Genomic DNA, 110,804 nt, shown 5'->3' on the forward strand with positions numbered 1-110,804 from the left:
GGTGGAGATGGGATGGGTGGGGAGGGGAACCTACAGCGGCACGGGTAAGGGAGGACAGGCGAATGTTGGATAGGACAGACAAGCATGCTACGGGACGAGGGTGGGCTGGATGGCAATACTTTTCAGTAAGAGGATGATATTTACCACGATGAAGACAGTGACAGACTCGTGGGGGGGTGCGCACGGTATGTCATGGTGAATGGTGGCCTGGAAGGGGCACAGGTGGTGCTTGTAAATGTGTACACCCCCAACTGGGATGACGCAGACTTTATAAAAAAGACCATGGCAGAAATTTCCAACCTAGATTCCCACCAACTCGTTATGGTTGATTTTCAACTGCATACAGTACCCACGGATGAACAAATCCAGCCCCAAATCGGGGAAACAATCGGCCATGGTAAGAGAACTGAGCACCTTTATGGAGCAGATGGGTGGGGGGGTGCGGAGTGGATGGGCCATGACCCATGGAGGTTCACACACCCAAGGGAGAAGGAGTTCTCCTTTTCCCAGATCCACAAGGTCTACACCAGAATTAACTTTGTAGTGGGGAAATCGGTGCTTCCAGGGTGGTAGCAGCTGGATACTCCACAATAGTAATCTCTCATCATGCTCCACACTATGGGAGTGTGAGGATGGAGACGGGCCAGGCCCATCCCCCCCCCCTCTCCCTCCATGGAGGCTGGGACACAGCCCTCCTCGCCAATAGATTCTGTGAGAAAACGTCACAAGCCATCTTCAGGTACGTATCCTGCAACCAGAATGGAGAGGTCTCACCTTCCACATACTGGGAGGCAATGAAGGCGGAGATAAGGGGGAAATAATAGCACATGGAGCACTCGGGGACAGGAAGGAGAGAGCAGCTAGGCAGCAGCTGGTAGAGTCCATAATGGATGTGGAATGGCGATACTCCACAGCCCCAACCGTGGAACTTCTGGTGGAGAGGAAATAAATTACAAATGGAATTTGACCTGCTCTCCACAGAGAAAGCAGTGATCCAGCTCCCTTAGACTCGGTGTGGGCGGGGGGGGGGGGGCTTCAGTGAGCATGGAGACAAGGACAGCCACCTGCTGGCTCACAACTGAAAAACAGACAGTCACGAGGGAAATAGCATAGAGAAAAGACAGAAACAGCAAGCTAGTTGCAGCACCGGATGGGATTAATGAGGCCTTTGTGACCTCCTACCAAGAGCTGTACACCCCCAGTGGGAGACTCGAAGATGAAATGGATCTGCGTCGGGCTAGACATACCAGTTGCCAGTGCCAAAGTTCTGCACTGTAAATTCTATGATAATCTATGATTCTATGATAATCTAGTTGTGGGGGAGGAAAGGAGGCGGTGCCTCGAAGCACCATTAGAACTGGGGGAAGCCATGCAGAGCATTAATTCCATGCAGTCGGGAAAGGCGCCAGTCCAGACGGATATGTTCAATGTCTCGCAGTCGATGGATACCCTGCCGCCCATGCTGGCACAGGCCTCGATATCACTGATCCCTAAAAAGGACAAAGACGTGATGGAGTGCAGGCCAAACAGACCCATTTCACTCCTAAGCACAAGTGCCAAAGTTCTAGCAAAGGCCCTGGCGAGACGGCTGGAGAGTTGCATGCTGGAAGTAGTTGTGGATGACCAGACGGGCTTTGTCAAGGGCAGAAAGCTAACAGCGAACATCAGACGACTGCTGAACATAGTCATGACACCAGAAGTGATCATCTCCCTGGACTCAGAGAAGACCTTCAACGGGATCAAATGGAGGTACCTCATAGAGTTACTGGAATGGTTTGGGTTTGGGCCAGGGTTCACCTCATAGGTGAAACTACTCCCATGGTGAGCATATGGACAAACACCACCAGCTCTGAATACCTCCAGCTTCACAGAGTGACGAGGCAGGGATGCCCACTGTCCCTGCTGCTATTTGCCCTGGCAGTTGAGCCACTGGTTATCGCTCTCTGAATAGCGAAGGGACAAAGAGGCATTCAAAGGGGGGACAAAGAGCATAATCTCACTCTACGTGGATGACCTGCTCCACTACATCTTATCCCTCTGGCCAGCATGGGAGGATGGAAGGAATAATGGAACTCCTTACAAACTGAACCTGAGCAGAAATGAAATCTTCCCTGTGAATCTGCAGCGGGGTTGGAGGGGGGGGGGGGGGGAAAGAACCCAAGGATTAGGAAAACTGTGCTACAAAGAAGGCCCTCCCAAACCTCCTATTCTACCACTGGGCAGCTACTCCAGAAAGAGTACAGGGATGGGTAAAGGGGTCAGGATCAGAGTGAGTCAAAATGGTGGACAGTTCCTGCACGGGGTCATCCCTGCAGCACTGGCCACAGCCCTGCTCCCACCCCCCCACCCCAGCCAGATACTCAAGTAGCCCAGTGGTTAGGGCAGCATGGTAGCACAGTGGATAGGTTTAATCCTGTCCCCAGGTCACTGTCTGTGTGGAGTTTGCACATTCTTCCCGTGTCTGCATGGGTCTCACCCCCACAACCCAAAAAGATGTGCAGGGTAGGTTAATTGGCCACGCTAAATTTGCCCCTTAATTGGAAAAAAGAATTGGGTACTCTAAATTTATTATTTTTAAAAATGAAGTCCAGTGGTCGTGGCCACGTTGAGTATGTGGAACCAACTGTGACATCACTTCGATCTGACCACGATGTCCATCAAGCCCCCATGTGCAAAAACCACAAATTCACCGCCGTGATCATGGTCGCCTCCTATAAAAGGTGCAGGCAGGATGAAGGGGTACAAATAATAGGGGACCTATTCGTGGACGGCAGAGTAGTGACACTGGGGGAACTCATGGACAAGCTCCAAGTCCTGAGAGGGAATGAACTACGATAAATGCACATCAGAAACTTCCTCTGAAAGGAGACCAGGCGGTGAGTTTCCCAGCTATCAGGCCACAGCCTACTGGACAGACTCCTGTCTGTGGGTGAACTGTGGAATGGTAATTGCACTGACATGTACAGACGGATACTAGAGAAGGTACATTCACCTCTTGGCAAGACAGGGGAGAAGTGGGAGGAAGAGTTGGTCATAGAGGTAGGGGTATGACTCTGGATCGAAGCACTGCATAGTGCAAACAACACCTCATGGGCAGGTAAACGTGGTGCACACGGATGAGCCGGGTCTTCCTGAACGTGGAGGGCAAATGCGAACGGTGCCAGGGCGGCCCGGCCAATCACACCCACATGTTCTGTCCCTCTCCCACACTTGTCAGGTTTTGGACATCATTCTTCGAGACTATGTCCAAGGTTGTGGGGGTGAGGGTGGACCTGTGCCAACTAGTGGCGGTCATCAACTCCTGCTTGGCTGACGATCGGCAGTGCCACCCAAGGCCGCAGACTAGCAGAGTGTCTTCAATTGAGAAAACAAAATACAGCATTCGGGGATCAGAGGAAAGCTTCCACAACACGTGGAGGCTATTCACCAGCTTGTTCCAAGACCTGTTTGTGACCAGCAACCAATAAGCAAAAGCTGGAGGGTGAGCGGGGAGGAACAAAATGCACAACGGAAGAAAGAGAGGAAGGGGGGAGGGGATAGGTAGGGAGGAAGAGGGTAGGGTTTAGAAGGGGGGCCGGGTATGGACGAAGGGTGGCAGAGGAAATACAGGGCCAGAGACAAAGGGCAAAGACACACAGGGAAGCGGCCACAACGGCAAGAACAAAACACGCCCGGCTGACTCCTGGTGCGTTTTAGTACAAGGAGGCAGCAAAGACGGGAGTGAAGCTATATGGCAGTGGTGGCCGACCACCAGGGAATCGCAAACCGGGGGTCCCATACCTGTACACAGGTTCTGTATCAAGGAGACATAAATAACTGTCTGCCCCACATGATTTTGTTTCCTGGTTACTTTTCTTTTGTTGTACACATGAAGTTTGTAGATCCCGTTTTTGTCTTTTTTTTCATACGTTTTTCTATTTGGCTGTATATCAAAATTAACACTATTATGTATTATATACAACATATGTTATCGTAGATAATGACAAAACCAATAAAAATACTTTTTTTTAAAAAAGAATGTTATGCTTTTCAAGTACAGAAAATGAAAATATGCTACATATATTTCCAATATTGAAAATCCTAATTTAACACACATTGAACAACTTCTTTCCATGACAAATTCATGTTAAAATTTAGATTAGAAATTTTCTGTATAAATTAGTCACACTATAATTACACCATTCTGCCATTGTTGTTTCTCAGTTTTTCATCTCACTCCTCAGCCTGGTTCTTACTGAAATTCCTATTCTCCAGTTTACCCTGTATCCCTCTTTGGTATAATTAGTGTCAAAGGAATTACACAATATTGAAACTGATTTACATTCATGCCGTGATCCAATTAATTCATTACCCATTCACTCAGCTTTTAATGAAGATTTTATTTGGTTTTTATACCCGATGTGCAACAAAGGAGATTGACGAACAAAAAAAGCAAACGTAAGGGGTCGTGTGAGCACGGTAGCAGCTGCATTTACACGAGCCCTGGCTATACTTGTCTTTTAATCATTTAATTCTGGATGATGGAACGCAGATGGTAATTGCAGAGATCAGGATAGGGCAAGACCGACCATGAAGTTGTGTTTAAACAAAGACAGGAATTTCAGATCTGAGGCATGGGAGTACATGGGTCTAGTGTAGGTCAGTGAAAAAGAGGTGATGAATGAGTGCAACTTTATCTTGATAGTTAATATCATGGGGAAATCGTACAGAAAGAAGGAGGTTAAACAGTTAATAGACATTCATTATTCAGTGTGTCAACATTTATGTTAATATAATTATGTTTTTCATTATTTTTGGCACCTGGACTTTTATAATTCAACACATGATGTGAAGTGTTAATTGTGGTGATATTTGCAGTGTATATAGTTGGATATACTATCTCCGAATAGCAGGTGGGGACGGTGATCCACCATGTGACTCCACAGATCGGGCAGTTGGTAATAAGTAGTACTAGAGGACAGTCGGATTACAAGTAGCTCCAGGAGAATTCACTTATTCATTACCATTTGTATTATAGTTGGTTAGTTATCTTTCCACGTGTTCATTTTGTTAATAAACTATCTTACTAGCCAAAGAACTAGATGTTCTGTGCACACCTCGACCAGGCCACACCACAGAACATAACATTAATAAGAACAGACAAGTGTGCGTATAAAATCTTCCTATTAGATACAATATGCCCAGCCAATAATGTTGAACATATACCAAAACCTTTCCCAACAAATGGAACCTGAAGTGTTTAAGTTGAATAAAATGTTTTGGGTTCACAATCTAACTTTGCTTTGCTGTTTGACAGCAAGGCACCAAAGTCTAGAAAGGTGAAATGTTGAATACTCTGCCCTGTGGCAACAGTAGGAACATTAAAATAACTATTAAAGATGCCATGGCAATTAAGTCTGCACAAATGTAACCAAAAGCTATTGGGCATTTGATCCTCACTGCACAACAATTTGTAGCTGTCATATGCCAGAAGATGCGTCAAAAGTGCTTTAACATAATGAAGAGGGAAGAATAATAATAAACACCAAACAAGAGGGAGGAAAAAACAGATTTAGGGTATGGGAAGAAAACAGCGTTTGAGAGAGAGATTGGAGAAGAAAGGAGGGAGGTGTTAAATCTGAACGTTCCAGGAATATGCTTTGCAGCTGAATTGCCAAACAACCAGTATTGGAACTGAAGAAGTAAGGAACCAGAAGTAGCTCAGTGTTAGAGAATTATATGTGGTTATAAGTCAGATGGGATTGGGCAGCACCGTGGCGCAGTGGTTCGCACTGCTGCCTATGGCGCTGAGGACCCGGGTTCGATCCCAGCCCCGGGTCACTGTCTGTGTGGAGTTTGCACATTCTCCCCGCGTCTGCATGGGTTTCACCCCCACAACCCAAAGATGTGCAGGGTAGGTGGATTGGCCACGCTAAATTGCCCCTTAATTGGAAAAAAAAATAATTGGGTACTCAAATTTTTTTTTTTAAATGTCAGGTGGGATCACTAAGAAAGCGTAAGCAAAGAAATGGTTGGATTTAAAAGCAAGGAGGAGAATTTTGTAATCTACTTATTGGAACATGAGAACGTTAACAGTGGAGGCTTGTCTTGGTGAGGATGCGAATACAGCATCAGCCACTATTCCAATATAAGCATTGCTACCAACTTGAATAATGTTAAATATTAACTATGATTTGACACAAGTGTCTCTGTTCTCCAAGAAAGATTTTTCATTGAAACTCAGAACAATACAAGAACACCACACAAAAACATGAGAAATAAAGCAGAAGTCGACTGTATAGCCCAACTAGCCTGCTCCGCCATTCAATACGATCATGGCTGATCTTGGACTTCAATTCCACTTTTCCATCCGCTCACATATCAGTTTCATTTCCTGAGAGACCAAAAATATGTCTATTCCAGCCTTAACTATATTTAATGATGGAGTATTCAGAAACCTCTGGGATAGAAATTTCCAAAGATTTGCTATCCTTGGAATGAAGAAAATTTTCATCTCAATGTTAAATGATCATCCACTTAACCAGAGACTGTATTTTAAAACACCCCAGCAAACAGGAAAATAAAAATCTGTCCTTCCTGTCAAGCCGCCTTGCATCTTGTCTGTTTCAATTCTTCTAACTTCTGGAGAATATAGGCCCATTTTACTCAGCCACTCATCTTGGGGCAATCATCTAATCCCAGGGACCAATCTAGCTAACCTTCGTTGTACTGCATCAATTCAAGTATTTCCTTGTTTAAATATGATGACCAAAAACTACGGGTGTGGTCTCACCAAAGCTCTGTATAATTGTAGTAATTCTTTATTGTACTTCAATCCCCTTGCAATGTTGTACCAGCATGCTAACTTTTAATCTTCCTTGTACAAGCACATTGAGTCTCTGAACATCAACATTTACAATTTTCACACATTTTAAAGGATAATCTGCTTTTCTACTGTTAGGACGAAAGTGAATAACCTCACACTTCCCCACATTAAGTCGTGATCGAACAGCCACGCTGCGCCCGAAAAGCAGCGCGCTGGTAGAAGCCGGGAGCCCCGCTCCCTGGATCTACGCGGTTTGCAACGCCGTGATCTAATGTGACCTCGCGAGACATTGCAATGTAAACCTTGGCCATTGTGGGTGGGATCATTTTCTGGCAAATCTGCATATTAGATGAGACAGCTAGTCTCACTGTAATATGCAGTTTCCTGAGGCATTGGGATCTATCCCCTTCACATCTATGCTCTATACATTGGAAAACTCGGGCAAGGCCGTTTAATACTGGCCTCCACAAACGTGGACCAGATGGAACGGCACTTGTGGGGGTCTCCCAGGGGTTCGGAGGCTCCCAGGGGTGGTCCCTGGCACTGCTCGTGCCACCTGGGCACCCTGGGTGCACGCCTGGCACTGTCAAGGTGCCGAGGCACTACCAGTTGGTAGGGGCACTGCCAGGGTACCAGGTTAGCACTGCCAAGGTATCTGGTTGGCATTTTTCACAGGGCGGCGAACAGGCCATGGGTGCCCTGCATGGGCCTGGATCATATAGGCCAATATCTCTGCTAAATATGGATGCCAAGATTCTTGCCAAGGTGTTGGCACTAAATTGGAAGAGTGCCTCCCCCAGGTGATTGGGGAAGATCAGACCGGGTTTATAAAGGGGCGGCACGGTAGCACAGTAGTTAACACTGTTGCTTCACAGCGCCAGGGTCCCAGGTTAGATTTCCAGCATGGGCCACTGTCTGTGCGGAATCTGCACGTTCTCCCTGTGTCTGCGTGGGAATCCTCCGGGTGCTGCGGTTTCCTCCCACAAGTCCCGAAAGACGTGCTTGTTAGGTAATTTGGACAGTCTGACTTCTCCCTCTGTGTACCCGAACAGGCGCCGGAATGTGGCGACTAGGAGCTTTTCACAATAACTTCATTGCAGTGTTAATGTAAGCCTACTTGTGACAATAAAGATTATTATTATTAAAGAGTAGGCAGTTGTCCTCGAATGTGCGGCGTTTATTAAATGTGGTGCTCTCTCCAGCAGAAGGAAGGGAGCCGGAGGTTGTGGTGGCGCTGTATGCAGAGAAGACATTTGACCGTATAGAGTGAAGTTATTTGTGATGTTGGAGAGCTTTGGGATTGGGCCTAAGATTATGGCATGGGTCAAATTGTTATATAGGGAACTGAAGGTGAGTGCGGGAATGAGGTGAATTTAAGGTACTTTTGGGTTACAAAGGGGAACGAGGCAGGGTGTCCCATGTCCCCCCTCCTGTTTGCACTGGCGATAGAGCCAGTGGCCATTGTGCTGAGGTGCTCGGATAAGTGGGAGAGGATAGTGAGGGGATATGCGGACCATAGGGTGTTTTTTATGTATGCTGATGATTTGTTATTGCATATCTCCAACCCGGGTTGTACAGTGGGAGATATAAAAGGGCTGCTCAGGAGATTTGGGGCTTTATGAGGTTATAAGCTGAATCTGGAAAAGAGTGTTTTTGGTGTCTTCTTCCGGAGCGGGAGCTGGTTTTGGGGGATTGCTATTTTGGATGGCGACTACCCACTTTAGGTATTTGGCGGTCCAGGTGGCTCGGGACTGGGCCCGGCTCCGCAAATTTAATTTTAAGAGTCTCGTGGGTACGGTCAAGACTGATTTGCAGATGAGACTTCCGGAGGCGGCTATGAAGGAGTAGGGCGCACATTTGGTGGCTCCCGCTCTGGTCGGAACTTTGGACCTTTTTCCCTGATTTTTTGTCGGATCTGAAGTGGAAAATTGATGTTGGATGCAACTGTGACGAGGAATCCTACATCAGTGCCTGGAGAAGCGGACCAGGAATGCTAGCAAAGGAAGAAATAGGCGAACAGAGAAGGCTTGGGTTGAGGCAGCAGTGGGAGAAAGCATGCGGACGACTGGAGTTCTGGCTCGACGACCCAGCAGTTCGTACAGGAGGGCTTCGCCAAGCAGAGACAGGAATGCTTGGACCCGATTAAGGAATCGATTGCGCGGCTGGAACTCAGACTGGATGCTCAAGATCGGGCGATCCAGAAAGTGGGGAAGGCACTAACTGAGCAGGAGGAGCACCAAGCTGCAGTGGAGTTGGAGGTGGGGATGCTGAGAGACCAGCAGAAAAGGCTGCAGGAGAAGGTGGAGGACCTAGAGAACAGGTCTCTTGGAGGGATCCGAAGGAACGGACACAGTGGCATACATAGCGGGTATGTTTGAGAAGCTACTGGGGGAGGGGACGTTCACCCGACCCTTGGAGGTGGACAGGGCGCACAGAGCGCTGGCGAGGAAGCCACGTGTAGGCGATCCCCCGAGAGCAATGGTGGTGAGATTCCACAGGTACCTGGACAAGGAATGCATTCTACGGTGGGCCAGGCAGACACGGAGCTGCAAATGGGAGAACAGCATCCTGCATATATATCAGGATTTGAGCGCGGACGTGGCCAGGAGAAGAGTAAGGTTCAATCAGATAAAATCAACCTTTTTTAAGAAGAAGGTAAAGTTTGGACTGCTGTATCCGGCCCATCTTGGGCTCACTCACGAAGAGCAGCATTTCTACTTCGAGTCGCCTGAGGAAGCGATGGACTTCACTAGAAGGAAAGAGCTGGTAGTGGACTGAGGTGTTTTTGTTTTTGGATGTTACTTGTAATGCCTTCTGTATTGATTTGGGGTCTGCGGACGAGCTGTGTGAGTTATAATTTGCATTGCACTGAAGGGGGATGGAGGTGTGAATGGTAGATGTTGGATCTTCTTTTTGATTTTCTCTGTGTTTCTTTTGGGCAATTGGGTTGGGATTGTTTTCGTTTGCATATGTGTGTCTGAGCGGGGGAGAGGGAACAATAGGTGGGAAAATGTCTGGCACCATGGGCGGGGACCACCAAGCTAGCTGGGCGGGCTAGCTCACGGAAGCGCAGTGGGGGGTGAGCAGATGTTATGCTTGTTGAAGGGGGCTGTGTGTATAGTGCTGTTACTGGGGGGTGGGGGGAGGGGAGGAAATGTTCAGCTGGCAGGGGAGGGACATTTTCTGCAGGACAATAGGGAGGTCGGGGATGGAGGCTGCTGGGGGCGGGCCTGCGGTTGCGTGGGCCGTGGGCTGGAGACTGGCCCAAGAAAGGTGATCGGTGGGGGGGAGGGGTGTGGGGGAGGGGGGGGGGGAGAAGCACCCCAAACAGGCTGATCACATGGAACGTAAGAGGGCTAAATGGGCCGGTTAAGAGGGCATGCGTGTTCGCACATTTGAGGGGCTTGAAGGCGGACATGGCAATGCTACAGGAGAAGTGCCTCCCCATCTTTATTCCTCGGTCCTTTTTTAAACGGGTCAACAAGGTGATCTCGGGCTTTGTATGGGCAGGCAAGTCCCCGCGAGTTAAAAAGAGGATGTTGGAGCGCAGCCGAGAGGGAGGGCGGGCTTGCACTCCCGAACCTTAGTATTTATTACTGGGCGGTGAATATAGCCATGATTAGGAAGTGGGGGGGGGGCGGTGGGGGGTCAATGTGGGAGCGAGTAGAGGCAGCATCTTGTAAGGGCACTAGTCTGGGGGCGTTGCTAACGGCGTCTCTGCCGTTCCCGCCGGCATGCTACTCCACCAGCCCCGTGGTGGTCGTGGCCCTGAGAGTCTGGGGGCAGTGGAGGAGACATGTGGGAGCAGAGGGAGCATCGGTCTGGTCTCCAATTTGCAATAATCACCAGTTTTCCCCGGGGAGGATAAATGGAGGGTTCCAGAGATGGCAGAGAGCAGGGAACGAGAAGATAGGCGATATGTTCATAGAGGGGAGCTTTCCCAGCTTGAGGGAACTTGAGGTGAAATTTGAACTGACGGGAGGGAATGAATTTAGGTACCTGCAGACGCGGGACTTCCTACGCAGGCAGGTCTCAACCTTCCCGCTCCTACCACCAAGGGGGATACAGGACAGGGTAGTTTCCAGAGGGTGGGTGGGAGAAGGGACGGTTTCAGACATTTATAAGGAGCTTATGGGGTCAGAGGAAACACAGACCGAGGAGCTGAGACACAAATGGGAAGAGGAGTTAGGAGGACAGGTAGAGGATGGTCTCTGGGCAGATGCGTTGAGTAGCGTCAACGCTTCCACAACATGTGCCAGGTTCAGCCTGATATAGTTAAAGGTTGTTCATCGAGCTCACATGACAGTGGCCCGGATGAGCAGGTTCTTTGGGGTAGAAGACAGGTGCGCAAGCTGTGCGGGAGGACCAGCGAACCATGTTCATATGTTCTGGGCATGCCCGAAGCTTCGAGGATTCTGGCAGGGATTTGCGGATGTTATGTCCAAGGTGGTGAAAACAAGGGTGGCGCCGAGTCCAAAGGTGGTGATTTTCAGGCTGTTGGAAGATCCGCGAATCCAGGAGGAGAAAGAGGCAGACGTTCTGGCCTTTGCCTCTCTCGTAGCCCGGAGACGGATATTATTAGCTTGGAGGGACTCAAAGCCCCTGAAGTTGGAGATCTGGCTAACTGATATGGCTAGCTTTCTCTGTCTGGAGAAAATCAAGTTCGACTTGAGAGGGTCAAGGTTACGGTTCGCCCAGAGGTGGCAACCGTTCTGCGACTTCTTTAGGGAAAATTAACTGTCAGCAGAAAGGGGGGGGCAATGTGGGGTTAGTTTAGTTTAGAGTAGGGGGTTAGAAAAGGTGGGACCTGTGAGAGAGGAAGATGGCTTTTGCACTATGTTTATAATTGTTTGTACACTTTCTTCTGTTACTGTTATAAAACCATAAATACCTCAATAAAATGTTTATTAAAAAAAAGACTAATTTGCAGATGGGACAGCTTCTCCTATCATTTGCAGACCAGGAGCAGGTGATAAAGATGAACATTGTGCCACGGTTTTTATTTTTGTTTCAGTGCCTACCGGTCTTTTTGCCGAAAACATTTGTTAAGGGGATGGAACGTTTGATTTTGTCGTTTGTCTAGGCAGGCAAGCGAGCAAGATTCGGAAGACGGAGCTTCATGGAGGGTGGCAGTCATGTGGCCTGGGCCTTCCAAACCTGATGTACTACTATTGGGTGGCGAACGCTGAGAAGGTGCGGGGCTGGAGTAGAGCTGGAGACTTTGTGGGTGAGGGTGGAGGCAGGTTCTTCTAAGGGATTGGGGTTGCGGGCGTTGGCGCAGCTCCCGTTTGCCCCAGGGAATTATTCAGGGAGTCCAGTGGTGGCTTCTTTAAGATATGGAGGCAATTTTAGCAGAACTTTAGGTTAGGGGCAGGGTGGAAGCTGATCCAAGAGAATCATGTGTTTGAGCCAGCGAGGCTGGATGCTAGGCTTCGGGGGTGGGACAATCGGAGGATGTTGGTGATGGAAATGAAGGACTTATTTCTAGAAGGGCGGTTCGTAAGTTTGGAGGAGTTGACGGAGAGGTTTAGGATTCCGCGGGGGGATGCCTTTAGGTATATGCAGGTGCAGAATTTCGGGAGGAAATTTTTCCCACTTTTCCGGTGGCACCACCCTCCTCGTTGTTGGAGGGGGTATTGTCGGTGATGGGGCTGGAGAGGGGAGGGGGGTCATCTCTGCGATCTATGGGAGGATTGTGGAGGAGGATATGATGGCGTTGGAGGGGGTTAAGGCCAAGTGGGATGAGGAGCTGGGGATGACGTTGGAGGAGGCATTGAGGTGGGAGGGTGAATGTCTCAACTTTGTTTGCATGGCTGGAGTTGATAAAGCTAAATATAGTACATAACGCGCACTGACAAAGTTAATGATTAGCCGGTTGTTTGAAGGGGTGCAGGACCTTTGTAAACGGTGTGGGAGGGGTTCGGCCAAACATATACATATAATCTGATCCTGTCCAAAGTTGGAGAAATTCTGGAGGCCATTTGTCATCACCATGTCAGTGATCCTACATGTGGACTTGGACCCCAATCCCTTAGGGGCCATATTTGGGGTGTCGGACTTGCCGCAGCTGCAGACAGGAACAGAGGTTGATGTTTTAGCCTTCGCTTCGCTGATTGCTCGCAGACGGGTCCTGTAGGGATGGAGGTCAATCTCTCCACCCTGTGCCTCAGTGTGGCTGGGGGACTTGATGGAGTTCCTGTATTTGGAAAAGGTTAAGTTAATTTTGAGGGGGGGGGGCGAGTGAGGGGTTCCACTCGCTTGAGGGGCCCCAGATGGGGCTGTTTAAATTACACTTTAAAGAGCTGGTAAACGTCAGCTGCTGAGAGGGGAGTGGGGTGGGGGTGGGGGGACGTTTGCTCTGAGTTACTGGGGTGCTGAAGGATGGGTGACTGTTTGGGGTTTACTTTGTTGATTTACTTTATTGTGTTGTATATTTAAAATGTTAATCAAATAAAAATATTTTCAAAAAATATATATTGTGGCTGCAAGAGCAGGTCTGGAGCTAGGAATCCCACAGTGAGTAACTCACTGCCTGACTCCCAAACTCTGTCCACCATCTACAAGGCACAGGTCAGGAATGTGATGGAATACTCTCCCCTTGCCTGGATGAGTGCAGCTCAAACAAAACTCAAAATGCTGGTGTAGCCATGTAAAATGGCTGCGTTCCGATTAATCTGGCCAAAACCCAGTTTAAAATGGCTAACCCGAAAGACTGCTGGGAAAAGCAGCCAAGAAGACACAAGCAGGCAGCTGCAGACAGGTTCGCATATTCAGCTCTGGGAACGTAGCCCAGATCGATACTCAGGGCTATCAACAGCCCTTCAACCCAGGTATCCGCAGTTTCATTCAGGACTGTTTACACCTAATCAACTCAGACATCCACAGTTAAATCGGCTATCCCCGGGAACAATTGCAACATATTAGCAATTGAATACCGGGCCAGACCTATCGGCGCCTGCAGTGGCCGAAACAAAGACAGGTGAGCGACCACCCCCCGATCGAGGAATCGCCTCACCATTGGACACATCGACCCCAGAGACTGGGGACAGAATCCAATCACTTGGGACTCAGGGTCAAGGGCCGCCCCGGGAGGCGGGAAGCCCCTGGGCCCTATAAAAGTAAAGGTCCAAGTTCAGATCTCTCTCTCTCATCTTCGCCTGCTCGGGACCTTCACAAGACCAGCCACCGGCCACTGTAAGTGTGAATCCAACGATCGCTATCCGGTAGAGACACCTAGCCACCGACCTGTAGCAGCCTTTTGAATCCCGCGGGCCAGATTTGATTGGACAAGCCATTTGTTTCCCTGACCTGGTGGGCTCTTTCTAAGTTAAGTATTGGCCAGTAGTGATAGGTTTGTTATATAGAAAGTAGTATTAGGGTATTAATATTGCTTGTTGTATATAATAAATGACCGTTGTTTTAATCCTTACTAAGCGGTGGGCTGTGTTATTGATCATAACCTAAACTTGAACCACGTGGCGGTATCATAAAGATACCTGGCGACTCATGAGCAAAGGTGACCGAAACAGAGCAAATAGAATAAAGCTAGAAAGAGCAACACTGGACACCATCCAGGACGAAGCAGTCTGTTTAATTGACACCCCATCCACAAACATTCACTCCCTTCACCACCAACGCACAGTTGCAAAGTGTACCATCTACAAGATACACTGCAGGAACTCTTCAAGCCTCCTCAGACAGCACATCTTCAACCCACAACCATGATCGTCTAGAAGGAAATGGGCAGCAGACACATGGAAACACCGCCACCTGGATGTTCCCCAACAAGCCACTCATCCTGATTTGGAAATATATTTTCTTTCATTGAGTCAAAATCTTGGAATTCCCTCTCTGTGCACCTGCACCACATGGACTGCAGCAGTTAATAAAAGTAGCTCATGTTGCTAATTTGTGTTTCTCTTTATTTGGCTCTGAATATGGCGGCCAATATGGTCGCCTTCCTTAATTCCAATTACGTTTTGCTCTAGAGTCGCCAGGTATCTTTCGATACCGCCACAAGGTTCAAACCGAATACTGATCAAAGACTCGATACACCAGTTAGTTAGTTCAAAGTCAAATGCTGATTTATTTTCACACACAGTTAAATATAATCATGCACAAATACTACAGACTAAACTATCACTACTGCTAAAGCCTATACTTAGCTTTGGGCGCCCACTCAGTCAGAGGAACAATGTCGTTGTTCGGTTCTGAGGCTGCTGGGGTTGAAGTGGTGAAGGGGAACAGCTAAGATCGTCTGTCTGGTAGCGTGCGTTGACCTTGGACTTACTTGTTCTGGTGCAGCTTTTAGGCAGGTCTCTCCTCGGTGAGAGCCAGAGCCAAGAGAGCGATTCTCTCTTGGATCCTTCTTATACCCAAAAGGGGCTTCACGCGCTTTTGGGCGGGCCTTGAACTTGGCCCCAATTAATTGGACTGTTTCTCAATCGTTCCTATCGATTTTCTCCAATAAAGGGGTGGTGCCCTGATGGCTGGGCGTGTCCTAGGTGGCCGTTGGCCTGCTTTGTTCTGGTCTCCTCTGGCGCTGGGGTGTCTGCCTTGGTATAGTTTACTTAAATGTTACTCTTTTGTCCCCATAGATGGCTCATTAGTATGGTAATGACTTTGCAGTTTCGGTCTTGTCTGGGAGCTGCGGCTCACATCAACAGACAAACCCTGCACCTGCTTGCTTTCTCAGTATTGTCCATTTTCCCTGCAGTCTTTGCAAAGTGTCCATTTTGTAATCGGGAAGTGGCCATCCCAGATGGCTACACTCACCACCACTCAAGGGCAATCAGGAATGGGTAATAATTGCTGGCCGAGCCAGTGACACCTCAAAATTTGACAATACACCAGCAATTGCAGCTATTTTTTAAAAAACTCTAGGATGTAGGCCATTAGGTCCTAGTGATTTGTTGGATTTTAACCCATTATATTTTTCCAGTACTTTTTTGTCTGTTGACATTGATTATCTTAGTTTCCTCACTTTTTCGGACATAGGTTGCGCCCAATTTTTGGCATGCAACCTGCGTCTTCGGCTGTGCAGACACATATATCTATATTCAATGTCTCTGACATTCCTTCATTCTCCATAATAATTTCTCCTGTCTCTGCTTCTAAAGGACCCATGTTTACTTTAGCTCAAAATGTGCAGGCCTAGGGGGTAAAGGTTAGGGGAGTGAGACCAGCTTCCTTCTGTACTGTGATTGGCAGAATCTCCTTATGTGGCTCGGTGTCAAATTTTGTTTGACGATGCTTCTGTGAAACACCGTGGGGATTTTTACTATGTTATAACTGTGCTATATAAATTCAAGTTGTTACTTCGCATCATTAGAAAGATGTCAACAATTATTCCACATTGTTTTTCACAAAACGACAAATAACATTTTTTTGATAATAATCAGCTTAATTAGTGTCACATGTAGGCTTACATTAACATTGCAATGAAGTTATTGTGAAAATCCCCTAGTCGGCACACTTCGGTGCCTGTTTGGATACACGGAGAGAGAATTCAGAATGTCCAGTTCACCTAACAAGCACGTCTTTCAGGACTTGTGGGAGGAAACCGGAACACCTGGAGGAAACCCACACAGACACGAGGAGAACGTGCAGACTCCGCACAATGCATAGTGAGAAATTGCAGAAAAATCTATACACTACTCCACAGTAGTGATTGACACTAGTCGGGGAAAAGGGGTGTGGTGGGGCAGGAGATATAAATATTTAGATAGGTTGGAGGGCAAGAGAGTTTAATAATAATCTTTATCGTCATAAGTAAAAAGCCCTGAGTCGCCACACTCCGGCGCCTGTTTACCTGACAAATGGGATGATAATGTGGTGAATGTATTACTGCTACCATTCACCATTGTATTACATTATGTTACATTGTATTATGTTGATGCCCTTGTGGGCTCCGCCTGTGGGCCACCATTGTATTACATTACATTGTATTATGTTGGTGCCCTTGTGGGCTCCGCCTATGGCTCCGCCCCCTCGGGGGAGGTATATAGATCTGCAGCCTGTAGGCGGCACTCAGTACAGAGCAGTCGCAGGCAGGCACAGCTCTAGCTGATTAAAACCACTGTTCACTTCAACCCTCCGTCTTGTGTGAATTGATGGTCGCATCAGATAGTGCAAGGCAAATTGAGGTGGTCATAAGACAAAAACAAAAGATGGGTTCTGATGAGCTGTAGTGGGGACAAAATAACAGTGGGTCGTGGAAAATCTGGCAAAGAGGAGAATATTTCGGCAGACATAAATCAAAGGTTCAGCATGAATAGGGATACGAGTAAGGCAAACATGTCAGTCAACACACATGGTTCGTGGGTACAGTTGCAAATGCCATTGCAGAACTGGTTCATCCATGAAATCAGGTGTTCAATAAATCCGTGATGCCAAAGTGACTGACACTATATTAAAAAACTGTGGGTGCTGTCAATCAAAGTGTTGGGTCCACCCTCTGAGCCGGTTTGCTACAATATTTGTAGGGGGCGTGGAAGCAGAACCTTTGTTTTTTTGGAGGAATTTTACAACGTTGCCGTAAAGTGGTTAGGTGTGGGTGGGGAAAATGTGGTGAAAGCTGCAGAAGAAGGAGATTGCCAGACGGAAAGAGGGTAAACAGACAAAGAGAGAGAAAAAATAGAACGAAGTGGTGCATGGTGAGGCGGAGGAGGGAGTCGGCAGGAAGTGAAGCCGGGTAGTCTACCAGGGCGATCCGTTTGTTCTTTGGTGTTACATTGTAAGCCGGTGCTGAGTGAGTGAATCGGGAGCTTGCACGGTGTAACACAGCCTGGGGCCAGAGATGTCTGCACATCATCCTGGAGGAGAGTGGGGGAGACACAGCCCGGATTCCAGAAGCAAGAACCACAATTCAGATAAATCTAACCTTGCCTTCTCAAACTGTCTGGAAAAGGAAATCGAGCTCTCAGATTCACAATTGTTAAGGTAAACTCCTTTCCAATTCAGATTTTAGAGAAATCTACTAGATGTATAAAACATGGAGAGTGGCTATTATGTTACAGGTTGGTTTAAAATTTGATACAATTCAACACCCCCCCCCCCCCCCCCACGCATCTATAGCATCTGCAGATGTTAGAAATCCAAGCTGTGCCTGTTAATTAATTAATGATTAATAAAATGAGCAGAGAAACACACGGCTGGATTCCCTCCCGGCAGATAACTCATTTGAATGGCAGATATCATTGCTGTTTAAATGTATGAGATGTGTGGCATGTTAAGTGTAACAGCTGTGAGTGCCACGGGAAGATTTAGCAAATTAGCACCTCTAATATTATGATGCTGTATTTAAGTAGCACAAGATTTTCAAAAAGGCACTCATTGGCTTCAAGGAATGTGTTTGCAACCATTTCTGTTTGGGAAATAGATGGCAATTAAAAGATCAGTATTACTTGCATGCCATGTACTGTAAATTTTTCATTCTTTCTTGCGAATAAGTGAAGAGATATTTGCCAGTTTCTTTCATGAAATGGTGTATCTTTTGTGGTTGCTTCAAAACAGTGTCTATAGGCCAGTAAAAATGAAGTTCTCTTTTCTCAAACTTGTTCTGTCCCTTTAATACATGACAACTGTATTTTTTCAAAGAAAGAGACAGTATGGTAAGGAACCATCACAGATCTGTGTGTTGTACAAATTAATCCCCAGTGGATTATGCTAAATTGAGGTTGAAGTGATTTTTAAAAAAATATATATTTTTGTTCAATGCTGCAGGTTCTGACATTGTCAGAATGCCCAGGATGTTGTTGTCTCATCAGTATTATTGGATGGCTGTAATACTAGTTTTGTAGACTGTCATGTCTACTCTTCAAATATTCACAAAATGGTGACATAATGAGCATGAATCTTTCCTATAATCTACTATAGGATATACAGGGGATGTAAGTATGCACTATAATCCCATTTGTCAGGTAAACCGGCGACTCGGGCCTGAGAGATACAAATCACATTGTGCTTCCTTCCATGTGTAAAATGTCTCAACATCCTTTTTGTGTGCAAGGGGAGGGAGAGTCAGGAAAATGGGATTTTCAGGCAAAAATAGGAGGTCTTAAAGGAGATTTTTTAAAAGATTATATAAATTAGTTAAATATATTGAAATGTCTTCAAAATAATTTTTGAACCAAGACATATTTAGTTCGTAAGAGTAGTATAAGAGGCAAAGCTTCAGGCTGGTTCTTAAAAAAAATTAGGGTTATTATTATAAATTATTATTATTATTATTATTCTTATAAAGTGATAAATATATGGCGTGGAGTTCTGGAAAAAGTAGTGCAGATGAAAACCTGCGACTAATTTAAGAATCAACTGAATTCTGCAAGGTGAGAACTTTAGTCTCACAGGATGGATGAATTGAGGTGAGAACAAAGAACAATACAGTACAGGAACAGCTCCTTCGGCCCCACAAGGCTGTACTGGTCATGATACCAACCTTGGGCAAAACCCTCAGCACTTCCTTGTGCCATATCCCTCTATACCCATCCTATCCATGTATTTATCAAGATGCCTTTTAAATGCAGTTAATGTATCTGCTTCCACAACCTCCCCTGGCAACACATTCCAGGCACTCGCCACCCTCTGTGTAAATAAAACCTGCCTCGCACATCTCCAAACTTTGCCTCACGGACCTTAAACCTATGCCCTCTGGTGACTGACCCCTCCACCCTGGGAAAGAGTTCCTGCCCATCCACTCTATCCAGGCCCTTCATAAGCTTTTACACCTCTAACAGGTCGCCACGCCACCTCCATCATTCTAATGAAAACATTGATCTGCATGGTCTCTGTCTATAATGATCTTGTGAAGGAATAATCACTTAGCAATAATGGAAAGTCTGAAGAGATGGCAAAAGTTTGATCAAAGAAAGCAGTTTCTGGAGAAGACTTTTAAGGTGGAGAGATGGAAGTGTTTCAGTGTGAAACTGAGGTCAGTGGAGGCTCTACCACCAATGGTGGGACAAAGATGGAAATAGCAAAGGACCAAGTGATGTGGTATGGGGAGGTAAGGCTGCATGTTTGCATGGAGTACAAGATTGGACTGTGTCATAGGGAGATCTCAAAGAAGAGAATGACAATAATAAGGGGCAAGTGGCGTTTGTTGCTGAGGAGAGTTTGGATTAGTTGATCTTTGGGAGGTCTGTAGTTGATATCAAAAATCTGGAGAATTTGAGTCTAAAGGAACTAAAGCTGCAAGTATTGATTTCTATAGGGTTGAAGAAAGGGTAGAAGTCAAAGCCTAGCTGTGGGTGAGAAAGAATGCTTGGCTAAGGGGGAATGGAGCCTGTGGCAGAACATTACATGTTATAGTCTTTGCAAATAATTGTCCTTCAGATGCTGAGTTGGTGGACATTTTGGTTTATCTGCACTGTGATGTCAGGCATTGTATGATAAGTAATGGGTTAAGAGACATTCCAATTAGTTGTCTCATTTATGTTAAGTATCCAATAATTGACACTGATATGTAAAGGCGCTTCAGGTGGCCTTTGTGACAGGTGATGTGAAGTGTTTTGTGCAGAGTCTGTTGAAGTAAATTAAAGGTGTTTGTGGAAAAGGAGCAGAACCTTTGACTCTTTGTACAACAGCAGCTAAACGTCTAACAAATGGTAGCAGAGGATGGTTGCTGTGCAAATGTGAAGGGTTGAAAGATACAACTTTTCCAGACCAAACCAAGGAGTGAATGTGAAAAAAAACAACAAAGATATATGGCTGAACCTAGGATAAAGATGGTTGGATATGACTACCCCCCCCCCCTTATTTTCTGAAAGTGGATCGTCCGACCAATGGAGAAGTGCAGTAGTTATGTGGACTAAAGTAACTGCCTTGGGAAAGACAAAACAATGTATGGCATTGGCTCTTTCTCTACCTCATGACAGTAAAATCTGGAGCAAAGTGTTTTCTGAACTGGAATTGGAAGAGTTGGACTCAGAAGAAGGTCTGCAGACTCTATTACGTTATATGGATAAGATTTATAAGAAGGATGACTGGTTAAGTGCGTATGAAGCATGGTCAGATTTTGATAGGTTCTGGAAAATAGAGGATTTCTCCATTCAAGACTATATAATGGAATTTGGCAGACTATATAAAAGGCTGCAGAAACACAACCTGGAATTTCCACAGTCTGTGTTGGCCTTTAAATTACTTGAGTGTGCTAGAGTGAGCAACATGGGTAGGCTCATGGTTTTGATAGGAGTTCAGTTTGCAGATAAGGATACCTTATTCGATCAGATGACAGAAGTTTTAAAAAAGGTTTCTGGGGAAACATTTGATTCCGATGGCTCTGATGACCCAAATAGGTTAGCCTGCAATAAAGCAGGATATGGAAGATACACTACTAACAGGATGTCAAAATCGTACGGCTACAAACAGGTTCCAAGACTATAGAAGGAGATCGGGACCCGGAAATTATGAAGACAGAAACCCAGATAGAACCTACATTAGGAAGATGAACCCCAGAAATGCACAGGGCATGATAAATCGATGTGACTCTCAATACCATTATGTTTTCAACTGTCCAACACGTTATAATAGTGTCTGAAGCAACACATGACACAGGAAAGTCAGAAGAGGAAAAAGATAGTGACCAGAAAGAAGGCATTGTCCTATTAACAAGCAGTTTTACGCCGGTAATGAGGGTGTTGGTTGTAGAATCCTTCAATTATGCTGAATTGGACAGTGGCTGCACATCTACTGTGTGTGGAATTGACTGGTTAAAATGTTACCTGGACTCCTTGAATGCTGAAAATCATAACAAGGTTAAGGAATTTGACAGTTCCTTAAGTTTCAGGTTTGGGGATGATAATACTCTGAAGTCGCTGAAAAGAGAGGTGATCCCTTGCAATATTGCCGGAGTGAACCATTTCATTAGCACGGATGTTGTATCAAGTGAGATACCTTTGTTTCTGAGCAGACCGTCGATGAAGAAAGCACACATGAAACTGGATATGGAACAGGATACGGCAACAGTTTTTGGAAAGACGGTGGACTTACAATTCACACAGTCGGAACACTGTATTCCATTACTGACAAATAATATTTCAAGTACAGTTGTTAAGGATGTATTAATGACAGTTGAAAATGGGACTTTAGCTGATAAAAAGCTTGTTGTATTAAAATTGCAATGGCAATTTGCGCATCTGTCTCCTTGTAGGCTGAAAAATGTATTAAAGGATGCAGGGATAAGGGATGAAGACTATACTAAGCTAATAGAACAGGTTAGTGATTGCTGTGACGTTTGTAGGAAGTACAGAAGGACACCAGCACAACCAGTAGGGTTACTAACGATATTGTGGCCATGGACCTTAAGTTCTGGGATAAAGCCAATAATATATTTATTTTGCATTTTGTAGATTTAGCAACCAGATTTAGTCAATCAACGATTATACGAAGTAAAGAAAAGAGAGTAATTCTGGATCAAATCGTGGAAAAATGGATAGGGACAGAAATGGGCCCACCTTACGGACAATGGGGGAGAATTTGCTAATGATGAGATTAGGGATATGTGTGAAAACGTGAATATCACAGTTCTGAATACGGCTGCAGAAAGCCCATTTAGTAATGGTGTGTGTGAAAGAAACCATGCGATAATAGATGAAACTCCCCGGAAAATCTTGGCAGATAGACCAAACTGCAACCTAAATTCAGCTTTAGCATAGGCGGTGCATACAAATAATTCATTGCAGGTGTATGGGGGCTATAGTCCCTATCAATTAGTGTTTGGTAGAAATCCTAAAATTCCGTCCATTTTGGATGACCAGCCTCCAGCTTGGGATGGGACTACAATTAGCTCTGCCTTTGCTGAGCATTTAAATGCATTACATAGCAGTAGTAAAGCTTTTTTGGAAGCAGATGTCTCTGAAAGAATTCGCAGAGCTTTGAGGCATAATGTACAACCATCAAATACTGTTTTCAGCAAGGAGACATGGTATACTAGAAGAGAGACCATTTTAATGAATGGAAAGGCCCAGGGAAGATCATAGGCATAGATGGCAAAACAATTATTTTGCAACATTGCAATCAAACTGTTAGGGTACATTCATCAAGGATAATGGGTACAGATTACAAATTTTCAAATTTAGACAGAGCAGACAGACATGATGAAGAACCAGGGTAATCTGGAACGCACGTGTTACAGAACTATGAGGACCAGTTAGCTGATATAGACAGGGTTTCTGTAGAGGAAAACAACACTTCTGATGATTTAGAACAGGCTGTTTTTCCAAAAGGACAACTGACAAAAGTTGGTCCAAAAGTGACACACTTGCCTGAAGGGTCTAGTCAGGATGCAACTGTTATTAGTAGAGCAGGGAAGGCCACTGGAAAGTATAAACATTGGTTGAATTTACAGAATTCAAGGGAGGGAGTCAAGACAATGGATTGGGAACAAGAAGTTCAAATATGGAGGGCACAGAAACGCAGTGCCAGTTCAGATAGTACATTGGATAGTGAACTGGTCCGCAGGAAAAGGTCGAGAACTATTGAAAGGACGTCCCACAGCAGAAGGGAAAGAATCAAGCAGTAGCAGTACAGAACGAGATACCGGGGGAAGAGGGGACGTAGTTTATCAAGGTCTTGGAACATGAGAAAGACTACAAATACTAATAGGAGTAGAAGCCCACATGCACGTGAGATTTTGGTGGCTTCCAATAAGTTAGATGAAATGCCAAACAGCAAGAACTGCATAGTTGAAGTGAATTTGGGGTATACACGGACGTACCGGAAAGGGGACAAAGAGTTCTATCCCACGGATGGATTTGCACGGTAAAGGTTCTTCCGGATGGAACTTATAAAGCAAAGGCCAGGCTTGTGGCGAGGAGATTTGAAGAAAACTTAGAAGATCATGTTTTAAGGGTAGATTCACCTCTGGCAGGAAAAGTTATTTTAAAGATCTTGGCTCTCTTAGCCACAAAGGCATGGGAATGCAAATCTATAGATAGTAAAACTGCCTTCTTGCAGGAGCATTGGCTCCAGAGAGACATTTTTCACCGTCCTAAAGAGGCAGCTAACACAGAAGGGGTACTCTGGAAGTTGAACAAATGTGTATATGGATTAAATGATGCATCTAGAGTCTGGTATTTTTCGGTAAGGTCAGTTTTGTTAAAGTTAGGCTGTTGCCAGTTGAAAGCAGATCCGGCAATGTTTTACTGGCACTATAAAGGGAGTCTTTCTAGCATCTATGATGCATGTCGACGATTTTTTGTGGGGTGGGACTAGTGATTTCGAAGCTTTTGTAATCTCTGCTTTGAGGAAAGAATTCAAGGTTGGAAGTCAGGTTTCCAGTGCATTTAAATATATTGGACTGGAAATCAGACAGACTAAGTTAGGGGCAACTTTACGTCAGCAATCTTATTTGGACAGCATCAGCCCAATAGCAATTAGCCGTGGCCGGGTTTCACAAAAAGACACAATGGTTTCAAAAATGGAAAAAGAGCAACTGCAAAGTTTAATTGGGCAACTCAATTGGTTAGGTAGACAGACTAGACCGGACGTGAATTTTGATGTCTTGGAGTTTAGTATAAAAATGAATGATCCCAAAATGGAAGACATTATAAGAGCAAATAAAGCTTTGGTCAAACTAAAAATGCAGGAGTGTGTTTTGAGGTTCCTGGTTTTAGGTGACCGTAGGCACTTGAAACTCGTAGTTTATAGTGATGTGTCCTATGCAAATTTATGTGAAGGGGTTCCAAGCGCAGGAGGTATTATAATTTTCCTTTTGGGGAACAATGGTAAATGTTGCCCTGTTGTGTGGGAAACAAAAGAAAATAAGGAGAGTGGTCAAAAGCACTTTGGCTGCTGAGACGTTAAGCCTTGTAGAGGCGGTGGATATGGCCGTTTATATATCTTGGATATTGACAGAAGTTTTGGGATTAGGGAATTTGGGTAATATACCTATTGAATGTCACATTGACAATAAATCCCTCTGGGAAAATGTGCACTCTACAAAAAGTGGCAATGAAAAAAGATTAAGGATAGACATCGCAAGTTTGAAGCAGATGTTGGACAGAGGGGAAATAACAAAAATTAAATGGGTTGACAGTAGCTATCAATTGTCAGACTGTTTTACAAAAAGAGGGGCTAGCTCACAGAAACTTTTGGATATTGTTAATGAAAGGTGTCTGTTTCTGTGGCTTTGTTTTTCTTAAGAAAAGAAGGGGGGGAATTGCGTGTGTGTTTTTGAGTCTCTTGTAATTTTGTTTTCAGCTAATAATTTTTTTCTCCAAGGAAGGGGAGACTGTTTAGTAATGGGTTAAGAGACATTCCAATTAGTTGTCTCATTTATGTTAAGTATCCAATAATTGACACTGATATGTAAAGGGGCTTCAGGTGGCCTTTGTCAGGTGATGTGATGTTAGAGTTTAGTGCAGAGTCTGTTGAAGTAAATTAAAGGTGTTTGTGGAAAAGGAGAAGAACCTTTTGACTCTTTGTACAACAGCAGCTAAACATATATCATTGTAAGCACAACACTTTTCCGTTACAGCTAATAGTCCAATAAATGGTAACTCAGTCCTGTTAGATGCGCATCATGCTCCATGTGGGAACTCTCAGGATACTTCTTAAGGGAATGGGAGACTGGCAGTCAGATGAGTAGGACCACTCACCATCCTGGCTTGGAAATATATTGCCGTTCCATCACCCCAACAGCACTGAGTGTACCTATGCCACATGGACTGCAGCGCTTCAAGGAGGCGACTCGCGACCACCATCTTGAGGGTAATTGGGATTGGTAATTAATGCTGGCCAAGCCAGCAACACCCATATCCATGAATTAATTATTTATTTTGAAAGACAGATTTTGCAGAAGTTCCATGAGTTAATCTGGCTACCTCACCAAGATTTGTTCTGAATGTTGGTGGTGGTGATGATTCCTTTAGGACATACCACCAGAGCCAAGTCCATGGCATCATTAGCGTCTCCGCTGTACAGAGAGGCAGGAGAAAGGTTGTAAAAGCAATAGTGATTGGAGATTCTGGAGCAAAGGAAATGGGCTGGTGTTTCTGCGATCCTCGATGTCAATCTAGGATAGGGTGTTTTACATCTATCTTTATCAAGGAAGAAGGTGCCTCCAAAATGTAGTTGATATTGGCTGGATTTAGAATTGATAAATAGGATGTACTAAAAAGGCTGGCTGTACCTAAAGTTAATTAGTCACCAGGACTATATAGGATAACTTTGGGGATGCTGAGGTGAAATGAATTACAGATCTTCCAGTCCTCCTTGGATGCAGAAGTGGTGCCAGAGGACTGTAGAATTACAAATGTTACTCCCTTCATCAAACAAGAGTGTGAGGAAAGCACAGAGGCTACAGGATAATTTGTTAAATCATGAAGGTGAATAAATAGAAATACCACAGAGAAGAGCAGAAAACGTCTCGAGCATTCCTGGAAGAGAAGTAGCAGTGAATTAAACACAATACAAAATCAAATGCCTCGGAACTTGGATCTGGCAACATTGGTGGAGAGAAAAACTGAGCTAATATTATCATAACCTGAAACTGATCTGTTTCTTTCCATACAAATACTGCAGTTAATCGTGTCCATAACCTGGGATAAAACTAACCAATCACGAATTGTTCTTAGTGGCAAATAGTGTTTAGTTTATTGAGTTTTTTCATGAGATATGAGAGAGCGTTAATGAGGGTAACGTCGGCGATCTGTACATTGATTTCCAGAACGGCCTTGATAAAGTGACACACAATAGCTTATCAGGAAAGTTGACTCCCATGGAATAAAAGGAAAAGAGGCAGCATGGATGCTAGTTGTCTTTATTCTTATACATAAAGCCCCTGTAATAATGGCTAACATACTATTTGCTTTCCTAATTGCTTCCTACATTCCTCTAAATCTTACTGTTTACTTGTCTGGCCTTTATAAAACAAATCTGCTTTTATTCCTACCAGTGTGGATAATTGCACGCTTCCCCACAATGTACCACTACATACCTAAATATTTCACTGGTCTACATCCCTTACCATCCTGCATCCCCACTCTATACTGCTTGTTTTCCTATCTTTGTATCGCCAGAAAACTTGTCCTCAGTTTTGATTGCCTTATCTATGTAATTGGGGTGCCCTTTCCAAGGGCTTGTGCAGACTTGATGGGCCGAATGGCCTCCGTCTGCACTGTAAATTGTAAATAGCTGAGTTCCAAATATTGATCCTTACTGAACTCCCTATGTATACCCTGCCATGTTGCAAATATCCTGTTATTCCCCACTGTTTTCTGTTTGTTTATGAATCCTGGATCAATATTAATTATTGCCCCCAATTTCAATTACGCTTGCATGGTACTTTATTGACCCCCCCCCCCCCAATCTCCCCACACTCAGACTGCTGTAACCACATCCTAGCATTGTCCTTACCACTGGTCTATAGTTTCCAGTTTTTATTCACCATTTCTTGAGCAAGGTTAGATTTACTATCACTCAAACCATATCAACAGTCCTAGAATCTAGGGAATTCTAAATGATCAAAGCCTATGCAGCCACTGTCTCTGTGGCCACCTCTTTTAAAACCCAAGTGTGAAGGGCATCAGGTCCTGGGGATTTGTTGGCTTTTACTGTTGGTAATCTTTACTAATATTAATAATTTGCATTTCCCACAATTTTTGGTATATTCTGTGTCTACTATGAAAACCGAAATAAAACACTTGTTTGCTGACAGCAATTTCTATTTGCCATTGTAATTTCCCCCTCTCTCTGCCTCAAAGTGACTCGCCTTTTGCTAATCTCTTCTTTTTTACATGTTTGTTAAAGCTCTTACAATCTACTTTTATATTGTTTGCTTGGTTACTCTCGTTACATTTTCCCTCAATGTCTTGGCCATTCTTTCCTGATTTCTAAATTCCTCCCTAAGGCTTGCTACTTTTTTGCCTTTGTTTATCTACAATCATATGTTTCAATCTGATTTCCCAATCTGCCTCAGCCACTCAACCACTCACCCATCTTTCCTTTAAATTTAAGATTGTCTTAAAGTCAAAACCTCTCAAATTCTAATATATTATGATCACTCTTTCTCAGTGTACCTTTTTACTGTAATACTACTAAGATTGTGTCATTGAACAATACAGGATCTAAAATAGCTTGTTGTTGAGTTGATTCCTCAACATAATTAAAGTCTGCCAAGACTAATATTTTTGTCTGTTTATTTCTACATGCCGTTGACCTACGATCATCGTGCTGAAAGATTAGCCATGATAACCTTACCTACAAGTTTTGATTGCCAGCAAAGTCATTGTATTTAACTTTCATTTGTTTTCTTTCAAAATTCAAAAGATTCTGGGAAGACTTCTGCAGCCTGGAAAGTAGCATATGTAACCCCACTATTTGAGAAGGAAAGGAAAGAGAAAATGGAGAGCTACAGCCTGTTTGTTTGACGTCAGTCGTAGTGAAAATGTTAGAATCTACTGTGAAGGCTGTGATAACTGGACACTTAGAAAATAATGATATGAATGATGTGATTGGACAGAATCGAGCTGGATTTATGAAAGGGAAATCATGTGAATAAGTGTGAGGTGATCCACTCTCGTAAAAAGAAATTGGGAGGTTGGGAAGTGTTGGATGCCCAAAGGGGCCTGGATGTCCTTGTTCATAAATCACAAAGCTAACATCCACATGCAACAAGCAATTAGGAAGACAAATGATTTGTTGGCCTTTTTATTGCAAGAAGATTTGAGTATCGGGGTGACGCTGTCTTACTGCAATTGTATAGAGCCTTGGTGAAGCTGCACCTGAAGAATTGTGTACAATATTGGTCTTCAGACAGGATGTACTTGCCATAGAGCGAGTGAAACAGAGGTTCACCAGACTAACCCTTGGGGTGGCAGGATTGCCTTACAAGGAGACATTGATTAAACTAGGTCTGTATTCTCTAGAGTTTTGAAGAATGAGAGGTGACCTAATTGAAATTTACAAAATTCTTAACGGGGTTTGACAGGGTACATGTAGGAAGGACATTTCCCCTGGCTGGTGAATCGAGAATCAGGAGAGACTGTCTCAATAAGCAACCGGCCATTTATGACTGACATGAGAAGAATGTCTTCAGTCAGAGGGTGGTGAATCTTTGGAATTCTCTACCTCCGAGGGCTGTAAGTGCTCAATCATTGAGCAGGTTCAAGATCAAAATCAATAGATACATGTATGCTGACGACATCAAGGGATATGGAGATGGTACGGGGAAGTGGCTTTTGAGGTAGATGATCAGCCATGACCTGATTAAATGGCTTAGGCTCGCTGGGCCGAATGGCCTACTCCTGCTCCCATGTTCCTGAAGGATGCAAGTACAAAAAGATGAAGTGACAAACTGAAGTCAAACACAGGAGCAATTTTCTTTCCCCGTTCAGTAATAGATATGCACAACGGATTCCCATCTCAAAAATCAGTTCAATCTGTTGAAAACTGGTTAAATATCTGTTTCAGAAGATGGATGGTTGAAGGCTGTAATGTTTATTATTAATGATAATGATGGTCATAGATAATTGACTGTTATGGAGCATATCATTAATATTCTGGTTTTCTGGAGAACAGTGAATGAAAAAGGATGGATGGGGTTAAGTGTAAAATGCACAATAAATCCTTTTCTAAACACAGCTGTATTTTCTTCTGGATAACTGAAAAGACCCAGTTGTGATTTTAGTGCATGGGTGTTTTCAAAATTGGCACAAGAATAGTTGCAATTAAACCAGGCTTGTAGTACTATTAAATGCTGCTTGTTCCATTTCCTCTGAGCTCTGCAGAAGAACAAGAGAGCTGAGCACACAACTCCCACAGGTGGGTGCCTCCCTGTGACAGTTACAACAGGCTGATGTCAACTGCAACCAATCCACACTGAACATTGTGGGTGCGCTATCTTCCCCCTTGCAGATGTCGTCAGTTTTGCTGTTAACACTTGCTGTGCTGAATGTGCTGCAGTTGTGGCACAATGATTTCCTGTCTCTTTTCTGCAGCTGAAATGTAAGAGTCCAATCTGCTTCTTTTCAGTTAGAGAACCCTTTCTATTTGCAACAGTCTGCCGAGGCTCTCAATTCTCCAGGCTCTACCCTGTTTCTGTTGGGTTAAATTTTAAAAAGCAGCGGAGAAACAACCTTGTATGATTTTTTTTTTTAAACATCCTTTTCTGGTCACGGACATTTCTAGATGCTGGGCAAGATTTGTACAAGCTAGAATAATGAAATCATTGTGCAGTGAATACACTGCCTCTAGTGTAGTAATCGAAAAAGGGTACTTATAATTCATTTTGAGACTTGCAATGAGTCTTGCTTTATGCTCCAGATCTTGGTGAATACAATTGAAAAATAATCTTCCATGGCCTGCATGCCACCAAGCCCAGCAACAGTTCATTTGGTTATTGCACCAGACTCCAGGGAGTCCTTGGTAGTAATGTAGTTCCACAACATGGATTCTTTCTTTATTCTGTCAAGCAATGTGGGTATTGGTGACGAGACCTGTATTTGTTTCCCATCCCCAATCGCCCTCAGACTATGTTAAATTAGGACTCTGTTTACCATCTTAGCTGGGCGTACAAGCTCCCACAGTATGGAGTGAAGAAGAGGAAGGGAGATTCTCCCCTGCCCTGGCCAACATTTTTCCCCTTAAGTGCTACATCGTGTTTTCGACTGCTCGTTTATCTCAGTACAGCTGATGGTTCCTTGCTGCTACATTTGGGTCTGTTACAAATGGTGCATTAAAAAAAAAAAATACTGTTTTTGTTAATCATTGAAGGACTGGGCTGTGCTGGCTAGGCCAGCATTTAATGCCTATCAGAATTGCCCTTGAGAAGGTGGTGGTGAGCTGCCTTCTGGAACCACGGCATTATTTGTATGTGAAGCACTTTCACATATTCTCTGCCTGTAAAAGCTGTTATATAAATATATGTTTTTTTTCTTTTGCTTGCATATTTGATGAAATCGGGATTTCAGCTCAGCACGGCAGACATCCACTTGCTTGTTGTCCTTGTAGGTGAAAAACTATGTGAGATGCAAATAGAGCTGCTGTCATCAACAGGAATGCTTTTCAATTGTGACTTGGGTCAAAGAAATCCACTCTGGCTCACCCCGTCACTCTGCTACCACATTGTGAAGTCTTGTTTAAAAATCATCTTGCTTACGATCATTTTTCACGCATGTCAATAATTCAGTGACGAGTCTAGTTAAAGTTGACATTCACATTTGCACTTTTATTATCTATTAGAATTAACAGGCTTCAAGTCTCGAACGTCTGTGAGAGTTCAAAATGAGCAGTGGGGAGTCTCAAGCTACTAGTTCTGAAGTTGCAGTACAAAACTGTAATTCAATACAGTTGAGCAATAAATTATCAATTTCACTTGCAAATGGCATAAAAGCAGTAGATGTCTGAAATGGAAATGTCAAGCCAGTACAGTTCAAACTTTCTGTGGCAAGGATTTAGGCAAACTTGCCACAACAGACAGAGCTTTGCTTTGCATTTAATCCATAATGTACCACTTTGAGAATACTTTTTACTGACAAAATGAGAAATGTTCCAAGACCCTCATCTTTACATGAAGGGCGATATTTAACTTATCCATCTTTCTCTTCTTGCCATATAGACTCAGCTGACTTATTTTGGCAACATTGGACTGGATGGGACTGAGAGCAGAAGAGCCTGCATATTCTGAAGACACCAATCATGTACAGCCTTGCTGGAGAGAGGCTTCCTGGGCAGGATGCTGAACCCTGCTCGCGTCCTCTGTCCCAGGCCCGTGCATACTTGGAGCAGATCCGGAGCCGAGTGTCTCCCAGCATACAGGACGGCCATCAGGCAACCAGAAGCACAGCCACCAAACAAGACTACCTCGTTGATGCAGCAAAGCAGATCCGCTTAGCGCTGGACCGAGAAGTCAATGAGGATTATGAAGCTGCATTTAACTATTACAAGAATGGTGTGGATCTTCTCCTGAAGGGAGTGCAAGGTATACGTTTTATTTGGAGCTGAAAGTGTTTAATAATTTGGGAAAAGATTAGATTGCTGAGGCATCTTCTGATTTCTGATGAACAGCAGACACTTTGGCAATCATATTATTGTTTTGACAAATAAACCCTTACAACAAAATCCTCTTGGATTTCACTGTTACTATATTTTAAAGTGGTGCCTTCTTTATTCACACACTTAGAAAATCATCTTATTTGTTGTATTGTCACTGATAACTCATTAATAATACTCAGTACCATAACTGGTAATACACAGTCAGGATAGTTCCAGTTTTGATCACAGTCTGTGTTAGCTAGCAATCTTAGCTAGGATGGCAATGAAAATAGTCCGCTTAACTTCAGTGCCTGAGGTTAGAGTTCCTGCCGTTAATTACTGCAATCAGAAACCGTGGAAGAAAAGCTCTGTGTGGAATATTTAGTTTTTCAACTAAGGACTAATTTGCAGTGAATTGTCCCAAAACGCGTTGTGTAATTTCTGCTTGATATTATGGCAGGAAAAATTGAGTGTTCTCTCCTTTTCCCCAGAATTAGTCAGTGCTTCTTTTACTTCTAACTAATGGCAGTCCCTCAGAACAAGGGGAACGTTTGCCACAGAGTCCTGGAGTGAAAAGTGGAAGAGAGAGGCTGTAAACAATGAAGGTGAAGACGGTGCCAGGTAAAGGAGGTGGAAAAGGGAAAGTAAAATACTAAGGGAGAAAGTGCATATCATAGATTATCATAGAATTTACAGTGCAGAAGGAGGCCATTCGGCCCATCGAGTCTGCACCGGCTCTTGGAAAGAGCACCCTACCCAAGGTCAACACCTCCACCCTATCCCCATAACCCAGGAACCCCACCCAACACTAAGGGCAATTTTGGACACTAAGGGCAATTAATCATGGCCAATCCACCTAACCTGCACATCTTTGGACTGTGGGAGGAAACCGGAGCACCCAGAGGAAACCCACGCACACACGGGGAGGATGTGCAGACTCCGCACAGACAGTGACCCAAGCTGGAATCGAACCTGGGACCCTGGAGCTGTGAAGCAATTGTGCTATCCACAATGCTACCGTGCTGCCCATATGACCAAGAGTAGGCCATTTGGCCCCTCCACTATTTAGTAAGATCATAGCTGATCTGATAGTAAACTTAAATCTATCCTCCCTAGCATCCTCCCTAGCCTTATCACCTATTGCCCCCTTGCTTACCAAGAATCTATCCACCTTCGCCTTAAAAAATATTCAACTGTCTTTTCAACCTCTACCCTATACCATTTTATTTTCTGAAATAAGCATTGATGTGGCCCTTTAACAAATGACTTCTGGAACTCTAAGTATAGTACATACACTGTTTCCCCTTTATCCACAGCATATGTTACTTCCTCAAAGAGCTCCAATAAGTTGATTAAACATGATTTCCCTTTTCACAAAACCATGTTCACTCTGTCTGATTTACCTTTAACTTACCCAAGTGTCCTTGTATAGGTTCTAACATTTTCCCTCTGACAGATGTTAAACGAACTGGCCTGTAGTTTCCCTCTTTCCGTCTCCTTCCTTTTTGAATAATGGAGTTACCTGTTCATTAATCTGCCATTTCCTTTTTTTTCTCAGTTCTTTTTTCAGTTCTCCGGACTGTTTCCATCAGACTAACGCTCACTTTTTAAACTAGTTTCTTTTTAAAATATTTATTGAAACTCTTACTCTCTCTTTTTATATTTCTGGTTAGCTTTCTCTTGTACTCCAATCTTTACCTGCTTATTAATCTTTTAGTCATCCTTCGTGTCCCTTAGAAACAGCACACAACTCAGTCCATCAGCGCCCAAAAAGGTTTTCATCCCTCACTGGTATTTTTTTTTTTTAGGCAGTGCTTTCCGTTTCGCATCGGAATGGTAAATTATGATATCATGTACCATCCACTGATTATCTTGCTTTATGAATTGCAGACGCTTCAATCAATCCTGTTTTTATTCCTGACTTCCTCACACTAACGTCTAACATTGTACTGTAGTCTGCCAGCCCCGGTTTACATGAGACAATACTCAGTTTTCTTCAAATCCCTTTTGTCCGTTATCATTTTCCTTACAGCATGGAGTGTATACTTGCCATTATTTGTTTGTTTGTTTTTCTACTTTGCAATAACACCACTTGCACATTTAATACAGTCAACTTTCGGGGTTACAACCCAATTGAATCCATACATAACAGTCCCTAACAACTTACAGGACATTTCGTCTGTAATAACTATTACACTCTCCAGTGCCATATTGTTTGCTGCATTCGTTGCAATTTTCCCGCCGTGGCATCAAGCTGCCAAAATTCCTAAACTATTGCCATTTAAAATGTGGGGGTTCCTCGTCAGTCGCTGCCGTCTCCCAAGACCCCGAATAACTCCACGCGTAGTACATACCCCATGGAGACCACAGATTATCCATCAGCTAACTTGCAGTTCGAGATGTTTGACCGGAGGTTTCACTATTGAGGAATAATTTGATATTTTCATTTGTTTCTAACCCGTAAGGTTTTCCTTCTGGGCTCTGTCATTTAATTCCTTCAAATATGTAGCCAATTAGCCAATTGTATCATTAGTTTCCCCCCCCCATACTGCCTAAAACATTCTTCTCTGGAGTGTAGTTCTCGTTCTTCGTCTGCGTTATTTTTGCTTCATCTGAAAACCAAATGAACAGATCAAAGGCGGAGAGGGCCCTATTTCTTAACTTGTATCTTTCTATTCTTATTTGGATGTTCCAGAAGTGCCCTCTCCAGGACTTCCTGATTTCCATTTAATTCCCCCCATTTTTTTTTCTCATCCTTGACGTACATCATACGATTAAGGCCTGTTAAGCCTCCTTCTCCTATCGTTGCACCCCTGAGTGAGACTCGAAGAATCTCAAACTCCTCTTTTGCTAACTCAGTGATCCAAGCGGGTCGAAACTTTCCCTGATACATGTCGGATAGTGCTACTGCATGTACTTTAATTCCTTTAATTTTGATTACGACCGGATTTTTCTGGAAGTAATTTCCAACCATGACATTTGCACTTCATCATCTGTCCTATCGATGCTGCTAACAGGTTTCAATTCCCTGGCATCCCGCTCTACTGATTACATTGTACTAGTAAGTGAAGTTATCCCCTTCCACTCACAACCAAACATTCCTTTTCTCTTGTCCGAGCGGTTTGGGGATATGATCTATCCTGTGGCACGGCATCATTGCAGTGATACAGTCTCTAAACACTGTTAGGCTAATTTTACTTCCGCGGGTCATCCCAACATCTCTTGAACTACGTACTCCCTCACTAATTGGTACCACAAGTTTATCACTTCTTCACAATCCTGCACATTCTTTTCCAATCACTCCGTCGTCAGCTTGGTTTTCTCTGCAGTAATTACAATGTATCATTATCACACCATCCCATGGTCAAAAGCTATCATGTGGTCACAAACTTCGATCATCAGTGTTGCCTGATGTTTCACAAAACAATCATGACAACTGAATTCCCCAAATTTCCCTGGGAGCCGAAGCATTTCCCCAGTTCTGTTGTTCTAAATGCAATATCAACTCACCTGAATGCTATATTTGCCATTCTCCTAGGTTTCATATGATTACTCCCTGTCCAAACTACTGGGCTACAGAACGTGCCCCATTCTTGACACGATGTTTCATTATGTTCACAATGAATCATTTTAACTGGGGTCCATTAATAACAGCCCTTGATCCATCATCCCATATTCTCAATTCCTTACTAATTATGTTTCTTCGTTTGTTGCCAATAGGTTGCCTATGGATTATAATAATCCCTCTTTTATCATTTAATTGGGTCGGATGTTTTAGTTCTGATACAATTCCTTTGCTCCAGATGCCACTGATTCTCTAATTCAACGTCCCCCATGCTGCTATCAGCTTTGATTAAAAAGTACAAATTACGTTTGCTGCTCCTAGGAAAAAGAGGGCCTGCATACTCTAGTGACCATTCTTCCATCGGTGTCTCAGTTTTTTTTCTATGCTACTCCCTGTTTCTTTACTCTCTGTTTCTCCGCCATTTTATTTTCTGAATTTTTTTTAAAAATGGATGCCCACCTGGCTTGTCCCTCATCCTCCTTAACTTTACTACCACCCGTATATACCACCCAAGCATTTACCAACTCTGTTCTGCTAACTGATTTATCAAGTTTCTGTCCCTCTTTAATGTTATGAATAAACATAAAGGCAGGGTTTAAATTATAGTTTCCCATCTTTCCCATCGAGCTGTATTCACACCTTGCTGGCAACCCTGTCTCTTGGTCAACTCTGTCAACTCTAAAAATTCAGTTGTGACATATATTTCCTTCCCAGCTGATAAATTTTCAATCTCTGCTATCCTTTTTGTTATAGCTGCCAGACATTTTGTGATGTCCAAAAACTTTTGTTCAGCCCTTGACCAATTCCCTGTCAATGTTTGATAGGTGTCTGAGTACTATGATTAATAAGCACCATACCATATCCATTTGCATACAGATCAAATTTAATGCTCAAATCGTCCTCTTCATGTCTCCTCTCATGGCCCGGATGTTGCTACAGCTGTTTTTAACTGGTCCTACCTCCTTCTCGGCAGGAGCTAGGGAATGTGGATTGGGAGCTGCTGTTTAAGGGTAAATCCACACTTGAAATGTGGGAGTCTTTTAAGGAAAGGTTGATTAGAGTGTAGGACAGATATGTCCCTGAGAAAATCAGGGATAGAAATGGCAAGATTAGAGAACCATGGATGACGGGTGGAATTGTGAGACTAGCTAAGATGAAAAAGGAAGCATACATAAGATCTAAGCGACTTAAAACTGATGAAGCTTTGGAGCAATATCGGGAAAGTAGGACAAATCTCAAGAGATATGGACAGGGTGGATAGCAACAAACTTTTTCCAAGAGTGGGGATGTCAATTACAAGGGGTCACGATTTCAAGGTGAGAGGGGGAAAGTTTAAGGAGATGTGCGTGGAAAGTTTTTACGCAGAGGGTGGTGGGTGCCTGGAAAGCTTTGCCAGCGGAGGTGGTAGAGGCGGGCACGATAGCATCATTTAAGATGCATCTAGACAGATATATGAATGGGCGGGGAAGAGAGGGAAGTAGATCCTTGGAAAATAGAAGACGGGTTTAGATAAAGGATCTGGATCGGCGCAGGCTGGGAGGGCCGAAGGGCCTGTTCCTGTGCTGTAATTTTCTTTGTTCTTCACTGGTCCACCTAAAATCCCCTTTTAAAGTTTCATAAATGGGTCTAGCATAAAGACTAAAGTCTTCTACTACTGGTCTCAAATACCCCAAAATTCCCATGATTTGCTTCCCCCCGTCTCGTGAAACGGGCGCTGCGATTCTAGCAGCTTTCTCTCTCATCCCAACACTGGCTTCCCCACCTGCCCTTGACACTGACTACCCTAGATAGTCGACTTCGTCCTGCCAATCTGGCATTTCTTTAACCCTATCTTAAATCCTGCTTCATTAAGTGTTTTAATAATTTTGGTCACTCTTTCAACATGTGTCCCCCTGATCATCATCTCCAATTAACACATCATCAATATATACTAAAGCCAAATCATCTTTAATCAACTCCCTTACTATTGCCTGAAAGTGGTCTGGGGATTTAACATATCCTTGTGGCAATTTACAGTATACGGAATGTTTAGTGCCAAAGGTAAATGCTGCCTTTTCCCTGCTGTTCTAACTCTTTGATCATTATCGCCAGCTCTCATTTGGCACCTTGGGTCAAGGGCTATTTCTTTTATGGCCTGTATCGTCTCCCTGGATTGTGTGCTGGAATTGTGTGCTGATTAACCCTGTGTCATTCTTTCTATTGCTAGGTTTGCTTTCCTTATTTCCTTTACGTTATCAATTGGTTTTAATACCTTAATTTTTTTAATTTCTGTATCTATTTTTATTAATCTTTCCCTGCCATCAGATTCTCATTTCCTGATACTGCAAGTAGTACTCTTAATCTAGCTCCGGTCCCATGTCTTTATTCCCTAAAGCTCCGCCTGTAATGTAGTTAACATTCTAAACTTCATTTCTTCTGCTAGTGACTTTCTTGCAACTCAGTGGATACTAGGACCCAGTGGAGCTGTGCCATATCATTTCCACCGACTACCTCCTAATACTGGTCTCATTGGTCCCCGTGTTTCTAGCCCCTTACTGCCACAATGCCTCTCTCCACTATCCCAATATAACGCAAGGGCATGTTTTAATTATTTTTTTCTTGAAAGCGGTATCCTGCTACAGTCCCCATTCTACCTGCTCTCGGGACTTCCTACCCCCTGGGGTCAGTGCTTGCAGCATCCCCTCAAATTCTGAGTGCTTATACACCAAGGCCCTACAGTAGACGAATAGTCCCCAGTACTTGCTCTTTAACTGATTTGGGGTTTGGGCATCTCTAAAATGACCGCCTTCCTTTCTACTGGGATCTTTCTTTCCCCCTGTGTAATCTTAAAATAAAGTTTAAAAATCCATAGTCTTTGCTATATGAAAATCCCCAAATTTTAAATTTGATGTGTAGTGAGTTTACAGAGAAAATACTGAAATCTCTACAAATTTGGAACTCAACGAACAAAATTTTTAACTGTAGGTACATCATGGCTGCCTCTAACAAAGGAGCACATGGACTCAATTCACCGAATGTCTCATCTTCGCATTTCAATTTTAGATTCCTTTGTTCTCTTCCCCTTTTTCTTTTTTAACCAACCAAGACTATGCCAAGTTCAACTAATCATTTACAAATCCCAATTTATACATTTTGATTTTTCTTTTTGTATACTTCCTGAGAATTAGAACATAGAACATAGAAAATACAGCACAGAACAGGCCCTTCGGCCCACGATGTTGTGCCGAACCTTTGTCCTAGATTAATCATAGATTATCATTGAATTTACAGTGCAGAAGGAGGCCATTCGGCCCTTTGAGTCTGCACCAGCTCTTGGAAAGAGCACCCTACCCAAACTCAACACCTCCACCCAACACCAAGGGCAATTTGGACATTAAGAGCAATTTATCATTGGCCAATTCACCTAACCCGCACATCTTTGGACTGTAGGAGGAAACCGGAGCACCCGGAGGAAACCCACGCAGACACGGGGAGGACGTGCAGACTCCGCACAGACAATGACCCAAGCCGGAATCGAACCTGGGGCCATGGAGCTGTGAAGCAATTGTGCTATCCACAATGCTACCGTGCTGCCCTTAAGAACAAATAAATCTACACTATATCATTTTACCGTAATCCATGTTCCTATCCAATAGCTGCTTGAAGGTCCCTAATGTTTCCGACTCAACTACTTCCACAGGCAGTGCATTCCATGCCCCCACTATTCTCTGGGTAAAGAACCTACCTCTGATATCCCTCCTATATCTTCCACCTTTCACCTTAAATTTATGTCCCCTTGTAATGGTTTGTTCCACCCGGGGAAAAAGTCTCTGACAGTCTATCTATTTTCCCCGGATCATCTTATAAACCTCTATCAACTATCTAATTGTGTTCTAAATAACTTCCACAATGTTAATCATTATTACTGATTTTCTAAAGAACTTTCAAATACTTACCCCTTTTTAAATCTCACTTTTAGCTGCCCCTGTATACCTCCTAATTGATGTGCAACTTCGTTTTGCAAAACACACCATTTTAAAAACTAGGTGTACTAGAGGAAGTTCACAACTTCTTATTAAACACACACTCTCATTTATCCACCGAGATCTCCACTCAACTGAATATAATTCAAATCATTATACTTTAATTCATTTCAACCAACTAAACAATAAGTTTCATTTGCCAAGAAAACACAATCCTGAAATTCCTTAATCATTTCCATGTCTTTGGTTCCCCCCAGTGGCCATTCATCTCCCAACTTTTTCTCTCATAAGATATATCCCCCCTAACAAAATCCAGCTTTAGTCAATTCTAATTGTACGGCATTGAATTGTCTCCAGAACATTCCCTCAGTGGTCTTAACTGAATTGTCTGTGACATTCCCTCAACCCGTTAAAGAACTTAACCAAATTAAAGTGTAATTCAATACAAAGAACAAAGAAAAGTACAGCACAGGAACAGGCCCTTCGGCCCTCCAAGCCCGTGCCGACCATGCTGCCCGGCTAAACTACAATCTTCTACACTTCCTGGGTCCGTATCCCTCTATTCCCATCCTATACATGTATTTGTCAAGATGCCCCTTAAATGTCACTATCGTCCCTGCTTCCACCACCTCCTCCGGTAGCGAGTTCCAGGCACCCATTACCCTCTGCATAAAAAACTTGCCTCGTACATCTACTCTAAACCTTGGCCCTCTCACCTTAAACCTATGCCCCCTAGTAATTGACCCCTCTACCCCGGAGAAAAGCCTCTGACTATCCACTCTGTCTATGCCCCTCATAATTTTGTAGACCTCTATCAGGTCGCCCCTCAACCTCCTTCGTTCCAGTGAGAACAAACCGAGTTTATTCAACCGCTCCTCATAGCTAATGCCCTCCATACCAGGCAACATTCTGGTAAATCTCTTCTGCACCCTCTCTAAAGCCTCCACATCCTTCTGGTACTGTGGCGACCAGAATTGAACACTATACTCCAAGTGTGGCCTAACTAAGGTTCTATACAGCTGCAACATGACTTGCCAATTCTTATACTCAATGCCCCGGCCAATGAAGGCAAGCATGCCGTATGTCTTCTTGACTACCTTCTCCACCTGTGCTGCCCCTTTCAGTGACCTGTGGACCTGTACTCCTAGATCTCTTTGACTATCAATACTCTTGAGGGTTCTACCATTCACTGTATATTCCCTACCTGCATTAGACCTTCCAAAATACATTACCTCACATTTGTCCGGATTAAACTCCATCTGCCATCTCTCCGCCCAAGTCTCCAAACAATCTAAATCCTGCTGTATCCTCTGACAGTCCTCATCGCTATCCGCAATTCCACCAACCTTTGTGTCGTCTGCAAACTTACTAATCAGACCAGTTACATTTTCCTCCAAATCATTTATATATACTACAAACAGCAAAGGTCCCAGCACTGATCCCTGTGGAACACCACTGGTCACAGCCCTCCAATTAGAAAAGCATCCTTCCATTGCTACTCTCTGCCTTCTATGACCTAGCCAGTTCTGTATCCACCTTGCCAGCTCACCCCTGATCCCGTGTGACTTCACCTTTTGTACTAGTCTACCATGAGGGACATTGTCAAAGGCCTTACTGAAGTCCATATAGACAACATCCACTGCCCTACCTGCATCAATCCATCTTAGTGACCTCCTCGAAAAACTCTATCAAGTTAGTGAGACACAACCTCCCCTTCACAAAACCATGCTGCCTCTCACTAATACGTCCATTTGCTTCCAAATGGGAGTAGATCCTGTCTCAAAGAATTCTCTCCAGTAATTTCCCTACCACTGAAGTAAGGCTCGCCGGCCTGTAGTTCCCTGGATTATCCTTGCTACCCTTCTTAAACAGAGGAACAACATTGGCTATTCTCCAGTCCTCCGGGACATCACCTGAAGACAGTGAGGATCCAAAGATTTCTGTCAAGGCCTCAGCAATTTCCTGTCCAGCCTCCTTCAGTATTCTGGGGTAGATCCCATCAGGCCCTGGGGACTTATCTACCTTAATATTTTTTAAGACACCCAACACCTCGTCTTTTTGGATCTCAATGTGACCCAGGCTATCTACACACCCTTCTCCAGACTCAACACCTACCAATTCCTTCTCTTTGGTGAATACTGATGCAAAGTATTCATTTAGTACCTCGCCCATTTGCTCTGGCTCCACACATAAATTCCCTTGCCTATCCTTCAGTGGGCCAACCCTTTCACTGGCTACCCTCTTGCTTTTTATGTACGTGTAAAAAGCCTTGGGATTTTCCTTAACCCTATTTGCCAATGACTTTTCGTGACCCATTCTAGCCCTCCTGACTCCTTGCTTAAGTTCCTTCCTACTTTCCTTATATTCCACACAGGCTTCGTCTGTTCCCAGCCTTTTAGCCCTGACAAATGCCTCCTTTTTCTTTTTGACGAGGCCTACAATATCTCTCGTTATCCAAGGTTCCCGAAAATTGCCGTATTTATCCTTCTTCCTGACAGGAACATGCCGGTCCTGAATTCCTTTCAACTGACACTTGAAAGCCTCCCACATGTCAGATGTTGATTTGCCCTCAAACATCCGCCCCCAATCTATGTTCTTCAGTTCCCGCCTAATATTGTTATAATTAGCCTTCCCCCAATTTTGCACATTCATCCTAGGACCACTCTTATCCTTGTCCACCAGCACTTTAAAACTTACTGAATTGTGGTCACTGTTCCCAAAATGCTCCCCTACTGAAACATCTACCACCTGGCCGGGCTCATTCCCCAATACCAGGTCCAGTACCGCCCCTTCCCCAGTTGGACTGACCACATATTGTTTTAAGAAGCCCTCCTGGATGCTCCTTACAAACTCCGCCCCGTCTAAGCCCCTGGCACTAAGTGAGTCCCAGTCAATATTGGGGAAGTTGAAGTCTCCCATCACCACAACCCTGTTGTTTTTACTCTTTTCCAAAATCTGTCTACCTATCTGCTCCTCTATCTCCCACTGGCCTGTAGCGGCCTGTAGTAAACCCCCAACATTGTGACTGCACCCTTCTTATTCCTGATCTCTACCCATATAGCCTCACTGCCCTCTGAGGTGTCCTTCCGTAGTACAGCTGTGATATTCTCCCTAACCAGTAGCACAATTCCGCCACCCCTTTTACATCCCCCTCTATCTCGCCTGAAACATCTAAATCCTGGAACTTTTAGCTGCCAATCTTGCCCTTCCCTCGACCAGGTCTCTGTAATGGAAACAACATCATAGTTCCAAGTACTAATCCAAGCTCTAAGTTCATCTGCCTTACCCATAATACTTCTTGCATTAAAACATATGCACTTCAGGCCACCAGACCCGCTGTGTTCAGCAACTTCTCCCTGTCTGCTCTGCCTCAGAGCTCCACTGTCCCTATTCCCTAGTTCTCCCTCAATGCTCTCACCTTCTGACCTATTGCTCCCGTGCCCACCCCCCTGCCATACTAGTTTAAACCCTCCCGTGTGACACTAGCAAACCAGGATATTAATGCCTCTCCAGTTTTGATGCAACCCGTCCTTATATAGGTCACACCTGCCCCGGAAGAGCTCCCAGTGGTCCAGATAACGGAAACCCTCCCTCCTACACCAGCTGTTTAGCCACGTGTTTAGCTGCTCTATCTTCCTATTTCTAGCCTCACTGGCATGTAGCACAGGGAGTAATCCCGAGATTACAACCCTAGAGGTCCTGTCTTTTAACTTTCTGCCTAGCTCCCTGAACTCCTGCTGCAGGACCTCATGCCCCTTCCTGCCTATGTCGTTAGTACCAATATGTACAACGACCTCTGCCTGCCCTCCCCCTTCAGGATGCTCTCTACCCGTTCGGAGACATCCTGGACCCTGGCACCAGGGAGGCAACATACCATCCTGGAGTCTCTTTCACGTCCACAGAAGTGCCTATCTGTGCCCCTGACTATAGAGTCCCCTATTACTATTGCTCTTCTGCGCTTTGACCCTCCCTTCTGAACATCAGAGCCAGCCGTGGTGCCACTGCTCTGGCTGCTGCTGTTTTCCCCTGATAGGCTATCCCCCCCCCGACAGTATCCAAAGGGGTATACCTGTTCGAGAGGGGGACAACCACAGGGGATTCCTGCACTGACTACCTGCCCTTTCTGGTGGTCACCCATTTCTCTGCCTGCACCTTGGGCGTGACCACATTTATATAACTGCGATCTATGACGCTTTCCGCCACCTGCATGCTCCTAAGTGCATCCAATTGCTGCTCCAACCGAACCATGCGGACTGTGAGGAGCTCCAGTTGGGTGCACTTTCTGCAGATGAAGCCATCCGGGACGCTGGAAGCCTCCCGGACCTGCCACATCTCACAGTCAGAGCACTGCACCCCTCTAACTGACATTGCATCAATTAATTAAAATTAAAAGTTTAATTTTTTAAAGTTACTGTTAACTATCTGTTTCCTGGCACTAGATTTCTAATATAAATGCGAAAGCTAAATATAGTACTCTCCGATCTCTGGCTTAGATACCCCTCTAAATTATAATTAAGTAATTATGTTTAATTAGTTACCAATGCTTAATTTTTTTAATTTAGTATAGATTCCCAACCAGCCACTCAGGTCACAGCTTTTCTGTGATGTCACTTCAGCTTCCCCCCGACACACACAATTTGAAAAAGGTATAAAAGTAAAAATCACTTACCTTCTTACCTTCTGAGTGTCTTAGATGTTCTCAGGTTCTCTCCCTGACAGAGACTGCTCCTCCTCCTCCGAACAGCTCCCGAATACAAACAATTTTAATTTTCAACATGCAAACTGAATTACGAGGCACATTCCCTCAGGCCCTAGCTGAATTGTCTCCTAGTATTCCCTCGGTTTAATCGCCCTCAATCGTACCTATATCGATTGAAATTAGTTTTCTAATCCGCCAGACTGACCTTTAATTTCGTCGAGACGACCTTATCTGACCATGTGCGAGTGATTAAACGTCATCAGACTACGAAAAAGAGGAAAACCGACATGGTAATTTTCCAGCTGCTCACGTCGTGGGCCCATTTCCTCTCTCTCCGTCCGACATCAGTTTAATTCTCATTTCGCAGATGGTCGCCTGTAGAAATCCCTCCGCTGCCACCAAATGATGAAATTGAGTTCTTTCTGTCCAGTCTGGTCTCAATCAAAAGGCTGAGTTCGGATTTAGAAATTCCTTTAGTTTATTTCAAATAGCTTGCAAACTTACACTCACTCTGATGAAGGCAGGAGACCCATGTCTCTTCAAACTTCCAGAGCGAGTGAACAAAGAGAAGCAACCCATGTGTGTTTATTTACATTCATGCAGTATCTAGTTCCACATACATGAATACAAGATTCCGATAGGCCCTTTCCTTGACCTGGTCATATAATCTAACTGCCACTGATTCTGATAGGCTCATTACACATTCCTTTCCTTCCTCTGGGCCTCTGCCTTCCAGCATCCTTTGTAGCATCCTTTGTGCAAAGAGCCAGTCCTGATAGCCACCCCTCCCCCTCTCGCCATGCTTTGCCCATCTCTTTGTTCATTCCTTGCAACCCAAATTAATATCCATAATGCACTATTCTAACTGGTCAACCCAGTCTAATGCTCTTTTCTTTAGTTCAATTCGTCAAACTTAGGTCATCCTTCTCTATTGTGCTAATACCATCATTAACTAACTAAGCCACTCTTATTTCACGCTTCCTATACACTCTAATATTTAGGTCCTAATCCATGTCCTCCTGCAGCCTAGTCTCTGTAATGGCTATTTATTGGTATTTATTTCTATGTGCGCACTCAGTTCATCTGTTTTGTTTGAATACTTTGTGCAATCAGATGGGATTACTTTTATCCTGTTCTCATAATCTGTACTATCATCTGATTTATTGTTACATTTGTACTCTCTATCCCTTCCTGTCACGGTTTGTTTTTCATTTCCTTTAATAATACCTTTCTCTTTTTGCCTTGTTTCAACTCTTTGATTTATTACAGCTTCACATATTTGATCCCTTGCCCCCACCACTTTAAATCTACTTCCTAGTTATGTGGCTCGCAAGAAGACCGCTCCCACCACTGTTCAGGTACAAATCCCCCACTCCCTATTATTGGTGCAAATGTATTTTTAAAAAACACATTCCACAACTGCAGTCTGTTGGTCAGTCATTTCCACTGGCCATCTTTGACCTGTCCATTACTAGTTAGGTATGTATAACTTAAGGTAGAAGAAATAAGATGGGGCTCAAGTAGGCTATCCAATATTGTGGCCCACTATGTAATAGGTTAACTAATCTTGAGGGTGGGGTGCCATGATTTAGTGTTCTTGGTTATGGTGGGGAAGATTATCCGGTTCTTTGTTGAGTTTTGGATAAGATAAGGGTTAAGTTATTTGTGGTGCCTTTCATGTTGAGCAGCTTAGTGACATTCACTCTGGATCTGGAGTAGCGTGTTCATGAAGTAACAATGTGATTGATGCTTGAATGCCTTCTGAAATGACCTAGCAAGCCATTCTGTTCTGGGGCAATCAGGGATGGACAATAAATGCTGACCGAGTCAGCAACGCCCACATCCCATGAATAATGAATGGGTTTATGAGTAACTAAGGGCTCTTTGGTTGGGTTACTTGTGTCTGCTACCTGGGGATCTGTAACCCACCACAATACATAAGACCATAAGACATAGGAGCGGAAGTAAGGCCATTCGGCCCATCGAGTCCACTCCACCATTCAATCATGGCTGATTTCAACTCCCATTTACCCGCTGTTCTCTCCATAGCCCTTAATTCCTCGAGAAATCAAGAATTTATCAACTTCTGTCTTAAAGACGCTCAACGTCCCGGCCTCCACCGCCCTCTGTGGCAATGAATTCCACAGACCCACCACTCTCTGGCTGAAGAAATTTCTCCTCATCTCTGTTCTAAAGTGACTCCCTTTTATTCTAAGGTTGTGCCCCCGGGTCCTAGTCTCCCCTGCTAATGGAAACAACTTCCCTACGTCCACCCTATCTAAGCCATTCATTATCTTGTAAGTTTCTATTAGATCTCCTCTCAACCTCTAAACTCCAATGAATATAATCCCAGGATCCTCAGACGTTCATCGTATGTTAGGCCTACCATTCCTGGGACCATCCGTGTGAATCTCCGCTGGACCCGCTCCAGTGCCAGTATGTCCTTGCTGAGGTGTGGGGCCCAAAATTGCGCACAGTATTCTAAATGGGACCTAACTAATGCTTTATAAAGCTTCAGAAGTACATCCCTGCTTTTATATTCCAAGCCTCTTGAGATGAATGACAACATTGCATTTGCTTTCTTAATTACGGACTCAACCTGCAAGTTTACCTTTAGAGAATCCTGGACTAGGACTCCCAAGTCCCTTTGCACTTCAGCATTATGAATTTTGTCACCGTTTAGAAAATAGTCCATGCCTCTATTCTTTTTTCCAAAGTGCAAGACCTCGCACATGCCCACGTTGAATTTCATCAGCCATTTCTTGGACCACTCTCCTAAACTGTCTAAATCTTTCTGCAGCCTCCCCACCTCCTCCATACTACCTGCCCCTCCACCTATCTTTGTATCATCGGCAAACTAAGCCAGAATGTTCCCAGTCCCATCATCTAGATCGTTAATATATAAAGAGAACAGCTGTGGCCCCAACACTGAACCCTGCGGGACACCACTTGTCACGAGTTGCCATTCCGAAAAAGAACCGTTTATCCCAACTCTCTGCCTTCTGCCTGACAGCCAATCGTCAATCCATGTTAGTACCTTGCCTCGAATACCATGGGCCCTTATATGACATGGGGAGAGAAATAGAGAAATAACACTTGGTAGAAACGAGAGATGTAGAGAGAACGTGAAAATTCAGAATTAGTACACAAATATTGAGATAGTTGGTAATAGTTATTGTTTACATGGTGAAGCAGAACATAATCTGGATAGGTTTGGTTGAAGCCAGGGTCTGGATAACAAATTTGTGGAGTCTACTTTTCTCCCATGGCATCACTGAAATAAAGAAATTGAGGTTTTGCTGGAGGTTCATCTCTTCGTGGGAGGTGGTGAATAACTAGGGACATTGGTTTAAAAGGATTGTCAGAAGGATTAGAGAGAGTTCAGAAAGTTTTTTACCTGGACGATGGTTGGAATCTGGAGCTTGCTGCCTGACAGGGTGGTAGAAGCAGAAACCCTGATCGCATTTACTAAGTTAACGTACTCCCAAGCACATTTCCTACAGGAAAGTGGGATGAAGCTGGACTGCTGTTTTTCAGCTTTGCACAGACACCATGGGCTAGATGACCTCTTGTGACATCCCAACTAGCCGATGATCTTGGTGTGAGTTGGAGAGCTATCATGGCACTCCAAATTGTGAGCTCTCTGGAATCAGACATTAATTATGCTTCAGCCTGGTTGTCAGGACTGCCACCTTAAAGTTTCTCAGTCTTTCACCTTGGTGGGTGGGGGGGGACAGGAGCAGCATTTACATTCTCCATTTTCTTGCTGTGCTGGCAAGTAGGGTTGCAGTTGACTGATTAATGGAGGCAGCATTGGTGGTGGCAAAGAATCCTGAGATCTTTGCCTTTCTAACTTCCCTACAGGTGAGTAGCCTCATCAGGAATAATGAACCCCATGCATACCTACTTGCATCCCGAGAGAACGGTGTAGCCAGCGACATTGGGTCATACAGATTTTTTATTGACAAAGTACCCCAGGATTATTAGGGGTAGGAAGAATTGAGGCCACAACAGATCAACCATGGTCTTGTTGGATGGCAGATCAGGCTTAAGAAGCTGAAAGGCCTCCTACTGTTCCTATTTCTTGTGTTCTTATACTACTATAATATTAATGTGATTGAGTTCCTAATTTCTTCCAAGGCAATGTGGTAAAAGAGAATCGATCTTACATTGTACATTTCTCCCAGCATAGGCAGAGACCTGTAGATGGTCAGCTATTGTACCTGCAATGAAGTGTGTGTACTGCTCAACTTAATTCCCTGACTGTTCTGGCTCGAGCATCTTTCATTGTCTGCTTCTTTTTTATTACAGTTGATCCAAACAAAGAGCGCCGCGAAGCTGTGAAAAGAAAAACAACTCAGTATTTGAAACGAGCCGAAGAAATATTCAACTCCCACTTACAGGGAAGCTTAGGAAATGGTACCGACGATACTGGGGTATGAAGAGCTGTGTCAAATCTGGCAATTGATGATATGTTTGAAGTTTTTCAGTGCTAAATTCACTCAGGATAGAGAGCAGGCGGAGGGAGGTCCTCTGACATAATTGGTCCTTTTTCCTGAGATTTCTGCAGTCACGACAGTCTCCGATCTCCTTCTGCAGATATTAGAATTGCTGTGCCCACTCCCATGAATGGCTAATCCTAGAAAGTATGTTCAATGGGACTGGACTGGGCATGGTGCTGTTTTTTATATTCAAAAAGGCTGGGCTGCTAATGTCCAGATATTCAACAAAGCTGAGCAAGCAATTTATTTTAATCAAATGTATATAACCATATTCTTTTTTTTCTCCTACAGTAAAGTGCAGAATATTTATGCTTAATTTATATTAACAATGTTGAATAATCTAATTGGAGGAAAACCCAATGTTTGGCATTTCATGTTTCACCATTTACTGGAGTGCTTTTGTCAACACATTATTGCACAACTTGCAACTTGATGAAAATTATATACAAATCTTTCATGATGCTTTTTCCTCTAAAGAAAATATGTGATGGGACTACAGATTACATATGTTAATGGCAACAGAAAATGATATTATTACTACAGTGATGGTGCTCAGTGCTATTATTGAATAACTGCTTTTACTGCTCGAGTCTCCTTGCTTGGATGTAGTTGTAGCACAGATGACATTTTAACAGATTGGAACAGTACTAATGTACACCGCCCCTTTTTTTGTCAATAGAAAGAATATCAGTCAGTAGCGGGAAAAGAAATTAGTTTTGATCCATTGGTTTACCTCCTGAACATCCAACATGTCCAACCCAGATTTAGAATGGGTTTGGATGGTGTCCTTTCAGTTGTTCTCGGGGCCATTTTGCACTGTCTGCTTGTACATAATGTATCAAATAATTACATTTTCCCCCTATATTTAAAATTAACTCTCTTATTCTTCCATCATTTGTAGGGTTTTAGCAGCCTGAGGTTTCGGCCAAATAGAATTCTCAGCTCTCCGGTAGAGGATCTGCAAATGTCCACGGTCATAGCAATCATCGACAAGGTAATCTTTCCCATCCTTCCCTCCACCTCAATTCAGAAATAATCTACAGCATTAGTTTGCTAATGTATAATCTTTAGTAAGAGATACTTGTAATTAAACTGTAAATTCAACATAATTTTTCAAAGTGGAACTGATAGTATGGTTCCAGTGCATTTTTTATGTAGTCCAAGTAAGATTCTCTGATGGGCTATGCATTTTGTTTCTTCCAGCTAATGAACTGTTACTGGTGAGGAATACTTTAGACACTTTTTCTGTGGTAATTTGATTTGGGATAATTGTGTTGTAGATTGGTCATGCACTAGGTTTACAATGATATTCAGACATCTTTCTAGTAAAGATTTAAAGCTGAGCAAATCGTTCTCGGTTTCTCTTTCTCCCCCTTTTAAGAACCATGCTGTGGGTACATTTTACCTTCCTGCAAGTTTTGGTAGACATTTGTCAAAAATGTTTCCTTGGGGCTTTCATCCTAAGTTTACTGTTACCTGTTTTCCTCCCTTCTTATTAACATATTGGGTGATCTTCCCACAACTCCTGCTTTCCAGAAACACTTTTAGATTTGTGCAGTTTCTGGATTTTCAAAACCCTGCTACTCTTGCCTCCCCTTTGTCATGAGTCACAGAAAGTTAATATGTAGACACAGCAAGTAATTAAAAAGTTGAATGAAATGCTATCCTTTATTACGAGAGGAATTCAACATAGAGGTATGTTTGTTTTACTTCAGGTATACAGGACATTGGTGAGTCTACATCTGGAATACTGTTTGCAGTTTTGATCTCCTTATTTAAGGAAGGATGTAAATGTGTTGGCGGCGATTCAGAGGAGGTTCACTAGATTGATACCTGGCATGCGTGGGTTGTCTTATGCAGAAAGTTTCGACAGACTGAGATTGTCTCCACTGAAGTTTACAAGAATCAGGAGTGATTTTTTTTTTTTAATTAAAAAAAAAATGTTTATTCAAGGTTTTCAATAAATTTTTACCAAACGCTCCAAAAAGGAAAGAAAATACACATAAGAAAAATAAAAAGGGGGGCCTTACACCATCCCCTCCAACAACTTAAACCACTAAATATTAAACTATCTAACAAACGAGAATAAAAATGGGACAAACGCCCCTTACAATAATAAAAACAAGCCAAAAACCCCTCCCAACCCCCGCTCCCCCCTGGTTTGCTGCTGCTCTTGACCTCCACCTAACGCTCCGCGAGAAAGTCTAGGAACGGTTGCCACCTCCTGGAGAATCCCTGCACAGACCCTCGCAAGGCAAACGTTATCCTCTCCAACTTGATGAACCCTGCCATGTCATTAATCCAAGCCTCCACGCTTGGGGGTTTCGCATCCCCCCCATATTAGGAGGATCCTCCTCCGGGCTACCAAGGACGCAAAGGCCAAAACTCTGGCCTCTTTCAGCTCCTGTACTCCCGGCTCATCTGATACCCCGAATATTGCTATCCCCCAGCTCGGTTTTACACTAATGTCCAAGACATTGGACATAGCCTTTGCGAAGCCCCTCCAGAACCCCTCTGGGCACGCTCAGAACATATGGGCGTCATTTGCTGGGCTCCCCGAGCACCTCACGCATCTGTCCTCCACCCCAAAAAACTTGCAAATCCTCGCCCCTGTCATCGGTGCCCTGTGAACCACTTTGAACAGGATCAGGCTAAGTTTGGCGCAAGACGAGGAGGAGTTAACCTTGCCCAGGGCCTCCGCCCACAAGCCCTCATCCAGTTCCTCTCCCAGCTTCTCCTCCCCTTCAGCTCCTCCACCGAGGCTTCCTCCGCCCCCTGCAACTCCTGATAGATCGCCGAGACCTTGCCCTCTCCCACCCATACACCCGAGGTCACCCTGTCCTGAATCCTCCGTGCGGGAAGCAGCAGAAATTCCCTTACCTGCCTTCTCACAAATGCCCTCACCTGCATGTACCTAAAAACGTTTCCGGGGGGTAACCCAAATTTCTCCTCCAGCGCCCCCAGGCTAGCAAAAGCCCCATTGATAAATAGGTCCCCCATACTTTTAATTCCGGCCCGATGCCAGCTTCGGAATCTGCCATCTATCCTGCCCGGTGCAAACCTATGATTATTCCGTATTGGGGCCCACATTGAGGCCCCCAACTCACCCCTGTGCCGTCTCCACTGCCCCCAGATCCTCAGTGCCGCCGCCACCACCAGGCCCGTGGTGTACTGCGTCGGCGGTAGCGGCAAAGGTGCCGTCATCAGCGCTCCCAAGCTAGTGCCCACGCATGATGCCACCTCTAATCTTTTCCACACCATCCCCTCTCCCTCCATTACCCATTTCCGAATCATTGCCACATTGGCTGCCCAGTAATAATTACACAGGGTCGGTAGCGCCAGCCCACCCCTGTCCCGACTACGCTCCAGAAACAGCCTCTTGACCCTCGGGGTCTTACTTGCCCATACAAACCCCATAATGCTCCTGCTTACTCACTTAAAAAAGGCCTTGAGGATGAGGATGGTTAGGCACTGGAACACAAACAGGAACCTAGGGAGGACTGTCATCTTAACGGACTGCACCCTGCCCGCCAGGGAGAGTGGCAACACGTCCCATCTCCTAAAGTCTTCCTCCATCTGGTCTACCAACCATGCCAAATTAAGCTTATGCAGGACCCCCCAACTCCTGGCCACCTGAATACCCAAATATCGGAAACTCCTCTCCACCCTCTTAAGCGGCAGCTCCTCCAGCCCCCTTTCCAGGCCCCTCGTATGTACCACAAAGAGCTCACTCTTCCCCACTTGTAGCTTGTAGCCTGAGAAGCTTGTAGCCTGAGAAGCCCCCAAACTCCCTAAGGATCCGCATGACCTCCACCATCCCCTCCACTGGATCTGTACAAAAGCAGGTCATCAGCACACAACGAGACCCGATGTCCCGTCCCTCCCCGGACCAACCCCCTCCAGTTTCTAGATTCCCTCAACGCCATGGCCAGCAGCTCAATTGCCAAAGCAAACAACAGAGGGGACAGGGGGCACCCCTGTCTCGTCCCACGGTACAACCTAAAATATTCTGATCTCTGCCGGTTCGTAGATACGCTCGCCACCGGTGCCTGGTATAACAATTTGACCCACCCTATGAACCCCTGCCCAAACCCAAACCTGCCAAGCACTTCACATAGGTACTCCCACTCCACCCGATCAAAGGCCTTCTCCGCGTCCATTGCCGCCACCACTTCTGCCTCCTCATCCTCCGAGGGCATCATCACATTCAGGAGCCTCCGCACGTTTGCATTTAACTGCCTGCCCTTCACAAACCCGTCTGGTCCTCGTGTATCACTCCCGGGACACAATCCTCAATTCTTGTGGCGAGGACCTTTGCCAGCAACATGGCATCTACATTAAGGTGCGAGATCGGCCTATACGAGCTACACTACAGCGGGTCCTTGTCAGCGAGGATCAGCGAGATCAGCGCCCGAGACATTGTCGGGGGGAGAATCCCTTCCTCGCCTCGTTGAAGGTTCTCACCAGCAGCGGACCCAGCAGATCCACAAACGTCCTGTAAAATTTGACCGGGAACCCATCAGGCCCCGGGGCCTTGTCCGCCTGCATGCTCCCCAACCCCGTAACCAGCTCGTCTATCCCAATCGGGGCCCCCAGGCCTTCCACTTGCCCCTCCTCCACTCTCGGGAACTTCAATTGGTCCAGGAACCGCCGCATCCCCTCTCTCTTTCTCCCTCTCCCTCACCCTCACCCTCCCCCTCACCCTCCCCCTCACCCTCCCCCTCACCCTCACCCTCACCCTCACCCTCACCCTCACCCTCACCCTCTCTCTCTCTCTCTCTCTCGTCCCCCCCCCTCCCCCTCCGGGGATTCTGACTTATACAGGTTCCCATAGAAATCCCTGAATATCTTATTTATTTTAGCCGAACTCCACACCGTGTTACCTCCTCTCTCCCTGATTCCTCCAATGTCCCTCGCCTCTTCCCTCTTGCGTAGCTGATGCGCCAGCATCCGGGTCGCCTTCTCCCCATATTCGTATACTGTCCCCTGCGCCTTCCTCCACTGGGTCTCAGCTTTCCCCGTGGTCAACTAAGCAAATTCCGTTCGGAGGCTCCGTCGCTCCTTCAGCAGCCCCTCTTCAGGGGAATCCGCATACCTCCAATCCACCCTTAATATCTCCCCCACCAGCTTCTCCCTCTCCATCCTCTCTCTCTTCTCCCTGTGAGCCCTAATTGAGATTAACTCTCCCCTAACCACTGCTTTCAGAGCCTCCCTGCCACACCAACCAGTACTTCCCCATTATCATTGGCCTCTATGTATCTCTGAATGCACCCCCGGACCCACCCACAAACCTCCTCATCTGCCAACAGTCCCACGTCCAAGCGCCACAACGGGCGCTGGTCCCTTTCCTCTCCCAACTCCAACTCCACCCAGTGCAGGGCGTGGTCCGAAATCGCTATGGCCGAATATTCCGTTCCCTCCACTCTTGGAATCAATGCCCTGCTCACCACAAAGAAGTCTATCCGTGAATAGGCCTTATGCACGTGATAGAAAAAAGAGAACTCTCTGGCCGCCGGCCTAGCAAACCTCCACGGATCCAGTCCCCCCATCTGATCCATAAATCCCCTGAGCACTTTGGCTGCAGCTGGCCTCTTGCCCGACCTCTACCTGGATCGGTCCAGTGCCGTGCCCAGTCCGTATTACAGTTCCCTCCCCCCATTATCAGGCTCCCCGCTTCCAGATCCGGGGTCCGCCTCAGCATGCGCTTCATGAACCCTGCATCATCCCAATTTGGGGCATACACATTCACCAGCACCACCCGGGTCCCCTGCAACCTACCACTCATCATCACACATCGACCCCCATTATCAGCCACAATGTTCAGTGCCTCGAACGACACCCGCTTACTCACCAGGATTGCAACCCCTCTATTCTTCGCATCCAGCCCCGAATGAAAGACCTGCCCCACCCATCCCTTTCTCAGCCTGATCTGATCCACCACTTTCAAGTGCGTATCCTGCAACATAGCAACGTCTGCCTTCAGTCCCTTTAAGTGCGTGAACATCCGGGCCCTCTTGACCGGCCTGTTCAGGCCCCTCACGTTCCAAGTGATCAGCCGGATCGGGGGGACTGTTTCCCCCCCCCCTCCCTCTTCAAGTCAATACGGACACCCCTCTGGCACCGCCCTTCCCATCGGGCCAGGCCCCCCCTTCTTTCACCCTCAATTTTCTACCTGGGCCGGCCCCGCCCCCTGTGGCGCAGCTCCTTTCTCCTGCAGCCTCTCCCCAATTCCCAACGACCCAGGACCTCCTGCACCCCTCCCCCCTTCGAACGCAAGGAGCGACCCCTCCAAAACAATACCCATGCCCATTAAAACACACACCTCACATCTAATCCCCCCTTCCCACTCCCCAGCTTTCCCAAAACCCACAGCAAACCATTAGTTCGAGACCAATTTTTCGTTCTGAAAAAAGGTCTACGCCTCCTCCGGCGTATCGAAATAATGGTGGCGGTCTTGAAAAGTGACCCACAGTCGCGCTGGCTGCAACAGCCTGAACTTCAACCACTTTCGATGGAGAACCGCCTTGGCCCGGTTGAATCCTGCCCTCTTCTTGGCCAGCTCTGCACTCCAGTCCTGGTAGATGCGGATCTCTGTTTTCTCCCACCTGCTGCTCCGTTCTTTCTTCGCCCATCTCAGGACACACTCTCTGTCCGTGAAGCGGTGAAACCTCACCATTACGGCCCTTGGCGGCTCATTTGCCTTAGGCCTCCTTGCCAGGACTCTGTGAGCCCCATCCAGCTCCAGGGGCCTCGGGAAGGCTCCCGCGCCCATTAGCATATTCAGCATCGTGGCTACATATGCCCCGATGTCGGACCCCTCCACACCTTCAGGGAGACCCAGAATCCAGAGATTCTTCCTCCTCGACCTGTTCTCCAGGTCCTCAAACTTTTCCTGCCACTTTTTATGCAGCGCCTCGTGCGCCTCCACTTTCACCGCCAGGCCCAAGATCTCGTCCTCGTTTTCAGAGGCTTTCTGCTGCGCCTCTCTAATCGCTGTCCCTTGAGCCTTCTGGGTTTCCACCAGCCTCTCAATCGACACTTTCATTGGGGCCAGCATCTCTGCTTTCAGCTCCGCAAAGCAGCTTTTCAGGAACTCCTGCTGCTCCCGTGACCATTGCGCCCACGCAGCCTGGTGCCCGCCCGCCGCCATCTTACCTTTTCGCGCTCGTTCTCCTCTCTTCTCCAAGATCACTTCTTTGACCGCTCCACTCCTGGTCCACTCCATGCAATGCTGAGGGAACCTTACTGCCCACACTGGGAACCGTCGTCCAAGTGCCGCTGGGGCTGCTCAAGAGGGCCCAAAAGTCAGTCCACGACGGGAGCTGCCAAACTTGCGACCTACCCAGGCATAGCCGCAACCGGAAGTCCCGAATCAGGGGTGATTTGATTGAAGTATATAAGATCCTGACTGGTCCTGACGAGGTGGATGTGAAAAGAGTGTTGAAAGGATGTTTCCTCTTGTGGGCGAGTCCAGACCTAGGGGGCATGGTTTTAAAATTAGGGGTTGCCCTTTTGGGACCGAGATAAGGAGGATTTTTTTCTGAGAATTGTAAGACTTTGGAACTCTTTGCCTCAGAAGGCGGTGGAGGCTAGGTTATTGAATATTTTTAAGGCAGAGGTAGATATCTTCTTGTTAGGCAAGGGGATCAATGGTTATCAAAGGTAGATGGGAGTGTGGAATGCAAAACGCAAACAGATCAGCCATGGTCTTATGGAATGACCGAGCAGTCTTGAGGGGCCAAATGGCCTCTTTTATATGTTCAACTCTTAGTGTTGGGTCGGAAGAGAGAGGAAGTGCAGAGTAATAGACATGAGTCAAAAAGACTGTGGTCCTCCAGAATACTTCACTTCTGACAGTGTAAGTTGAATTTACAGTGCAGGAGGAGGCCATTCGGCCCATCGAGTCTGCACCGGCCCTTGGAAAGAGCACCCTACCCAAGCCCACACCTCCACCCTATCCCAGTAACCCCGCCCCACCTTTTTGGACACCTGAGGGCAATTTAGCATGGCCAATCCACCTAACCCACACATCTTTGTACTGTGGGAGGAAACCGGAGCACCCGGAGGAAACTCACGCAGACACGGGGAGAACGTGCAGACTCCGCACAGACAGTGACCCAAGCCGTGAATCGAACCTGGGACCCTGGATCTGTGAAGCAACCATGCTGCCCAGTTTTGGTCTCCTTATTTAAGGATAACCTCTGATGTATATTGTCTTTGTGTGAGGCCGTCACTGATTCGTGAGAAGGATCCTCTTCACTCACTCAATTTTAACAATATCTGCCTTTTCCCTCACCAAGGAAAACAATGACTTTAATATTTTCTTCCCATTTCTATTTAGGTGTTATTGGTGCAGAATCCATCCACGATTGAACCCTTCATTGTCAAAGTAGGTATCTGAATTATAAACTGACGAGTGCTTACATGGAAGATCAGTTATTTGCCACTGAAGTAGAGGACAGTGAGCTTTTGCAGTGTTCTAATGAAAATCTATTGTTGATTGTGCTTTCAGTAGCTTGGACTCTAAACTAGGGAAAGCTAATGGGAGGGAATTCCTGCCTCTACATCCTCCTACCTCTAAGACGCTCGTTAAAATCTACATCTTTCACCAAATATTTCGTCACTTATCTGAATGTCTTGTGACTGCCAAAAATGTCTTTGATAATTGTTGCTATGGAGCAACTTGCAGCATTTTATGTTAAGAGGTGCTTTTCAAATGCAAATTGTTATTGAATGGCGCTGATCCAGAATCCAGATATTTGATGAAAATGCAATTCTGTTACTGAGTATTTTGAAATCCTTTGAACAAAGGGAGGATGTAAATGTGTTGGCGGCGAGGTTTTCAATCCAAGACCTTCATCAGAACTGGGAAAAGGTCAGTATTATCGTAGGTTTTCAAGCAAGTGATTTGCTTATGAGAATCCAAAAAAAAGGCCACAGTCCTCCAGAGTACTCTACTTCAGGAACTGGGGGCGGGATTCTCTGATCCTGAGGCTAAGTGTTGACGCCGGCGTAAACGCCGTCGCGTTTCTCAACGGCATCAACATGGCCTCAGGATCAGCAATTCTGGACCCTACAGGGGGCCAGCACAGCACTGGAGCGACCCACGCTGATCCCGGCGTCAACTGGGCGCCGCGGAGTCCGCGCATGCACAGTGGCTCCCTTCTCCGCGCCGGCCCCGCCACAACATGGCTAAAGGAGCCGGCGCAGAAGAAAGGAGGCCCCCAGCCCGAGAGGCCGTCCTGCCGATTGGTGGGCCCCTATCTCGGGCCAGGGCACAACGGAGCTTCCCCCCCACAGCCACACGTGGACGACGCCGGTGGGACACGGGTTTTTTGTTACGGCCACTCGGCCAATCCCGATTTGCGCCGGTCGTGGGGATTCTCCGGCCCGGCCCCGGGCTGAGAGAATCCCGCCCTGGATGTTGATTACTTCTGGTATATGTTGGTAATTGTGACCACCTTTTCATTGATTGGAGTCAGGCCAGTATCATAAGAAAATTCTTTGACCCCCTTCTGATCCTATCTCGTATGACTTAACATGACTAATGGGAGTGCACGTCTTCATGATGGGTTTTATAAAGTTAACGATTGAGAGTGGAAAACCCCCAAAAAAATTCACTTTGCTTTCCTGTTATTTTTTAGATTGACAGTTGGATACACTAGGTTCAATTACTAATGACTCACATTAAACTTGGTTTGCTGTGCTCCTGATATGTGCGATTGATGAACACCAGTCCTTGCTGTAAGAGCCAAGGGTTGGGCCAGCATAGTCCTGTCTTGGTCAGTTTGAAGGTGCTAGCCCAAACCTATAAAGCATCATGTGACATAGATGTCAACTATTTGAACTCTGCAAGAATGCATTATTTGTATTGTCGCACTGAAAATCCCACATAAACAGTGGGCAGTTTTATCAGGACATTGCTTCCAGTCATAAAGCAATATCTTAATGCAGATTTAGCTCGACCAATGTATAACCAGTGGAAGTTCTGAATATGACCAGCATTGTGTAATTTGATTAAAAACCTGAAACCCAGGTTGAATGAGCAGTGTGGTCTAAGACCAAAGAGTTAACTATAAATTAGTGTCTTACTCACCTACTGGCAGCTTCTCCACAGTATAATATTGATTATAACCCGCATGCTAACAAATGTTAGCGTTTGACTCGATGCAAAAACAGTGGCAAGTGCCATTGAAGTAAGCCCTCAATATTACACTGACTACTCGGGAAGTGTGAAAATTAATCTCTTTGACATAGCTGCAAGCAACTCCAGAGAGAACTTTTGTTTCATTATTTGCAGAAATATTGAATACGGGAGACTATGGCAGGCAGTCATGTGATGAAACTTGGAGGAAACCAGCGTTGGCACCCCTAGGAACTTTGGTTACATTAGTATAGGGATATTGGGATAGGGATGGTCTCTGAAATTTAACGTATTTGGATTGATCAACACATCAAAACAGTGGGCGGGATTCTCCCGCAATTGGCAGGGTGGCCCGACGCCGGCGCCACGAACGGCACAAACCATTCTGGCGTCGGGCTAACCGGAAGTTGCGGAATCCCCCGCACTTCTGGGAGCTAGGCCGGCACCAGAGGGGTTGGCGCCGCGTCAACCGGCGCGGGTTGGCGCATGCAGAGAACCGCCAGTGTGGTTCCACGCATGCGCAGACCGGCTGGCATGTTCCTGCGCATGCACAGGGAGGGGCTCTTCTCCACGCCGGCCATGGCGGAGTCCTACAGAGGCCAGCGCGGAAGGAAGGAGTGCCCCCACGGCACAGATCCGCCCGCAGATCGGTGAGCCCCGATCGTGGGCCAGGCCACCCATGGCCCCCCCCCCCCCCCCCCCCGAAGGACTCCATTAGACGGCCTACCAGCCAGGTCCTGCTGAATTGCAATTATTGAGGATGAATAGGCTGAGTTGTGGCACTGGACTTGGACCCTGGAACATTAAGGTGTTTGACGATAGGCCCGTAACTTCCTGGAGGGCTCGGGACTCTTAAGTCGCAGCTGCGCAGCACATGCCCGCGCGTAACGCCATGGAAGTGTGGCTGTTCAGGCATGCGCACTAAAACCATGCGGCGTTTAAACTCCCGACCATTTTTTTCCTGTCAGTTTGAAGCTCTGCGCTGCTGAAGGATAAGTTCAGCTGCACTGCCAACTTGGGCCACTTACCCAAATATTTGGTGAGTTTTTCCACCTTTTTTTATTTATCCAAAAAAACTTTGGTCTAGCAGAGGCAGGAGACTTCAGAAGACATTTTTTTGGTAGGTTTAAGTTTTATTTTATTGGTGCTCAGTGTTTATAAATATGTTTAAAGTGAAAGGAAGATGCATTTTTGTTTTTTTTAAACTTTGGTTTGTCATGAGGCTGTTAATTCCATTAAAGGAACTATAATGGATAGAATGCGCTGATCACTCGCTAATGGGTTTGATTGTCCACCTAAGATACTCCGTGTTACTGGCCACGGGTTCTGTGGTCCTTGTGTGGTTGATGAGCCCGATCCTGGAGCTGCATCTTGAATGACTCACTTGGCAGGAGTTTCCAAAAGGTGGCATCAGTTCTTGGAAGCAAAATCGCATGTTCCAGTTCTTGCGGTAAGCCGACAAGGTATCTTTGAAGAGCTTCCTTTGCCGTCCTCTTGTTCTGGATCCTTTCGTGAGCTGGATGAAAAAGATTTACTTTGGTAGTCAGGACTCTGACATCCAAGCATATGGGCGGCCCAGCGGAGTTTGTTTCGGATGATTCTGGCCTTGATACTGGTGCTATTGACTTCTTGAAGGACACTAGTGTTAGCACGCCAGTCCTCCCAGCTGATTCCCAGCTAAAGAACATTTTGATTTTGCAATGTATTTTAAGCTGAGTTGTTTGAGTCTCGCTGATGTAATGTTCTTCCATAGAAGCCTTAGTGATTACTTCAAATGCTTTAACAAAATGTAATGCCTTAGTTGATAAATGCAAGCCTCTTATGAACTAATGTGAACTATCTGTCTGACCGGTAGTGGAGCGAATTAATCACCGATCCTTAAGAGTGTACTGCCAAAGGACATCCCAAAATGATGTCAGAGGAGATGTGTGCCAGGACACTGTTTTAGTAGCTGCTACTTTCGGATGTTGAGCTTGTCAATTAACAACTGTCAAAACCCTTCCCTCCCTCCCCTTTACAAATAGATGTGACAGTTGTGCTTTAAGTGAGAAAATATAGTTTATTGCAAGGAATTTGTAAAAGGTGATGCAGTTTTATGTCATTGTTCAGCTGATAAAGTTAAATGTTAACTGGTTTCAAAGTGTGGGTAGCGCTGTTGCTTCACAGCTCCAGGGTCCCATGTTCGATTCTCGGCTTGGGTCACTGTCTGTGTGGAGTCTGCATGTTCTCCCTGTGACTGCGTGGGTTTCCTCCGGGGGCTCCGGTTTCCTCTCTCAATTCCCGAAAGACGTGCTATTAGGTAATTTGGACTTTCTGAATTCTCCCTCTGGTACCCGAACAGGTGTTGGAATGTAGCGACTAAGGGCTTTTCACAGTAACTTCATTGCAGTGTTAATGTAAGCCTACTTTGTGACAATAAAGATTATTATTATTACATTAAACTTTATATAAGCTTCTACAAATGTCTTGCAGAAACATCAGAACACAACATTTAATTGAGATGATTATAAATGAATAAGATAGTTGAAGTAAACAAAGCAGAAACATATTTAACATGGCCCATTGGTTAGCACTACTTCCTCACAACATCAGGGACTTGTGTTCAATTGAGACCTTGTGTGACTGTGGTGTTTGTACATTCTCCCCATGTCTGTGGTTTCCTGGAACCGTGGAATAGAACAATAGATTTCCTACAGCGCAGAAGGAGGCCATTCAGCCCATCAAGTCTGCACGGTAGCATTGTGGATAGCACAATTGCTTCACAGCTCCAGGGTCCCAGGTTCGATTCCAGCTTGGGTCACTGTCTGTGCGGAGTCTGCACATCCTCCCCGTGTGTGCGTGGGTTTCCTCCGGGTGCTCCAGTTTCCTCCCACAGTCCAAAGATGTGCAGGTTAGGTGGATTGGCCATGATAAATTGCCCTTAGTGTCCAAAATTGCCCTTAGTGTTGGGTGGGGTTACTGGGTTATGGGGATAGGGTGGAGGTGTTTACTTTGGGTAGGGTGCTCTTTCCAAGAGCCGGTGCAGACTTGATGGGCCGAATGGCCGCCTCCGGACTGTAAATTCTATGATAATCTATGACCCTCTGAAAGAGTACCCTACCTTGGTCCACTCACTCGCTCTACGAAACCTAACCTGTACATCCCAAGACACTAAGGTGAAACTTAGCACGGCCAATCCACCTATAAACACTAATCAAAGAAAAAAATCAGATGACAGTGACAGCAAAAGCTCTGGGGTGCTTTTAAAATCTTATGACCATAACCTAAATTAAAACATACAAACATTTTTAAGCATGCCACACAAAGTTATATAGTGCTGATTTAAATAGTTTCACAATTTAAAACAAATAACCGAACCTATGTTCACTTATAAATCACCTTTAATCATAATTTTTTTTAAAAATTACTTTAAAAAAATCTAAAACAATATTAATGCCGGTTTAAAGGAAAGAGCAAAAAAAACTGTTTAAAACCTTCTACATACCTTTAAAACACTTGATAAAATAGTTGCCTGTTGTTTTCTATCTAAATCTGCTATTTAAATGCCTGCTTTCAATGGGCATTCCCAAACTGGCCATATCATAAGTGCGCGAGGCTGCTCTCCTGCACCGCGCTGGAGCCTGCGCAGACCAGGGCGTTGGAGGCCCCTGGCTGCCGAAAAGAAAGGGAGGTTGGATGCATCATCGGAACCCAGGTAAGTGCACAGTTTTCTTTTTCAAAATAGGCGTCCCCGTAGCTTCCTGCCGCAAGCAGGAAGTAACGGGGCAACCCAAACCTCATGCCTTCTAACACAAATATTCCGAGTTGCTTGGCAGACGGATATAAGGAAAATGGATGCCCAACCAGAAAGTGTTGCGTACAAATCCTACACTGGGGCTTGATTCTATAACCTTTTCAAACTATTATTCATCTCGGCAGTATTAATGGGAATTATGAACAATGATTTACTGAGTTTCGTTTTCCCACAGTGGAAAGCACTGGGTGGAAGATGAAAGGAAAATGAGGCCATCTCGTCTATCCCCAATGGTTGGTTTTGGAGGCTTGGGAGCAAATTGGCTGTTCATAGTTAATCTATGGATTGTCTGTTGCACAAGGCAACCCAGTCGAATATCCTCTTTTTTTCTCCTTTTAGAGCCTGCCCAAATGTAGCCTGGTGAACCGTGAACGTCAGACAATAATTCCACAGGGTGTTCCATTTATGGTGCGACTTCTGCAGTATTATGTCAGTGATGATGCAGTCTTCCTTCACCTGGAGCATGTACCAGGTAATGACGTGCTTGAAGGAGTTTGAGGGGGAATGTAGCGGTGATATTTATAGGATTGTGTAATGGGAACCTCGATCCTGTTGAGTAGGAAACCATAAGGGGGTGACTTGAATTCACTACCTGCTAACTTCAAATGAGTGCTATCAACTGAGCTGCGGTTGGTCCATGGGTTTAATCGTTTTTGGCTTTGCTTATTGCTTTATGTTAGTGGAGGCACTGTAGAAATCTCTCTCGCAGGTTTTCTGAAGTCTGGTGCAATGTGTAATACTTGGACCTCATTATTTTCCTTTACCTACAGCAGGGAAGCTCTGGTCCCAGTTGTGCCATTTCCGCAGGTCCATTGTGGAAAAAGGCAAGGAATTTCCAGAATGCTCCAGTCCACATCGCAGAACCATTAAACTGAAGAACAGCTACACTGCTCCGTCTCTCTCATTCATGTGGAATGATAATTGCACACTTCCATCCAACTGGCAAAGAGAGACCAAGAATGGAACAAGCAGGGAATGCAACAAAAAATATGGGTACAGCATTGATGGTCTCAGTGACCCACAACAAGGACTTGTGAATGACCAATCATCAAACCAAATAAATGGCACAGACCAACTAAATGCACAAAGTGAAAGTGTGAACAAGGCAAACCTTTGGCAGGGGAAAAATGGAATTTCAAAAGGTTGCAGAGCATTGAATGGCTTGAGAAAGAGTGTTGAGGGGACAAGTTTGCAGGTGGCACAACTGATAAACAGTGATGATGTAAACTTTAACCTCACTGCACTGCTTTCAGATAAGGATTCTGAGATAACTCAAAGCTGCAAAACTGTGTACCACCCCATGACCATAACAGTGGACCGTTTGATGCAAAAAGACCTTCAAGGTGAAAGTAGTCAGCTTCTCTACGAGGGAAAGATTTTACAGCCCCATGATTGTTTCTCAGAGACCGACAATACCGCATTGAGTCCAAAGTCATCAAAAACTCACCAAAGCCAAACAGCTTCAGATTTGTTTTTCGAAAAACCCTTGTTGGTTAATGACGAATCTTGCTATGGATCTACCCCAATTAGAAGCCCTGTTAGAGCCACCAGCTTGAACTTGAAGGCTAGCAGAAGGCAAGGACAAATGGGTTCATACCAAATTACAGTCAATCCTTTGGATACAATTGAGAATAGTAGCAAAGTCAACTGTGTTATGGATAATTCTGAGCTGGTCCTTATGGGATCATTAGCTGCCATGCCTGTCAGAAATACAGCTGTCACTGTCTTAGAAAAGGGACAATGCGAACAGAAGACTTCAGTAAGCGTACTCAGCCCTGTACGGCAGCCAAATGCACCTTTGATATCATCTTTACCTGTAATTGAGCTGCCAATGTCATTAACATTGAAAGGTGTCTCAAATAATGAAGTGGAAGTATCGAATGATGAAGGTGAGGGTCCTGATGAGATTGACCACCAGCTTAAACATTTGAACCAGATTCCAGTATCTGAAACTTGCTGTGACCACGAAGACTGCAGATCCAGAACTGTTTTGAGCAAAGCATGTCTTTGGCGAGCTGTGAATGAAAGATCCTCTAACAGGATTTCGGGGCCTTCAGCTCCTGACAAAGCAGAAGATGGGGAGTCCTCCACTTTTTCACCTCAGCATTCACTATCCATCCCAAGCCAAGCCTTTGGTTTGTCCGAGGATCAAATTCGAATCTGGGCGGCTGAGTTGGTTCTCGCCTTAGAAAGCCTACACCAGCAGGGAATTATTTGTCTGGATCTAAACCCAAGAAATATACTTGTGGATAATGCAGGTGAGAAGGGACAGGAGGGCAGGCAAGAATTGTACTGTTATTTCTCAAACAATACTTCTTTGTCTTATTGGGATGGAGATTGTTGTGTGAAGTCACTGACTAGACTGCTGTTTTCTATCTTGACAGGTCACATTTGTCTCACGTACTTTGGTCAGTGGAGTGAAGTTGAAGTTCAGTGTAGCACCAAAGCCATAGAGGATATGTATTGTGCACCAGGTAATGGTTGGGATTTGGGAGAGTACAAGACTGATGCTGGACTGGATTTCCTGGTGAAGTGCCTTGGGACATTACAATGTTAAAGGCAATATATGAATATAAATTGTTGATTATCACAGCGCATATACAAGACCATAATATGTAGGTGCAGAAGGAGGCCATTTGGCCCATTGAGTCTGTTCCGTCATTCAATGAGATCATGACCGATCTGATATGATAATCCTCATTCCACTTCCCTGCCTTATCCCAATAACTGTTAATTACTATCGAACTTACTTAACAACCCAGCGGTGGCGTAGTGGTATTGTCACTGGACTAGTAATTCCAGGACCCAGGATATAGCTCTTGAGGACCCAGGTTCAAATACCACCACAGCATATGATGGAATTCAATGACCATGAAATCATTGTCGGTTGCCATAAAAACCCATTTGGCTCACTAATGTCATTTTGGGGAAGGATATCTGGCATCCTTTCAGCTGGCCTATATGTGACTCCAGACCCACAGCAATGTGGTTGACTCTTAACTGTCCCTCTGAAATGACCTAGCAAACCATTATAGTTGAAGGACAATTAGGGATGGCAAGCAAATGCTGTCCCTCCAGCGATGCCCACATCCTCTGTGGTAAAGATTTCCTGAGAATTCTCTGAGAGAAGAAATGCCCCTTCGTCTCTGCTTGTTATGCTGTGCCTTTGGCTTCCACCCAAAGCGCCTCTACCTCTTTTTTTGTTTTTAAGACTTCCACTTCTTTGGTTGAATACTTGGCCATCTGCCCTAATATTTCCTTCTGGGTGTCTTAATTGTATTGTCTAACACTCGTGTGAAACATTTTAGGATGTTTTATTACAATAAAGGTGTAACGTCAGGTTTGTCCAACCCTTTTCGCTCAGGGCCACATTTCTACTTTTTTTCTCACTTGGAGACTGATGAGCAGATTTCAGAAATATGAGGTTTGGGACAACAATAAACTGAATTTCAAAAAAATGGTTGAGGTATTAAGTAAAGAAAGAAATCCTGAACAAATGTCATAACTATAAATTGCTAAGTTTAAAGAAAGAATAATTCATAAAATATGTTCGTAGTGTGAGAGGGTCAGTATGTATGTCTGTCGACTCTCAGTCTCGGGTTATTCGCTCACTCACTCTTTCCCCCACTGGGAGTCGGTGTTTGCAAGTATGTGTCGGTGCGTGGTGGTGAGAGTGAGTGAGAAACCGGAGACTGGGCGTAAGGCAGACATGCGCTCGCTTGCGCTTCCATGCTGTCAAAGGGTTCTTAGAATGATTCTTGTTGCAAGAATGATTCTTGTTACAAGCTGTCTATCCAAGCTGAGTCAATCAACACTTGTATGAAAGAGGAGTTTGAGGAACGAACATACCAAGGGCTTAGACTTGCTGTCTCTGTGTGCCAAACTGACAGGTGTATGCTGGGCTAATTGTTGGCCTCCTGTGCTGAAATTTCTATGCATCTTCCTTTTTTCCAGATCATAGCAAATTACAACAACTAGTTGTAAGGTATAACACATGTTGAACTCCAGGCAAAGATTCCTCAGTCTACTTGTATGTCCCAGCTCCCAAGTTCAGAAGAACACCACACCAGCCTTGTTTGTACCAGTTCTTGAATGTGATTGCAAAAGATACTTATTTTGAAAGAAATTATTACTTCTGTTGTGTTGTACCTTTTTTATATCCATATCTAAAATACTTCCTTGGCAATTAATTATTTTCCTAAGCGCAGTCAATGAGTTCACAAACAAACATCGCACATTGAAAATGAAATAAATGCATTTAACCCTTAGTTGAAGGAGGGATGTCTTCATGTATTGTACAAATATTTTACATCCACTTGAACATATAGACAAGGCCTCGGTTTAGCATTAAATCTGAAAGGCAGCAACTCTCTTACAGTATTTGAGGGGGTGCTGCATTGTCAATTTTTAGTTTATAGTATGCACACAAATCCTTGAATCGATAGCCTTTTGATTCAATAAAGTCCACACTTAAAGTTAGGAGTGAAGTTCAAAGCTATGGAGGTCACAGTAAAATTGTGGATTTATGTGTAATTACCTAATGAAAGAAAATTAGTATTGCTCAAAAGGTTAATGTTGGGCTTGTTGGCTGCGGGAAGAGAGGTGCATGAGGAAGACACCCCAATGATACAGCGTAGAAGACAATACTGACCCTTAGTTTATTTTGGATTCAGGTTTTCCTGTAAACTGGTCAAATTTTCAGACACCATTAATGTGTTAAACAAAATGTGTGTGTGCTGAACAATTTCGGATTTTATTTAATGGTGACAAATGTGAAATAATAATTAAAATGGGTAATAGATGTACTAAGAGCTGAGGATGTGCGTTGAAAGATACCTTGCAGTCTTGTTAAACTTGACCTGTCCGGTGAAAGCAGTGCAGCAATTCACAAAGCTATTAGAATGTTGGACTCTGAATTAGCAAAACAGTCAAAAACATAAAAGGGTGTTGTTTTTTTAAAAAAATTATTCGTTCATGGGGCGTGGGCCTCGCAGGCTGGGCCAGCATTTGTTGTCCATCCCTCATTGTCCTCGAGGGGGCAGTTAAGAGTTGACCTCATTGCTGTGGGTCTGGAGTCGCATGTAGGCCAGACCAGGCAAGAATGTTGTGTTTTAACTCGACAGTGCCTCTTGTCAGGATGCACTTGAGTGCTGTGTCTGGTATGGCTGCTGACATAACTGAGGGAGGTACAGTGGGAGCCATGAAACCGATCACCCAAGATAGACTTCTTGAGTTGTGAAAAAAGACAAAGAGATTCTGCATTTTTCAACCTGGAAGGTGGCATCAAATAGGTGCTGTTTCCCAGATATATAGTAGTAAAATGTAGAGAAGTTAATCTGGGAGTTGGAAAAGAGGAGACAGATTCAAGCCAGTACGTGAAAATTTTAGGACTGACATCAGGTACCTCTCACTGTAAATGATACTCTAAACAGGGTGCTAAAGGCAAAAACCCTGAAATAATTTAACAAAACAATTCGATGCAACAGTGGGGAAATGTAAAGCTGTCCTGGATGAATGAAATAAGATCGGCCAAATTGCCTTAAATATCTTTTACTCCAAGGAAAAAATGTGCAACTAGATGAAGAAAAACTAGGAGAATTGCCCCTATGCTGCTTAAGAAAAGATTGTGTAGAACATTAAAAACAGAATGTTTCAATCAATTTCCCTTATTTCTAAATGTTTGTTTTGATTTTGACAGAGGTCGGTGGGGTTGGAGGAGTAACAGAGGCCTGTGACTGGTGGAGCCTTGGAGCTTTGTTGTTTGAACTTCTAACTGGGATGGTAACTGTTCTTGTTGGTACTTGATATCCTGATCTTTTGAGTTACTAAGATTTATACTGGTTGGAAATATAAGGGTAGATACATTGACACCTTCTGGTCCTATAGCTATTCAAAAGTTCCTTAAATGATCCCAGCATTTAGATCTCGCTGTTCAAAAGTTCCTTAAATGATCACAGCATTTAGATCTCCTGCACCCTGACTCCGATCCATTTGTTGATCACCTTTCTGTAAAGAACATCCTGATGCCTGTCCTCAATTTATCTTTTCCTAGCTCAAATCAATATCCTCCTCCTACACTCTCAATTTTATTGAATATCGAAACCTGGCTTTGTCCTTTCCATTCCCTGAACTATCTTGCTTGCCTCTAATAAGGTCACCTTTGCAATGCTACCTTTCGAGGCTCAAAAACCCAAGTTTCTCTAGGCTTTAGATGTTCCTGCTCAGCATTGCAGTTGCTTGACTGTTCCAGCTCTTACCTAAACTTTTCTATTGCTTCTTGGTGATCAGAACTGGATGCATTACAGGAGATACAGACTGATTAGGACACAGTATAGTTTGGTCACAACCTACTCAAAATTGATTTGGATTCTGTAGTTTGGCATTCTATTGAATTTATCGTTAGTTGTTCTGCATTGGTTGGATTTGTAGCATGTCAATTTTACTAAGTCTAGTTTCTTTCAACATTAATCTATTAAAATGCCATTTTTACCAAAATACTGTTTCCTTGCATGCAATGTAGTCATTAAATGTAATCTATTCTATCTGCTTGCATGTTTTGTTTAACTTGTTCTTCAGTATCACTGCCAATCATTTGTAAAGTTGACTAATTTGCAAGTGGTTGAATTGTGATTTAGTCATTTGACCAAAACTAGAAACCGGAGCATCTTTGACATTGAACCCTTGGATATTCCATTGAGCATGCCACACGTTGGAATGTTTCCTATCCTTCAGCCACTCCTCATCCACTCCCAAGCCTCAATCCCCACTACGCCGACCTTAACCTATTAATATTGTGGGTTTTTTCTTTTGCTGAGTTAGTTATTAAAAGATGTGCCCCTACTAAAGAAATAATATTGAAACTACTGTTTACTCCGAATTGTGTGATCCTCATTTATATTTATGTTTGTATCTGTGTGTCGCAGGCCCTGTGTCAGTGCTACCCCTCCAGAATCCATCCTCACACCCAGCTCCAACTCCCAGACCATCTCAGTCCAGCAGCGGTCTCACTTCTCCAGCAGGTGAGGACACCAATTAGCTGTTTGTGCTGTTTACATCCAGACTGTCTCCGAAGACATTCCATTTTTATCTGGAATAATAGCACTTTTGATGTAAGAATAGACTGTGTCCATTTCTTAAGCACCTTATCCGGATGTCTCTGCTTCAGATCCATTGAAGAACTGAGCCAAGTTGAAATTTTGTAGGCAATGCAACAGGCAGTTTGTGCACATCATATGGTGTCACAAGTAGCAAATCCGTTTTTGGTAGCATTGATTGAGGGGAGAAGGTTGGCTCGGGCACCAGGAAAGCTCACTATTCAAAGAGCACCATGAAATATTTTGAGTCCATCACGGCAGCATTTCAGTCCGACATCCATCTTCTAACGACAGCATCTGTGTTGATATACTTCTCTCCACTTTTGCTTGAAATGTCTTGGAATGGAAAGGGCTTAAACCAACAAACTCCCGCTTCCAAAGAGAGCATTCTATCAAGTAACCAAAGTTGAAGCATGTAATCGTGAATTGAACCAATACAATATTATGCTTTTGATATGATTTTAGGACAATTTTGATCTGCATGGTCTTCTCTTTTATCGAAAATACTTTGTCTGACGCTCGACCTCACAAAGTGATAAATTTATTGCATCGATTAGCAGTTGACATGGTTAATTGTATTTCAGGGCTGAGATGAGGGAAACGTTCCAGAAATGTGAATACTATTGTCTGGTTAAAGCTGAACAAATGAATCCCGTGCCTATAGTTGTAATATAACTGACAGCCTGACCTAGGAATTGAACCAGGGCCTCAGTAGAATCAGGAAGAGACTATTTTGCCCATAATGCCAGTGCTGGCTCATTGAAAGAACTGTTTGATCTAGTCACACACCTCAACCTTTTCCATATTACATCCTCTTCAAGTATATGTCTCATGAGTCACAGCACTGTAATGATCACTGGTACCACTGAGTTGCTCTCTCCTAATAGCATTAGTTCTGTTAGACGTACAAGATTGAACAAAGCTGTCTGAATGGACATGGTGGAGGTAGGCCACTATAAACTTTGTTGGTCATATGGGCAGCACCGTGGTTAGCACTTCTGCCTCACAGCACCACGACCTGGGTTCAATTCCAACCTCGGGTGACTGTGTAGTGTTTGCACATTCTTCCTGTGTCTACGTGGGTTTCCTCTGGGTGTTCCAGTTTCCTCCCACAGTTCAAAGATGTGTGGGTTAAGTGGATTGGCCGTTCTAAATTGTCCCTTAATATCCAAAGGGTTAGGTGGGGTTACGGGAATAGGGCAGGGGAGTGGGCTTAAGTGGGGCTCTTTCGGAGGTTAGTGTAAACCTAATGGGCTGAATGGCCTCCTTCTGCACTGTAGGGACTCTATTCTATTCTATTCTACATCAACTCCACTTTTCTGCCCTATCCCCATATCCTTTGTCAAGAACCTATAAATCTTGAATATATTCAATGATTAAGCATTCACAGCCCTCTGTGGTGGAGAATTCCAAAGAGTCACAACTCTGAATGGAGTGGTTTCTCTTCATCTCAGCCTTAAATGACTGCACCCTACCCCTGCATTTGAGACTATGCCTAGTTCCAGATGCTACGGCCTGGGAATGGCCTCACAGCAATTCCCCTTTAAGACCTCTTTTTAACCAAGAAAATAATACAACTTGCTGAAATCACCTCTCACTCTTCTAAACTGCTAGATAAATGCCCATTCCAGTTAATTTCTACTCCTAGAACAGCCACCTCATCTCAGGATGATCCACCTAGTGAGCCTGCACTGCACCCGCTCCAAGGGAAGGAAATCCGTCTTTGGACAAGGACAGAGAAAATGAATGTTTGAGAAAATGAATATTAGCAGATTATAGATACAAATTAACTTTTAGCAGGTGTAATGAATGGACTTAAGTGGGGCTCTTTCGGATCTTGGTGTAAACTTAATGGGCTGAATGGCCTGTTCCGGCGCCTGTTCGGGTGCACTGAGGGAGAATTCAGTATGTCCAATTCACCTAACAAGCACGTCTTTCGGGACTTGTGGGATGAAACCTGAGCACCCGGAGGAAACCCACACAGACACAGGGAGAACGTGCAGACTCCACACAGTGACCCAAGCCAGGAATCGAACCTGGGACCCTGGCGCTGTGAAGCAACAGTGCTAACCACTGTTCTACCGTGCCGCTCTTGGGTAGAGGGAAATTGTATATAATATCTGGAAATGGAGCTTGAGTGGCAATGTGTGCAAGTACAGTGCCATTCAATCATCATGCAGCGCCCACCCAAAGTTAAAGTTGGAATTTCTGTCTGCCATTCTTCCCCGCACAGTGAATTCCTTTTCTGAGTTGAGCCATGCAAATAGAGGTATAGAACATGAATTACACTTTGCTTCAGAAGAAAGAATGATTTTGAACATTGAGTTAACACTGGCTGTACCACTGTACACTACTGATCGGAATTAATTTTGAACGGTCAACCTTTTCAGTTGATTGTCTATTCACATAATTTGGCACGTATTGATGCATGGAAAACAAAAGACAAATCACTGGGAAGTAAGGAATGGACAAGAGCATGGAAGAGTCTAGCACCTGGAAAGATTTATTTTGATCTACAGATATGTAATTTTAATATAGATTGTTTGTGAAACGGGTATGAAAAGATCATGGCGCACCATCAGTGGGCATTACTAAAAATTGGATGTGGGTGGCATGGTAGCACAGTGCTTAGCACTGTCGCTTCACAGCACCAGGGTCCCAGCTTCGATTCTCGGCTTGGGTCACTGTGTGGAGTCTGCACGTTCTCCCCGTGTCTGCGTAGGTTTCCTCCGGGTGCTCTGGTTTCCTCCCACAGTCCAAAGATGTGCAGGTTGGGTGGATTGGCCGTGCTAAATTATCCTTAGTGGTGGGGTTTCAGGGTTACAGGGATGGGGTGAAGGTGTGGGCTTGGGTAGGGTGCTCTTTCCAAGGACCGGTGCAGACTCAATGGGCTGAATGGCCTCCTGCGGTGTAAATTCTATGATGATTTTATGATATGATCTTGATTACTATTTTATAAAGTAGTAGTTCCAATTTACAGGAGGGTCTGAAAACAGAAGGACTCCTTCTGTTAATTAAGTGAAAATCAATCTGAGGAAGGTAGAGTTTAGGAGAATATAGACAGCTACGGAATGCCGCATCAGACCTACGGGTTTTGAGGTCATCACACAATGCTGCTAATAGTCCATTTCTCAGTAGTATTTGTTATCTTTAATACTATTTCAAGCACAAATGAGTGTCCAGACTAACCAGATTTCCTTCATCTCTTTTTCTCCCAGTTGTTGCAGTGGAATTATCGCTGCCGGCTTGGTTCAGGGGAAAATGGAACACAGGAAATAAAATCTCACTCCTTTTTCAGCTCTGTATACTGGAACAAGCTGAATGGTTATAGGTGAGGCACGTTGCCTGACCGAATGACTAGCAATAGCAGCTGGGGTGGAGAAGTGAGTGAACCAAACAGATGAGGGAACCCATGCTCCTACACTGGCCCACAAGAATTGCAGCAACTGTGAACAAAGAGCAACAGCAGAACATGGCTAGTTGCTACAAAGACTGGAAATCTACCTGCTATGCTGAAGCCAGTTAAAGTAACACTAAAGCTGATCATGGAACCCTTCAACTAACCAAGACAATATCTCTGTTGTGGCAAAAAACCAACAAGATGCTGTTCAGTGAAATCTTTAACCTTGACATTAATTATGCTGATATCTTTGTGATGAGATATACTTGGAAATAATATCTACTGCTGATTAAATAGCCTTTTATTTGGCAGACAGTACCCCCCTTTTCCACAAAGGGATTACTTTTTCCCCTGATTTTAACTTTTTGCAATCCCATTTCTTATCCATTCTCTCCACCATCTCTCTGTGTAGCAATGGCCAAACCCTCCCGCCCAATTCCTGTCAGTCCCGAATGACCAGCTTCGCTGCTTCTGAGCCTATCCTTTCACCAATACTGACCAGGTTGGCAGTCCCAAACTGTTGTCCTTCCCTGAACATGAAAAATACATCCAGGGATAGTAAAAGAGGATAAAACGTGTATCGGATATGTGTGGCTGTGGTTCACTTGCACCCAGACTTTCCAGTTCATCCAATAGGTCTTTGGTTTCTGTACTTCATTTCTCTTGGAGTCATAAATGTTCATAGGAAAAGGTGATGAGATTTTGTCCATCAAATGAAAATACACTTGCATATGTTTTGCAGACTTTTATGAAAAGCACAATTTTTTTTTTTAAGTTGTCATTTGACTAATTAATAACTTCCAACTGTATGACATCTTGGATTGGGAAGTTCCTTTTTTTCCCCTTCCTGTCACATGAGGAAGTTCCTAATTGGCGGCATGCTGGAGATCAGGCATTTGGGACCGTCAGGGATGAAAAGAGGCTTGTGAGCAGGATCCCGTGAGATTGCACATTGAGCTTCCAGCAGACCCTGCTGCCAAACTTCTTATTTTTAAATACTCTTCAGAACCTTGTTAACAAAAAGCATCAATATGCAAGTGAATGAGTGGTTGCATTGCGACAACTATTAGTGGCATTAACACATCTAAAAGTTAATCTCAAACAGCTGTAACTGAGAGAGCTTGTGGTTAAACCACTTTACTTCTTTCCAGACTTTGATCATTCTCTGGTCAATTGTTTGAACAGATTAAGAAAATTGTTATTAATGTCACTTTAATACAAGTTACTGTCCTTTACTTTCTTTGCAGTTTCATGTTCCCTCTCCTCCAGTGAAAGCAACTGTGGTGCAATGTTTTTTAAAGATTAAGCACTGCCAGGAAAGGCAAAATGTTTTTACCCGATTTCTATAATCTTTTCATATATTTCAGGTGAAGCGGAACTATTCGTCCTTGTCTGATAAACTAGAGCTTGTTCATCTCACATAAACTTGTTGTAAGCTCTGCAGCCTTGTTGGTTTCTGTAATGGGGGATGATTCAGTTAATGCCTGGTATAGTAATCGTGCATGTCTTTGTATTCTGTCCTAGTGTTTGCCACAACATCATGTCTGTTGCAGTGATTTCATGTTTTGTGTCACTGTAAAGTACGCCTCGTCTCTGCATAGAATTATAGAATTTACAGTACAGAAGGAGACCATTCGGCCCTTCGAGTCTGCACCGGCTCTTGGAAAGAGCACCCCCACTCAGGCCCACATCTCTACCCTATCTCCGTAACCCAGTAATCCCACCCAACACTAAGGGCAATTTTGGACACTATGGGCAATTTAGCATGGCCAATCCACCTAACCTGCACATCTTTGGACTGTGGGAGGAAACCGGAGCACCCGGAGGAAACCCACGCACACACGGGGAGGATGTGCAGACTCCGCACAGACAGTGACCCAAGCTGGAAATCGAACCTGGGACCCTGGAGCTGTGAAGCAATTGTGCAATTCACAATGCTACCGTGCTGCCCTTACTGGGTATCTCTTACTGGGTATCAAAATTATTTGTAATGTTCACGACTGTTCTGGGGGCTTATGCTCTCCTACTGCAAACTTCTGGATGGGAAGGAGTTAACAGCGCTGCACTAAGTAAATGGGTTACTGGCTACCCTTCCTTGGTTAAGAGGCAATCTACCTACCTCCAATTGTGGGCAGACATTTGTTGAGCTAACTGCATCTCTCTCCGCTGCTTTTAGTTATGTTTTAGCTGAATGCCGATTGTTTGCTCATGCATTGGAAGTTTGTTATTTTCCAATTGCAGGAGTGTTAACCATGCAATGCACAAAGTATTATGCTGCTACGTTTATGTTAAAGCTGTCCCGTTAAGATGACAAAAGCTAATTGCTGTCACTGAGGGATATTTGTAGATTGACAGCTGCTTGTAAATTGGTGTGAAGACATTTTTTTAATATACTTTTTTAAAGATGCCACTTATTCCTCTTCAGTTGCCTTTTACTATTTAATGAATTGTTACAACACAGGATGCCATTTAACCTATCGTGTCTGTGACATTCCTCCAAATGAGCAATCCACCTAATGCTACACCACCACCTGTCTGTAACCATTACATGTTTCCTTTTTCAGTCAACAGTCAATTCACTTTTTAATGCCTCTGTTGAACCTGCCTAGTTCGGGGGCAGTGCATTCTAGATCCTAACCACTTGCCCCATGGAAAGGATTTTCTTCACGTCACCAATTACTTTAAACCTGTGTCTTATTTTTATCCTTCTACCAATGTGAACAGTTTTTCCCCTTCTACTCTGTCCAGACCATTTACCAAATCTCCTCTCAATAATCTCCAAGGAAATCTCCCAGGTTCTCCAGTCCATCATCTAACTAATGTTCATCATCCCTGGAATCATTCTTGTGAATCTTTTCTGTCCTCTCTGTAATGCAGTCACATCTTCCTAAAGTGGATGCAATACTCCAGTTGGGTGCAAACCAGTGTGTTGTATTTTGTTATTGGTATGTGGTTCATTAACCGCTCTCTCAACCTATCCTGCTACCTTCAATGACTGATCTCCTGCACGTCCCCTTAGAAATGAACCCTTTGTTCTCTGTCTTCTTTCCAAAATTCACGACTTCACACTACTGCAAGTGTGATGTATGCTTTAACCTTGGCACTTTACATGTGAGACACGAGTTAAATAGATTAACTTCTACCTTGTATATGATATAAAATTATATTTATTTTCTTGACCGTTTACTCTCTCTTTTTGAAGGTTCTCATTAGGAAATAGTTCCTTAAGAATCAGTTGCCCAAGTGACCATTATTTATTTGTGAACCTTGACTGAATGGCAACAGTTTATTTTACCATGGAATCTGTTAGACCCAAGTGTAAACTTGCAAACTCAAGCACTTTCCAGTAGGAGTCGCAGGCAATATAATCAAGGCATGGAAAACATGGTTGATCTTGCCCTCCCTAATCCAGGACCATTGAGGTTAGATTGATCAGACATGGCCTGCCCATTACAAATCCATGCTGGTTGGGTTTTTTGTCTGCTGATATCTACCAAATGCTCAGTAACTTCCTCAGAGTGGATGTTAAACTGATAAGTCTGTGGTGGTCATTGCTGTTTTGGTTGTAGCCAAACACGCAAATCTCAATATCTAAGTTAGATGTCCTCTCCAAATCTTCCAACACTATATCGTAGATGGCTTCAAGGCTGCGATGTTTTAATTTCATCTGAGGATAGTGTTTGTGCTCCAGGGTAAGATAAGGATCTTATTAGGAACTATGCAGTGGCATAGTGAGGGTGGTTTAATAATCCATCTGTAGAGCAGGTGGCAGGATGGGCAGTGGGTCCTCTGTAAGGAATGTATGATTATTTTGCAGCTGTTACAAGCTCTATGGGATATGGGGGGATCGCTGAACAGCTTCTTTGTCCACCTAGATTTGACACTAGTTGGTGTTAAGTTGATCAAGTCTGACTAAATTGCTAATGGAGCCCTTGTATTCCTTAGAGGCTGCATATTCATGGTGTTGGTGCAGTGGAGTGATGTTTGCAACCATAGGAGCCAAGGCGTTGGCTCTGTCACTCATTCATTCTCTCTTATTTGACCATAAAGCATCTTTATAGGTTTTCAGTTGTCTTTAGAACTCAGTCCAGACAGGAACATAATTATGAAAGTAGGCCTTGCATTACTGGCAAAAGCTTGCTACAGCCTTGATTGGAAAAGAAGGTTGTGCATTTCGCAGTCTTTTAATATAATGTATTAGCATGGATAGAGGATTAGGTTTTTTAAAAATGTTTTTATTCTCCATTTTCACATTTTCCTTCAAAATTTACACCCCACCCACAGACAGTAAATGGTAACAAATACAAAATCAATCCCCTTAACAATAACAATGATCCCATCCTCCCACCACCCCAAACAACGGCCCACCTGTCAATATATGCATCCAATAAAACAAATCCTCCCACGGTGGAAACACAAAACAAAGGAGAAAAAGAAAAAGGAGTCCGGGACAGCCCATGGTCACCATTACCCTATAGAGTGTCGTCTCTCCCCCCCCCCCCCCCCCCCCCGCCCACATTCAACGCCATCCAACCTCTGAAAGAGTACCGTACATGATACCCAAGAGTTGTAAACAGCCCCCCCCCCTCCAACTCCTTCCATCCACTGCCTCTTGTAAAACTCCTCCCCCCAACCTCGGTTCCTTCCCCCCAACTTTCCACCCCGGCTAGACCACTCGGACCCTGTTCTGCCAGGCTCCGATGGCCGCAGCCCCTCCCCCCACCTGGATAGAGGATTAGTTAACTAACAGAAAGCAAATGGGGATAATTGGGTGTTTTTCTGGTTTGCGATCTGTGGATAGTGGTGTGCCTTAGGGATCAGTGTTGGGACCGCAATTGTTACATAGATGATTTGGAGTTGGGGACCAAGTGTAATGTGTCAAAGTTCACAATGGACACTAAGATGAATTATAGAGCTAAATGTGCAGAGGACACAAAGTCTGTAGAGGAATGTATATAGTTTAAATGCGTGGCAATGGTCTGACAGATGGAGTACAATGTTGGTAAATGTGAGGTTATCCATTTTGGTAGGAAAAGCAGCAAAATGGACTATTGTTTAACTGGTAAAAATATTGCATGCAGAGAGACCTGGGTGTCCTTGTGCATGAATCTCAAAAAGTTGGTTTGCAGGTGGAGCGGGTAATTAAGAAGGCAAATGGATTTTTGTCCTTCATTGCGAGAGAGATGGAGTTTAAAAACAGGGAGGTTATTTTGCAGCTGTATAGGGTGCTGGTGAGGCCACACCTGGAGTACTGTGTACAGTTAGTCTCTTTACTTGAGAAAGGATGTACTGGCACTGGAGGGGATGTTGAGGAGATTCACTAGGTTGATTCTGGAGTTGAGAGGATTGGCTTATGAGGAGAGATAGAGTAGACTGGGATTAAACTCATTGGAATTTAGAAGAATGAATGAGGGGGGAATCTTATACAAACACGTAAAATTATGAAGAAAATAGATAAGATAGAGCAGGGAGGTTGTTTCTACTGGTGGGTGGAACTAGAACTAGGGGGCATAGCCTCAAAATAAGGGTGAGCAGATTTAGGACTGAGCTTAGGAGGAACTTCTTCACAAGGGTTGTAATCTGTGGAATTCCCTGCCCAGTGAAGCAGTTGAGGCTACCTCATTGAATGTTTTTAAGGCAAAGATAGATTTTTGAACAGTAAAGGAATTGAGGGTTATGGTGACCACGCGGGTAAATAGAGCTGAATCCAAAAAAAGATCAGCCATGACCTTATTGAATGGCGGAGCAGGCTCGAGGGGCCAGGTGGCCTACTCCTGCTCTTGGTTCTTGTGTTCTTAATGTCATGTGAGAGTACCTTTAAGAAATGGGTGTTTAAGAAATGTGCCTTTAAGAAATTGAACTGCTCATGTTACTGAAGTGATGTCAGAGTGTGGGGGGAGCTGAGCTATACTTCTGCTTTTTGAGTTTCAGTTTGAGAGAGCAGCTTGGGTGTGTCTGTGTTTCCAGTGAGCTGCATGAAGAAAACAAAGGGGCTGTAGCTGAAGTAACCAAAAGCAGCAGCACGGTTGAACCCTTTCTCACTCTATATATAAATATATATATATATATTGAACGTAACCTAATGTGGTCCTGTTTGAAGGTCGGTTAAGTCTTTTGGATGTTAAAAGGACAGCTGAAACGATTACTTAGTCTTTGGGGGTTATCTTTGAATTAATGGGTGTTAAGATATTCAATGGTTTTAAAAAGGTTAACTTGAGTTGATAGAATAAACATTGTTTTGTTTTAAAAAAAACACTTGTCCATTTATGCTGTACCACACCTGTAGAGTGGGCTGTGTGCTCCCCACACCACAATCTATTAAAAGCTGTGGGTCAGTTGAACTCCATGCTACACTTTGGGGTTCTCTAAACTCTGACCCATAACATGAAGGATACTCCAAATTAAAGCGCACAATATATTGTGAGTTATAAGGAATGTTCAAAGGCAAGCTTCAAACAGGCCTCCAAGTCCAAAAAAGGCAGATGACCAATTGCACCCATATTACTACCCTTTTGTGTTAAACCTTCTGCCTTTAAAAGCCTTTAAAGAGGAGATAGATTACCATGAGGGGACAGTTAAAGACTGGGTGACAGGACAGAGCAAGATGAGGCCCAAAAGAGTGTGGATGACAGACGTCAGGTTGATGGTACAAGTGAGAACCAGGCTAAATATGTTAAAATGTTCAGAGCAAGACCAAGAGAGAATATGAATATTTTCACTTTCCAATGTCTTCCATAGACCCTACTTCACTCAGAAGGGTCTACTTCCCAAAGGGAAAAGAAGATGCAAAAACAAAATAGGGGACATGGCTGAGATACTAGATTAGTATTTTATATCCGTTTTTGCCAAGGAAGAAGAGGTCTCTTAACTCGTGGTGAAAGAGGAGGCCATTGAAATAACAGGCTTAAAAATTGGTGAAATATTGGAGAAATGCTGACCGTCACTAAGACCAGATCTGTATCCAAGATGCTGAGAGAAGGTTGAAATTGCAGAGGCACTGTCCATAATTTTCCAATCTTTGGGTACAGGCAATGGTGCCAAAGGACTGGGAAGTTGCAGATGTTACCTGGAATATTGTGTGCAGTTTTGGTAGTCTTATTCGGATAAGGATGTTCTTGCTCTAGAGGGAGTGCAGCGAAGGTTTACCAGACTGATTCCTGGGATGGCGGGACCAATGTGTGAGGAGAGATTGAATCGGTTAGGATTGTATTCGCTGGAGTTCAGAAGAATGAGGGAAATCTCCTGGAAACATATAAAATGCTAACAGGACTAGACCGGGTAGATGCAGGAAGGATGTTCCCGATAGTGGGTGTATTCGGAACCAGGGGTCACACTCTTGAGGACATTTAGGACAGCGATGAGGAGTAATTTCTTCGGACAGAGAGTGGTGAGCCTGTGGAATTTGTTACCACAGGAAGTAGTTGAGGCCAAATCATTGTGGGCAGGATTCTCCGTCCCGCCAGAAACTGGTGTGGCGCACCCCCCCCGGGATTCTCCGTCTGACCAGCCGGCCAATGGGGTTTCCCACTGTGGGCAGCGGCAGCCCCAAGCCGTCAGGAAATCCCCGGGCTGCTGGCGCAACAGAGAATTGTGACAGCGGAGAATCCAGCCCTGCATGTTTTCAAGAGGCAGTTAGGTATAGCACTTAGGGAGAAGGGGATCAAAGGATATGGGGGAAAGTGGGATTAGGCTATTGAAAAGGATGATCAGCCATGATCATAATGAATGGAGAAGTAGGCTCGAATGGCCGCCTCCTATTTTCTATGTCTACCTTTCTTCAAAAAAGGGTGCAAGAATAAACTAAGCAACTACTGGTCAGGCAGTTTAATCTCCAAGACGGACAAGTTTGTGGGAACAATAATGTGACAAAATTAAAATGATGTCTCTTGGACAAGTTTGGATTAATTAAGGATATCCAGCATGGTATGTTAAAGGCAAATCATGTTCACAGAGAGGGTTGATGAAGGCAATGCAGTTGCTATGTATGTGAACTACCCAAAGGTGTTTGATAAAGTGACATATGACAGGCTTGTCAGCAAAGTTGAAGCCAGTGAATTAAAAGGAAAAATGGATGCAATGTTAGCTGAGTGATTGGAAACAGTAATGATGAGCAGGGGGGGAGGTGTATACTGGGGCACCCAGGAACAGTATTAGGCTACTGCTTCTATTGATCCATATTAATGATCTAGAAGATGACAAGAGAACTTGAAGTAATATGAACAGTGCAGAGGATTGTGATGGACAGGACATAAGCTGATTGAATAGGTGGGCACATGGCCAGCAAAATTTAATGCAGAGACGTGAGGTCTTGCATTTTCTGGGATGAGTGAGTAGAGGCAATATAAAATAAAAGGGTAGAAATTCTAAAGAGTGCAGGACAGAGGGACCTGACAGTATATGCACAAATTATTGAAGGGGGCAGGACAAGTTGAGAAATTGGTTTGAAAGGCATATTAAATTCTGGAACTTGACAAATAGAGCACACAGGCAGGGAAGTTATGATGAGGTTTTAAGATTTTGACAAACTAAAAGCAACATTGACTAAACACTACTTGGGCAACTGGTACTCTAAATGACAGAAAATATATGACACCCCCTCTAACATTTAACAAGACTGAACGCCCAGTGCCACAGTTATACTTCATTGCTCACTCTGCATAGAGTTGCAGCCTTTACAGGAACCAATCCAACATCACTCCCGGCTCACAATAATGTTCGTGTCAACCCCAGTTCACCAAGTTGTAACATTGAGTAACCGAACATACAAATTAGGAGTAGGCTATGCGGTCCTTTGAGGCCATTTGGTACAGTCATGGGTAATATGACTTTTAACCTCAACTCCACATTCCTCCCTTTCCCCTGATAACCTTTCATCCACTTATCAAGAATCTGTCTACCTCGGTCTTAAAAAATATTCAAAGACTGCTCCACCGCCTTTTAAGGAAGAGGGTTCCAAAGACACTTGGCCCTCTTGAGTGAAAAAATATTTAATCTGTCTTAAATGGGTGACCTCTTATTTTTAAAGTGTAACCCCTAATTCCACATTCTCCCACAAGAGAAAACATCCTTTCCACATCCAGCATGTGAAGATCCCTCAGGATCTGGAATGTTTCAATCGCATTGCCTCTTACTCCTCTAAACTCAGCAGATACAAGCCTAGCCTGTCCAACCTTTCCTCGTAAGACAGATATTGGTCAGGTAAACCTTCTCTGAACTATTTCCAAGGCATTTGCATTAAATAAGGAGAGCAGTATTGTACATAATACTCCAGATGTGGTCTCACCAATGCCCTGTATAACTGAAACAAAATCTCCCTTACTCTTGTATTAATTTCTCCTGCCTACTAACCTTTTGCAATTCATGCACCCAAATCCTTCTTATTCTCTCAGGCTGTGTCTGTTAGACTAGAGGTTGGGTTTTCTTCCACATTCTGCCTGTAGTCTACAGAAAGGCAGCACAGATATACAGCCTTTTGACTCTCTTAAGATCTGTCTCTGTCTGTGTCCAAATCAAAAACTGAGACAAAGTTAACCCAGCTGTTGTTGCGTTCGTTTCAGGTGTGAATATTTTGCATCTTGCTCTTGGCACCCCTGTCTCCATGGTAAGCAAGCTTGTTGGGTCAATTTGTAGCAGGTCACATGAGTTTTTCACTTTATCGTACATTTAAAACAACATCATCTTATAGAACGGCGATCATAATAGAAGTATTTGTTTGATCGCAACTCAATTTTGGGCACCGTACTTTAAGAATGATGTGAAGGCTTTGGAGAGAGTGCAGAAGAAATTTATGAGAATGACTCCAGGGATAAGGGTTTTCAGTTATAAGGATAATTTGGAGAAGTTGGGGTTGTTCTTGGAGAAGGCTGACAGGAGATGGGAACTGGTACCATTCCCAGTAAGGTCGGGGACTAGACACAGATTGATGGTGCTTGGCAAAAGAACCAACGGTGACATGAAAATCTTTTCAGTGTAATTTCTGTCACCGACCTTACACATTCTATGATTCAAAGAGGCAATTAATGATTTTGGAAAAACTGTGCTTGCATTAACTCAGTTAATGTGTCAATGCACCTGTAATATCATCAAACCTGAGGCTCAGCAAAAGGGTTCAACAAAGAAAAAACTTCCCTGTATGTGGATAATGTGATTGTTTAGTGTGTAGTGCCCCCTGCTGCTGAGGAAAGGTTTTGGAATATTAAGCGGTTGCCAAATATAGGTTCTTTTTGCATGTAAAATTAAGCTAATTCTGAGCGCCTTGGCAAAGATCAATAGGAAAGCTACAAGAAGTATTCCTGCCTTTTAAAGGATTTCAATTATTTAAGATCAAGAGCCTTGCTCTAGGAATATTGGAAAAGTTCTGTGCTATTTATCCCCCTCAAACCTCTTTTACTCAATATATTCTCCTTAAAACTTTGATCAAATCACTCTGACCTTCTAAATTCCAGGGAATAAATCTTAATTTGTGCTATCTCCTAATTGTGGAATCCAGGTATCCTGGAGATCTACATTGCACTCCTTCAGGACCAGCATATATTCCTAAAGTGTGTTGTTCAGAACAGCTCACAGTACTCCAGGTGGGGTCCAACCAGGGCTCTGTATAACTACCTCTTTATTTTCCAGTTCTCAAACATATCAAGACCAGCGTTCCTATAGTGTTTTTGTTTATTTTCTTTACCAGTCACCTGCAATTATTGATATAAGTATATGGACCCCTAAGTCTTTTAGAGCCTCCACAGTTTCTAGCTTTTCGCCATTTAGAAGTGCCCTGTTCAATGTTTTTGAGATTCAAAGTCGATCACCCCGCATTTGTCTATACTGAAATCCATTTGCCACAGTTTTCCAATTCACTTGATATCTTTATTTTAACATCTTTAATTTTATGCTCTCATTTACACTTATTTGCAATGCTGCCTAACCCTTGTGCCATTGGCAAATTTAGAGCTGTAGCTTTCAAGTCCTTGAGCGAACTCATTAAGAAACACTGTGAATAATTGAGGTCCCAATGTAGTGGCCCACCAAGAATCTGCTCTTATGCCAATTCCCTGTCTTGTGCTATTCGGCTAATTTCCAAGCTCGGTCTAAAGTTGCCTTCAATTCCAAGAACTTTAGCTAACAGTCTCTTATGAGGGACTTCATCAAATATCTCTGGAAATCTGATAAAAAATAACATCCATAGCTATTCCCCTGTCCGCTGCAGCTGTATTTTCGAATATACAATCAGACATGGCCTTCAATTTACAAGTCCATGCTGGTTGGCCTGTTCAGCAGAAAGCTTTCGGGTGATTCAGTCAACCTATCCTTAATTATAGACACATGTAATTTCCTGACAACAGATGTTGGGTTAACTGATTTATGATTCCCTGAATTCACACTCCTTTCTTAGATAGCAGTCACTTGAACAATTTTCCAACCAAAATGAATATTTCCCCAAGAGAAATAACTGTTGATAGGGCAGCACGGTGGCGCAGTGGCTAACAATGCTGCCTCACGGCACTGAGGTCCCAGGTTCGATCCCGGTCCTGGGTCACTGTCCTTGTGGAGTTTGCACATTCTCCTCGTGTCTGCGTGGGTTCGCCTCCACAACCCAAAGATGTGCAGGGTAGGTGGATTGTCCCTTAATTGGAAAAAATGAATTGGGTACTCTAAATTTATTTAAAAAAAAGAAATAACTGTTGACGATTATAGGCATCTGCGATGTTGCCACTTACTTTAAAACCCTGAAAATGAAACTCTATTCCTGGGATTTCACTCTTTAATTCAGTTGTTTTCTGCTTGAAAGGTGTTTTGCTTCGGTTAACTTTGGTGAATCCCCAATTCAGTATTAGGATCCTTAAGCTGTTTGGCATCCTTCCCCCTACTGTGATTACATTTTTTTATTGCTTCATGGGATATGAGAATCATTGGCAAGGTCAGTATTTATTACCTATCCCTAATTGCCCCCAAGAATGTGGTCGTGAGAACAGCCTTGAACGGTTTCCGTCCATGTGGTGTATGTACAGCCGCAATGCTGTTGAGGAAGAGTTCCAGGATTTCAACACAGCGCCAGGATTTCAACCCAGCGACAGTGAAGAAATAGAGATAAGAGTTCCAAGTCAGAATGGTGTGTAACTTGAAGCAGAACTTGCTGGCAGTGGTATTCACATGCCTTGTCCTTCTAGGTGGTGGAGGTCACAGGTTTTGATGGGCTATCACAGGAGCCTTGGTGAGTTGCTGCAGCACATCTTCGATATGGTCTGCACTGCTGCACTGTACACCAGTGGTGAAAGGAGTGAATGATTTAAGGTGGCAGCTGCTTTGTTTTTGATGTCAAGCTTCTTGAGTGCTGTAGGAGCTATACATATCCATGCAAGTGAAGAGTATCCTATTGCACTCCTGATTTATGACTTTTAGATCATCAACAGGTTGTGGGGAGTCAGGAGGAGTGTTACTGCAGATTTTCTTTTTGTTTTGGGATGCGAGTGTTGCGTTTTTGCCCCCTGAGAAGATGGTGGTGAGCCGCTGCCTTAACTGCTGCAGTACATGTGGTTAAGGTATACCACAGTACTCTTGTAGTTTTACAACTGAGCGACTTCCTCCCCAGAAGAGCATTATGGGTTTTATGACAATTTGGTAGTTTCATTATTGTTAATGTGACTGTTTTATTCCAGAGTTGATCTTTGACCTATGACCTGATGGGGTAGATGCTGAGGGGCTCTGGAGACTGGAGCTAGGATAGGAGTCTCACGATAAAGGGTTGAACATTTATGATTGAGAAGTTCCTGCAGTCAGAGACTTGTGAATCTTAGGGTCTTGAAAGAAGTGGCTGCTGAAATAGTAGATGCATTGGTTTTCCAAAATTCCCTCTATTCTGGAAAGGTCCCATCAGATTGGAAAATCATGAAAGTGATTCCTTTATTCAAGAAAGGAAAGCAACCAATATCAGGAAAGACAAAGAGTCATCCAGACTCGCAACTTTAGCTCCCTAGTCTCTCCACAGATGCAGTCAGACCTGCTGAGATTGTCCAGTACTTTCTGTTTTTGTTTCGGATTCCAGCATCCGCAGTAATTTGCTTTTATCTTCCAGTCAACTTTGAATCTGTAGGGAAATTGCTGGAATCTATTATTCAGGAGACTATAGTGGTCCACTTACAAAATCTCAATGTAATCAATCAGATTCTTGTGGCGCAGAGGGTAACATCCCTACCTCTGGACCAGAAATTCCAGGTTCGAGTCCATCCCCAGGACTTGGTCACATGAGTAGCGTTCAATGTGATAATCAGCTTGGAAATCCTTCCACCCCCCCCCCACTATTTCCCAATGGGTAGAAAGAAACATTGTGGGTGCGAAGACGCACGAGAGAGATTGAACAATATCAGATCCAATGGAGTTTTTCAGAATAGATGTGGAGAGGATGCTTCCTTTCATGGGTTCATCACTGTTTAAAAATAAGGCGTCACCCATTTCAAACAGATGAGGAGAAATTTTGGAGCGGCACAGTAGTTAGCACTGCACCAGGGACCCAGGTTCGATTCCGGACTTGGGTGACTGCGGAGTTTGCATGTTCTCCATGTGAGTTTCCTCCGGGTGCTCCGGTTTCCTTCCACAGTCCAAAGATGTGTAGGTTAGGTGGACTGGCCATGATCAACGCAGAGGGTTAAGGGGATAGGGCGGGGGAGTTGGCCTAGGTAGGGGGCTCTTTCAGAGGGTCGTTGCAGACTTCTTGGGCCGAATGGCCTCCGTCTGCACTGTCGGGAATCTATGGATTCTGTGGTTTTGTGAAAAACAAACAGGTTTCATAATTTATTGAAGTTCTTTGAGGAAATAACAATCAGTATGAATAAAGGGGAGCGTGTGCATTGTACTTGGATTTCCAGAAGGAATTTGACCCGGTCCCGTATCAAAGGTAATTGTGTAAAATCAGAGCTCATGGTGCAAATGCATGCTAGCTAAATTTGCTGATGAGACAAAGATAGGTAGGAAAGTAAATTATGAGGAGAAAATGAGTCTGCAAAGGGACCTTTATAAGTTTAAGTGAGTGGGCAAAAATTGCCAATTGGAAGATAATGTAGGTAAAAGTGAACTTATCTACTTGGCAGGAAGACTAGAAACGCAGCATATTATTTAAATCGTGAGAGATTGTAGAATTCTGAGATACAGCGAGCTAAATTAGTATACAGGTACAGCAAGTGATTAGGAAGACAAATGGAACATTGCCATTTATTGCAAGGGGCAAGGGGAATGTAATATAAAAGCAGGGCTGTCTTGCCAAAACTCAGGACATTGAAGAGACCTGGGGCTGGATTCTCCGCCGGCGGAATGCTCCGTTTTGCCGGCAGCCCGGGGGTTTCCCGACGGCATGGGGCTGCCCCACGATGGGAAACCCCATTGACCAGGCAGCTTAACGGAGCATCCCCCCCGGCAGGGTGAAACAGAAATGCAGCAGGGCGGAGAAACCAGCCCCACATATAGAGTAGGGGCAGCACGGTGGTGCAGTGGTTAGCAATGCTGCATCACGGCGCGAGGTCCCAGGTTCAATCTGGGTCACTCCGTGTGGATTTTGCACATTCTCCTCATGTTTGTGCGGGTTTCGCCTCCACAACCCAAAGATGTGCAGGGTAGGTGGATTGGCCACGCTAAATTGCCCCTTAATTGGGAAAAATGAATTGGGTACACTATAAATTTATTTTTGGGGAAAAAAAAGAGTACTGAACAGAGTTTTGGTCTTATTTAAGAAAGGATATAAATGCATTAAAAGCAGCTCGGGGAAGGTTCACTCGACTGATATCTGGTGTTATCTTAACAAAAAGATTGGATAAACTCAGCCTGCATTTATTGGCAGGGACCTGTTGTGTTTTTACAATTAATCGTAGCTCTATATGAAGCCAATAGGATCCGGCTTTTCGCTAAACTAACTTTCTCAACTTCAACCAACCAGAGGGAACCAAACTGCAGGACACACAATTAGTGTCTAGTTATCTCTCCAGCCAAACGGAAAAAAGTTAGTCGAGAGTGTTACCTCCCTTCTAATAGTCTAAAATTCAACTGTTGCTGCGTTATAATTTCCCGGATTTTGTAAGAGTCGGGGTGAGAACTCCTCAAATGATTCCCCTCCCAGTGGCGGCCATGAGGTGAGTGGTCGCACAAAAGGTGGCACTTTCTTGGGAACTTCTTACTCGGCTCTTTTAATCGTCCAACGGACACAAAAACGCCACAAAATCTCCCTGCCTCATCCCCCAATCAATACCCAACCGGTCGAAATGCTGTGAAACTAACAGTGGAGCTGAAAAAAACAGCAAAAGTCGGGAAAGGAATACCTCAATCTGAGAACGAGGGGCACGTGGGGTGAAACACCCAGCAGGGCCACCAACACTAATGCCGGCCCACCTGACGATGGAGCAACTAATGAAGCTCGCGATAGAACTCCAGAAGCACAGAGACTCAATCAAAGAGGACCTTATGTTGGCCATCAGGTGGGCACTAGAAACCGCACTGGCCCCATAAAGGAGGCAATAGACAGAACGGTACCGACCCAGAACGCTCCAGGGGAAAGCTGATGAGCAGCAGAACAGGTCCCATCGACACAACCTGAGAATTGTCGGGCTACAAGAGGGCAGGGACCCTGCGGAATATGTAGCAAAGACGCTCGGAAAACTGGAGAGGAAGTCTTCGCCAGACCTCCAGAGGTGGACAGGTCGCTCCAGCAAAAGCCCACATCAGAAGAACCAGCACGGGCAATAATCGTGAAACTGCATTTTGGGGTAAAGAGCAGGATCTTAACTGGGTGAGGAGCATGCGGACATGTAGGTGGGAAGGACACAATCTGCATCTACCAAGACACTGGAGTTGACCTGGCCAAGCGCCAGGTGAGGTTTAATAGGGCCAAAGTGGCACTATTTAAAAGTACAATGCAGTTTGTCATGTTCCTTGAAAGAATATGGGTCACATTTAACGGCAAAGATAGCGACAAACATGGTGACAGACCCAAGAGAGCGCTAAGGACCTGGAACCAGCTCAGGCACCATTTCAATCTTGGTGCAATGTCCGCTGAGGCCCCCATCTGGGAAAATCATACGTTCATCCGGCAACAAGAACATAGAACATTACAGCGCAGTACAGGCCCTTCGGCCCTCGATGTTGCGCCAACCTGTGAAACCACTCTAATGCCCATCTACACTATTCCCTTATCGTCCATATGTCTATCCAATGACCATTTGAATGCCCTTAGTGTTGGCGAGTCCACTACTGTTGCAGGCAGGGCATTCCACGCCCTTACTACTCTCTGAGTAAAGAACCTACCCCTGACATCTGTCTTCTATCTATCTCCCCTCAATTTAAAGCTGTCCCCTCGTGCTAGACATCACCATCCGAGGAAAAAGGCTCTCACAGTCCACCCTATCCAATCCTCTGATCATCTTGTATGCCTCAATTAAGTCACCTCTTAACCTTCTTCTCTCTAATGAAAACAGCCTCAAGTCCCTCAGCCTTTCCTCCATACCAGGCAACATTCTGGTAAATCTCCTCTGCACCCTTTCCAATGCTTCCACATCCTTCCTATAATGCGACGACCAGAATTGCACGCAATACTCCAAATGCGGCCGCACCAGAGTTTTGACGACTCCTTCAAAATGTGGAGACAGGACAATGGGGTACTGACAGTAAGGTATCTGTACGTAGACAGTAGAGTAATGACCCTAGGTGATCTAACAGAAAAGCTCCAGCTCACAAAAGGGAACGGGCTCCAATATCTACAACTGAGGAACTTCCTCCCCCAGCTACCCCAACACACTACTGGACAGACTGCTAGCATCGGGCGAATTAGGGGACGGTAACTGCACCGGCATGTATGAACGAATGTTAGAGAAGGTGAGGGCCCTGCTGGACTAGACACGGGGAAAGGTGGGAGGAAGAGCTAGGCACAGAGGTAGGGGACACTCTGGATCACAACACTGCATAGGGTGGATTCCACCTCCTCATGCGCAGGGTTGAGCTTAAGGCAGCATTATCTCTTTGCTCATGTTTATAACTCCGTAAGAGAGTTCCTTCTGGAACCTGGGTTACTCGAGATATTGGAAGTGTCCTCTTTTCCTTGAGTAGGCAGTACTTCCTGGGAAGTCCCATCTCTATCGGCATCGGGAAGTAATTAGAAACAAAATCTGAACTTGTCTCTGCGTCTGGCCTCTGTTCCGAAATATCGCTGTCTACATTGTCCAACGGAAATACGTCTCGAGAAGTTTCTGCAATTTCACTTTGTGAAGCTAATAGCTGGTCAGCATGACACCGCCAAATGATTTCCACCATCCAGCCATACAGTGTATGATATTGAACCTGACTTTGCTACGATCACAGCAGGTACTCATTTCTCGTTGGTGGTGTAGCGTCTGGGTGGCACTTGCTCTCCTTAATTGAATACTCGCTTTTTAGAGTTTTGTTCTCTCCTAACAATCTCTGCTTGTTGTTGTTTGACAATCTCTGAAGTATTAGGTGGAGTGAACAAATGAAACTGTTTGCAGTTACTTCCTGAACAGCAGCATTTCTGGTGAACTGTTGTTAAGTATGTGGTGTTCCAGTATGACACTAAGAATTTGTTTACTCGTCTTCCATGTACCTTAGTCCTTCAATGCCATAATGAAATGTTTCAATGATTGGAAGGAACATTCGGCTAACCCATTTGTTGCAGGAAGGTACTGACTTTATGTGCTATATAAGATTCCCTCTTAAGTAGTCCTTTGAAGTGAACTGAATACCATTGTCACTTATGACCTACTCTGGTGTCCCAAAACTTGTGAATGTTTCATCTAGAATCATAGAATTAGAAACTTAGAATTTACAATGCAGAAGGAGGCCATTCGGCACATAAAATCTGCACCAGCCCTTGGAAAGAGCACTCTCCCTATACCCTATACCCACACCTCCACCAGATCCTCGTAACCCCACCTAACCTTTTTTGGACACTTTAAGGACAATTTAGCATGACCGATCCACCTAACCTGCACATCTTTGGACTGTGGGAGGAAACCGGATCACCCGGAGGAAATCCACGCAGACGTAGGGAGAACATGCAGACTCTGCACAGACAGTGACCCAAGCCGGGAATCGAACCTGGGACCCTGGAGCTGTGAAGCAACTGTGCTGCCCCGTGCTTGTCAATGGTTTATTTGGTTGTTGTGGCTTTCATGATCATGACTTCTGGCCATTTAGAGTGTGTTTCCACAATCATAGGAACATGTGAGCCTCCACTGGACCAGTATAGTCTGTGTATTCTCTGCAATGGTTGTGTCGACCATTCCCACAAATGTAATGGTTGCAGTGGTGGAGTGTTTTTTTTCTTTTCGCACAGGACTGACTTTGCCCCACTTTCTCTTTGATTTGAGCATCTAATCCTGACCTTCAAAAATAACTACATGTCAGTTCCTTCATCCTCACCACACCAGGATGTCCCTCATGCAGTTGGTCAAGAACTTTACTACTAAAGCAGGGACGAGTGATCACTCGCATTCCCCATAATAAATTTCCATTCTGAACTGTCAACTCAAGTCTTTGTGTGATGTAGAGGTTGAGGTCTGGATCTTTACAATGAGCATCTGACATTGTTCCTTTTTGTATCCGGTCCATCACCTTCCCCATAATTGGGTAGGTTCTGGTATATCTCTGTAAACTTGAGATGAAGTGACAGGTACCTTATCCATGAGTGAGAAATACAAGATGTTAATAAACTGTTCTTCAGGTTCTTGTTTGACTTGTAACGGCAATCTAGACAAAGCATCAACATTTACATGTTGCTCTGACTTATGACATTGGATATCTTATGAGTATACCAACAATATCAAAGACCATCTCTGTAACCTACTAGCTGCTAAATAAGGAATACCTTTATATGGTCCAATGATTGTCATCAAGGGTCAATCTGTCGAGTAAAATGATGTCCATAAAGGTAGTGGTGGAACCTTCTTACTCCTAAAATGATGCTCAAAACCTCTTTTTCTAGCTGAACGTCATTTGTTTCTGCGCTAGTAAGAGTTTGTGAAGCAAATTCTATTGGTCCTTCCTCTGTTGAAGGCATTATATGCGAGACAACTGCACCAACCCCACAGGGTGACACACCGCAAGCAAGTTGTAACTTGTTTGGGATTGTCGTGAACCAACAGTTCGAAGGCACCTTTTACCTTGTTGTAAGCACTTTCAAATTCTTCTGACCAGTGCCAAACTTTTTTGGCACATAAGGCTAAAAGCTTCAATCATTTTGCTAAGTTCGGCACAAATTTACAACAATAATTGATCAATCCTAAAAACGACCCAAGTTGTGACCCATTTTGAGGATGTGGTGCTTCTAAGATGCTGCCAAAGAAGGCTCCTTGTGCAAGCCATCTGATGTGGCCCAAATCATTTATGGATGTCTTGAAAAAGTCACACTTTTCCTTTTAACTCTGAGATTATGGTTTTGTGGATGTTTCCGAGTAGCTTCCAAGTTCTTCAAATGTTCCTTTCACTCGAACCGGTGGTTAGAATGTCATCTAAATAACATTGCACCCCATTTAGCCCATTTAGTTTTGATCCAAAAGGATGTTTTCTATCACAAAATAGACCTATGTGTCACTATGTGTGTTTGGACTCGCCTTTCTACTTCTTCAACTTGTGGCCTGATGGCGTATGGTACAGTTCTAGCTTTGAGACATTGTGGTGTACTGTTTGGATGAGCCTCGTGAATCTTTAAACACCTTCTTCAGGAGTTGTTGTAGGTTGTTCTTGGGCTCCTTGGGTTTTGTCAGCCATGTTCTACCAACTAAAGCAGGAGATGTTCCACGGAAACATGAAGAGGCATCTCCGCCGTCTGTCCATTTACTTTTACTTTCATTATAATGCATCCTTTTAATGGTACAACCACATCTGTCTATGTCCTTATGATCTCATTTGATGGTGTTAAAGGCAGTTGCTTCAACTTTTGATTATAAATTGTCTCTGGTATTAACGATACAGCTGTGCCTGTATCCACTTCCATTTTAACTTGATGACCAAGTTTTGAAAATGTCCAGAAACGTTGTTGATCGCCCCACACCGACATGACACCTATTTTCAGCTCCTTGTTGCTTGGGTATGTCATCTTCTCAGTGGTCTTGAACATCGTCTATTAATTTATAGATACGACTAGTCTGTTTTAGATGCGTTTTTCTTGCATGCCCTTGGTATGGGTGAAGTTTTCTGAACCCGACATGCCTTGGCAATATGGCCCTTTTACCACAGTTCTTGCATTTATTTTCTCTCCTCCAGCTGAGTGTTCTGCTGCTGAGTGTTGCTTGCTCCATTGTTATGGCAACTTCCACAGAAGCTTTGAAAGTTAAATCGCTTCCAGCAAGCAGATTCCTCTAGCTTATCGAAGGGTGTCATCAAGTGTTGCACCAAACAATATTTTGCTAACCTTAATTTGGGGGGACAGTGGTTAGCACTGCCGCATCACAGCGCTAGGCACTCGGGTTCAATTCGGCCTTTGATGACTGGACTTTCTCCCAGTGGCTGCATGGGTCATTCAGGTGCTCCAGATTCCTCCCACAGTCCAAAGATGTGCAAGTTGGGTGGATTGATCATGCTAAGATTGCTTCTTGGTGTCGAAAAATATGCAGGTTTGGTGAGATTGTGGGCGGCATGGTGATGTAGTGGTTAGCATTGCTGCCTCACAGCATTGAGGACCCAGGGTAGATCCTGGTCCCAGGTCACTGTCCAGAGTTTGCACATTCTCCCCGTGTCTGTGTGGGTCTCACCCCCGCATCCAAAAATGTGCAGGGCAGGTGAATTGGCTTTTAATTGGAAAGAAAAATAATTGAATACTAGCTTAGGTGAGGTTTACAGGGTTAGGGTAGGGAGTGGGCCAAGGTAGAGTGCTCCTTCAGAGGGTCGGTGCAGACTTGATGGGCCGAATGATGGCCTGCTGTGCTGCAGGGATTCCATGGATTCTTAAAGTTCCTACAAATTGTAAAATGCTTTCAGATTCTTCCTGACTATGACGGTGGAACCAAAACATTTCTGCAATTTAATAATCTAGGAGAAAATGCCCTTCTAAAATCTTCATTAGTTCCCGAACCCTTGGTTTTGCTGGGTGAACTAAACTTGTAAGTAGCACAAAAGATTTGCACCCTGCAAACTGAGAAAGGTTGCAACGTTTAGGTCCTCTGTTGTTTGATTCGCTATGAGATGTACTTGGAATCTTATGAGTTTCAAGCCTCACAGTCTTCTTCAAATTCATCCACGGTGCCTGTTTTCGCCCGACATTTCGGATCCCGGCTCAAGGGTCTTTACTCCAACTTCCTCCCTTCCGATTCTTTTAGATGTATGGCACAAGTGATCCTCTTATCCAGAATGCAGCTTAGAATTTTTTTCCTTTTTGCCTGACTGTGGTTTGACTCCCCACCCACCTACCTACCTAAGTAGTTGCCTGTACAGGGTCGGAAGATTTCCAAATCCCCATTCTCACAGCCCATTTAGCTTCACCATGGGCGTGGTCTCTGAAACTTGTACTCTACCCACTTCAACGGCAAGCAAGTTTCCAAACTCTCATTTTTCTTTACTCAAGATTGTGGTTGATTTTTTTCTTAACCTTCAGATCTCGAATAACGACGAGTCAGAATACAGGAGGGAGATAGAGAACCTAGTGGAGTGGTGCAGCAACAACAATCTCTTCCTCAATGCCAGCAAAACTAAAGAGCTGGTCATTGACTTCAGGAAGCAAAGTACTGTACACACCCCTGTCAGCATCAACGGGACCGAGGTGATGATGGTTGACAGCTTCAAATTCCTAGGGGTGCACATCTCCAAAAATCTGTCCTGATCCACCCACGTCACCGCTACCACCAAGAAAGCACAACAGCGCCTATATTTCCTCAGGAAACTAAGGAAATTCACCATGTCCACATTAACCCTTACCAACTTTTACAGATGCACCATAGAAAGCATCCTATCTGGCTACATCACAGCCTGGTAGGGCAACTGCTCAGCCCAGGACCGCAAGAAACTTCAGAGAGTCGTGAACACCGCCCAGTCCATCACACAAACCTGCCTCCCATCCATTGACTCCATCTACACCTCCCGCTGCCTGGGGAAAGTGGGCAGCATAATCAAAGACCCCTCACACACGGCGTACTCACTCTTCTAACTTCTTCCACTGGGCAGGAGATACAGAAGTCTGAGAACATGCACGAACAGACTCAAAAAGAGCTTCTTCCCCACTGTTACCAGATTCCTAAATGACCCTCTTATGGACTGACCTCATTTAACACTACACCCTGTATGCTTCATCCGGTGCCGGTGCTTATGTAGTTACGTTGTATACCTTGTGTTGCCCTATTATGTATTTTCTTTTCTTCCCTTTTCTTCCCATGTACTTAATGATCTGCTCGCAGAAAAATACTTTTCACTGTACCTCGGTACACGTGACAATAAACAAATCCAATCCATCGGCTGCTTGCTGCACCCGACGTGAGAGACTCCCGACCTGAGAATCTCTTCCCTTGAGGCTGTCTCCACCTATTTTGTTTTTTTTGTACAGCAATTCCGTTTTTGTTCCGCAATCCTCATTGACAGTTTTCTCAAAGTCTTCAAGTTTTCCGCAAAGAGAAGATTTGGAGGTGCCTTATCAACTCTTTTCTTCAGCGGCAATTTATCATGGCCAATCCACCTAATCTGCATATCTTTGGACTGTGGGAGGAAACCGGAGCACCTGGAGGAAACGCACACAAATACAGGGAGAAAATGCAAACTCCACAGAGTCATCCAAGGTTGGAATCGAGCCTGGGTCCCTGGTGCTGTGATGCAGCAGTGCTAACCACTGTGCCACCATGTCACTCTTTATCAGCCCTCTTAGTCACATTTTGGTTTGATGTTTGAAGTTTCATGTGTGATTTGTTTAAGACACTATCCCTTTAAGGAACTGTCCCTTTAATTTATCCCTCAGTTTAATTGATTTATTTGAATTGTTTAATAGGGTATGTGGATTTGAGGCCACAATCTGATCAGCTTTGATCTTATTGGGGCTGGTTAAAGGGGCTGGTTTAGCACAGGGCTAAATAGCTGGCTTTTAAAGCAGACCAAGGCAGACCAGCAGCCCGGTTCAATTCCTGTACCAGCCTCCCCGAACAGGTGCCAGAATGTGGCGACTAGGAGCTTTTCACAGTAACTTCATTTGAAGCCTACTTGTGACAATGTGATTTTCATTTCATTTTCATTTCACTGAATGGTGCAAGAGGCTCAAAGAGCCAAATGGCTTACTCTTCCCAATTTGTATATATGTTTGGACAACTTATAATTTTCTATTAAGCCCGAGTCTACTCTTTTAGCTTGGGATTTGAGAGTATTTAATTCCTCACTCAGCCGGGCTTCTAGTTTCTTGCACGCTCCATTAATTTTCTTGTTACTATTTCATACTGATGTGGTCAATGCTCCTTTCCTCCTGTTTCTCCTACGCTGAAACTATAATGCTTTACCGGCTCTTCCCTCATTTAATTTGATCAGTGTTGGACCCTTAAAACTACCTCTCTTACTGTAACTCCATCTTCCACACACTCCCTCTATTTTCTTTAACTCCAACGATTTGCAGCTTCTGACATCACCCAACTTTAACTCCTTGATTTACCTCAAATTCTCTTCTACAGTTTTGAGCCTTAGTAGTCACACACTTTTAATTAACTGAAAAGCCCAAGGCACAATCTGTACTACCAAAACCGTGTTCTTGTACCAGCAGAGGTCACTGCTCACTTCCCATCCATTCATAGTGAGTCAATGACGCACAAACAAGCAAATGGTCAAAACTGACTCTGGGCTCCAGGACCTTGCAACTTCCTCCTTTCCCCTTCATTAGCCAGCGTTCATTCATGCTTCAATCCACTCTAACCATCCATGCTACTGACTGTCCTATCCCCTCTCTTTCTCTCTCCCCCCCCCTCTCTCTTTCTCTCTCCTCCCCCCCCCCCCCTTTCTCTCTCTTCTCCCCACTCCCCACACTCTCTTTCTCTCTCTAATAGTGAGAATAGGGACTTGCCTTTCAGACTCTTTCCAAATTGCCCTAATACTAAGAGCTCCTTTTTCAGTTAGGAACAGAAGTCTTCTTTAAGGAGACGCAAGATATAAGTAGGTGAGTCCCACTTTGAAAGGGCTCCTAATGTTAAGACAATGCTGATGATATCTATAATGCCACTCTGCACCATGCCCCCACCCTCCATATGGAAGGAATCAATCCCTTTGAAAAGTAAAGAATAGTTAACAGAGCTGATTTTAATAAAAAATTAGGATGCATCCATCACTAGATTTACTGCCCATCCTTCTGTGAACTTCAGAAGGTAGTGCTGAGATATTTTGTTGAACTGTTTTACTCTGAAGTAGGTGATGGCACTCCCATCGTGCTGTTAGGTGAGGAGTTGCTGAATTTGGGTGTAGTTTGCTATTCCTATATTGTTACTATGTCTGAGTCAATGTGGTGTTTAACTTGAAGGGGTGTTTGGGAGGTGATGATGTCCCCATGCGACTGCTGCCCTTGCTCTAGGTATTTAAAGTCACAAAACTCTTACAGCGTCAGTCCCCATGTTCCACCCCAAATCCTCATTACTTTTTCCCGCCCCGATTGTCAGTTCATTCAATAAATCTCATGGAGAGAATGTTTCTTTTGCCAACTGAAGCAGGCTGGTGTGTTTGTGGGAAGGATGAGGAATAACCACAACTATTTGCATTTATATAGTACCCTGTAGTAAGAAATCCTAAGGAGCATTATCAAACAAAATTTGACAAGTCATGAGGATACATTAGAAGCAGATCATCAAAGCTTTATCAAGGGATTACGTTTTAAGAACCTTCTTTAAAGGAGGAATGAGGGTTAACGAGGCAATGAGGGTTAAGGAGGAAATTCCAGCGCTGGAGCCTAAGCAACTGAAGACATGGCTACCAAAGTTGGAGCAATTGAAAGCAGAACTGTGCATAGCAGCAGAATATAATGTCTGTTGCTTGAAGGGTTAATGCTGGCACTGAACAATGATTACAGATTGTCTACTGAGGATGCCAGTGCAAACAGCTGGAAAGTGAACTATTGGAAATTTGTCTAAGTCAGAACTGTGCTTTAATATAGTGCAGAACTGGAAATGTGAACTGTTTGGGGTCAGCAGCAGAAAAGCATCCAAAGGTATAATAAAATTCAAGCCAAGCCACGCAGCAGTGACATCAGAAACACTGACAACGAATAACGCAAACCGAGAACATCAATTCCCCAAGAGGCTGTGGCTGTTGGACCAATTGAAATTTTCCAACCTGCGATCGATATGTATATTTTATTATTTAATGAGATCAAAAAAAATATGGAGCAAGAGCAGGGAAATGGAGTTGGGACACAGAGAATCCCTGGACTAACAAAATGAAGTACAGAATGGAGGGTCTGAATAGCTGTTTCCTGTTCCTGTACAATTCATTGCAACCTCATTAAACTTAAAGACTGTAATACAGAGCTGAAAAAAATTTAATGAGTTGAGGAGGGAAGTCAAAGTTAACTTGTTCTTACCCATTGTCAGGCATGGCTCAGTGGTAGCCTAACACTCCTGCTGGGGAAGCCACTACGAGGTGAAATCATATGGTCAGAATTTTCCAGCTGCTGACGTTGGTGGGATCTTCCAGTCCCGCCAATGGCACACCCCTGCCGTGGGTTTCCCAGTGCTGAGGGATGCATTCAACAGGAAACTCCGTTGACAACAGCAGGACCAAAGATTCCGTCGTTGTGGGTTGCATGGAAAATCCTGCAACATCTTTTAGATGTTAAACCGAGGCTCTGCTTCCTTAAGTGGCCCCCTATATTTTTTTCCAACCTTGAATGAATCTTCCTTATGTGGTAGTCATTCATGCATTAACACAATTCTTTTGTCTATTGTGTATGTTCCCTTGGCCGCAGAAAAATACTTTTCACTGTACTTTGGTACATGTGACAATAAATATCAATCAATCAATCACTGAACCCAGGTTATTCCAAACAGCACTGATCTCAAGTGCACATTCTCCTCACTATGCCTGCAAACCCTTTCAGTGCTGACGGATTTGTCCTTGTTTGCAGCTCCTTCCATTGTCTTCTGTGTTTTGGACATCTGACATCAGCTTTGCACAATCTGGAGTGCAATAACCACGGCTGCTTCCTCTTCATTTGCTTGGCAATAAAACGCGGCCTATAATAACCAAAACTCATTCTAGGCTCAGGTAGTGGTTATTATTCCAAACCAGAAATTTCACTCATCCTAATTCAAGTTCCACCCTAAAACACTGAGCACAAAACCTAGGCTGACACATCAGTGCACAAGTGGAGGTGGCGCCATCTTTCCAATTAAACAGTAAGTGGCCTTCACCCATCCGATCTTATTTGAACTTAAAAGAGCCCATGGTACTATTCAAGTAAAGAGCAGGGGGTTTATCGCTGACGTCTGGGCCAAAATGAATTCCTCGGTCATAGTCATTATTGCATAATTATAACATTGCACTTTGTGGGACATTGCTCTGTGGAAATTATGTTTCCATGCTACAAAATTGACTAAGAGTTCGGAATACATAATTAGCTACAGTTCTGTACAAATTAAAACCAAATGTATGATCTCACCCTCGGCAACTTGTAATTTAGCCTTAAAAAATGGAAGCACTATTGTTTCGATCATGCTTAGAAACATCCTAAAGTTACAAAATTGAAGTTATTCCCTGCTTCTGCTCCATCTATTCATGAACAACTCTTTGGAAGATGTACTGGTAATTCATACTGTAGTTCACTAAAACCGTTGGTGATGTTAAAGTGTCAGTTAAAATAAAAGGATCTAATTTTTCTCAGTTTTCCCAGACAGGATCATTCCGATACCAAAGTATCAATTTGCAACCATATTCTATGTTAAAAAAAAAGTCTACATGTGTGTTCTTTAAAAATTTTACACCAAGGTGGAATATTGCATAACCCATTCCTTTCTTTAAAAAAAACTATCTAATGATTTAGTTTTCAGAAAGAACAGCAAAGCATAAATGAACGTCAGTGTTGATCCTGTGGAATTGGGTGATGTGTGTAACGAGTTCTTGGACTTCAGTTTGATCCCAAAGTCCATACTGCACATCCTCTGCTGACTGCAGATGCTCGGTATGATTACATTTGGCCAAGTCTCAACCAAATTCTCTCACTGCTCGTTCGCAACACATAATTAGCTAAAGTTCGGTACAAATTAGAACAAAATGTATGATCTCACCCTGAGCAGTCACAGTAACTTCGCCTGCAAAATGGAAGTACTAATGATGCAGTCATTGTGCTTGTCTGATGCCTGTACAGTCACTTAAGATGTTATTTGAGGACTTTCGGTTGCGACCATGCCTGAATAGGTCGCACGTTCGGCAGCTCCCGCCGGGAATGGACTTTAGGGCTCTCTAGAGGGGCCCCAACGGCACTTGTTCGACGGCTTCCAGTGTGGGAAGGTGACAGCAAGGTCCCCCCGACAGTATATGGATTGGACCAGGAGTGGAGCGGTGAAAAAAGGGATCTTGGAGCAGCGACAAGTGAGAGGGAGAAAAAGCAAGATGGCGGCGGGTGGAGACCAAGCAGCATGGGCGCAGTGGTCGCAGGAGCAGCAGGAGTTTCTTAAACGCTGCTTTGAGGAGCTGAAGACAGAAATGCTGGCGCCAATGAAGGCAGCGATTGAGAAGCTAGTGGAGACCCAGAGGGCCCAGGGGGCGGCGATCCGGGAGGTGCGGCAGAAAGCCTCGGAGAACGAGGATGAGATCTTGGGCCTGGCGGTGAAGGTGGAGGCACACGAGGCACTGCACAAGAGGTGGGCAGAAAGATTTGAGGACCTGGAGAATAGGTCGAGGAGGAAGAATCTTCAAATTCTGGGTCTCCCTGAAGGAGTTGAGGGGCCCGATATCGGGGCATATGTGAGCACGATGCTCAATTCGCTGATGAGTGCGGGAGCCTTTCCGAGCCCCCTGGAGCTAGATGGGGCTCATCGGGTCCGGATACCCAAGGCCAACGAGCCGCCAAGGGCTGTAGTGGTGAGTTTTCACCGCTTTCTGGATAGAGAGTGTGTGTCTTGAGATGGGCCAAGAAGGAGCGGAGCAGCAGGTGGGAGAACACGGAGATCCGAATCTACCAGGACTGGAGTGCAGAGGTGGCCAAGAAGAGAGCTGGCTTTAATCGGGCCAAGGCGGTGCTCCATCGGAAGGGGGTGAAGTTCGGTATGCTGCAGCCAGCGCGATTGTGGGTCACATTCCAAGATCGGCACCACTATTTTGAAACGCCTGAGGAGGCTTGGAGCTTTATACAGACTGAAAAGTTGGACTCAAATTGAGGGTCTATCGTTGTGGGGGGGATGTCTGCTGTATATATGGTTTTAACTACGTGTAGGGAATGTTCCCTTGGTTGGGTGCTGGATGGGGATGGGTGAAGGGATTTGATGGACAGACTGTGGGAGAGTGTGGGCGCCGGTGTTGGAGGGAGGGGAGGCCCGGGGATGGGGGAATTGAGATAAGGCCGCAAAAGGAGCTGCACCAGAGGGGGCGGGGCCTGCTCAGGAAAGCGCGGGCTTTTTCCCGTGCTAGGGAAGGACGGCGGTGGGGGTCGGAGGAGCGCACACTGACTGCTAGGGAGGAGGGGGAGGGTCGATGGGAAGGCGGGAGGCGCCGGGGTCAGCAGGAGTCAGCTGACTTACGGGAGTGTTATGGGGGAGCAAAAGAGCTTGATATGGATCTAGCGGGATGGGGGGGGGGGGGGGGGTAAAGGGTTGCTGCTGCATTGGCCAATGGGGAACTGGAAATAGGAGAGGTGGTCGGGGCGGGGGTCCGCCGTCTGGGGGACTGGAGGGTTCGGGAGGCGCGGGCACTTGACTGGCCTAGAAAAGGAGATGGCTAGTCGGCAGGGGGGCGGGGGGGGTGAGAAGCCCCCCAATCCGGCTGATAACTTGGAATGTGAGGGGCCTGAATGGGCCAGTTAAGACGGCCCGAGTGTTCGCGCACTTAAAGGGACTGAAGGCAGACGTGGTCATGCTTCAGGAGACACATTTGAAGGTGGCAGACCAGGTCAGGTTGAGAAAGGGATGGGTAGGACAGGTATTCCATTCGGGGCTGGATGCGAAGAACAGAGGGGTTGCAATACTGGTGGGGAAGCGGGTGTCGTTTGAGGCCAAGAATATTGTAGTGGATAATGGAGGTCGATACGTGATGGTGAGCGGTAGGTTGCAGGGGGTGTGGGTGGTACTGGCAAACGTATACGCCCCGAACTGGGATGGTGCCAGATTTATGAAGCCCATGCTGGGTCGGATTCCGGACCTGGAGGCAGGAAGCTTGATAATGTGGGGGGATTTCAACACGGTGCTGGATCCAGCATTAGATCGCTCCAGATCCAAGACGGGGAAGAGGCCGGCTGCGGCCAAGGTGCTTAGGGGGTTTATGGACCAGTTGGGGGGAGTGGATCCATGGAGGTTTGCTACGCCCCTGGCCAGGGAATTCTCATTCTTTTCCCTTGTACATAGAGCCTACTCCCGGATAGATTATTTTGTTTTGAGTAGGGCGCTAATCCCGTAGTGGAAGGAACGGAGTATTCGGCCATAGCCATCTCAGACCACGCCCCGCACTGGGTGGAGCTGGAGTTAGGAGAGGAGAGGGACCAGCGCCCGCTGTGGCGCCTTGATGTGGGATTACTGGCGGATGAGGTGGTGTGCGGGCGGGTACGGGGGTGCATTGAGAGATACTTGGAGGCCAATGACAACGGAGAGGTGCAGATGGGGGTAGTCTGGGAGGCGTTGAAGGCGGTGGTCAGGGGAGAGTTAATCTCCATTAGGGCCCACAGGGAGAAGGGAGAGGGCAGGGAGAGGGAGAGGTTGGTGGGGGAGATCTTAAGGGTGGACAGGAGATGTGCAGAGGCCCCCGAGGAGGGACTACTTGGGGAGCGGCGAAGCCTCCAGACGGAGTTTGACCTGTTGACCACAGGGAAAGCAGAGGCACAGTGGAGGAAAGCACAGGGGGCGACGTACGAGTATGGGGAGAAGGCGAGCCGGATGCTGGCACACCAGCTCCATAAGAGGGTGGCAGCGAGGGAGATAGGTGGAGTTATACCGATAGCAGGGGAAATATGGTGCGGAGTGCGGTGAGGGTAAATGAGGTATTTAAGGACTTCTATTAGGAGCTGTACAGATCTGAGCCCCCAGCAGGGGAAGAGGGGATGCGACGATTTTTGGATCAACTGAGGTTCCCGAGGGTGGAGGAGCAGGAGGTGGCTGGTTTAGAGGCGGCAATTGGTTGGAGGAGCTGGTTAAAGGATTGGGGAACATGCAGGCGGGGAAGGCCTCCGGGGCCAGATGGGTTCCCGGTCGAGTTTTGTAGGAAATATGTGGACCTGCTAGGCCCGTTGTTAGTGAGGAGCTTCAATGAGGCAAGGGAGAGGGGGCCCATGCCCCTGACAATGTCCGGGGCACTGATCTCGCTGATTCTGAAGCGGGAGAAGGACCCACTGCAATGTGGGTCGTATAGACCGATCTCGCTCCTTAATGTGGATGCTAAGTTGCTGGCAAAGGTGCTGGCTACGAGAATTGAGGACTGTGTCCCTGGGGTGATTCATGAGGACCAGACGGGATTTGTAAAGGGCAGGCAGCTAAACACTAATGTGCGGAGGCTCCTCAATGTGATTATGATGCCCTCGGTGGAGGGAGAAGCGGAGGTAGTGGCAGCTATGGATGCGGAGAAGGCCTTCGACCCGGTGGAGTGGGAGTATCTGCGGGAAGTGTTGCGGAGGTTTGGGTTCAGGGAGGGGTTTATCAGTTGGGTCAGGCTCCTATATAGAGCCCCGGTGGTGAGTGTGGCTATGAATCGGCGGAGGTCGGAGTACTTTCGGCTATACCGAGGGACAAGGCAGGGGTGCCCCCTGTCACCTTGTTGTTTGCATTGTCAATTGAGCCTTTGGCCATGGCACTAAGGGAGTCCAGGAAATGGAGGGAGTTGGTCCGAGGGGGAGAGGAACATCGGGTGTCGGTGTATGCGGACGACCTGTTGCTGTATGTGGCAGATCCAGTGGAGGGGATGGTGGAGGTCATGCGGATCCTAAGGGAGTTTGGGGACTTCTCGGGCTATAAGCTCAACGTAGGGAAAAGTGAGCTCTTTGTGGTGCATCCAGGGGACCAGGGAAGGGGGAATAGACGACCTACCATTGAAGAGGGCGGAAAGGAGCTTTCGGTACCTGGGGATCCAGGTGGCTGGGAGCCGGGGGGCCCTGCACAAGCTCAATTTGACGCAGTTGGTGGAGCAGATGGAGGAGGATTTCAAAAGATGGGATGTGCTGCCACTCTCGCTAGTGGGCAGGGTACAGTCGGTTAAAATGATGGTCCTCTCGAGGTTTCTGTGTGTGTTCCAGTGCCTTCCCATTATGATTCCCAAGGCCTTTTTCAAACGGGTAGGTAGGAGTATCATGGGTTTTGTGTGGGCAAATAAGACCCCGAGGGTAAAGAGGGTGTTTCTGGAGCGTAGCAGTGACAGGGGAGGGCTGGCGCTGCCGAATCTGCGGCTACTATTGGGCAGCCAACGTGGTGATGATCCGTGGGTAATAGAGGGAGAGGGGGCGGCGTGGAAGAGGTTGGAGATGGCGTCCTGCAGGGGCACGAGCCTGAGGGCGCTGGTGACGGCGCCGCTGCCGCTCTCGCCGACACGGTACACCACGAGTCCGGTGGTGGTGGCAACGTTGAAGATCTGGGGGCAGTGGTGACGGCATAGAGGCGAGATGGGAGCCTCGGTTTGGTCCCCGATTCGGGAGAACCATCGGTTTGTCCCGGGAGGGATGGATGGGGGGTTTCGGAGCTGGCATTGGGCAGGGATCAGAAGAAAGGGGGACCTGTTTATAGATGGGACGTTTGCGAGCCTAGGGGCGCTGGAGGAGAAGTTTGGGCTACACCCGGGAAATGCGTTCAGGTATATGCAAGTGAGGGCGTTTGTGAGGCGGCAGGTGAGGGAATTCCCGTTGCTCCCGGCACAGAGGATTCAGGACAGGGTGATTTTGGGTGTATGGGTCGGAGAAGGCAAGGTTTCAGCAATCTATCACGAGGTGAAAGAAGAGGAGGTGGTTTCGGTAAAGCAGCTAAAGGGCAAGTGGGAGGAGGAGCTGGGGGAGGAGATTGAGGAGGGTCTGTGGGCTGATGCCCCGAGTAGGGTTAACTCCTCTTCCTCTTGCACCAGGCTCAGCCTAATATAATTTAAGGTTACTCACAGAGCGCATATGACAGGGGCGAGGTTGAGTAGGTTCTTTGGGATGGAGGACAGGTGTGGGAGGTGCTCGGGAAGCCCGGCGAATCACGTCCACATGTTCTGGTCGTGCCCGGCACTGGATGGGTTCTGGAGGGGTTTCACGAGGACTATGTCCAGGTCAAGCCGAGTTGGGGGTTGGCATTATTTGGGGTAACGGATGAACCGGGAGTGCAGGAGGCGAAAGAGGCCTGTATTCGGGCCTTTGCGTCCCTGGTAGCCCGGCGGAGGATCTTGCTATTATGGAAAGACGCGAAGCCCCCCCAGTAGGGGGGGGGGGGTATTTGGGCGGGGGGGGGGTATTTGGGCGGGGAGGGGGGGGGTTTCCCCAAGGGTACTTTTGAATGCCATATGGGGGGGTTAATATATGCGAGAGAAACCCAATGTATAAGTAGTTTATTATTTTTGATTGTGGTGTTTGTGTTCTTCTTTTTGTTATGGGGGGGGGGGGTTTGTTTGTTAAAATTTTTTGTTGGAAACATTTGAATAAACATATTTTTTTAAAAAGATGTTATTTGAGCCACAAAATCTTAGTCAAAGAGGTGGACGTTAGGAGTTAAAAAATGTTTGATAATTATAGCAGTGAAGTGTCTTGGAGCATCTTACTACATTAAAGGTGCTATATAAAGTCAGTTATTGATTTAGGTTAGGTACATTATTGGAGCTTTACTCAACAATCAGTACAGCTGACCTGCTGGAGCTGAAGGGAGTTGGTGCTGTGGGGAGACTGTTGCTGACATTGGATGCAAAATGTATAGAACTATAGAAAAGTTACAGCACAGGAGGCTATACAGCCCATCTTGTCCATGCCAGCCCAAGGACACCCAGTGCCCTTTCTAATCCCACCTTCCTGCACCCAGTCCATAGCCCTATGGCTTAGAGCACTTAAGATGCTACCTTTTAAAAGAGTTTAGGGTCTCAGCCTCCACCACCACCAACTCGGGCAGAGAATTCCAGACCCCCACTCACTACCTTCTGCATAAAAGGTTCTTCTTCATGTCCTCTCTATACCTTCTATCACTTTTCTTGAATCGATGTCCCGTTTTTGGAATTCTCCACCAAGGGAATCAATTATATCCTGTCCACCCTATCTCTTTCCCTCATAATTTTATACACCTCAATTAAGTCACCCTCAATCTTCTTTGTTCCAAGGAAAATAACCCCAACCTATCCAATCTCTCCTCGTAGCTACACTTTTCCAGCCCTGGAAACATTCTTGTAAACCTCCTCTGCACTCTCTCCAGAGCAATAACGTCCTTCCTGTAATGTGGCGACCAGAACTGCACACAATATACAACACTGACACCCTTCGAGAGAAAAAATGTTTGCGTGCAACTCCTTTGGAAATCTAAAATTTGTACAATACCAGGAAGTTAAAATGCAACTGGTTAAAACATAGAACCATAAAACATTTATGGCCATTCAACCTATTATGTTTTATTAAGTGATGACTTTTTGCTTCTTTTACCCTTTCAGAGTTCCAGATCCCCAACACCCCTTGGGGTCAAAAATTTCTCAACTCCCCTAATTTTTCTGCCAATTACTTTAATGCTGTGCCCCAGGCCTGATGTCTATCAGGACTAAATCCCATTACATTACTGGTGTCTATCCCTGCTGTTCATTAAACTCCTTAAGGAATGCACATACAGGATATATAGACTTGCCATACACTTTACTAAATCATGCATCCACATCCATATACATCATGTGGATATACTAGACATATGTATGAACAAAATTATATACCCACATATGCACAGACTTCCACTACACGTGCACCTGTACACGTGCCCCCGGTGCGTTCGTACGATAGGGGGAGAAAGATTTCCAGAGCAAAGAGCTCAGGACAAGAAGCACACAGCAAAGAATTATTTTTTCACGCGAGTCCAGAATCAAAGTTTAATGATGTATCCCTTCACAGGGGTCAGCAGGCTGAAAACTGATGCTGGATAATTCACTTTTCCGGTAGAGATGGCTTTCACAATGGGATAGGCACACAAAAGATAAATCTGCCATGTATGCAATGGTATAGAAGTGCTGAAGTGCCAGTTAAAGCAACATAGATGGCGGGCAGCAGGTGGAGCAGTGGTTAGCACTGCTGCCTCACGGCGCCGAGGTCCCAGGTTCGATCCCGGCTATGGGTCACTGCCATGTGGTGTTTGCACATTCTCCCCGTTTTTGCATGGGTTTCGCCCCCACAACCAAAAGATGTGCAGGGTAGGTGGACTGGCCACGCTAAATTGCCCCTTAATTGGAAAAAATGAATTGGGTACTCTAAATTTATTTTAAAATAATGTAGATGGCAGAGGGCATTCAAACCTGAACAGATCCTTTTCCTGAGCTACTACTTACTAGATGGAAAACCGCAAACTGACATTTGCAGCTCTACAACACAATATTTAGGTTCATCCAGCTGGCTGGGGTGGGGGTGGGGGGGCACATAAAAAATGGCATATATTCCTTTGTGTTGATTCCTGAGGCTGTTAATATCCTAACCATTAAGAATTTGAAAGGAGGTTGCGGGATTCTTTCTCCTAGAAGAGTAGGAGACTCTAGTGGCCCTTTGTATCACTTCTTTTGAATTTGGTCACCATGGCCCAGTGTTGTTAGCATCTCTTCAGAGATAACAAAATGTCGGTTTCTCTGCTAGGACCTGAAAGCTCCTTTTGTTCAGGGTTACAGGCAGTCATGGCTTTAGCCTTTGTAAATCTTTGACCAATTTTAGGAAATAGCTCTGATTACACATATATATATATATATATATATATATATAGATATATTTAAAAATATAGTGGGAAGATAAACAACGGACAAATGTTCATGTACATGATGGGGTCTTTGCCTTGCTTGCCAACTGGAGAGCCGGTGCACTTTACTTACATTGGGGAAGGCCCATCAGGCACTTAAGTGGCCAGCAGCATGTCTGCCCATGGATTAAGGACCCAGAGACAGAAATCCGACCACTCAAATTGGCAGCTCTCCAGTGCAGCTGCTGGTAATGCAACCACCAGATACCCCGGATCAAAAGGAATAGAAAGGAAAAGGTGAGTAAGGGGGGGTGGAGTTCATTGTATACGTTCCAAAAGATTATAGTGCCGACTACCTTGTGTCATGGGAGATGGTGGCAGAGTGGTGATGGGGTCCAGACTGGATACCCTGGGGACATGGATTCTAATCCCACCACAGCAGCTGATAAATTTAAATTTAATACATTTTTAAAAAATCTGGAATATAAAGCTAGTCTCAATGATGGTGATCATAAAACTATAAATTGTCGTAAAAACCTACCTCCCTCCTTACCTGGTCTGGCCTGTATGTGACTCCAATCAAACAGCAACATGATTGACGCCGCTCAACTGACCTCTGAAATAGACTCGCAAACCACTCGGGACAAGGGATGAACAAAAGTCCTGGTTGTACTGGAAACGTCCACATCACAGGAAAGAATAAATAAATTGGAATTCGGGAATCTTCAAGGTCTACGTTCACTTTCCACCAAACTCTGAGCAGAGCTGAGATGATCAACTTTCCCAATTTATTTTTCATTCTCCTCCTTCCTCAAAATCGTCCAGTCAAACAGCAAAACAACGTATGGGTAATTTCATGTTACAAACTCATAACTAGTTAGAGCCTAGTTCAGGGAGTTTACACTTGATTTAGGATCTAGTAGCTCTTAACTTTGCACTGGTGAACCAAGATGCCATGATAACAGCATCTTGCCACCAGACTCCCCTCCCCCAATTAAAGAGATCATCTCTGCCCGAGATTAATCCCAGGTTAGAGATGAAAGGACAATATGCCCTGTTGTGTTATGTAGTTTGGAATAACAAGTGCCACTTGATGCAGTTTTGAGTAAAAGATGCTCCAGACTTTGAAGTGAGTTCAATGTGTTTTATTGAACTATTAGCACAGTTCTCAATGAGTTCGACTCTCTGTTAATCTAAATGTAGTAACTTAGTCTAACTGAACCAGTCTTGCTCTAAGCCACGTGCTGGGGTGTGATGCTGAGGATACACCCTGTCTCACTCTGTAGATGTTAGTCTGTGGAAAGAGACAGAGCATGTGTGCCTTGTCCTTTTATATGGATTGTGTAATGCCCCCTTGTGGTAATGTCACCTCTGGGTGTCTTGGCTGCTCATTGGTTGTGTCCTATTCTAAGTGTTCATTAGCTGCATGTTTGCATACCATGATGTCTCCGGTGCTCCCTCTAGTGTTTACTTAGTTGTAGAGTATTTACATTAACCCCTTGTGTATATACAGTGATGCATATCACCACATACCCCAAACCTAATGTACCATCTAATCAAACATTCCATTTGGTTGTGATCGATTCATATCCAGATCTGAGAGATGAAGGATCAGTATCCTATGCCCATTGTATCACTTTAGCAACGCAAGACCTTCATCTTGTTTGCCTTGGATGGATTCTCATCTGGATTGAAAGAGATGAAAGGCCAGTGTTCACCTTGTTGCAACAAAATTAAACTTTACATAATGCCAGGCTTTAGCACTAACTGCAAACAATTTCACTGCTATTGTTTTACATCTTCCATTTGGCAGGAACCGAACCAGATACTTTCTACAGAAGTGCACATGAAAACAGAATTATTAGGTTGCTTCTTTTTAAAAAGAATTTGGTTATGCAATATTCCACCTTGGTGCCAAATTCAGAAAGAACGCAGATGTGTAAATAAATAATTAGTATCAAAAACACCTGAAGCAGCAACAGCCACATTAATTACCACCCCCTTGCTAATGGAACCTGAAGAGGCTGGAATTGAAATAGCTAAAAACATTGTTCATTCCACATGTCCATATCAGAACTACTTCTATTCTTATGCAGATTGAGCATTCATCTCTATATTGGGCCTAATGAATGGCGACTCTTTCTTTATCTGCCAATTCATTGTGTGCGTGGAGCAGTGTGGACCCAAGTGACAAGACAAAAGGATTCATTTGAATACCTCGTCAATTTTTTTTAATGGTTCAGCTCACCATCACAGCTGCGAACACTTGACATGTTTTTGCTGGTTTGGGGGCAGTTGGGGGAAGGGGGAAGTCGGTGCAGTGGGTTAAGGAAGAAAACAGTTTGCTTCCAAGTTTTGCCATAGTTGAGTGCCACCTTGCAAAAAAGTTTTATATGCATGTATAGACTCAGACTGGGGCATTAAAGCACAGGATTAGTGAGGGTTAATCACGATTATCAATATTGGCCGCACAGTAGCACAGTGGTTAGCACTGATGTTTCCAAGGTTCGATTCCCGGCTTGGGTCACTGTGCGGAGTCTGCATGATCTCCCCCCCCCCCCCCCACTGTGTCTGCGTGGGTTTTCTCTGGGTGCTCTGGTTTCCTCCCACAGTCCAAAGATGTGCAGGTTAGGAGGATTGGCCGTGCTAAATTGCCCTTAGTGTCCAAACAAAAAAGGTTAGGTGGGGTTACTGAGGATAGGGCTGAGGCTTAAGTAGGGTGGGCTTAAGTCGGGTGCTCTTTCCAAGTGCTGGTACAGACTCGATGGGCCGAATGGCCTCCTTCTGCACTGTAGATTCTATGAACTTTAGAGAAATCCCATGAAATCAAGTTACAGGTGATGGAGATCATGATGCAAGATAAATTTAGCATCTATTTCAACCCAA

At 44.8% G+C, this 110,804-nt stretch overlaps 1 protein-coding gene across 4 annotated transcripts; it reads left to right on the forward strand.

Moving 5' to 3' along the window:
• The first annotated feature begins 17,328 nt into the window (after positions 1–17,328).
• Positions 17,329–76,118, forward strand: rps6kl1 (ribosomal protein S6 kinase-like 1). 4 transcript variants are annotated; one of them, XM_072493141.1, is made up of 11 exons: positions 17,329–17,746; positions 31,365–31,727; positions 48,318–48,442; positions 49,410–49,502; positions 56,850–56,897; positions 62,785–62,917; positions 63,216–64,703; positions 64,830–64,919; positions 68,144–68,226; positions 69,369–69,464; positions 72,758–76,118. In XM_072493141.1, the coding sequence occupies exons 2-11, from the start codon at positions 31,445–31,447 to the stop codon at positions 72,872–72,874; spliced, it is 2,556 nt and encodes an 851-aa protein (XP_072349242.1). In that variant the 5' UTR covers positions 17,329–17,746; positions 31,365–31,444; the 3' UTR covers positions 72,875–76,118. The 4 variants fall into 4 exon arrangements, with proteins under 4 accessions (XP_072349242.1, XP_072349247.1, XP_072349254.1 ...); XM_072493146.1 differs by having other exon boundaries at positions 63,219–64,703; XM_072493159.1 differs by lacking the exon at positions 17,329–17,746 and adding an exon at positions 32,272–32,401 and having other exon boundaries at positions 31,613–31,727.
• Positions 76,119–110,804: the final 34,686 nt, after the last annotated feature.

The sequence above is a fragment of the Scyliorhinus torazame genome, chromosome 2 (genome assembly GCF_047496885.1).
Source record: "Scyliorhinus torazame isolate Kashiwa2021f chromosome 2, sScyTor2.1, whole genome shotgun sequence".
NCBI lineage: Eukaryota > Metazoa > Chordata > Chondrichthyes > Carcharhiniformes > Scyliorhinidae > Scyliorhinus > Scyliorhinus torazame.

Bases quoted from the DNA above. Each gene is read 5' to 3' on its own strand.
- rps6kl1 (XM_072493141.1), top strand. From the start codon at position 31,445: ATGTACAGCCTTGCTGGAGAGAGGCTTCCTGGGCAGGATGCTGAACCC. The intron at 62,918-63,215 runs GTAATGACGTGC...CTTTACCTACAG, and splicing joins TCACCTGGAGCATGTACCAG to CAGGGAAGCTCTGGTCCCAG. The intron at 68,227-69,368 runs GTAACTGTTCTT...TGTGTGTCGCAG, and splicing joins TTGAACTTCTAACTGGGATG to GCCCTGTGTCAGTGCTACCC.